The sequence below is a fragment of the Molossus molossus genome, unplaced genomic scaffold (genome assembly GCF_014108415.1).
Source record: "Molossus molossus isolate mMolMol1 unplaced genomic scaffold, mMolMol1.p scaffold_m16_p_12, whole genome shotgun sequence".
Taxonomy (NCBI): domain Eukaryota; kingdom Metazoa; phylum Chordata; class Mammalia; order Chiroptera; family Molossidae; genus Molossus; species Molossus molossus.
Genome location: NW_023425347.1, coordinates 67,450,698 through 67,594,876, shown reverse-complemented (window position 1 = coordinate 67,594,876; position 144,179 = coordinate 67,450,698). Strand labels below are relative to the sequence as shown.

General features: G+C 40.7%; 1 protein-coding gene across 6 annotated transcripts; it reads left to right on the top strand.

Annotated features, from left to right (window-relative positions):
* Positions 1–40,484: 40,484 nt before the first annotated feature.
* ELAVL4 (ELAV like RNA binding protein 4) lies at positions 40,485–134,403 on the top strand. 6 transcript variants are annotated; one of them, XM_036255959.1, is made up of 7 exons: positions 40,485–40,575; positions 84,245–84,485; positions 109,653–109,756; positions 124,787–124,940; positions 126,563–126,788; positions 128,417–128,455; positions 131,446–134,403. In XM_036255959.1, exons 1-7 carry the CDS (start codon positions 40,567–40,569, stop codon positions 131,771–131,773), a joined length of 1,101 nt encoding a protein of 366 aa, XP_036111852.1. In that variant the 5' UTR covers positions 40,485–40,566; the 3' UTR covers positions 131,774–134,403. The 6 variants fall into 6 exon arrangements, with proteins under 6 accessions (XP_036111852.1, XP_036111848.1, XP_036111850.1 ...); XM_036255955.1 differs by lacking the exon at positions 40,485–40,575 and adding an exon at positions 42,887–43,046; XM_036255957.1 differs by lacking the exon at positions 40,485–40,575 and adding an exon at positions 45,715–45,815 and having other exon boundaries at positions 131,404–131,983.
* Positions 134,404–144,179: the final 9,776 nt, after the last annotated feature.

Sequence of the window (144,179 nt, the reverse complement as noted above, 5' to 3'; positions counted from 1 at the left end):
GCTGGTAATCTAATTTCTATGTATTTCCCTTATTCACAAACATTTGTTTATTTCAGAGAGAGTCATTTACCCAGAGTTTCACAGACAGTAATGACTGAGGCCTTGTGTCTCTAAGTCCATGCTCTTTCTACTACATCCTGCTGTCTTATATGAAACAGATTTCATTTCATGCAAGCTCTGTTTATGGATGTCTGTGTCCTATTTCAGTTTCTTTAGCAGCAGCAGTATTTTACCAGCTAAGAGCACTGACTGCCTGCTGTTGATGAAGACCTAGTCACTATGCTGATGAGGACACCTTACTCTCTGTCCCCAGGTTAATGAAGCCTTCCCGGACCTCCCTGGCCCCATTATTCTCTCTTGATTCTGGTTGTTTATAGAATTTATACCCTGCCCCCACACCTTCTCACACTTAGCTTGTTTTCTTATTGCTTTTCTGTTTTAGTCTTGTCTCCTTAGGTGGGTTGTATGTTCATCTAACCCAAGAGCTATGTTTTAAACCAGGGACTCTATTAATGTTCTGTGCATCACTAGACATGGATGGGTATGAACTGCTTGCTTGATTCAGAATCACTCATGAGTGAAAGGAAAGTTACAGTGAATTCCTTCAAGACAGGGATCATATCATCAAATTTATGTGTATTCTTAGCCACCAGTATCTGGCCCAGAATAAGGACTAAATAAATGTGTTTTGGATATGTGGCCTTGGTTCCTCTACACCATTGCAATTTCTTCTCAGCATCTCTGTTTAGCAGTATTCCTCTTGGTGATATTATTTACTTCATCCCTGAGGGAGGATTTGGGACTTATTTTTCTCTTTTATAATAATAATAATACCTTGGTTTTTAGAGTTATTACTATGTACTGGGCATTATACTAATCACCTTACATGAATTATTTTATTAAACCCACACAACCACCCTCTAAACCCAGACAGTCTGACTCCAAGTCCCAGACTGCTAATCTCAGTGCAGTATTGCCTTTGTAGCCCCTCCTTGTGCTCAGTAACTCACAGAGAGTCAGCCTGCGTGAAGTTCTGGTGAGGGTTGATTAAATATATTACCTAAGTATTTTAAATATTTCTAAGTCCTTTCTATTTTAGTGTCAGGGCTGTTATTAATATCTTCTATGAAGTTCTGTGGTTTCTTTTTCCTCTTAGGTGAATTTGCTAAGTACATAATTATCATAGGGAATAACTAGACTAGGCTAGAATTGGTTTACTGTCTGTCCCTACTTTGCCAGGCAATAGGATTCCTTGTTTTCCCAAGCTTTCTTGGCACCATAAATGTGGTTGGCCATGGAAGGATATGTGTTATGTCACTGGAATAGAAGGTATAGCAATTCTTGGGACAGTATTTTCAGTTTCTTGGGAGGTACAGTAGAATCACGATGACCAGAGAGACCTGAACGCTGCATTGATTTTCTTGAGTCCTCATTCAGATGTCTAGTCATTTAACACTGAGAGTGGGCCCTGGTTGGGGTGGGAAGCAAGGGCTCTACTATGGGTTTCCCTTTTCCATCATTTTCATTTTCCTTTCCACTGACCTGTGTTTTTATTTGATAGCAAGAATATGAAATATGAAACTTCCACCACTAAATGGTGAGGTTTTTGTAGGACAAAGGAAGTTATATAATCATTGTAGACTTCAATTTTTTGCTCTGTAAATACCACATACTCCCTAGAAGTGTCAGTGGAGTAAATAAGATCCAAGCTCCTAAGTGTAGCCTGCAGCATCCAGTGTTATCTCTGCCTGTCTCTTGGTCCTACTCTCAGGTCACCTCACCACAGCCTCACTGGCCCTCTTGTCTTGTTCCAAGATAACCAGATGGCTTCTGCCTTGATGCCTTGCTTCTCTACCTGCACTTCCAGACCCTCAGGTGTCTTCCTCCTTCCCTTGGCTTAGTCCTCTGCTCAAATGATCTCTCCTCAGAGAGCCTTCTTATCGCTCTCCAAAAGAATTTGTCTTCCCTGTTCTATATATCCCCCTTACACTGCTTTATTTTCCTTATACTACTACTTAAAACTATTTATTTTTATTTTGATTATTTGTTTGCTCTCCTCTCACTTGAATATAAGCTCCATGAAGGCAGGGATGTTGTCTATCTTATTTCCTTGTCTCCTGAGCTCCTCCAGTGGCAGCTGGAACATAGTAAATACTCAAAAAGTATTTCTTATCATGACTATAAACAGACGTGCCTGGCACTGTCTGTTCTACAAGGAATGGATAGACTTCTTAATTTCAGCTTTGTAACATTTTTTCCTGGGTTATGCATTTTTTATTTTTACTAGTTTAATCAATAAAATTTTACTGGACAATTTGATTAGAGACTCAAAGTCATATTGAGATCCACAGCTTCCCAGGGACTAGGTGACTGCCTTTGGGGGTAGGAATTGTTAGGTGCAGCCTTATCACTGGCAGTTGATTTTTAAAGGGGCAGCTAAGGTAGGATGGGAAGAACTGGATTCACATAGATGAAGAGAACACCAAGAACTTTGCTCATGATGGAGCTGTAACCAAACTGGACAGGCAAGGAGTGCTGAAGGCCTTATACTTACTGATGGTATGACCCTGTTCAAATTGTTTGACCTCCTCTATGCTTCAGATTTCTTATTTGTAAAACGAGGCTCATAACTGGGGAAGAGAAGTCGGGGAAGAACTGCCTACCACATAAGGGTTGTTGTAGAACTGTTGAGACAATGTATGTGATAACAGTTCATATCAACTGACACTCACATAAATAGACACAAATGCATATAAAGTGCTTGGCACCCAGTAAGTGCTCAACAGATGCCACCCATTGTTTTTGTAGAATTATTAAATTATTCAGAAATGATCTGAAACACTTGTAAAGATTTGAATGTCTTAGTGTTAATGATTAGGTTTCCTTGAATTTAAACAACATGTTGGATTGTCTTCTGCTTCCTGTTTGCATTTAGTTAGCATGGGAGGGCCCTTTAGCATAGTAAGAATCTGGGCTCTGGAATCAGACAGCACTGAGTTCAAGTCCTGAAGTGAATCAATAAATAGACTAATGCCCAAACCTAATCTCAGCCCATGCAAGTTTCAGTTTCCTTTACTTATCAAATTCCTGTCCGTCATCTGAAGGAGACACTGTAGCCAAAATGCCAGGAAAAAGAGAAATAATCTGTGGCCTAGATAATTCACAGATGTCTTTTGTAGCCCTGCACGAATGTGAGCCACTATGCATTTCCTCCCCAACAGACCCACGGGCATGCTTGGTCTACACAGCCCTATTTGGTCTTCCCACTATTTTATGAGACAGATGCCAAGACCCATTAGGGTGGCAACTGCTTAATGTCAGCATCACAGGTGAATGACAAGAATCTTGGAAAACAAGGGCTACAAATAAGCCAACTCTCCCTTTAGCTCACCAAGGGGATACACAGATCCTCCTTGTTTTGGTAGTTAGGTGCCCCCCTACCTATAAGATCCCTCAAATCTGTGGTCTTTTCAATTGCTGGGAATGACATAAATAATAATCCTGATGTAAAAATTGAGTACTTGCTAATGCTCAACATCGTGTTCAGTCCTTTATCTGAATTCTTCCACAACACTGAGGAGTATAGATACTATACCTATCCCCAGTTTTCAGTTGAGGAAACTGACATTTCAAGAGATGAAATAATTTTCCCGAGGTACCCCAGCTATAAACTAGAGATGAACCTAAGGTCATCAGAGGTCAACTGAAGTCATCTAATTCCAGAGACTATGCTGGGTTGTCACTCTTTAAGGTGGTCTGTTGTCTCTGCCAGACTATGAACTCTTTGGGAGGAGAGATAAATCCTATTTACCTTCAGTTACCATTCATTCCTGATGCCCAGCTCAATCAATGCTTATTAAGATGAAATTTTAAAATTCCTTTTGTGTGGATGATGCCCTCAACTATATCTCAAGCTGCACCATAGAAGGTGCCTACGCCTTGCATTCTACTCTGCCCTTTGCTCAGACATCCAGTTTCCCTCGAACCTCACAGAACCTGGAGGTGGAGGGTATTACTCCATCTTCACAGAGGAAAAACTCATTCTTCAGTCCTTCTTTCTAGGCAGTGAGGTTGGGATGTCCACTCAGGGACCTTAAGTTCATATTTAGTCATTTCTCATTCTCTGTATCATTAAACTTTTTATACAAATTCTTGATCTATTCTTTTTTTGTATTAATTAATTAATTTTTGTCCAAATATTTCCCCTTTTTTCCCCCTAGACATCTTCCTCCCAATCCTGCCCCCTACCCCGACCCCCAGCATTGTTGTGTATGTCCATTGGTTAAGCATACATGCATATAAGTTCTTTGGTGTATCTCATCCCTACCCTCCTTCCCCCTTCCTCTTAGGTTTGTCAGTCTGAACCATACTCCTTTCTATGTCTCTGGGTCTGTTTTGTTCATTATATTCCACAAATGAGTGAGATCATGTTTATTTGTCTCTCTCTGATTGGCTTATTTAGCTTAGCATAATACTATCCAGGTCCCTCCATGCCATCTCAAAGGATAAAAGATCTTTCTTTCTTTTTTTTTTTTTATCCTCACCTGAGGATATTTTTCCATTTTTTATTCAGATAGAGTGGGAGGGAGAGAGACAGAGAAACATCGACATGAAAGGGACACATCAAGTGGTTGCCACCCACACAACCCAACCAGGGCCAGGGACAAACTGCAAACGAGGAACTGAACCAGGGTCTCTCTGGACCACAGGCCGATGCTTTAACAGCTGAGCCAAACCAGCCAGGGCAAGAGGTCTTTCTTTCTTACAACTGCATAGTGTCCCATTGTGTATATGTACCACAGCTTTTATATCCACTCATCTATTGATAGACACTTGGGCTGTTTACAGATCTCAGCAATTGTAAATAGTGCTGCTATGAACATGGAGGTACATATATTCTTTCTGATTGGTGTTTCAGGCTTCTTAGGATATATTCCTAGAAGTAGGATCACTGGGTCAAATGGCAGTTCAATTTTTTATTTTTTGAGGAAACACTATATTGTCTTCCATAGTGGTTGTACCAGTCTGCATTCCCACCAGCAATGTACTAGAGTCCCCTTTTCTCCACACCCTCGCCAGCACTTGTTATTTGATGATTTGTTGATGGCAACCATTTGGCAGGTATGAGGTGATACCTCATAGTAGTTTTAATTTGCATCTTTCTGATGATTAGTGATGAGGATTTTTTCATATGTCTCTTGGCCATTTGTATGTCCTGTTTGGAGAGGTGTCTATTTAAGTCCTCTGCTCATTTTCATTTTGTTTAGGGTTTTTTGTTTTTGTTTTTGTTTTTGTTTTGGTACATGCCCCTAGTGGGAACCGAACGTGGGACTCTCTGCAAGCTGACGCTCCAACTGCTGAGCCAAACCAGCCAGGGCTGTTTTGTTTTGTTTGTTTTTTTGCCTATTTTTAAATTGGGTTCTTTGTCTTTCTTCTGTTGAGTTTGTATGAGTACTCTACATATTTTGAAAAGTAACCCCTTATCTGATGTATCATTGACAGTTATGCTCTCCCATGTAGTGGGTTCCCTTTCCATTTTGATGCTTGTTTCTTTTGCTGTGCAGAAGCTTTTTAGTTTGATGTAGTCCTACGTATTAATTTTTTCCTTTGTTTCTCTTGCCTTAGGCATTGTATCAGTGAAAACTCTGCTGTGTGTGATGTCTGAAATTTTGTTGCCTACATTTCCTTCTAGGATTTTGTGGATTCACGAGTCATGTTTAAGTTTTTTATCCATTTTGAGCTTATCTTTGTGTATGGTGTAAGTTGGTGGTCTAGTTTCATTTTTTTTGCATGTAGCTGTCCAATTTTCTAAACACCATTTATTAAAGAGGCTGTCTTTACTACACTGGATGCTCTTTCCTCCTTTGTCAAATATTAATTGAGTATAATGTCTTGGGTCAATTTCCAGGTTCTCTGTTCTGTTCCATTGATCTATAAGCCTGTCCTTGTGTCAGTACCAGGCTGTTTTGATTACAATGGCTTTATAGTATAACTTGTTATCCAGTATTGTGATTCCTTCTACTTTGTTCTTTCAAGACTGCTGTGGCTATTCAGAGTCTTTTTTGGTTCTATATGAACTTTTGAAGTATTTGTTCTAGTTCTGTGAAATATGTTGTTGGTATTTTAATGGGGATTGCATTGAATTTATAGATTGCTTGGGTAGTATGGACATTTTAATAATGTTAATTCTTCCAATCCATGAACAAGATACATGCTTCCACTTTTTATATCTTTCTCTATTTATTTTTTCAATTATGTGAAGTTTGTTATGAAGAGATCCTTTATTTCTTTGGTTAAGTTTATTCCTAGGTATCTTAATTTTTTTTGCCACAATGATAAATGGGATTGTTATTTTAGTTTCTCTTTCTGTGAGTTCACTATTGGTGTATAAGAATGCCATTCATTTCTTGATGTTAATTTTGTATCCTGCTACTTTGCTAAATTATTTCATTAAATCTAGTAGATTTTTAATGGAGTCTTTAGGGGGTTTTCTATGTACAATATCATGTCATCTGCAAATAATGGCAGTTCTACTTCTCCTTTCCAATTTGGGTCTCTTTTCTTTTTTGTTTCATGTCTAATTGCTGTGGCTAAGACTTCCAGTACTATGTTAAATAAGAGTGGCAAAAGTGGGCGTCCCTGTGTTGTTCCTGTTTTTAAGGGAAATGCTTGTAGTTTTTGCCCATTGAGTATGTTGTTGGCTGTAGGTTTTTCATATATGGTTTTTATCATGTCAAGATATGATCCCTCTATTCCCACATTGTTGAGCATTTTTATCAGATATGGGTGCTGGATTTTGTTGAATGCTCTTTCAGCATCTATTGATATAATCATATGATTTTTATCTTTCATTTTGTTTATGTGGTGTATCACGTTTATTGATTTGCAAATATTATACCAGCCTTGCATCCCTGGGATGAATCCCAATTGGTTATGGTGAATAATTTTTTTAATGTATTGGTGGCTCCAATTTGCTAATATTTTGTTAAGGGTTTCGGCATCTAAGTTCATCAGGGATATTGGCTTGTAGTTTTCTTTCTTTGTAGTGTCTTTATCTGGTATTGGAATTAGAATTATGCTGGCCTCATAAAACAAGTTTGGAAGTTCTCCTTCTTCTTTAATTTTTTGGAATAGTTTGAAGACAATGGGTATTAGGTCTTTTTTGGATATTCAGTAAAATTCCTCCGTGAAGCCATCTGGGCTCGGGCTTTTGTTCACTGGGCGATTCTTGATTACATCTTCAATTTCCTTAGTTCTTTTTGGTCTGTTCAGGTTTCTATCTCTTTCTGGTTCAGTTTTGTGAGACTATGTGTTTCTAGAAATTTGTCCATTTTGTCTAGATTGTCCAATTTATTAGCATATAATTGTTCATAGTATTTGTTAATGGTATTTCTTTATTTTGTGTCAGTTTTTACTTCTCTTTCTTTTCTAATTTTGTTTATTCGGGTCCTCTCTTTTTGTTTCTTGGTGAGTCTAACTAAGGGTTTTTCAATCTTGTTTATCTCCTCAAAGAATCAGCTCTTTGTTTCATTGATCTTTTGAATTTTTTTTTAATCTCTATGTCATTTATTTTTGCTCTGATCTTTACTATTTCTTTCCTTCTACTTGCTCTGAGTTTTTCTTTTTGTTTGTTTTCTAGTTCTTTAAGTTGTGAGGTGAGATAGTCAATTATATATTTTTCTTGTTTCCTGAGATAGGCCTGTAGTCCTGTGAACTTCCCTCTCCGGACTGCTTTCACTGCATTCCATAGATTTTGTGTTGCTGTGTGTTCATTTTTATTGGTTTCCAGAAAGATTTTAATTTCTTCCTTGATCTTTTTGGTAACCCATTCATTGTTTTAAAACATGCCATTTAGCCTCCATGTGTTTAAATGTTTTGTGTGTTTTTGTTGTAATTGATTTTTTGTTTCATGCCATTGTGATCTGAGAAGATGCTTAATATGATATCAATCTTCTTGAACTTGTAGAGACTTAGTTTATGTCCTAACATGTTGCTATCTTTGAGAATGTCCCATGTGTACTTGAGAAGAATGTGAAGTCTGCAGTTTTGGGGTGTAATTCTCTATAGATATCTATTAAATCCATATGATATAGTGCATCATTTAGAGTTTGTTTCCTTGCATATTTTTTGTCTAGAGGATCTATCAAATGGTGTCAGTGGGGTTTTGAAGTCTCCTGCTATGATTGTATGTGGATTTCTCCTTTGAAGTCCTCCAGAAGTTTTTAAATATTTTGGTGCTCCTATGTTGGGGGCATATATGATTACCAAGGTTACATCTTCCTGTTTAATAGACCCTTTCAATAGTATGTAGTGGTCCTCTTTGTCTCTAGTTATGGCCTTCATTTTGAAGTCTATTTTATCAGATATGAGTAGTGCTACCCCAGCTTTATTTCCTTTCTGTTTGCTTGGAAGATTTTCTCCCATCCTTTCACTTTCAACCTGTGTGAGTCTTTTGTTGTGAGGTGGATCTCTTGTAAACAACATATATATGAGTCATGCTTTCTTATCCAGTCATTTACTCTATCTTTTTATCAGAGCATTCAATCCATTTACATTTAAGGTTATTATTGATATGTACTCATTTATTGCCATTTTTGTTTTGTGGTTATATTTTTCTTCCTCTTTCTTCTCCTAATTACAGCAGTCCTTTTAACATTTCTTGCAGTGCTGGTTTGGTGCTAATATATTCCCTTAACCTTTTTTTTGTCTGGGAAGCTCTTTATTTCACCTTCTATTTTGAATGATAGCCTTACTATATAGAATAGTCTTGGATTCAGATTCTTGTTTTTCATTTCCTTGATTACTTCATGCCATTCCCTTCTGGCCTGTAGTGTTTCTGTTGAGAAGTCAGCTGATAGCCTTATGGGGGTTCCATTGTAGGTAACCTGTTGCTTATCTTGTGCTGCCTTTACGATTCTCTCTTTGTCTTTAATTTTTGGCATTTTAATTATTATGTGTCTTGGTGTGGGTCTTTTTGGGTTTTTCTTACTTGGGGCTTTCTGTGCTTCTTGTACGTGTATGCCTTTTTTCTTCACCAAGTTAGTGAAGTTTCCTGTCACCATTTCTTCAAATGTATTCTCTAACCCTTGTTCATTTTATTCTTCTTCTGGAAGTCCTATGATGTGGATGTTGTTATGTTTCATATTGTCCCACAGTTCTCTTAGGCTGTCTTCATTTTTTTTTTTTTTTGCTTCTCTGACTGGGTGATTTTTTTTCTACCCTGTCTTCTAATTCACTGATTCAGTTCTCGGCTTCCTCTGCTCTGCTGGTTATTCCTTCCAATGTGTGTGTGTGTTTTTTTAAATATATTTTTATTGATTTTCAGAGGGAGAGGAAGGAAGAGGGAAGAGAGATATAGAAACATTGATGAGAGAGACACATCAATTGGCTGTCTCCTGTATGCCCCCCACTGGGGATTGAGCTCGCAACCTGAGCATGTGCCCTGACTGGAAATCAAACTGGTGACTTTTGGTCCATGGGTTGATGCTCAACCACTGAGCCACACCAGCTGGGCCCAATGTGTTCTTTATTTCTGCTATGTCATTCTTCATTTCTGCTTAGTGGTTTTTCATTTCCAATTGGTTGATTTTCAATGTTTCTATAACTTTACTCATGCTGTTGAGTTATTTACTCATGATGTTGAGCATCCTCATTATCATCACTCTGAACTCTACCTCTGATAACTTGCTTAACTGCATTTTATGTATCGCTTCTTCAATGGAGTTCTCTTGTTCTTTCATTTAGGATTTGCTGGGTTTTTTGGTTTGTTTCACCATTTTGGCTATCTCATTGGTTTTTGGAGCCTGCCAAATTTTTTCTTCAGTAGTAAAAATACCTCATACTCTATTTCAAGTGGGGACAGAGTTTCCATTCACTTCTTTTTCTCCACAAATAGTGGCCCACGTGAGATGGGCTATGGTTTCTGTTCCTCTTTCAGCAGGTCCCTCTAGTTAGGATGCTACCCTGGCCAGTATGGATTTGTAGTTAGAGTGTCTGTCCAAGTACCGAAGGGTCATTGTTTCAGTTCTTGGTCAAGGGCCAATCGCCAGCCTGGGTTGGGATACCTTATTATCTCATGTTTCCAGGAAACTCGGAGCTCATTGGGCACCAGGCAACAATCAGCCATTCCACAAGTATTGATTGAGCACTCACTGTATACAAGGCACTATAACACTGGGACCCTTCAGTGGCTCCTGTTGCAGGATTCAGCTCTGGACCTTCCAAGGCCTGGACTGGGGGTGCTCTTGGCAGCATCTACTGGGGGCTCAGCACCTTGGAGGGTGCCTCTTGGTGGGATAAGGCCCGGGGTTCTGCTCTTCTCCAGTGCCAAGTGGGCCTGGAAGATACCACACTTTCTGTATCTTTAAACTTTTAATAAACTTGAATATTTTGTGGATGGAGACAAGGAAAGATATTTGACAAATTTTCTTTTATTGTTAAATAAAAGCTCACCTTGATTGTAAGACCAAAAAATAATAATAATAAAGCTATTTTAATCTCTAATACAGACACGGATGCTCTATTGATTTTTTTTTTAAAGCAAAGTAACAAAAACCCATGTCCCTCTTTTTGTGAAAAATCATTATTACTAGGTGTTGTGGTCTGCAAGATGCTAAATAAGGACTCTCGCTAAAATGCTTTGCAAAACTATTTCAATGCAAAATCAATAATGTACATGAAAAATTTATGAAAAGATGAATTAAGGATAAAACAACTCCTTACCTTCTAGTGAATATACACACGTAGGAAATATTAACATGCAATATTAACTTTCTGTCATCCACTGAGGTTTGAGATGTAATGGCTTTGTAAATGAGGAAAATATCAAGAGCCTCATCTGAATATAATGGTGGACATAATCAAAGTGAACAGGCCGGCAGGTACCAAAGGCTTGAAGTCCTTAGAAAAGTAGAACTCTAACTTGGGGCCAGACTCTGAACTTTCCAGGTAAGATTTTCATGCCTTCAGTTGCCTTCTGGATGTCCTTAGTGGACACATGAACAAGACTGTGAGATGGTATTTGTCTAGTCATGGCTGCAAGGCTTGCTGGGTCACCAGCATGGCAGGAAGGGAGAGATGAGTGAATTTGATGGGCTGCAGTACAGATAATGTACTTTGAGAAGTTGTACTGGTCACATTCAAGATCAAAGGTTCTGGGGCCATGGCTGTGCATGTAGTGTGGCCTACCTGGGCTGTGCTTCTTTAGTTTATGGCTGTAGCTTAGGCAGAATTTTTTATAACACTCAGGATTTGTTTTATAGTTATTTATAATTTTGTCTTATCTTCTTGAGTTCCTTGAGGAACCAGTCTCTGAAAAGTTCATTTTAACTGCCCTTGTTGTATACACTCCAAAATAGGCACTCTATAAATATCTGTTGATTGAATAAAAAGATGGTTCAAAAGCCATTCAGAGGAAAATCAGGTACAAATATGGCACTACAATGATAGTGACAATAATTGCTGCCGTTTATTGAGCATTTTCTATATGCCTGGTACATTAGATACATTTCTGATTCTGGTCTCTTAAATTAGCAGTGTTCTGGTAAATGTTCACTGGGGTTGCTTGTATGTCAGGTCTTGTTCTAGTCAGGGATACTCTGAGATAAAAGGGACCCAGTCCATGCCTTTGAGGAGCTTACAGGAAAGATAGAGGGCAGTTCCTCTGTGAGCTAAGTGCTGCAAGAGCTGTGGAAGTTCATGCAGAATAACTTAATAACCTCGAGGGAAAATAGGTCTGGGGGAGCTGAGTCTTATAGAGGAAATAAGAATTTGCTAAATGAAGACATTGGAGGCAGAGAGGAAGAACAGGTCAATCTAGATCAAAGGAACAGTAAAAGCCGAGGTGGGAAGATGCTCAGCTGTGTAATGGGTTTATAGAACATTAATTAAGCAATTACATTGAGTACCTTCTGTGTTCTAGGCACTGGGAATACAATTATGAGCAAAACCTCATGGAGCTTATAACCTAGTTCAAGAGATAGACATAAATAATAGTAAAAACTACAAACATTTATCTACATATTATATTAAGTGCTGTGAAGAAAAATAATAAGATGCTAAGGGAGTAGAATATAATTTGTATTTGGCCTTCATGGGAAAGGGATATTTAATCAGAGACCTAATGGAGTAGCCATGAAGAAAATGGGATACAATGTGTGCAAGATGGGACATGCTATGTGTATGTAAAGGCCCTGGAACAGGGAAGACTTAACATGCTTGAGGAGCTGTAAAGCTACCATGGAGACAAGTGGAGACAGATCACATAAGTCCCCATAGGTGACATTTTAGGGGTTTTCGATTCTATTCTTGGTGCAAGGAAAAATGATTGAAAGGTTTAAGCATGGAGAGGCATTTTCCCCCTTAATTTTATTATGAAAAATTTGAAACATACAACAAAGTTAAAAGACTTTTAAAAAGGCAGTAGTATATGGGAAAAGGACCAACATGGTCTATAACTGGGACTGGGAGCTGGGTCTGGAACCTTTAGTGCCCTGTAAGAGAGAGAAGATAAGTTGTGCAGTGTAGAGCCAGGGGGAGTAGGGCTAGAGAAAGAAGGGGTGGGTTGAAAATTATTTAGGGGTACAATGCCTAGCTCATAATAGTTGCTTGATAAGTGTTTGCTGAATGAATAAAAGTATAAATAGCAAGACTCGGAGCGTCCTGCTGATGAAGGATGAGGAAATGAGTTGTAAACTGTGTGAGTCATTCAACTTCTCTGAGCCTCAGTTCCTCATCTGTAAGATGGGAAAGGTGAGGCTATTTCTTGTATTAGTTAGGGTTCTCCAGAGAAACAAAACCAATAGGATGTATGTATGTATATGTGTGTTTATGTATATATGTAAAAAGAGATTTATGATAGGGAATTGGCTCATGTGATTAAGGACACTGACAAGCCCCAGAATCTGTATTCAGCAAGCTGGAGACTCAGGAGAACTGATGGTGTGTAGTGCTAGTCCTGAAGCCTGTAGTCTTGAGATCAAGAAAGATGTTTCAGTTGAGTCTGAAGTCAGGAAAGAGCTAATGTTCCAGCTCAAAGCAGTCAGGCAGGAGGAGGTCCCTCTTACTCACAGGTGAGTCAGTCTTTTTATTCTAGTCTAGCCTTCAACTGATTAGACGAGGCCCACCCATGATAGGGAGAGCAATCTGCTTTACTCAGTCTACTGATTTAAGTGTTGTCTCATCCAAAACACCTACACAGACATATTTAGAATATTTTGACCAAATATCTGGGCACCCTGTGGCCCAGTTAAGTTGATATATATTAACCATCACATTTCCCATGCTTGTTTGAAAATGCTGTGTAAGTTTTTTTTAAAATACTATATAAAGGTAAGGGGTAGCATCATTTATTCAAAGGGAATATGTTATTCCTTAATGAGAATAGTTTACTTTTTTGTGGCTTGAAAACATTTTATTCATTAACAAAACTGTTGATCATTCTTTTATTTTTGTGAAGTTGTTTCAGAACTTTCCCTTTATTAAAGTTAACAACTGAATGATCTTGTGTGAAGGAAAGAAATCTAGTTTCCCCAAATTCCTTTTTGTCAAAGGAATGGGTTGGGAATGAATTCTCCACCAAGGAGTTAGGTCTATTAGGTAGCTGTGGAAACTAAAATTTTTCATTTGATTCAGATATTGAACTTTTGGTAAAATTTCATTTTTTTCATTTCACCCTCATAACAAGTTTTGTAAACTATGTTGAGGTTCTGAGCTGGGAAGATACAAATTATCATCATTCATGGCCACTTATACTCTGATACACTTTAGTGATATGGTTCTAGATTTTTTTTATCCCAACCTCTTATTTTTTATCCTCTCACCCAAGGACATTTTTTTTTTTTTTTTTGCATTTGTCTTCAGGTAGAGTGGGAGGGAGAAAGAAAGGAAGAGAGAGAAAGAAACATCGATGTGAGAGAGACACATCGACCCACACAGCCCCAACCAGGGCCGGGGACAAACTGCAACTGAGGTACGTGCCCTTAGCAGGAATCAAACCCAGGACTCTCTGGTCCACCGCTGACACTCTAATCACTGAGCTAAACTGGCCAGGGCCCAACCTCTCTTTTTTAAATTTTATTTATCAGTTACAGTTGACATTCAGTATTATGTTGTACTAGTTTTCGTATTAGTTGTATTTAGCATAGTGGTTAGTTCAGTTTTACAGCCTGGTTTACATATAGTTTACAACGTGATTCCTCCCCCCCCCCCCAATGTTTCCAGTACCCATCTGCCACCATACATAGGTATTACAGTATTATTGACTATGTTCCCTATGCTGTACTTTCATACCCCTGTGACTGTTTTGTAACAACGAATTTGTACTTTTAATCACTTCACCTTTTCCACCCAGCTCCCCAAACCCTCCTCCCCTGTGGCAACCATCAGTCTGTTCCCTGCCTCTAAGAGTCTGTTTCTGAGAATAGCTTACATTTATCTAGTGCTTCCCATGTGCCAGTTACTGTTCTGTTTTACTTCACTTATCTCATTCAGTTCTCACAATGACCTTATCTCTCCTTTTGCCCCTTGGAGGGATCTATGTCTATACTTGTTGCTGCACACAGACTGCCTGCACTGTAACATGGTGAAGAGGAGCACAAGCCCTGTGGCCAGCCTGCCGTGGTTGGGATCCCAACTCTATCACTGGCTGCATGACCTTAGAGGCACCTTATTAACTTCTCTGAGCCTCAGTGTCCTCCTCTGTAAAAAGGGATGATAACTGTAAAGTGCTTAGAGAGCCTGGCATTTAGCATACAAATACATACGATGTATGTGTATATGTATAGATAGGATGTTTGGATGGATGGATGTTGTAGTGGTGGTGGTGACCATGATTTCACAGAGGGCAAATTCTCGTGCCTTCCAGGGCTAGGGAGGTAACATCAGTGTGTGAAGCAGCCAAGAATATGTCAATAAGGAGAGATGGGGCGCTGGAGAACTGGGGAGTGTCTTCTTAACTTAAAACCATTAAAATCTAGAAATTTACAAAATACTGCTTGAGCCACTATCAATTTTTGACCCCTGGTGTGCCATATGCCAAGCTGCATAATGAGTGTTTTCCAAGTAGTTTCCTTAACAATCCTGCTAGCAGAGTGGTCCGTTTTACAGACGTCAAGATGGAAACTTACTTAGCAGGTGGTAAGTACCAGAAGGAGCTGGGACTGCAACAAGGAACAGTGGCCTGACTCCAAAGTCAGTCTAGAAGTTTCTGGGTGAGTGGAACTGGGGCAGTGTGTCTGTCCTACAGTCCATTCCTCAGCACTAACCCTCTTGCTTTGCTTCTCACTGATTGCTTTGCTCTGCTCGGTGATGAGGTGGGGCTAGTGAAAGGGGCAAGGTGCCAGTGTTCCTTGCAGTCTCCCTGGAATGTCTTCAGGGTCCTCCCTATTCAGATCCCACAACCTGCTGGCATTACTCTCTCTTCTCCATTCCTGTGCCTAACACAGGAGCCTCTGGTGGTGGCAGCGCAAGTTGTGGCTGTTTGTGTTTGCATTGCTCCCTGCATAATGAGCTCAGAGGATAGGGACCTAATTCATCTTTCCGTCCCCTGCCGCCCTAGCACACTGGCACCATTGAGTGACATCTCCTGGGTCTAAGTTCTGGTCTTTGTCCATCTCTTGTCAGGTAATTACCATCTAAGATGTTTAGTTTCTCCATCTTCAGAATTGGGCTAATAACTGTCACAAGTTGGATTCCCTGGGAAGCAGACTCATGTGGACCAGCATGCAGGAGGAAGTGTTTTTGGGGTCAGGGCCAGGGAAGGGGGAAAGAGGGAAGGGAAGTGGATGGAGGGCAGAGAAGGGGAGGGGAGGAAGCAGGATCAGGCAGGGGGAGAAGTACAGTCTTAGTGAAGGCTTCAGCCAACCCCAAGAGTAGTGCTGAAGCTGAGATAGGCCTTAAGAAGTGTTCTGACTTGGAGTGAGGGTATCAGGTCTTTCTACCTTATGTTGACCAGTCCCTGGATGTGGTGTGACCCTAGAAGGAGACATGACCTCGGGAGAGATAGCTCTTTTCAGTAAGCTGAGGGCTGTCTAGGGGACTAAAGCCTTCAGTCCTGAAGGAAGATCTGGGTGGCTCATCACAGCCTCTACTGCAGTGGCAACTTCATGGGGTTATTGGAAAGTGGACACATGCAAAATCACTGTAAAGCAGCAGTTCTCAACCTGTGGGTCATGACCCCTTTGGCAGTCGAACGACCCTTTCACAGGGGTTGCCTAACATATAACAGTAGCAAAATTACAGTTATGAAGTAGCAACAAAAATAATTTTATGGTTGGGGATCACCACAACATGAGGAACTGTATTAAAGGGTCACAGCATTAGGAAGATTGAGAACCACTTTGTTTTGAAAACAAAGGTAAGGTTGTAGTTGCTGTTAATATTAATAGCAATATTATTGGAGTTCAGTAAATATTTATTTAATGAAGTTGAGTCTATTTTCTTAGAATAGGTCCAGAGTAAGGATCATGAAGTTGGTATATACCCTCGTTTTTATTCCTCTCACTTCCCCAAAGACACCCTTTCCCCTCGCTCTTTTGTTATTAATCTTGTCTTAAAAGTGCTTAGGCCATCCTATTTTAAAACCTCTAGGGTTGGTTTGATTTGATTCCCTCTCCACTGAAATGACTGTTCTGAACTCTGACCTTAATCCGGGATGGTTAGAGTAACTGGAAGCACTTTCTTGACTATCATCTATCTTCACACTTTATTTCCACATAGGCTCAGAGAAACCCTAAGTCCTAGTGCAGTTTTTAAACATTGCTACATTAAATATTTCTATCAGTAAAGTTAATTAAACAGCATTGAGCACTGGCGCTAACATGCCCAACTTTGTGCTGACCCTGAAGTTAGTTCTGTCAGCCTGCAGAGCTCAGACATGAGAACACCTTGGCAAATCCGTCAGCGTGAAAGATGAACATTCCAGAGATCAAGAATATCGAGCAACTCTGGGTCAATTCCAGGGAACAGCTACTTATAGAGAGAACTGTGCATGGGAGTTCAAAGGTGTAATATGTTGTTGATTTCACACACACACACACACACACACACACACACTGATGTATTCAGGCAGTTATTCTGTGAATTCCATCATAATATGATTTCTCTCAAGCATATATGTATGTGCATATATTTCTAACTCACAAATATTGTGTCATTTCCCTGCCTAAATGTCTTCTGTAGCTCCCCGTAACATCTCCATCATAAAATTTAAAGTCTTAGCAAAGCTCTTTTAGATCCCTGAATATGCTAAAATATTTTATGCTGCTTGTCTTTGTGCCTCCTCTGTCCTTTCTTCAGAAAGCCTTCTCATTCCCAAGCATCCTTCAGGTCTCAGTCCAAATGTGACCTCCACCAGGCAGCCTTCCTTGGGTTTCCCACAATGCCACTCTTAACTACCTTTCCTCCAAGACAGTGAGCTGTCAGGTGGGAGGAAAATGAATTCATGCACCTGTTGGAGAGTTGAGAGGGACGGGGTGAAGAGAAAATCGAAGTAGTTATATGCAAAGCCCCTTTTCTTAAACGTATACAATACTCAGTTATATATATATGATTTAATGTATCTGATATTTGATTTTGTTCTTCATTTTAAGAAGAACCAAGAATCAATCATCTTTTGATCCAAGGATTAAAAGAGTTTATATGGAGAGGTTTTCTTACAGGAGTAAAACTTTCCCCTGACTGCCCTCTTGTGGAGGTGCTGAAAGAGCCCAGAAATGATAGACAAAAACATCATAAACCTTGTTCCCCAGGTTGAGAGAGCAGTGTCCTGGATTGTCGTCCCTTGTTCTCTTTACTCAACCTACCTTATGTAAATAATTTCAGATTTTTAAAGAATTAGAGTATGACAAGACACGCCCGAAACTGAATTCAGTTTGTCTCTGGTGAATCAGACTTCTTCAGGAACGTTAGAATACCCAGCGTGAACGTCATGAACAGCACGTGGAGAAAGGCCGTGTGTGGTTAAGAGAGATCTCTAGCCCTGGCCAGTATGGCTCAGCAGTTAGAGCGTTAGCCCATAGACCAGAGAGTCCCGGGTTCGGTTTCCTGCTAAAGGCACGTACCTCGGTTGCAGTTTGTCCCCAGCCCCAGTTGGGGTTGTGTGGGTGGCAACCACTCGATGTGTCTCTCTCACATCAATGTTTCTCTCTTTCTTCCTCCCTCTCTCCCTCCTGCTCTATCTGAAGATGAATGCAAAAATGTCCTCGGGTGAGGATTAAAAAAAGAGAGAGGTTTCCAGAGGATGAAGTGGTAGATGCACACCAGCTTTAACTAACACGTCTTCACAAGTTGAAGAAAACCTTATTAAGGAAGAAGACTTTAAGTTCTGTTTGCTCAAGACCAGTGGTGTTTCTGCCATGCCCAAGAATCACCTGCTGAGCTGTGTTAAAATGCTGATTTCTGAGCCCCTCATCCTGATTCTGATTCAAAGGATCTGGGCTGGAGCCCAGGAATCTGAATTTTAATAAGCACCATAGGGGGATCCTAATGGATGTGGCCCTCACACATATTGCAGTGGGGATGGGTTTTATAGGACCATTTATACACTATTTTGTGTGACTAGGGCAATATTGATTTCAGATTGATGCCCTGTCCTATGAGAACACTCTTTTTAAACCTTATGTCCTGATTCTTGGCTTTAAAAAGACATGGTCTTTATTTTTGCACATAGGATTGCAATTTAGAATCAGCATTCAATCTTATAACTATGGAACAAACTTTCCTTTCTCTTTCCCTTCCTCCCTCCTGTGCTACCTACCTGTTAACCTGGCTGTCTACCTATGTATATTTGTACTACACACTTGTATTTATGAATCAACCTAAGCACTGTGCCCTTTTTGCGTAGTGAACCACAGGAAGAGCCAGCCTATTGGAACAGGGATTACCCTGGAATTTTGGCATTTTTTAATGGGGAAAGGCACTGGCCAGGAAGTAACCTGCCCTGGAGAATAATACGAACTATAATTTCTACCAGGTGGCAGGCACTCTACAAGGCATCTTAGGTACATTGTTACTAACCTAGCAAAGTAGTTCACAGGTGAGGAATCTGGAAAATTAAAGAGATTATACAGCCACTTAAGTCATCCAGAGTCATTGAGGTTGAACTATAACTTGAATCCAGGCGTGTCTGACTCCAAAGCTCCTTGTTCCCTTTCTCTGGATGGACATGCCTCTAGCTACTTGCAGGTGGGCACCAAAGCTTATCAGCCTTTTCTAGGTCCACCAGTCAGTTTCATTCTCATTAAAAACAGAATTTTAGGAGAAAACTCCATTTTCAAGAAAGTAAGTTAGCAAATCAGAAATTTCTCCAGGGCACTGCTACTAACATCTTTCCAGTTTCTGGGAAATCTAAAAATCAATTGTATTGAAGTTAAAAGAATGCTCACTGTGATTTTTTTATAGGTTTCTGAAGCTTGTTTTAAGACCAAACTGGGCAGCCATGTATTTTAATTTTGTGTTTTATAGAGAACCCGCTGCATTGTTGACACTCCCAAAAGGTCAATAACAACTTGTTTGATATTTCAAGTTAATTGTGAGTCTCTGCATGTTTGCATAGCTGAACCTTTATTGCTAAAGGTCCCTTATAAATGTTGCATTGCCCTCAATGTTTGGAGCTGCCTTGAATGCCTTGTATGCCAATGGAAATGCATTTGTTGCAGTAGAAAGACGTTTGATTTAACACAGTATAGCTCATTTTCCTGTAGCCATCAGAACATTTAAAAAATAAAGTTTGTAATTTTCTGATTATAAAAGAAACACATTAAAGTGTTAAATGTTAGAAAAATATAAAACAGTATAAAGAAGATAAATCACCCAAATCCTCTTATCCAAGAGTAATGGTAGTAATAATTTTAAAATGCTTACTGGGTGTCAGCCACTGTTGGTAAAATTGGTGATGCAATTCTAACTTTATAGATTTGGTAAACAAAACTTAGGAATGTTAAATAACTGTCCCCTTCAGTGCTAAGTGAAGTCTGGTTATAAGGTTCTGTTTTTTCCTAGTTCCAAAGCCAATACTCTTTTTGTGTCTCTCCCTCATAACCACTGTTAACTCTCTAGTATGTTTCTTCCCAGTCTTTTTTTTTTTTTTAATGCATATTTTTTCAAGACTGAGATTATACTGTGAACACAATTTCCAACCCTTTCATTTTCACTTAACATAACGGCATAAACATTTTCTTATATGATCTGACTCTGCCTCCCTCTGAATTCATCTCATACCTCCTTCCACCTTGTGTGTTACACACTAGAACAAGCCAATAATGTTCTTGCCTTGGGACCTTTGCACTGGCCATTCCCTCTGCTTCAACCACTCTTGTCTCGACTCTTAAATGATTAGTTTTTTCTCATCCTTTAGGACCCAGCTTTCCCTAAATGTCAGGCTTTCCCTAAATGTCTGTCTCAAGTAGGTCCTGCTCTCTTTCTTAGGTTCTCATGAGTTTACTTCATGACACTCATTACACCCTACAATTAGTTTATTTTATGTGCTTTTTTACTGTATCCTTGTGTCACCTTCATTTTTTTTAAGTCTAGTCTATGCCTATACATAATTCTGTACTTTCTGAAAAGTTTTTATATAAAACATTTTATTATTATTTTTAGCTGACTTTTTAAAATTTTATTTTTCAATTATAATTGACATTTAATATCATTTTATATTAATTTCAGGGTGTATGGCATAGTGGGTAGACAATTATATAATTTATTAAGTGATCTCCCCAATAATTAGGGTACCCACCTGGCATCATATTTGGTTATTACAATATTATTGACTATATTCCATATGCTGTACTTTACTTCCCCGTGACTGTTTTGTAACTACTAATTTGAACTTCTTTATCCCTTCATCTTTTTTTTTTTTTTTTTTGCATTTATCTTCAGATGGAGTGGGAGAGAGAGAAGGAGGAAGAAAGAGAGAGAAACAACATCGATGTGAGAGAAACACATCGAGTGGCTGCTACCCACACCACCCCAACTGGGACCGGGGACAAACCGGGGCCAGGGACAAACTGCAACCGAGGTACATGCCCTTAGCGGGAACTGAACCCAGGCCTCTCTGGTCCACGGACCGACACTCTAACCGCTGAGCCAAACCAACCAGGGCTATCCCTTCACCTTTTTCGCCCAGCCACCCAACTTCTCTCCCATCTGGCAACCATCAGTTTGTTCTTTGCATCTATGAATCTGTTTTGGTTTGGTTTTGTTTTTTCTTTAGATTCCACATATAAATGAAATTATGTGGTATTTGTCTCTTTCTGTCTGACTTATTTCACTTAGCATAATACCCTCTAGGTCCATCCATGTTGTCACAAATGGTGATATTTTATTTTTTATGGCTGAGTAATATTCCATTGTATATATGTACTTATTTATCCACTCATCTATTGATGGGCACTTGGGTTGCTTCCATATCTTGCCTATTGTAAGTAATACTGCAGTGAACATAGGAGTGCATGTATCTTTTAGTATTAGGATTTTGGGTTCCTTTGAATATATACCCAGAAGTGGAATTTGGGGGTCATAAGGCTGTTTCATTTTTATTTATTTTTAGGCACCTCCATACTGTTTTTTATGTCTGCAGCAATCTGCATTCTTACCAACAATGCACAAGGGTTCCTTTCTCTCTACATCCTTGCCAACACATGTTATTTGTTGATTTTTGATGATAGCCATTCTGACAGGTGTGAGGTGATATTGTGATTTTGATTTTCATTTCTCTGATGATTAGTGACATCGAGCATTTCTTCATATGTCTATTTGCCATCTGTATGCCCTCTTTGAAGAAGTGTTTACTCAGGTCCTCTGCCCATGTTTAAATTGGATTATTTGGGTTTTTTTTATGTTGAGTTGTATGAGTTCTTTATAAGTTTCAGACATTAACCCCTTATTGGATGTATCATTGACAAATATGTTCTTCCATTCAATAAGTTGTCTTTTCATTTTGTTGATGGTTTTCTTTGCTGTGCAAAAACTTTTTAGTTTGATGTAGTCCCATTTGTTTATTTGTTTCTTTTGTTTCTCTTGCCTGAGGAGAACGCTTTTTAAAATTATTTTTATAGCTTCAGAGAAGCTCAAATACTGGCTTAAACTGTAAGAAGAATTGTAAGGCTATTGCATCCTCATAATGTAAAAATTACATGTCAGCAACTCAAACTGTATATAACTGCAGGCTCTGTATGAGGGCGCTGGTCTCTCTGCACCCTTGCCAGCATGATCCATTTTAAGGTCTTAGCTAAGTTTACACTCATTAATCCATCACCTCAATAAAGCACTTTAAAGATGAATGAACTAATTAAATGGACAAAAGTAGTAAAGTGTTAGCTATTTTTATAGGTTACTCAAAGAATGCCTGCTTATTGTAGGTGCCCAGGACATTTTTGTTGAATGGAAAAGGAATCTCATTTGATAAGGGATGATGTAAAGTTGACATTTGGCTGGAGTTCCAAGAACACCCAAGTCCTTTTCTGAACCCCTTTTTCTGTGAGGTCACACAGAGAAATGTAAGTGCAGAGAACAATGGCAAGCAGAGACGCACAGATGAGTTCCATCTTCAACCCTTGTCATCTGGACTGAACCTTGCAAACAATTTATTTTCCTGGAGAAAGGGGTGGCCAGAACATAAAAATAGGGTTGCCCCTGATCCCTTTTCCCCTACATCTGCATCGGAATGGTGAAGAAAGACCTGTTCAGAGCAAAAGACTATTTGCCCTATCATTGCTGGTATAGACTTGTCCAAATGCCATTTCAATATCAACTCCTGGAGAGATGAGGTACCATTTTTCTTCACATATATTAAATTAACAAAGACTTTAAAAATTGATAGTATTGAATGTCATGCATAGTAAGAATTTCACCCTCTGATGCCATGATCCAATAAAAAGCTTTTGAACCTGACTGGATTTATATCTGTAAGCCTTTTCCTCGGATGGGCAGTAAAGGGGAGACAGATACCAAGACCTTCTCTTTCTCGGTATTGTTTCAATGTACATGTTTTTCAAACTATTTGTGAGGTTAAATATTTTCCACATGTATGTTAACCAGTTGTAAGTCCTCTTTGGGTAACTGTTCATGTGTTTTGTCTTCTCTCAGTCTATATGGATGTCTTTTGTAATACATTTATGTGAGTGCTTTAAATACAATAGCAGTAATTCTTTCGTTTTCTATCTATGGTAAATGTGATTCCAGATTTCTGCTTTACAATTTTTACTGTTTTAGATTTACTGAAGTTTTTAATTTACATGTAGTAAATTCTATCAGTATTTTCCCTTGTTAATTGCTTTTATGCATAGAAAAGTCCAAGACTAGATAAATGGTTACTCAAATATTTCTTATTTTATGTTTGATTAATGTCTTGTTTAGGAGTTGCCTTTTAGTCGTCTAAAGGAATATTAAAATTGTTCGAGTTGTAAAAACCTGGTTCTATAGTACCTTCCCCTAAATTGGTGTAAACTTTTTGCCAATTTGGCTTTGAAAAAAATAAATAAATTTCAAAGTGAGGTATAATTAGATAAGCTTTAATTAAAGGTATTTCTTTGTTTAGTTCCTTGGAATCTCTCAGCTTTTTTTTTTTATTCATGCTCTCCCTGCTATCTCCTGGAATAGTTTGCAGAGGAACCCTTTAGCATACTAATGTAATAAGGATGCTTTTTATGGCTTAAGAGATCTTGGGAATCCTTGGGAAATTGTTCAGTGACTCCCTGTAACCGAATTAATGTTTTAAAGCCAGAAGCCTGCATTCTCTGTAAGAGATACATTTTCAGAGCTCTTCTTGCTGTGAGCTCTCAAAACCCCTTTCTCCTGGGAGTGCTGCAACCCCAACCCTCCCCCATCCCAGATCATTGGATTGGGGCCAGAGTTTCTGTGCTATTTGCTTTTCAGAGAGGGGAGGTATATTATATTCTGGAAGGGATAGGAGCTGCTGTAACTCGAGTGCATTGTCTCTCAGGGTGTCTATAGATCCAAGGCCAGTCCTTCATTGTGGGCCCCCCAAGTTGCTCCTTGGCCTTGGTTATTCTTCAACTAAAGGGAGAGAGTCCCAAATGCTAATTGTCCTCATCTATATTTGCAAAGGAGAATGCTAGTACCAAGGAAGAGTGTGGGCATAGAGGAGCAACCAATTATTTGTGGGCTTAAAACAAAAGAAAATGTGCCCACAGTTTCACAGTGTTCATTTTGTCATTCACCCTGGCCAGATGGCTCAGATGGTTTGAATGTCATAAGTTGCAGGTTCAATTCCCGGGCAGGGCACATACCTAGGTTGTGAGTTCGATCCCTGGTCTGGACATGTACTAGAGGCAACTGACCAACATTGATCTTTCACATCGATGCCCGCCCCTTCTCTCCCTAAAATCAATAAAAACATATACTTGGGTGAGGATTAAATAAGAATAAAAAATTTTTAAAAGAATATTTATTTCATTCATTATTTTCCTTATGTAGACCCCTTTGGGTAGGAGATTCTTTTCTTAATCACTATACTGATTTGAATCCTCCAAACAGCCAACCAGAAATGGAATTCTGAAACATGGTTTATTTTAAATTAATGTGTTTTCTTACTTAAACCAGCTAGGTATAATGAGGAAGCAGAGGCACAGAGAGGGCTGGGGTTTAGCCAAGATGACACAGCCGGTTAGTCACAGAGTAAAGATGCTGGTGTCCATTTCTTCCACTCCAGTGCCTCTTCTCTCACACTCTCCAGAGAGGTATATTTTACAACTTTGGCTGTGAGCAACACAGTACATCTAGATTGTGTTTTTCAAAAAAAATTCTTTGTTAAAATACTCCATTGGGGATAAACATATTTTTATTTTTATATAATTCACCTTAGTGATGTCACTTAAATTGTAACCACATGAAGACCCTGAAAATTCTACCTGTAAGTTGCTGTGGACGGAATTGTGTCCCTCCGGCATTTATATGTTGAAGCTCTAATATGATTCTCTTTGGATATAGGGCTCTTAGGAGATAATTAAGATTAAATGAGGTCATAAGAGTGAAGGCCTAATCCAGTAGGATTGGTGGCCTTATAAGAAGAAAGAGGTTTTTCTTTCTGTGCCATGTGAGCACACAGCTGACATGCAAGCAGTGGTATTGGAAGCTTGGAAGAGGGCCCTGAACAGAACCCACGGCATCCTGATCTGCGGCTACCAGCCTCCACAACTGGGAGAAAATATATGTCTCTCTGTTTTTTAAGCTACTCGGTTATGGTATGTTGTTATGGCAGTCCGTGTTGACTAATATAAACATTTTTTTGTGTGTTATTAAATTATGGTTCCTAGACCCAGTAGATACTCAAATTACAAGATCATGGAGGGGGGTGATCTGTGTTTTAGAAAAATCATTCTGGTGATTGTTCCCTTGACGCTCTGGGTACCTTTAGTGCATTTGAGTTGTGAGCACTTCAGAGCCCTTGCTTCCCTTGTAAGATATAGCTTATTGTTGACTGTGAATATCCTGGCTCACAAATGGAACGGGTGAATGGACACTGGCCTTCCCTCTGCTGAACCAGGAGTAAAAACTACATTAGCATTGTGATGTTACTGGAGCCAGAGGTCTTTGCTGGGCTGGGAGCTCACTTCTGGGGTCCTGAAATCACTTAATTAAAGGCAAATGCACATAATACCTGAGTAGCATTACTGTGTTGGTTTTGTCTTCCCTGCCATGCTGAGTTATTCATTAACATTTATGTGAAACATTTGAATCATAGGCTCCTTTTAGAAGGTCATCCAGCTCATCCCTCCTCTCTGTAGACCAACTCTTCCAAAAGCATCTCTAACAAAATTCTGAGCCTCTTATCTTCCCCCACCACAGAGTTGGTGCCCTTGCACTGAAGGATCCAGCTGACGTCAAAATTGGAAACAAATATTTAACAATGATACCTTAGGCAAAGTATGAGATCTGAAAATGTATGGCCTTATGCTTCATAAAGTTCTTGAAATAAAAGACAGCCAACTGCTGGTCTGCAGGTCTTAGCAGAATGGTAATGCTACTTCCATAATGTTAACCACCAAATGTCCTCACCTCCAAGGACAGACAGGCTCCATGGATCACTCAGGGCACTAGAAGTTAGGAAACAAGAAAGGGCATCCACCCACATAGCCAGCCAGCACCTCACACATCTTCCCACAGACCCTCTTGTCCAAATGCTAGACAGTAGAATAATCAGTTAAACCTTGGCAAGCAGCAGTGATGCTTCAGTACCATTCAAACAACTGTATTTGATTCATGCTCAGGGTTGGCAGTTACTCTGTGAAGCAGGCTGGGTACAGCCATAGCCCCATTTCATAGCTTATGATGCTGACCCAAAGCAAGGCTTGAGGGTTCCACAGTGAAGGAACTGAGCAGCTCTGTGACTACGAGCCACCCTGAAAATGAGCCAGTTCCTCAAGGATTATCTGACACCCTACTGGGCACTAGGATAAAGAGGAGAATCAGACATGGTCTCTGACCTCGCAGAGCTCTCAATATAGTGGAAAAGAAAGATCCATAAACTGATCGTCGCAATGTGAAAAGTTCTGTAGTAGTGGCAAGGAAACAGAGGAGGCTGTAGGAGCAGAGAGGAGGCACCTAGTGCAGATTTGTAAAAACTGGCCAAATTAAGTTAAAGAGAGAAACCAGTGTTACTTGGAATGTTTTCCCTTTAGAGTCCAAGATGAGAGCCATAGTTTCTAATTGTGATTTTTAAAAAACTTTAAATATTTTTTTAAACTTTAATTTAATTTCAACATTCTCTCAAGTGTTGGAGTCTTGAAAACATCTTTTTTTTATACCCTTTCTGTAGTGAGAATGGGCTGGAGGGGTAGGTGGGTTTATTTTTTAGTGGATGTCACCAGGAATAGGAAGGATGAGGCCAGGTGCAGGAGAACACAACTGCTGGCTAAGGCCACTTGCAGAGGAACAGCCAGATGGGAAAACCCAGTGTCCAAGGGACTCAGTTGTTTAAGAGTCAGGGAAAAACATGGCATTTGGGACTCCAGCATGGAAATCATAGCAATATGGATTCTTTTTATTTTTCTTTTATCCTCACCTGAGGACATTTTTTGCATTCATCTTCAGATAGAACAGGACGGAGAGAGGGAGGAAGAGAGAGAGAGAAACATCAATGTGAGAGAGACACATCAACTGGTTGCCACCCACACGACCCCAAGCTGGGCCAGGGACAAACTGCAACCGAAGTACATGCACTTAGCGGGAACTGAACCCAGACTCTCTGGTCCGCAGGCCGATGCCCCAACCACCAGGGCAGCAACAGGGATTCTGAGGTTGGTGCTTTGGTGGGTGGAGAGCCAGGTGGAGGTTGTGAGTAAGTCTGTCCACAGGGGGCTGTTGAAAGGTTCTGGTACCGAGATCAGTGGGAAATGGCAGAGGCCAAGCAGCTCAATCAGAGGTATGGACATCAACCTTCCTGAGTGTCTGTTTCCTCCTGTTTAAAATGATGGTGTTTCTATCTATCTCATGGGGTTGTTATATGGAATAAATGAAACTCACATGAGGACACAAATACTTGAGAAAACATGGCTTTCCCACCTCTCCTTCCTTCCCATGCCACCTTCCCCTTCCTTCTTGCACTACTCCATTTCACTTTTTTAGAAGCTAGTAGTTCATAGAAGTATACTAAAATGTTCTATATTAAGTGTTCCACTAAGGCCTCTAAGGGAGGTGGTGATACAATAATTTCTAAGATACTTAGTCTGGTATTGTCACTTTAAAAAAATAGAAGGAATAGTCTGTATTAGTCAGATTAGGTGAATTACTGTAGCAAGCAACCCTCAAATCTCAGAGGCTTAACACAGTCATGGTTATTTCTCACTCATATCACAGTTCAACATGGGTCTGCAGTAGGCTGTGCTCCACACAGTCATTCAGGGACCCAGCCTGTCTCAGTGACGCTGCTCTCCTTTAGGGCCTTGCAATTCTCTCTTGTACCCTCTGCATATACTTGGTAGGCAAGGGAAGACAGAAGATGGAGCATCATCCAGAAGTCATTTAGGGACCAGACTTGGAAGTGATCACTTCCACTCGCATTCCAATCACCAAAACTCAGTTACTAAGCCCCACTGTGGTCTCGCTGGGTGGCCAGGCAGAAAAGGCCATGGCCAAAGCTAACCCCAAACTGGGCAAATTATTGGAAAAGTAGTGAATAAGCTCCTCTCCCTGAAGCTATGTAAACCGAATCCAGTGAGCCCTGATTTGGAATGGCCTGTTGGGAGGGGGCAAGGGACATTCATGCCAGAAGAATGCAGAGGACCTTTCTCTCTGAGATTCTCTGATTCAGTAAAAACAGCAGAGACTGGGAGCCAAACTACCCAGCTGAATTTCTGGTGCCTTAAACTGAGTTCTTGGAGTAGAAATAGAACGTTGAATTTCATTTCATAAATTGTTCTTCCAGCTTGACGTATTGGAGATTTTTAGCACGCACACTCACACCTGGCTGCCCGCCACCTTCTGCCATTGCAGATACGCTTACAGGAAACCGTAAGTGGATCTGCTTTTGATGCTGGCAGCATCTTACTAAAATGCTTTTGCTGGCATCATGGAACAGGAGCAGAATTCAGCTGGGACCAATAATGAGGCTATTTAGAAAGTTCTTTCCTCCACCCCCTGACAAGGCAGATGTGGTGGGGATTTTTCCACTCCCTTTCTGTCGATGGTGGCCGAAATTAGTTCAAGGCCATCAAAAATGTTTAGACCTCGAGAGTTGAAACCCCAGACCCATAAAAAGGACAAATCCTCTTTCTCCTATCTAACAAGAGAAAAAAAACCTCACCCCAGAGTCCCTCAGCACAAAGATTTGTCATCTGTTTGTTGTTAACAGACCTAGGAAAAGCATAGCGCTATGTCAGTTTGGAAGGGAAAAAGTACTGGCCTCCATTAAAAATATCTCCAGATAACATTACTGTGGCTGATGCTTTTTTCTCCTGAAATCAGATTATATTAAAACAATGTTTGCTAACATCTTATTTAAAACTCCCAATCATTATTGCACAAGGTAGAGATTTCATGCTTTCTCCCCATTTAATAAATAAGACCACTTGAGGTCCAGAGAGATTAAGTGATTTTCTAAAGGTTTTTAAAACATGAATTCAGGATTAGTACCTGGATCTCTACACTTCCAAAATCTTTCACTAGACACACAATGTTATTATCCATTGATGCATTTTTGGTGGTGGGTGGCAGGCAATCCAGCTCATTATAACCGACTCTGTCCGTATATTGATCCATTCTTCCATCTCCCTCCGCCCAAAACTCTGTACCAGGCATTGTGCTTAAGATATGAAGATGAATGAGGGTCTTTGCCTTCAAGAAGTTCACAGCGCCCTGACAAGTTTGGCTCAGCAGTTAGAGCATCAACCCATGTTCCAGAGAGTCCCAGGTTCGGTTCCCGCTAAGGGCACATAACTTGGTTGCAGTTTGTCCCCAGCCCCGGTTGGGGTCATGTAGGTGGCAACCACTCAATGTGTCTCTCACACGTCGTTTCTCTCTCTCTTCCTTCCTCTCTCCCTCCTGCTCTATCTGAAGACAAATGCAAAAATGTCCTCAGGTGAGGATAAAAAAAATGAAAAAAAAAAAAAAAAGGAATTCCACACTTAATAGGTGAGATGCACATGTAGATAAATAAATGATGGATACAACTATATGTAAAGACAGAGTACCATGGGTATGCACGTGGGGAAAGAGCAAGATTGGCTACATAGTGAGAGCATGGTCAGTTCTTCCTGGGAAGGTCAGGAGTGGTGTCACAAAGGAGGTGACATTTGAGCTCAATCTTAATGACTGTCAGACATTCACAGGGTATAAGGGTGGCCCTGGCAGAGCACCAGCTTTGCAAAAACACAGCAACTTGAGAGAATATGGCCCAAGTAAGGATATCCTGGCATATTTGGGAATGGTTTTGGAGACTGGTGAATCCCACAGAGCACCCCGGCAGCGTTGCTGGGCTAAAAGTGAAGAATGATAGTCTGTGATGTTTGTGTTCATCCTTGTTCCTGAGTGCATAGTGACATTTCATTTCTCTTAGAGAATGTTTTGGGTCTGATCCACTCAATCTAGTCCTTGATTATATTCTGTTCTTGTTCTCAGTCAGGAAACCTGGGCGCCCTAGCCTGATTGGAATTGCTCAAAGGTCCTGAACCATGTCACATTCTTGATGCATCCTCTTTCCCTGCACTAAGAACAGTACACTGTGGGTCAAGGAACTGCATGGTGATTTTAAAATACTCAGAAGTCAAGCAGTGAGGTCAGGGGAATGTTCGCAGGGTATGGCACTCAGTTCAGTCAGGTAACAGCACTGTGCCAGTCACGGCCGACACAGATGAAGATGGGTTTTGCCCTCAAAGAGCTCACAGTCTTGAGTGGAAGGTGGACATGGAAAGCAGTCATTGAAATTCTATGTGCAATGGAGTAATCTAAGGAAGAAGTTCTGTGAAAGGTCAGGTAAGAAACTGCTAATCCTGTCTGGGGAAAATGGGGAAGCTTAACTTCTGCTCCCAGTCCAATGTACACTCCTGAGTCAGGGGATTTGTGTGCCTTGTTTAGTGTTGAATCCCTGGTGTCTGGCACTCAGGATGTGTTCAATAAATATTTTCTGAATGAATTCATGGGAATTAATACGTCAACTTGATTTTGAAGCATGACTGTGTGTTCACTAAGCAGAAGAAGCAGGGAAATTGTGTTCCAGGAAGAGAAAATAGTGTTTACAAAGACATATTCAAGAGTATACATTTTTATTTACCTAATTGTTGTTTCCCCAAATGTAATTCCAAAAGGTGTTCTTGTAGTGTGAATATCAATAATATCAATGGGCTTTCTGGATAATGGCCTTTTTTTGGCTGAATGCCCCTCACACATTGCTGTGCTACGTATCTTGGTAAGGTTGGTCACACCAGCACATGTTAGCCAAGGACTTTGTCAATGCCCAGAAGCAGGTATCAGGTTAAGTTGGTCATAGGTAATGTGACCATGTAAACTGACTTGGCTTAGACAGTGCTAGTTTGTGCCTGTTGTCTCCGTTATTATTTATAATGCCTCCTTGTACTCTCAGAAGTGTCTGGGTTTGACCCAGAGAGGGAAGGAGTGGTCTCTTTTCTCGAGCATTAGTCAAGAAAAGTGGTGGATGTAGAAAGCCCCACTACCAGATTTCAGGAGCACCAATTCAATACTTATTTGAATGTGATTCAATTCTGGATACCCAGGGATCCCTAAGAATGATTAAGACACAACTGTACATATCCTGTCTTTCTTATAGGTGACTGTGAGAATAGCACAGTAAATATTCTGTGTGTGTTGAATGATTATAATGAGTCATTGTATGATTCTTAACCCCTCTGCCATAGATGTTCTCATCTGTCAGTGCAGGGATAACAAAAATAATACCTACCTTTTAGGATTATTGTGATATTAAGTGAGTTAGTGCAAGTAAAGAGCTAAGACTAGTGCCTGACAGTAAATGCTCAATAGATAGCATTTACTTTTAAGAGTACTTTGCAAATGAAACAGAGCTACCTATAGCTTTCTGCTGCTTAAAAATGAGAAAAGCAGATATGTGGAAACTTTGTTAGGGAAGGTTGCAGCTTTTAATTTATTCAACCATCATTTATTATTAATCAAATATGAGCCCCACCCTCAAGGAGCTAAAGCCTGGTAGAAGAAACAGACATGCTAAAGACTATACACTTTTGCCATGAAACAATGTCCTGTAAGCTTATGGAGTCTGATAGAGGTCTGCTGGTTATCCTTCACAGACCACCCATTGAAAATTTCAGCAGAAGAGGGGATGGACATTGATCAATGTTAATCAAGGAAGCAATGTGATTAGACTGGAATTTTAGAAAGGTCACTGTGGCTGGTAAATGGTGTTCAGTCAAAACTGGAGGTAAGGATATGTTGATGATAACAGTCCAGGAGAGAGATGCAGAGACTTGAACCAAGGCAGTGATAGTGGATATAAGAAGATAGAATCTACACAAGTAGGTGGTTGGCAGGACTCTTGAGAAGCTTGTAGACAACTTTTCTTGACTGTAGAGAGGTATGTCTTGAAGGACAAGATCAAGACACTAAGTCTCTCTGGGTTCTTGTGAAACCTGTGTTATTGACATTGAGTGTCTCCACTATTAATGTTTGTACTTTGGTTTCTATAAGTGAAGAATGTGTGGGAAGTTGACTAATTGTAAAGCTTTAAGATAGGTAGAAAACATAAAAGGAATAAGTACTGTTATCCTAGGTGTTTGGGAAGGCTCAAAAAATGAGACATTTCTTTTGGGATCTTGGAGAGCAATCACCAAATGCTTTGAATTAGATGTACTAGACAAGGAGGCTTGGGTCCAGGGGTCGTAGCAATGATACTGGAACCCAAGTCTTTTGATTCCCAATTCACTCTTTTCCCCACTGTAGTCTCATTTAGACCAGACTAGACTGATTTCCTCACTGGATGCTGAGTTCCTTAGAGTTCCCCTAGAAGTGTGTAGGTGTGAGATAAATGTTTAGTGGAGCCCACTCTTTTCCCAACCAGGAGAACAGCATTGTTTTATTTGTTTATATATTAGGATTTTCATTAAAAATTATTTATATGAAAATCACTTACTGGAAAAAAATTGAAAGTAAATCCTCTGGCTTAACAAACTGGCTAAATAGCCTAATACTCCTACAGTGCAAAACTACTTACTCTCCTCTAAACAAACTTCATATATATAATATAATCATATAATGATACTATTTTATACACATATACATATGCATACACACATTAAATATTAACTGACGTTACTGTCTATTTAGGCAGTAACATTAGTTAAATAATATTTAGAATATACTATTGATTTTCTTAAGTACTTGTACTTCCTAGAGTTTTTCCAGAGTCCTGATTGCATAGAGTGTGGGAATGTGGGCAGACGATGAATTTGTACTACAGGCCGCATCATCAGCAGTACCCTTCTGTTCTCCACACCTTTCACATCACCCAAGCCTTATTGGAGTTCTCTGTGAGTGAAGACCTCTCCGGCTATAGAAGCACAAATTCTATGTGCAAATGCTCACGTCATAGTCACTAAACAAGGTTGCAGCCAGAGAGAGCATCACCATCTCCAGCCATAAAACAATGTCTCTGTTGAGAAAGCTCAAGGCGTCAGCTCAGTGGATTTGTCCTGGAGAGTGACTTCCACTTTAGTTTCTGATTTTAGTCACGTGAACATTTCTCGAGAGAAAGAAACCTATATTTGGCAGAGATTTCTCTTATCAGAAAAATGATTCTGTATAGGGATAGATTCCAAAAGTTTATTTGGGGGGGGGGCTCATCTTTGGGATGCATCTATTTATCATTTACTTCTAAGAGAAGCCATATTGTAGCCCATCAAGTGAATATATTCATTTTACTTTAACACATATTTATTGGGCACTGACTATGAGGCAACCATGTACTCAGCTGGAGGGAAGTGAAGACAATTATGAACAGTCCGTGCTCTGGAGTACCTTGAAAACAGTTCAGGGAAACAGACCTGTGAACAACTATGGTAATACCCTGGCATGAGGTCTGTGGAAGCAGGAAGAATAAACTGCTATGAAAGCTCAGACAGTGAAGCAGCTAATTTTGCTTAGTGAGGTTGAAGCCTTGAACGATGAGTATACTTTTCCAGGGAGAGAAGGCATTCTAAATGGAAGAAACAGCAGGAACAAAGGCATGGAGTAGAAGAGCCAGCCGGTATGGGAGAAGAGGCTGGCATGTCCGGAGTGTGTATATGGAAGGGAATGTTCCAGAGGAGTCAGGAAGCTTAAATGAAGGTTATGCCCTAATGCATAATTGGAATTGATATAAGGAGTGAGGATCATGGGAGGTTAGAAGAGTAGTAGAACGTAGATTGAACCATATGAAACCATATAAAACCAACTTCATGTGTTTCATAAAAAGTAGTTAACATTTTGAGTACCTAACAGAATATCTGTAATATGTGCCCTACATGCATTATCTCATTTAAGGCTCACAATTTTAGCATTATTGTTGTCCCCATTTTAAATATGGGGACACTGAAGTTCAGTGAGTATCTGGATTGAATCAAGGTCCTGGTCAAAGCCCTTGGTTCTAATAATTTTAACCAACCATCTCCAGTTCTGTATTTTATTACAATAACTCTAGTGACCAGATTAGATACTGGGACATGATATTAACCTGTCTCTTCATTTGAGGCAGATTTTAAAACCTTCAGGAGCCTGATTTCCCTTTAGCCAACATTTTTGCACTGTGAAATCAGTGTCAAATTAATTTTATCAAAATTTTTGTTTACTAATTAAAAACTATTTATTTATGGACTTTGACATGTTAGAGCTGGCAGAGACCAGAAATCATCTGGTTTCATTTCTTATTTACTTAGGAAGATTATGGTTCAAAGAGGAGAAGTGATTTGCACAAGGTCATAGAATTATTAGTGGTAGAGAAAGAATTGGCCTTGAGGTCTCCTGGCTTCTAGTGATTTAAAATGGATCTTACTTTCAGGAAAATACATCGAGCCCTTACTGTGTATAAGGGCCACTGTTCTCGATATGTTTTTTATCACAACCCCTTATACATGGAAATGTGTAAAACTTCATATCAGGTGGATGGAGCAGTTTGGCTATCTGCTGATACCAACTAAAAGATATAGGCGGAAAAAAACTGTCTTTTAGTTCCATATCTTGGAATTGGCCCACATAGATTGGGTGGGCTTACATTATAATATATTTTTAGCAGTGAAGAAATACTTTGAAATTACTGTTCTAAACCCTTGTGCATTTTGTTTCCTTGTGCCCTGAGGTGCCCAGGTGCTAAAAGATAATAAAGAACAAATTTCAAGCTGAAGTTTATATATTATTTGAACTGTGGAAACTTTAAGATGAAAAAGAGTTTCAGAATTTTTGAACAAGATAGAAGTTTTAGGGCATGCATAACATATATGACACACACACATTTTATATTCCTAGGGTTGTAGAAGGCTAGCAAAACATTTTGCAAGCATTCTAATTTCACCAACAATGTAAAGACAGTTCAATGTGATGATGATTTGATTATACCATGATCCATTTTATGGATTACAATGTTGACAAGGTTGGTATCAAATAATAAAATTTGGGGTAATGTTGGAATTTTAAGAATGTTTTTCTTTAAACTGTCCAAAGAACTTTGAGTTACATGTAATATAGTTCGTAAAACCATAATTTAGGTTTTAAAAACTGTTCTTCACTCTTCTCAATAAGGGAGCAAAGTGAATAGTGAGGTCAATATCAATAACCCTTTAAAAAGAACTTAAGTGTAATTTCTATAATAACCTAGGATTAATGGTGACTCGATAAAATAAAAGTTATATATTTGTGAATAATTTCAGAGTAGGACCAGGGCTTTTCCAGGGACTGAAATTTTACAGGAGCTCAGTATCATTATGATTACCACATACTATTATTTTAAAGGAAGGTTAGCATTAAATAGGTATTTGTGGTCTACAAGGCTTTGGGGGTTGTAATGTTAAAACTTCTGTTCAAAAACCTTACATTAAAAAAATACTCATCTTTGTTAAAGATGTTATCCTTTTCAAGGAGGTATTTTGAACTTGAAGCTGCCGTTGCTAAGCTGTTGCTAAGGAAAATGAGCTACTCAGCACTAATGTGTAACTTTACTCTTCTGCTTAAAAGTAGTTAAATCCCCCCACCCCCACCCCCAGCTTCACAGTCAGAGAGGGAAAGAACTAAAGAGGGTCAAGTGGAGAGTTGCCCCTTTCTGACGGTTATATAGCGTGCCTTTCCTGCTTTTCATGTTTTTTCGGAAGGAAACTTTCTGTGCATAAGAAGGTTAAAAAGGTAAACTAGGCTACTGAACAAGGCAGAGCTTATCATAAATACAGACTGTCCGTGGCTAAGGCAAGAAGTGTCTGACCACTGAGAGAACTGTTTCTGCTGATGACCAACCTTAAGAAAGGGTTTCTTATAATAACTCAGACTTAAGGGTGACTCGATAAAGCAAGTTATGTATTAATGAATAAAGAACCAAATAATTGTGCCCTAAATGTTTGGTTCAAAAGTTTTTCTAAAATATTTAGAATCAATGATTTATGTTTTTTGATTGAGTGCCTGCTATATTCCAGGCAATGATACTCTACGTGCTGGAGTTACAGGAAAATAACACACAATGTCTACACTGCAAGCGCACAGTACAGTGTGAAAGTAACAAAGAACTATAATTCATTGTATACAGTTGGTAATAGAATTGGTTAAAAATTAAAGTTTAGAGTTTTGATAAATAAAATTTGGAAAATATTTGGAAAGATTAATATCTTGGGGCTTTAGTAGGTCAGGCCCTGTTTCTTCCACTTATGGAGATGGAGGAGGGAATAGCACACAAAATAACAGGCGAATATGCCCCTTGTACGTCTCACAGGACCGAGATTCTATCTTCACCTGGTGGCAGAGGACTGAAGTTGCAAGCATAGGTTAGTTTTGTTTTGGTTTATTCTTTTTTTAATTATTATTGTTTTCATTGTCAGCAGATGTCAACAACATTACTTTGAATGTTGGTTCCTGAGTATAGAATAAAATGCAGAATAAGACTGAAATTTCTTTAGATCTACACTTTTCTACATTAGGTAGTATTTATAGTGAAAAAGTATGGGCTAAGTTTGGACATATATAAGTTTGACAATTAAATTTGCCTCTTACGAGTTGTGTGATCTTCAGAAAAATCACTTAAATTCTCTAGTTTTTAGTTTCCTTTTAGGAAGTCTCAGGTTTGTGATATTAAATGAGATTTATAGACAAATTACATAGTGCAATGTATGACACATAGTGGATGCACGATAAATACTAATTCCTGTTCCTTTTATAAAAAGTACTTAAAGAGGTTTGCTTTTCCACAGTCATCATATCATAATATTCCTCTATTTATAACTTCTAAAAATGGAAGAGGTTGGAATAGATTCAAAGGAGACCTCGGATGGGTCTAGCTCTAATGTACTGGTTGCCATCATCCCCTTCCTTCCCTCCTCCTCCACCTTCATTCCTATATGAAATATCCTGCATTTTCCTAGACAAATCTTATCATCCTTTAAGTCGAGCCTCAGTTCCAACTTCTTCCATGAAGCCTTCCCCCATCACTCGAGATGTCATCCACACCATTAACTATCCTTCAGTATTTTGTTTTATTATTTTTATTTTTCAATTACAATTGGCATACAATATTATAGTAGTTTCAGGTGTGCAACATAGTGATTACACATTTATATACTTTACGAATACAGTGGAATATTACTCAGCCATAAAAAGAAATGGATTCTTACCATTTTCAACAACATAGTATGCTACGTAAAATAAATCAGAGAAAGACAGATACCATATTATTTAACTTATATGTGGACTGTAAACAGGATAAACTTAAGCATTTTGTTTTGATACTGTTCTTTTAATATTCTTCCTTATACTGTGAGGATTGATGCATAAAAAAGAAAACTCTTTTCCCAACCAAAATATAACTCCATGAAGGTGAATACTTGTATTTCTTTTGATTCTTAACACTAAGAATTTAGTGCTGAACTTTGCCCACAGGATTAAGGAAATGTTTACTGTATCAGGTATTTTTCATTAGAACTGGAATAAACCATTCAGACTTTCTTCATTATTATTGCCTTCTTCTCTAATTGTTTTTGAAAGTCTTCGAATTGTATCTTCTTCAACATGATTGAATTATCTTGTAGCTAGGTACTAATTTATACAGTTTTTTTCCAACTATTCTTCATATTAATAATAATAGCTATCATTTAGAGTGCTGCCTCCACCAAGCCTACAACTGTTTTAATCCTAGAACAAATTCTAAGGGAAGTATTATTGTAACCATTTTACAGATGAGGAAACTGAGGCTTAGGAAGCCTAGCATATCATTTTCCCCTAAGAAGATGTTCAGTGAACCCTAGCTGAATAGAATGAAATAGGGCTTGGAAAGTATTTGAAGTGATGATGAGTGAAACTATCAGACTTCATTCATTCCCCATAACTGAATGCTGCCTGGAGTCAGGCTTTGTGCTATAAGGGGCTAAACATAGAAGTTCATTCAACCAATATTTGCTGAGCAACTCTGCTGCTCTATGTGGGGAGTTCGCCAGGTTTGGAAGAAGAAGTAGGGAGTGAGAGTGGGGACTCAATCAGGTACTCATCCTGCCTTCTCAGATTTTCTCCTTTCCACCTTTAATCCTTTGTATCTCTCTCACTCCATAATGATAGATTAAATGAAATAGATACCTTTTGAGGACAAATAGTTAGAAGCATATCATAAAGAAATCTCCTCGTTATTTTTATTTTTTTATCCTCACCCGAGGACATTTTTCCATTTTTTGTTCAGATAGAGTGGGAGAGAGAGAGAGGAAGAGACAGAGAGAGAGAAATATCGACATGAAAGGGACACATCGATTGTCTGCCTCCCGACTCAACCAGGGCCGGGGACAAACTGCAACCAAGGTACATGCCCTTAGCGGGAACCGAACCCAGGTCTCTCTGGACCACAGGCCGATGCTCTAACCGCTGAACCAAACCAGCCAGAGCCTCCTCGTTCTTTTTAATTGAGCATGCCTTCCATTCTCTCTTCCCTTTCTCTTCTCATCTGTGCCTATCTCCCTCATTCATTCAACAAATATTTACTAAGCATAGTCTTATATGAAATGATGGAGCAAAGATCTTACTTTTAAATAAGGAAGAAATCTTTCTAGAGGAATGCTTCAATACAACAATTATCACTATCATGTTGTGTAAAACTGTACCTGTCAAGTGTCTGGTGCAATGTTTGGTATACAATAGACTTCTGGTAAAAGATAGTGGGTTTTATTTCTACTTTATGAATACTATTTCTTTATTTCTTCTTCTTCTACTCCCCTCCCCTTTACCTTTTCCTCCTTAACCTCTTCCTCCTTCTACAAATTACCTTTCTTGCCTTTCATAATACATCCGTTCTTTATTTGTGGCTACAGAATTATAACTGAATCCAGAATTTTAAACAATTCTATATTGAATTATTTTCAAAACTGTATTAATTTGGTTAAACATTGTATCCTTCAATGGTATGGTAGTTATTCCATACTCCATCTCAGTGGCCTTTCATTGGTAAAGATTTATATTTATAGTAAGATCTTTTGTCTGTTTCTTCTTCCTTTTATTTTTTTAGTAAAGCTCATCTGAATTGAAATGAAAAGGCCCTCCAAATCCCTTCATGCAGGTATCTTCAGAAATTTGTGTGTTCACATGTTGACCCTGCTAAGTTTTCTTAGGCAATGATGAAGGATATAGCAGTGCAAAGTTCAAACAGGGACTCCACCTAAATTAGAGTTCTTGGATACATGTGTATTTACTTTTTTCAGAATTTTGTAAATAAGGCGGTTTCCCTGTCCTTTAAATTTTCTTTCCCAGAAAGACACCCTAGTGCTTAAAGGGTGCAGTCAAAGGCGTAGTGATTCTGGAAAGAATCTTTCTGCTTTCTCAGCTTATTTAATAGGAAGCAGTTATCAACCTGTGGGTCGAGACCCCTTTGGGAGTCGAACGACCCTTTCATAGGGGTCGCCTAAGACATAACAGTAGCAAAATTACAGTTATGAAGTAGCAACAAAAATAATTTTATGATTGGGGGGTCACCACAACATGAGGAACTGTATTAAAGGATTGCAGTATTAGGAAGGTTGAGAACCACTGGCTTAGAAGCATGGAAAGAAGAGGGGAGGATCAAGTGTGGATTGACCCCTAGGTTAGCTTACCTGCCCAGGTGAATTTTTGGTAATTTAAGTGGACCAGACAGCCATTTGTCTACATTTCCCCCACACAATAGCATTCTTCTAGCTCTGTCCCACAATCTGCAGTAGACAAAACTATTTAGGAAATAGGTATCACACCGGCAGGTCATATGTCCCTGATAGAACATCGACGGTGGATTCTTGGTCCTACTAGTAGACTCCATGTGCATCTTTCTTATCTCTGTGGTATGTTTGCATTTTCCTATAAAATGCAAACAAAAAAGACAAACCCAGCACCACAATTCATGAAAGGAAAATTATGCTTTAAATTTTATTAAAAGCTTCTAAATGTAGTATAGCACTGTCTGGGCATACTGATTGTATTTTTCCTAAAGGAAAAAATGCCAGCAGTTTAGGTTTATTTTTCAAAGGAAGAGGAAGAGGATGAAAAGAAATTGAGCCACAGGAAAATGTCAGGTCACAGTCACTGATGACGCTATTTAAACGGTGTGCCATAATCATATTAGGGTCGAGCACATGGAATTTCTGATTTCTGCATGACACTGAAGAAAGACCAGCAATTATCTGTGTGTGTGTGTGTGTGTGTGTGTGTGTGTGTGTGTGTGTGGATTTGTGAGTGTCTGTTTGCTCTACCTTCCCACCCATTCTGTTAATTCAATTGAGGGACAAGAAGGGGTAATCCACACACCCGGAACAGAAGGAAAAGGTCTGCAGCTGTGCTCGGAGGGACTGGTGTGAAGAGAGAGGCTCAGTCTGACTTGGAGTTCTGTGCTCTGCACGTAAATGCTCTGGAACTGCCCTAATCGACTGAAAATGAGCCGGCTACGGTCATATGGAACAGGTCTGTTTAGCCACATCACTGGGTAGCATGGCAGATGGTAGACCGTCAATGGGTGGTATTGATTGGCTAGATTTGCCTCAGGGTAACAAGACTATGGGTCCTTAAAAACCCGCTTCATCTTTTTTTTCTTTGTGCAGCTACGTACAGTTGTGGTTTTCTTTTCTCACTTCCCCAACCCCCGATATCTCCTCTTTTCCTCTTTGTAAATCAAAAGCCTTCCTTGGTAATCAAAATAGAGAGGTTACCTTGAGATAAACACTCTTTAAATTATCACCAAGGCAAGAAAACTCGAGAATATTTTATTTACTAGGCTGATTACATTTTAATGTTTGAAGAAAGTGACATTTTTTAATTAGTGTTTAAGACATATGGTGAGTGTACAAATTAGCTTACTTCATACAACCAGAATTTGATGAGAGCAACTCCTCCTTCTCACTCCCCAGTTAAAAATCGTCACTTGAAACTTAATGTATGCGAGGAGGTTAAATGGTATTAAGTGATGCAGCCTTGACTTAAAGATGAAGGAGACAGTCACTGTTGTGTGAGGCTAAATGTTGCTTGGATGGGCTGGAAAAATACTATTATCAACATTTATATTTGCAAGAGGATGTGAAAGTTCCAAGGCTTTAATTTTGTCCAGCCAAGGAAACAAAATCCCAGGTATCTGTGTGCATTGGTTTCTCTTTTGGGTACGCATGAACGTAGGATGGTGCGTGCATGCTGTAAGTTATAAAAAATCCTCCTTAAAATCAGGCCATATAACAATGTAAGTGGTGAAATTTATTTTTGCTCAGGTGTTTCTTTATCCTTTTAGCAGCCTCCCCCATTACCTGGGGCTTTCAACCTGGGACATTCTATTTGTTCCTGGCAGAGGAGCAGATTAGTGATTGGAATAGAAATGTACAAAGGAAACACCAAGTTAGCTATACATCCAAAATAGCATACCACAGAAATGTTCCACTTCAAGGCTGATCTTAGGGGAAAAGAGCAGCATTGGGAAGAGATATATGATTAGTTTGCTCTTGTGGTTGTTTATAACTATTTGAATAACTGTGTTTTTAAAAGAGATGCTTAGGGTTATTTGTTTTTGTTTTGTTTTTTCCGGTGTCTTTACTTTTAAGCTTTTGGTTCTTTCCTATCATGAAAGACCATATCAAACAAACCTAATGGTTTATTCAGAAGAAAATTGCACCCTTAAACTCTGGTCTCCATCTTGTATGTGCTTTGTCCATATGCATATTTGTGAATTGGGTTTTCATCATGTGAGTGAATATTTTTCTCTTTTTGCTAAAGGAAAATATTTCCATGGAGTTTTATATTTTCCCCCTTGCTCTGTGTTGATTGGATTTTCCTTATTCATCCTTTGCTGAATGAAACAAAGCTTGTTTGTGTCTCATTCTTCACAGTTCTTATTAGAATCGGTGATGGTGTTTTATTTTGTTTTCTCACTATAAGTCTGGAGAAGGAATTTTATTTATTTATTTTGACAAGATAGAAAGAGAGAGACAAGGCAAGATGCCTATTAGGATACTGGTGTTTCTCAAGTCATATCCTACACCCAAAAGCTATTCTAAGGGGAAAAAAATCACAGTCTTTTAGGATGGTTCATTTGAATCTGTGCACTCTACCCACCTGGTGGTTATATAGTGAACTGTTACTTTAAAGAGTAGTTTAAACACCAGCCATGTTTGGGGCAGGCTGCTCTTGCAAAGAGAGCAGTACATATAACAGGAGTCTACTGTGTGTGAGATAAGGGGAAAATTCAGCTCACTGACTAGAGGTTTTAATGTGCGAACTCTAGGGAAATAATATATTGACTGTTCCGTGGTGCGCAAGAAAATTGAAGAACCCTTTGCAGACGGAGTGCTTTGCAAAGGATTCTATCTGTTTCTCTTAAAACAAAATCTGTGACAAGATGTTTGAAATCAGCAGGACGCTTAATGCTGCTTTGTTAAATAATGAGGTAATATTTTGTCACTTTTTTCTGGGCAGCATCTGTCTGGGGTTTTTTTGTTTTGTTTTTCCCCTTGCTTCATTTTTCCCCCTATGTTTCTGGAGGATTCTCTTTTATTTTCTTTCCTTTTTCCTTCCTTCCTTCCTTCCTTTCTTTCTTTTTTTCTCATGGAAGTCAAGGAAATACAATTCACGCTTCCATTTCTCTTCTTCCCTTTCGGGTGCTTTTGGAGAATTTGGTTGTCTTTTTATTTGCAGTTTCAGCCGGCTGCTGTTTCCTAGCCCATTGTGCCACGTAAGGCTTCTCCACTGCGCGGAGTAGGTAGTTATTAACGCTGAATTGGCTTCTGGTACAGTCCATCTGGACTCTGTGTGGGAAAGCTGGCTGCCGCCGGCGACTGATGCTGAGATATCTGCAACCTTTGGGATGTGTGCATGGTGGCGAGGGGCTGACTGATATGAGATTACTTCTTTTAAGGGAAATTGTTATTAATGAGTCAAGAAACTGCTCATTTATGGTAAGAGGGATACAGCGGCGCTGGCAGCTCCACAACCCTGGGATATCATTTTTAGGTTGCCTTAGCTGCTTGAGTGAGACAAGTTTCTTTCTGTGGTGGTGAAGGATTGTGGCGGAAAAAAAAAAATCATGCATGACTGGGAGACTCGCCTGCCTGATTCTTGAGATAATATATTGAGAATCTGTTGCTTTACAAATGTCACACCACTGATGTAGCGGTCAGCCCCTCACTCTGAAAGATGAATGGTACTATTGGAAATGCAATAATAAGGTTGACTTTTCCCAACAATAGGATTCTGCCTTTGTCTTTAGAGAAAAGGCCTCTGAGGACATTTGTGCATTTGTTTGAGGATTCTGTTGAAAAACTTTAGAGTGGAGGTTTGGGGAAAAGACATCAATATACAAAGTGCATGGATTTTTTTTAGCCTAGCAAAACCAGCTAATTATTTATACTGTAATATACAGTTCCTATATCCGAAAAGTGGCCAGAGTATCTTTTAGTATACCTAATGTTGATTTATGGGTCACTGAGATTAGTGTGGATGGGAGAAAAGGTTTTTAAGAAATTGCGACTTTTATAACCTGCAGAGAAATACAAAGTAAATATTTGGTTCCAAGTGAGCCGTTTTTATTTGTGTGTTTGTCAGCGTGGTGTTTATGTTTACTTTTCACAATATTTTTAATGTTAGTGAAATCACACTCAGAGTTTCTGTTGTTGATGTGGGCACCTGTATCTGCCCTGTGTACGTATGTTGAGCTCTTTAAAAGACTTAACCTATGAATTCATCCTTACCACACAGTTCAGTAGACACCATAGTACTACAGTGACTCATTGGACTCTATACATTTGCTAAAGAAATTATTTTACGTTTACTAAATTAGGAGTGTTCCACTTAAATGGATTATGGTTTTGACATTTCCACTTTTCTCTTTAAAATCTAATAGTTCGTATAGTGTACCCTATACACACTGTTTTATAGTATATCTGTATTTTTAAAAGTGTGTGTGTGTGTGATGACACAGTAGCTTGTAGAAAATAGTTTTAATTTTTAAAAATGTAAAGGCTATTTCTTTTCATATAATTTTTCACAGGCCCATTTATTCTTGGACTTTGAAGCCCACAGTATAGCATGATTTTCGGCCTGAATTTCTACTCTGCCCAGTCCCATCACACTGTCAACTCCAGCCAAAGATTAAAGGTTATGTTAGTGTCTTCAGTAATATTTGTTACCTCTGTGTATTTATTGAGGAACAAAATGATTCAGTTTTGAATTAAATAAATGGAGATATGTCAGTCTTTTGGATAGAAGTAAATCACAAACTTCTCAGGTAAGCCACTTAAAAAACCCAAACCAGAACAAAATACTATACTACCGGAGGCTTGGTAGAGTAGAGGCTATGAATTGTGTAAGATAGACAGAAACTTTCACAAGGCCCCTCACACTTGCTAAATGTCTCTTTGCAAGTCTTTTAAGAGACCAAAGAAAAAAACATCATTTGAAGGAGAGAAGCAAAATCACGTGTTCAGTTAAGCAAGATGAGTACTTTGCACCGTTAGGAAATGAGGTGGTTTTCACAAGCATGCTTTACCTTTCTCTATAGCAGTCGGGAAAGCAAAGAGAAGATGTAATTTGGTGGGTTTTTAAAAATTCAGATCATGCCTCTACCCAAGTTGAAAAATAAATTCATTTAAATAAATCATTCATCATTCTCTGTTTTGAAAAGCTCAGACAGAAGGCAGAAAGGTAGAGACTGACAGCTGCCCCCCACCTCCCCTCAGCTTTTCTCTGTTTTGTTTATTAGGAAAGAGTTTTCTGAAGCAAACTTGTATGAATCTAGTTCATGGAGCAAGCACACTCTCAAACTTGCTTTCCTTTGAAATGCTGGCCATGTTAGCTGCAGAAGGAGCATTAATTACTAAAAATCAGCAGTACTAGGAAATAAAGTTAAAATGTAGATGTATTAGCACATTAAAGTGCTTTTGTTGTATCCTTAAGCCTAGAGGCAGATCATTAAATATGCATTTTGCTAGAAAGCAACTGTCGAGAAAGATAAGATGGTTGAAAATATGCTATATGGGAAAAGCCCTCTGTCAGAGGGGTGGGGTGGTACAGCCCTCAGGACAGGGGAAAGGGAGGACACTCCCACTGTTAAGGTTTACAAGCTGCCAGTGACCTGCAGTTGTTACAGTACTTTTGAGCTGGGAGGAGGGAAAAGGTAAAAATACAAGTATGTCTGTTGTTGCTTCTGCCTGGCCTTAATTACCAGACACAAGAAGCAGTTCAGAAATCTGGTCGCTGTTGTTGTAGAGGTCACCAAATCATTAACATCGTCAATCTGGCAGTAGCTAATTTAAATAGCACCTGATGTTGCAACGCCTCCCTGCGTTTCCTCAGCCAATCAGATCCTGGCTTCAGCTGACAGATGGTCCCATAAATGGATGTAAAAAGGGGAAGCTTAGAGCCAATTTCAGCAAGGCTCTGTTCAGTTGTTCTTATCTACATCCTAGAATCGGGGGTTTCAGCTCACTGCTCCTTTTCTTTCTTTCTTTCCTTTTTTTTTTTTTTTTTTTTTTTTTGGTTTCTCTCCCCCATCCCTCCAAAATAATTATAATTAATATACTCTACAATCATCCACACTGTGTTTTGTGGATCTTTAAAAATATATAACAATAGTAGTCATCTAAAAAAATATTCTGAAACCTTTGCAAATTTTAAGAGAAGAGTCGAAGCTCTGCGAGACCCAATATTTGCCAATAAGAATGGTTATGGTAGGTATGACTAGATTTATAATCTGTTGTTTGTGTTGCTGGAGGGAAGAAAAGCATCTACACCTTGACCAAGAGTTTAGCTCTCTGCTATCTGATTCCTACATTTATTATCTCTTTTGTGTAGGGAGTGTGGGTAGGTCCTTTTATTGAAAAGCAGTGGGGAAATAGATTGTCATTTTTAACAGGTCATTGTCAGTTTTCCCTTTAACATAAAGGCAGGGGTGGGGAGGGAGGTAGGCTGAAATAATTGCTGGTTTTTTTAAAGAGGTTATATTACATGAGACCATAATGGCAAAAGAAGGGATTTCTTTTTGTAAAGGGAGAGGGGGTTTGTCTACGTGCCTGGGATTTGTGGGGCAGGAGGTGGATGCAGCCGGGTTAGGAATCTCTCCATTTCCGTGCTGGGAATTTAAACCTTGAGAGGCAGCTCCTGGATACTGAACATTGAGATGGGCAGTTGTGTTTCAGAAGGGGGACTGCGCAGTCAAAACGGCAAAGAGAGTGATTTATTTGGGCTTCAGTAAATGCTGCATCTTGTATTTCAAAGAGTTTCCTGTCATGACCTCATAAAAAAGAGGAGGCGGCTTGTATGTGTAGCGGTGCCTGGCGTGTTGAGTTGTTGCTTCCTTCTCTGGGCAAGCAGCTCTGTAAGAAGGAATGTCAGCTTTTACATAACGTTCCTTTCCGCTTTTGACACACTGTGTGAGGGTCCATCTTCTTCTGATCACAGATGGAGTGGAATGGCTTGAAGATGGTAAGTGAAAAGAGGAAGGCAGCTTGGAGATTCCAGCCGATTGTGTGTGTGTGTGTGTGTGTGTGTGTGTGTGTAAGGATGGTGGACTGTGCATCGTAAATCACTGTGCAGATCGTTTGTGTGTGTTTGTTAGTATTTCTCTTTTCCGAAAACCGGCATCCATCTCCAGTGTGATGGCACTGCACGCACACAAGGCACACACGCTGCCTCTTCCATAGAACATTCACTTTAGCCAAGCAAGGTTGGTGTCTTTTTTGACAATCACAATGTCACCGTCACTGTTGGTTGGCGGGTCCACCGCCTCTGTGAGCTTTCTACGGAATTGCACGACTGTTAAAGTTAAAGGCACATTTCCTTTTCAGTCTCCTGCTAGGAGTGATGAGGAAGGCTGGGAATGAGGGTAGAGGAGGTGAGGTTCAGTACCAGGAGATGCAATTGTGAAACGGGACTTTTGGATGTGGAAGGGGAAGTGGAAAACCTTTCTGCCAAAGTAGTAAATCTATTTTTAGCATCTTTTTCTAAAAAAAGAAGCAGGGGAACTCCTTGAGTGTCACTCCTGTCGCCTGATGTTGACCCTGAAGATATGGCACAAAATGGCAAGATCAGATGCCACGAGTGCTCACTTTGACTTTGAATTTTCAGCAATATCTTTCATGAGGTTTCAAAGCTGGATATGGGAAGAGGCTGTAAATTCATATCCATCTCACTTATTTCTCACTAGAAAAGCCTGGGGAGGACTTTTCGCTCTGCATAGATGTTATAACAAAGCTGTGGTCTTTTCCCCATTCTTAGAGGATTGCCTTTGTCTGGCTGCTTGTTTTGATGGGTGTAAAACAAATAAGATTAGACCGAGCAGCCCAACTGAAAGCGATAGCTGGGAGGAAAACCCAATGAAAGGTTGCCGGGGAAACGAACAGAGGAAAAGCCGAGTAGGGAGCAGGTGGCTATCATGAGAACACACTGCAAACAGTGTGTGGGGGGGGGGGGAGTGGCCAGGACCTCGATTATCTTTGCTGTTCTTTGTGGCCAGCCCAACTTTAATTATTCTTTATAAATAGGTGTTAATTACATTTCTAACTCTGGTTTACAGTGATTTTTAGAAATCTATTTTTAAGCATCTGTTCTGTCTTCCCTGTTTCCTCCTTCTCCTCCTCCTCTTCCTCCTCCTCCTTCTCCTTCATCTTTTTCTTCTTCTTCTTCTTCTTCTTCTTCTTCTTCTTCTTCTTCTTCTTCTTCTTCTTGTTTTGTTTAAAAGAGAGAGAGAGATAGAGGGGGAAGGGAGGGTAGGAAATCTTGCTCTCTCTCTCTCTCTCCTCCTTTTCTCCTTTTCCCTACTGTAAAATTGTACGTGCGAAAAATCGCAAGGAATCCTATGAGGCCATTTGAAAAAAAATGTAAATTATATTGAATGAAGTTGATGGAAGCATAATAAACTTCCACAGCTGATAGGTTCTGCAAATGATTTCTTAAAAATTTCCAGCAAATATCCATCCATAGGCGGGATATAGGTAGAATAGATTTACCATAAACAATGATTTTGTGCTAGGTGACAGTGGTATTTTGACTAGATCAGATATTGATACTATAGTTTCCGAGAGTTCATTGCATGTCTCCTTTTATGTCCTGAATAGAAATTACTTTTTAAAATAATAAATGAAAGACCGTATAATAGCTCTTTGCTATGCCTCACCCTCCGTATCTCCAGCCACAGGACCTATCAGGCTACACCCTTGCAACCACTGCCTTCCATTTGACATTTGGTCTCGGTTCTGGTCTGGGCATAAACTGAGTGAAAAGCCAATTTTTTTTCAGTGTCTCTGAATGTCTGGGACCCATGTGTGTGCTGGTGACGGGCATCTCTCGCTATTTCTCTAGGTGCTTTATTAGTAATTTCTTTTTCTCATGATGGTGGGACCAGAAGGACTGAAAGGTATAGTGCTTAGGCGAATAGGAGGTAACGTAAAAACTACTGAAACAATGATCTCTTACAGTTTCTTCCTGAGAAACAGATTTGATACAAGATCAGGTAGCTAATGTTAAGCCCAAAAATGAGAGATTGAAAAATACTGAAATGTGGTAAAAGGTTAAGAAATATAATTGGCTTTACTGAAAGTACTCTTAATTTTTTTACTCTCGCCATTGCAAATCTCCGCACACTCCCCCTACCCCAATTCTTTATTTCTTGCCGATGCTTCTCTTTTTGTCTTCTTATTGGGAGATTTTTTAAAAAAATTTTTTTGACTATTGGGGTGAAAATAAATAAAGATATTTTTGTCACACACTTGAACCTTGCTTTCATATCTTGAGTGTGTAAACATGTCGCTATTAAAAATAGAATTGTTTTTTATTATCTCTAATACAGATTTTTTTTTCTGAGAATTTTCAGCATCTTTTAGTTAGCATTAAACAATGTCTATGGGAACTATCACCTTAGCTGGGGTTTTAAAAAAAGACACGTGGTTCTACTGCTGACCTTTTTTACTTCTTTGTCTTAAAAATATTAATGCTCAGTGCCTGCATGTGGAGGTGTGCCTTATGGAGGCACAAGGCTGAGTGTGCATTTATTAAGAAATGAAAATCTGTTTGGAAACATTTCTGAAAAAAACATCTGATTCATCATAGTTTTAACGATCAGAATGTCCATGCATCTCATTGTAATATAATGGCTAAATCATTTAATATTTAAATTTTGAAAGGGTGAAATAAACACAGGTGGAGAAATAGCTGAAAATTTCTTTTGAGAAGTATTGATTCAGAAGACAAATTTAATTTTATAAAAACCTAACAAGCAAAAAAACTAACAAACCTTAACTATTCATTTGTGACCTCAGTCCCATTCATTCCTAACTGCCATTCATCCAAGTCATCCTCCTGACCAAATATAGATGAGCTTATTTCTGTTTGATAGTTTTCCAAAACCATAAAACTTTTTTTCTCTCCCTATAACCCTTTCTTGGTCCTTTGAATATACAAGGATTTTGTTATAACAGGAAAACCAGATTGTTATGAGGTAATAACAATAGAATTTTTTTAAAGAAAAATAGAGAAAATGAGCTACGCATTTACATTTTAGTTCTAAACTCAGTCTTGAAATAGGGTTTGGGACATGTTAGACTTCAGATATTTCAAAGTTAGAATTTCTATTGGGGATGATCTATTTGAAATTTTAAATCTAGAAATCATTGCATGAACGTTGCTTTGTGTGTGAGTGTTCAATATCTCTGAAAGAATTTGCCAGATGAATTAAGGTGTTTTTCTCAAGTAAGAGTTACCATGAACAATGAAAGGGTTTGCTCCAGGCAAGTCCTTTTCTTTGTTTTTATTTATCCCCTTTGCACTATTTCCTTGTTGTGGGTGGATTCTCTTTCTTTCTGAAGATCAAATGCTATTCCTTCCATGAGGAGATACGCTGCTTCAGTTAGCCCTTTGCATCTTAATGCTTTAGTTTAATTTTTTTTAATGAAATAAATTATCTTTGTGTACCGCCAGTAAAGAATGGTGGTCTTGATAGAGGTCATTGTACATGGACAGAAGTACTTTGGCCTTGACAAATTTCTTCATCAGGTCCAATGATCTGTGGCCACCAGGCACTTAATTTATGTGCCTGGATACTTAATATGTACATTTGTTGGTGAGCTGGCCAGCGGATGCTAGACACATGAGTGTGCGCTGGCAAATGCTGCAATGCAGTATTTTTCCCCAATGTCATTGGGAATTTTGGGGGTATGAAGAGACATAAACATTCTCAAGCTTTTGTCTTACTATTTCCCAGTCGATGGGCCATGTTATATAGAATTGGCCGATTCCCCTTTTGAAATTGGTCAACCTTTTATAGCCCACTATCCATTCTCCCATCCATTTGAGGGACATGTGGAAAGTGTGTGTGAGAGAGAGGGAGACTGTATGTGTATCAGTGTACGCATGTGTGTTTCTGGAATCCTGCACCTGTCTTAGGCTTTCCTTATTTGGTATTACCAAATGTGTATATACATACTTGCAAGTATATGTACATCCAAAAATGGAAAGAATCCTAACTGGACCGGCTTCCCATAAGAAGTGACTTCTCCTCACAAACTCCAAGAGTTCTAGTATTAGAAAAATACAAAACTTCCTCAAAAAAGATATATCCAGACCCTTTAGACTTCCATTAATAACCAAACACCTTTCTATAGTTGCCACTTGAAAACTATAAATATGCAAATTTATAACCATATTTGAGAGCTAAAAGCTGCCCTTTCAATCGAGGGGTTGGATTCTAGTTAAAAATGTATGTGCATATATGGAAGGAGAGTTGTTTTTGCTTTGGGGGCATTTGAACCTAATCTTTAACCATTGGTAAAAACAGGGAGATAGGGTGGCTGTGTTGGCATCTCCTGCTTTGTTTTGTATTTGTATGTGTGTGTGTGTGTGTGCGTGTGTTTTGGGAACATCTTTGTATTTTTAAAATCTCAGTGTATTTCAAGGGTATAGGGCTTTTATAGGTCAGCAGCTTTCTAAGGGCAAAAGGAAAGGTGATCGGTGGGCGGGTGGATGGGAGTTGTCACCAGCAGTAATTGTCATAAATTAGCCATATAGAAATGGAAAGAAAAAAAGGCTAAAGGACAAGAGTGGAGAGGGGTACCAACATGTGGGTCTGCACCTTGCTGTTATGAGAGATAATGAGTGATAAATTTGAACTGGTGTTGTTCCGGATGCCCGATAATTTCTCAGAACCTTGACTTTGCAGGTTCATTACTTCCTTGCTTGCTTGTTCACACCTTTAATTATATCCAGTTTGGGATGTTACCTGGGGGCACCGAAGATGAGCCATTTTGTTTGTTGTTTATCTCATTAAGTATTCAGGCAGTATGCTCACAATAGCTTCGGAGCATCCGTGTCAGGAATCAAACACTTCAGAAATGGAATTGTTACAAAAGAACAAAAAATGAAAAAGCAGTCAGCCAGCCAGCTAGCTTGCTTTGGATGTTCATATCCACTCTGCTTGATGGTAATATTTATGCTGTTTCTTGTATGTTCATTAAGAAGTAACTTAATGTAGTGCCAGTGCTCCGAACTGGCCAGCGGCTTTCTCTCTACCTCTCTGTCTTTATCTCTTTCTCTCTTCCCCATGCTCTCCCTCCACCCCTGAGATTTTGCTTTTTTGCCGGACTTTAGAACTTACCATTTTTGCTTTGGGGAGGATTGTTATTCAGATCCTCGTTGTAGCTAACACCAGAGATATTTCCCCCCTCACTACGGATACCCCTCTACAAGAATCAAGAAATGCTGAATGCCATAATGGAATTTTAAAATAAATTTTGGTTGAGAAAGCAGTGAAATTGTTGGAGAAATAAGGTCAGTGCAATGGTTGTGCTTGCATTTTGTTGTGGTTGTTGTTTGGGGGAAGCCTTATTTTTAACCATAAAATAAAATGCAAACTAGCTTATGTAATTTTTTATCCTCACTCAGGGATATGTTTATTGATTTGAGAGAGAGGTAGAGAAACACTAATGTGAAAGAGAAACATCCATCCATTGGTTTCCTCCGTATGTGTCCCGACCTGAGGGTATCGTCCTACAACCTTGGTATGTGCCCTGACCAGGGATCGAACCTGCAGCCTTTTGGTGTACGGGACAATGCTCCAACAAACTGAGCTACGTGGCCAGAGCTATACTTTTTTTAATGGAAAAAAATTACAAGCTGTAGGTCTCTCCTGAAAATAATTTCTGTTGGACTCTTGGTTTGAAAGTAACATTTAAACTTGAGTTTAATTTTTAAATTACTCATTTTAAAGCTATAAAAATGAAATTCATAATTTTTTCTACACGAAGTTTGGTTCTTTTTTCAGGATATGAGGGAGCAGTGAAACAATTCCAGCCAAGATGGTGAATTCTGAGAAACACACCCCAGCATGGAGATTTTCTTTCTCTTTGCACTTGTGGCATTGAATTCACTCTTGCTTATTCTATGAATCAGTTACTTTCGACTTTCTGCTCTTCTCTAAAAACTAGCCCTTGAAGTTGTTTTGCCAACAGTGTTCATAGTAGAAGCTGGCTATCATTTTTGTTGGATGAAGATGTATTTGTTGAAGGCTAACTTATGTGCCTTTCTTTGGAATATAGAGTTCAAGGGTCACTATTTCTTTTTCTTCTCACACTGATCAAAGGACATCATTAAGACTAAGTCCCTGTGATTGGGAATAAAGTTGGGGTGGGGGATCTTAAGAATGAACATTACACAATGAGATTTGTGTCAAATTATGAGAAAAGATCTCTTGGAACATTCAAGTACATAAATGTTTTTCCTTTCGTATTTATGAGTCTAGGTATGACTCCAAAGATAAAAGTAAAAGATCTTCTGGACATTTTTGTCTATAAGGCTCTATGTATCCAGATGTTCATGCTCAGGATAAAGTACAGTTTGGACAGTTGGAAGGAACTTGATTCTCTGTCAGCTGGCCGTGAAGTTTGGGTAAAACCTGTTAATTCTACAGAAACAGGAATTCCTTGCTTCTGAGAGAGGTGATTCTTTGAATAGTTTTTCTGGTGTTAGCCTCCAAGAAGCACCAGAGATGACAGTGACTCTCTTGGCATGCCCCTGTGCAAACTGTAAGTTTATTAGTCGAGCAGAAATCTCCAAGTCACTTTGTCATGCACACTTAGATACTGCATTCAGTGTGTGTGTGTGTGTGTGTGTGTGTGTGTGTGTGGTTGGGGAAAGTAATTGAATGACAACAGTGACCTTCAGTGTGCCCTGGGATGTACCAACAATGCCTTCTCAAGTAGTCTGTGTTTTCCTAAGCTGCCAGTTTAAACCCTACAGAGTTTTGCTTTCTGATTTCTACATGAAAAATCACAGGCTCAGTTGAACATTTTTTTTTTTCGAGTGCCCTCTTTGAAGATGCAACAGTAGTAAATACAGCTTTAATGATAAACTTTAGCTCTAAATGCTATTTAAAAGTCTGTAGTGGAAAGCCTAAGAACTTGCAATCTTCACTAATGAAACTTTCATTAGCAAAGTGCTCACTTAAAATGGAGTAAATGACTAAGTCCCTGCAATTTGTGATTTTGACCAGGTTTGACTCATCCTTCCTATGTTACTTTTTGTAATGCAGCCAACTACACATCGAAAATTCTGTATATTATACATGTCTTCAATATTAATTATTTCTGTTGATGCATTCGGTACAGACAGTACAATTCCCACAAGTCCAGATTCTTACTGTAACACCAAAACAAAAGTGATATTTATGAATAATATTGAGAAAGTTGTCCTCATAGTAACCGTTCCCCAAAGGAAGCTTTACATAAATGTGCATTTATTATTCAGGATATTAAAAGGGATTCCTTAGCTTTTACTTTTTAATTTGGGCTAAAATATGTAAATTGGTTTTATTTTGAAGTTTCTCTGTTTTAGGTGGCTTTGGGGGAGGATAACTTTCTAGCTTGATTATATTTTAATCGCCTCTGTAATGGAAAAGGGTCTAATCCTAAAAACAACCTGGTTATTGTGATTAGGACCCAGAGGGCCATTCTGCAGATGGGGCTAAAACATATCAACTTGTATACATGTAGAAAAAATAGATTTGTTTCTACTAGATACTGTTATTCCCATGTCTTTGTTGGCAGGGCCAGCTCAGAGGCCACGGAACCACGAGTCTGTGTCTGGACTCAGAGGACATTCATGGTGTGTGTGCACTGGCAACCCAATGGAAAGACTGCTCTTTGTTTTAAGAGACCAGGAGTCAAAGGACTTCAACGTCAGGTGGATTTGGGTTGGAATCCTGACTTTTCTAATTAGTAATTGGGTGATCTTGGATAGGTACTTCAGCTTTCTGAGCCTCAGTTTCCTCATCTTTAAGGTGGGGATGGTAAGGCCCAACTCACAGGGTTTCTGTGAGGATCAGATGAGCAACAGTATTGGAAGGCACCAGTCATACACAGAGCCTGAAAGATGAAAGGTGCTTGGAGGATGGTAATCTGTCAGTCTTTCTGCTCGTGCCAGATGTTCTGGGGAGAAGTAACATCACATGCTTCCCTCATAGTCTCCATCCTCTCCCCAGAACTCATGGGGCGATGTGGGTGTGACTCATAGTGGCTTTTAAACATAGATAAGCCCTCAGTTTTTTTCTGGGATTGTGGGGCTTTTGGTTTTCTGCATTCTCCTAGGGTTTAGGTATAACTATGATCTCCTACAAAATTAGAATTAACATGGCTGGCTGGTGTGGCTCAGTGGATTAAACCTCATACCATGGGCTAGTCCAGGTTCAATTACCAGTCAGGGCACATGCCCGGTTTGCAGGCTTGATCCCCAGTAGGGGGCGTGCAGGAGCGGCTGATGGATGTTTCTCTCTAAGATCAATGTTTCTATCTCTCCCTTCCTCTCTCTCTAAAGAATCAATCAATAGAACATATTTTAAAAATTAGAATTAACATGAAATTCAGTCATTAAAAGAGAAAAAAAGTAAACATAAAATTAATCTTAATCAGTGCTGTTTTTTTAGTTTCATGAAAGAGTCTAATAGGAAATTCAGAAGTCAACCAGAAAGAAAAATGCGTTAAGGCTAATTGATATGGTCTCATCTTTCTGTCTAAAATATATAAGATAATCTGTGAATTATTTGACTTTGGCCCAGAAACCAACTTACTTTAGAGCTATTTTTTCCCCTTCACTACATCAGCTTTTTTTCCCCCTCTCCCTCTTGTTTTCCCAATAGGCTGAATTTTGAAGTTCTCTTTCTCAAGGAGTAGTGAAGAGGTTGAAGCAAAAAGTGGTTTAATGAGATTTTTCTAACTCGCCATCAGTTTTCCTTCTCCTGCTTGGTGAGGCAGGGTGATGGATGACTCTGGCAGTGCAAACAGCTCCAGAAGTGATCGGATTGACTGAAGAGGTGTTGGAGATGTGAGCAGAATGCTGGCCCTCGATTTATTACCCTCCCATTGGAAGGAAAAAAAGAGAAAGGAGGAAAATTGCCACCAAAGCCTTGACGTAGCTGTTGATCACACACTCTTGGGAAGGGGTAGTGGGTGGTGTCAGGACTGGTGTCAGGCCAAGACTAATTTTGTACCTTTTTCCCAAGGCTCTGAAGGGGTGACGAAATGGGCACATTAAATAAATTCACAAATTGTTTTAAATTGGAACCTATTGCTGTCACCAGTGAGGATGAGGAAATAATACAAGTAGTCCCTAAAGGGGTTCAAAATGTAAACTGAAAACATAGTCTTAGAACACCGTTTGAAGGCCCTGGATGTTGAATTCCACTTCATACATCACAGGAAGGATGTGAAGGGAAATCATTTTTTTCCCTTAGTTTCACCTTTAAAACTAGGGGGGTGGGGTTCTATTTGATCTGATACCCCAAGTACCATTTTGCAGACCTTATACTTTTATAAAAGACCTTTTCTGTGAAACAGATGGACCATAGAACTCTTCTCTTTCTACGTGTATCTATTTCAAAGCTTCACCGGGGTTCTCCTAAGTATTTTGCAGAAGCCTTGTATATGGTGCACAAGCTCTCTGGCAGGATTGTGGTTAATTTTTTAGAATGTGTTTGTATGGGCAGAAATATATCCGTGGAAGAAAAAGGCTTGAATTAGGAGAAAGGGTTGGATAAGAGATGTTTCTACATAGTTTAACCTAGAAAAATCCCACACATTAATAAAAGACCAAAATGAAATGATTGGGTGAGAGATTTGAGCAGGTGAATGGGCAGGGGAGTGACAGGTGGGTATTCTTAGTATCTTCTTGCTAGATAAGTGTTTGTATTATTACAAAATTGAAAATTCATCCACATTTAAGCCAATACTTGAATCTCAATTCCATTCTGCTTTATACCTCTGGCTTAAGGTTATCTGAAGAAAAGAAAAGCCTTTTAGCTTAGAAGAGCTTTAATAAAAACTCTTAAACAGGTCTCTAATTAGTGAATTTTGAAGACACCGGATTGCATTTGATATAGTCTTAACAATGCTATTGGGTTGTGTGAATTTTCCAAGAACAGAGGAGCAAGTTTGCATTTTTAGAACTTAAGCTGTTCCCAGCACAGTTCTGCTATAAGGGACCTATGACCATGGAGATCACTTCTCACATTCACTTAACATTGTATAATTTTTATCCTATAGTGTCCTTTTGATCTCTTTAATGTAATTAAGGCAGGTACTGTTAACCCCTTTTTATAGAAAATAAAGCTCAACCACCTGCCTTAGGTGACATGTTTAACCACATCAGAAGTCCTAGTTCCAGAGTGTCTGGGAATACATCCAGCTTGGCCAAAGTTTACTTCCCTAAGGGGGAAAAAAGGGATTCATTTTCTAGATCAACTTTCTAAGTGTGAAATCAGCAAACACAATTGCATATCTGTTGCATATGAACCACATTCTAGGAGCCTCCTGGAATGTGGCAGTACGTAATACATAATCAAAGGTAGTAGAGAAGGGCAATGACAGGCAGAGTGCAAAGTGTGTCCTGGCAGAGGAGGTGCAATGGACAACTGAGGGAGCCTTCTGTCTTGTTGGGGGAAGGAAACAAGGCTTTTTGGAGGAAAGGCCATTTGAGTGGAGACAGGAAAGCTAGATAGGCAGAGAAATTAGGATAAAGGGGAATTCCATGTGGAGGGAAGAGGAAGAGTAAAGACGCCAAGACAGGAACGTGCTTAAGGAATGACAAATAGTCTGGTGTGAATGCAGTTTAGGAAGTGTAAAGATACAGCCAAAGAGACAAGTAGAAGTTATGGTCTAGGACTCAGGGTGTTTTAACTTGGTTTTTATTTTATTTGAATTGATAGCTATGGAATGTCTTAGATCAAAGAACTGTAGTTTCCTGATTGTTTTTGCAGGGTCAAGAGCTGTCTTTATTGAGTCATGATTTCTCAGAAATTGAGGTCACCCTAAAGATGTTTCTAAATTAGGTATTGGTTATTTAGAGGGAATCATCATTGTAGAGCTCTTCTGATCATAGTGTGATGCTATGACGATGATGCTCATTGGTGAAGTCACATTGCGGATTGCTTTTAAGGTTACAGTGCTAAAAGCAGTAGGAGGAAAAATATCAACTTTATTTCAGATCGTAAAGAAATATGCCATTGGAAGAATACGCTGCATTCTCTCACCAACAGGTACCAGTGCTTATTTTGTGGGATAATGTGTAGCCAGGAGGGTGGTGGTTTGGGAATAAGCTTATTTCCTCCACAATAGGAAGTACCTGTTCAGACTTTCAAGTGCATGTATCAAGTTATGCTGGTCTCCCCTGGTAGTCTATGAACGCTGGAGGGCAGAAATCATGTCAAATGCTCTCTTATTTCAGTGCTGGGCACACAGTAGGTACTCAATAATTGTCTGTTGAATTGAGTTATAATTGTTTTCAAGATCCTAAAGCACAGTTAGAAGATTTGTGAGTCTTGGGTCTGTCATCAACTTGTGGAAGTGTAGTTTGTCTAAGCCACACTTTCTGAGTTTTAGTTTCTTAAGATATAAAATAGAATTAATACAACTTCATAGCTTGATGGGAGGGTCCGGTAAACTGTATCCTCAATACACTTTTACAGATGGGATAATAATATTAGTAAATTATTAGGTTCTAAGTTTTTCTTTGTTTCGTTTTGGTTTTGTGAGCTTTTGGTTTTTTATTTTGTTGTTGTTAATGCTCACCCGAGGATATGTTTTCCATTGATTTTTAGGAAGAGTGGAATGGAAGAGAGTGAGAGAGAGAGAGAGAGAGAGAGAGAGAGAGAGAAAGATTGATGTGCGAGAGACACATCAATTGGTGTCCTCCCATACACACCCTGACCAAAGATGGGGATCAAACCTGCAACCCAAGTATATACCCTTGACCAGGAATTGAACCTGCAATCCTTCTGTGTGTGGGCCAATACTCTAACCACTTAGCCATACAAGCCAGCGCTGTTATGTTCTAATTGTTTTGTGGATTTTTTTGTTGAAGGTATTATAGATGTCCCTCTTTTTTCCCCATTGGCCCCCTCCTTGCCCCTCCCACCTCCCTCCTGCTTTCCCCAACCTAATGTCTGTGTCCATTGGTTGTACTTATATGCATATCAGTTCTCTGGTTTATTTCTTCCCACTTAAGTTCTAGTTTTGCCAATTATTTTACTGGGTCTTGACCAGAATTTTTAACAATTAAAACAATAGCATATTAGAATGGAATAAAATAGGAAAAAAAGGTATCAGTGGCTGATACTTAGTAAGCGTATTATATCATGAAACTTTTGTTTCAGTTATCTGTGTTCTGATTTGTGATATGAAATTCAATGTATTTTTTACTTTTTTCTTTGCTTTGTTGGATTATAGTCAGTAAAATTTGAGAAACCCTGGTCTAGATGATAGTGAGTTCTGTGTTTGTCCAAAGGGAGAAAAAGTCAAATTTTTTCAGAGCTATATGATGCAAAGTCTCTAGTAACTTTCAAATTGTTAAGGAAAGGATGACTTCTGATTATTTTAGAATTAAAATAGAACACTGTATCCTAAATCTTTGAAAAAATTGATGTCTATATGGTATATGTTGGGACTTTCTCATAATCAATTTTTTTTTAACTAACAGACCTCATTCTTTGGTCCTGCTACCCAGTTGAAGCTACAAAGTAATGACAACAATAAGTAGTGGAAGTGACCTAGAGTGGAGACTAGAAATAATGAAATTAGCTTTTATTTCATGAACTTGAACTATGAGTCAGGCACTGTGCCTTACACACACCATTGCCTTTAATCCGTAGAACAATCTTAAACACTAAATGTTAATTTTCCTATTTTATGGATAATCTAACTAAAGTTTTGAAAGGTAAATTAAAGTTATAGAATCAGTAATTGATTAGGCCAGGATTTTACTTGAACCCAGGTGTGTCTAATTACAGAGCAAAATTTAAAATATTTTTTTTTATTCCATGAAAAGGTGTTAAAGTGCCTACTATGTATTAGCATTGTACTGCTTTACAAAGATAAGTGGTTCAGTTGGTCTCTGCCCTAGAGGATTTCCTAGCTGCCCTTGAGGTTTTACTACACATGAAAAGAAGTAAGATATTATTTAAGCATGAGGGACAGGCTCAAAGACTTTCATGCTGTGTACTTTATTTTGGAAGTACTGAGAAAAGTGCCTAGCACATAGTAGGTATTCAATAAAGATTTCTTGAATTAAATTGACGTTGGATTAATTCTCACTTGGGGACTGGGCAGGGAATGGAAGAGTATTGGGGAAACTTTGTGTTAAAGAATATCCAAAAATAAAAGAAGGTCCTTATCTCCAGTATGGCAGATCCATCTGTCTTAAAGCCATTCAGTCTTTTGGAACACTTAAAATTGGCATCAGAAAAAAAAACAACCAGAGCTCAATAACTCAAATTATAAACTTTCAACTTTCATTCAGGGAGAGAGAATATTTTCCATCTTAGTAGGGAAGAGAGTAATGTGGCAGAGACATTTCGAGAATGATAAATGGAGGACAGGCTTCCTTAGATTGAAAAATAATAATTACTGTTATCATTATCATTGTTATTTTTACTGTACCACTTACTAACCTCATAACCTCAAACAAGTGTCATGATCTCTCTGAGCCTCAGTTTCCACATTTGTAAAATGATTTATACCTCCCAGGGTTGTTGCAAGGATTAAATAGATCCATTTGAGCCCTAGCCGGTATTGCTCAGTGGTTAGAGCATCGGCCTGCGGTCCAGAGAGACCCGGATTTGGTCCCCACTGAGGGCACGTACCTCCGTTGCAGTTTGTCCCCAGCCCTGGTTGGGTCGTGCGGGTGGCGACCACTCGATGTGTCCCTTTCAGGTCGATGTTTCTCTCTCTCTCCCTCCCACTCTATCTGAACAAAATATGGAAAAATGTCCTCGGGTGAGGATAAAAAATAAATAAATAGATCCATTTGATAAATATGTACTAAGCCCTTCCTATTTGGTCGTCTCTGATAATTTAATAGGAAAGGAGACATAGCCCCCGGCCCTCAGGGAGTTGAATGTCTGATGACAGTACTGTGAGAGTGGGTTTCAGATTCCCACCATGGGCAAAGGCCACTACTGAACAAATGCAGCACCCTGCAGTCTGCCTGGGGGTGTGCATATGATCGCCATGCATGTCTCATTTGCATCATTAGAAGTTCAAGTATATTGAGGTGAAGATGCTATAATAATCATCTTTTTATCTCCCCTCACCCCTAGGCCCCAGCTTTTGCTGTCGGCACAGTGTTACCTTACATAGACATTGCTCAATGAATCCAGCCCAATTCAGCAAATATTTACCAAGTTGTTCAGGGCACTGTGCTAGGGAAGGGAGAATAACATTTGCTGAACCGAGTTGGGTTGAAAACGACCTCAGAGAACAAGAGGGGAACATATCATGAGGTGGTGATAAACTACACTAGTGCTAAAAATGCCCATGATCTATTCAGGAAGAAAAATAGGGCCCCAAAGAAAATTCAGCAGTGAGCCTAAAAAAATAATGTATTCTTTCTCTCTCTCAGTGCTATTTTGTTTGTATTTTATGGGGAACGAATGCATTTGCTATATAGGCACATAGTTGAGATGTGATCTCAGAGATGGCTACTTAATTGATTTGTGGATCAGGACCAAGCCCAGCCGCCTTCACCAGGCCCAGGAGACCCTCCCTGGCCTGGCTTCAGCCCTCCTTTTCGGCCTTCCATCCTGGCAACCTTCTGCCTTCCATTTCTCTTCCACTGTGGAACTGCACCACGCTGTTCCGCACCTGTGCTCAAAAAGATCCCTTGGTCTCAAATATCCTTCTGCTTTTCTTTACCATGAGACAAGTAGGAGGCCCATCTCATCCAGAAAAGCTTCCCTGACTCATGCTGGTTTAGAGCCGCCTCTGTGGGCAGTGCCAGCCTCTTTCCATCATTGGTCTTCCATACCGCATACTCAGTGGTTGATTTGTCTGTGTTTCACCACCACCTCAACACTCAGGACTGGGTTTATTTCTGTGCCTGGCACCTAACTGTTAACTGAATGATGCAGTTGCTATGGGTTAGGTTGTCCATAAGGGTTTCCTATCAGCTGCTCTATTAACCTCTGTCCTGTAAGAAGGGTATTCAAATCAAAGCCCCTTTGTTGTGTAGACTAGCTTTGACACTTGTTCACCAACCATTGTTCTGTAACTTTGAGTTGAAAATTTGAAGTATGTCTATTTACGTGAAACTTTTCCTGATCACCATGACTAACCTGTAATTCCTTAGCAATTCTTCTGTCTTCTGGACCAGTGATTTTCAACCTTTTTCATCTCACGGCACATAGAAATTAATTATTAAAATTCTGAGACACACCAAAAAATATACTTTTTGCCAATCTGACAAAATTCACACCAGATGGCTACTGTTGTATTGACTATTATCATCTTTTTATTTGACAGTCTAAAGGAAAAGAGATTAGTGCCCCTGACTAAATAGTCAGGTATGGCATGTTTTACAAATTCTTGTGGCACACCAGTGCACCATGGCACACTGGTTGAAAACCACTGTTCTAGACTGTTTTTTATCACTTGCTATCTGTATGATACATCACAGTAGTGACCCTTATAGTGTATTGAAGGCATTGCAAAAAAAGAAAATTTATTTAGGTTATCTCATTAAACCTCACAACAACTCTAGGAAGCAGGTGTTTTTACTCCCATTTTGAAGAAAGAGCGCCATGTGGCTTCCATAACTTGCACAAGGTCACATGGGTAGGAAATGTCAGACTTGGGATTCCAAGCCTAGACTATTTGATTCTAAAGCCCGTGTTCTGTCTCCCATTTTGTATTACTCACCTCTTAAAAGTTAGGGACTAAAAGACTAAATATGGCATTTAGTCCAGTGGTTATTAATAAGGACTTTCGATCAAGACCACTAGGATTCCAGTCAAATCCTGGTTTTACCAGTTGTGACCTTGGACAGATCTCTCACTCTCCGTATGTCTCAATTTCTTCATCTGTAAACTAGAGTTGTTTTGAGGATTTGATGGGCCAATGAATAATAAGAACTTAGAATGGTACTTGGCATATAAAGTACTAATGATCATCATTGTCATCATGCAATATTAACTGTGTCTCATTCTTCAAATATTTGTTGAGTATCTGATAGATGTGACACACTGTTGTAGGTGCTGGAGATACAGCAGTGACTAAGACAAACCCCTGCCCTCATAAAGCTTTTGTTTTAGCGGGGAAAGACAGACAATAGCATAATAAGTAAATTATAGTAGATATTATCTATTTTGTGATATTCTATAATTTCACATAATGAAATGCTATTTTAAAAATACATTGAGATAATGGGTTGGAGAGTAGAACTATTGAGTACTTATTTGTGGACACCCAGTGACACCACCAATGGTTCAGCCAGTTTCTTGCTTCTACTTGTCAGCTGTAGCGACTGTCCATGCCCTCTTCTGCAAGGCTGGGCTTCATGCATCCAGCTGCTGACTCATGGGGTGACAGGCTTGCCTGATCTGCATTCAGGGTGTGGGGTGGTCAGCCCTGGAGTAGCAAGAAATTAAACAATAAGGTTAAGGTGACTGGGCCCCAGGAAAACTCAACATGGAGAAATCATAAATAGGTCAGAGGTCCACAGTCTCTGAGGGAGAGGTTTCATTCTTTTTCCTTATAGTTGAGGCTATGAAATGAAATAAAGGTCCCAAGAAAGTTAGAAGGAATGTTTAGTTAATCAATCAGCTAAGGACTGGGTCAGCCAGGATGTTTCATCAAGTAATGTTGAAAGATCACCCAATTGCTCTTTGCAGACCTAAAAAGTACAGTAGTTACTGGCATTATCATAGGATTCTTCATTTCCATAAGAGTATTCTAGTGGTTAAGAGCATGAGTTTTGGAGTCAAAGAAATCGAGGGATTTTTTTTCCTTCCCCACTTACCTGTGTTGGGGTCTTGGTGAAATCACTAATTTGTCTGAGCCTTGATTTCATTGCAAAATGAAGCTAATAAATATCCACTTCATAGACTTGCTTATTTATTTTTTATTTTTATTTTTATATGCATATTTAAAGGATTAATTGTTAGCATATGTCAAGAGCCAGGTTCAAGGCTGGGTACATAGTAGGCATTTAATAAAAGTGAATTTTAAAAAATAGTTCAGTCCCCTAGACTGTACATTTTTATTCCAGTTTTACTGAGAAATAATTGCCATACATCACTGTATAAGTTTAAGGACTACAGCATGATGGTTTGATTTACATATATTATGAAATGCTGACCACAATATATTCGGCTCACAACCACCTTCTCACATAGATGAAATAAAAATAAGAGAAAGAAGAAAAGAATAAAGGGAAATTTTTTTCTCCTTGTCATGAGAAAGTTTAGAATTTACTTTCTAAACTTTCCTACACATCATACAGCAGTGTTTGCTGTAGTCATCAGGTTGTATATTATATGCCTAGTACTTACTTGTCTTGTAACTGGAAGTTTGTAGCTTTTGACCACCTTCTTCCAATTTCCCCTACCGCTACCCCTACCTCTGGTAACCACAAGTCTGATCTCTTTTTCTGTGAGTCTGGATTTTGAAATTTTAGATTTTATATGTAAGTGAGATCATTCATTATTTGTCTTTCTCTGTCTGACTTATTTTGTTTAGTATGATACCATCAAGGTTCATCCATGTGGTTGCAAATGGTAGGGTTTCTTCATTTTTTTATGGCTGACTAGTCCATTATATGCACCACATCTTATTTATCCATTAATCTAATTATGGATTCTTCGATTGTTTCCATGGCTGTTGTAAATAATACTGCTATGAACATGGGATGCAGATATCTTTTTGAATCAGAGTTTTCATTTCCTTTGGATATATTCCCAGAAGTGAAATTGTTGGATTGCATGATAGTTCTATTTGTAATTTTTTGAGGCTCTTCCATACTGTTCCACCTGCAATGCACAAGTGTTTCCTCTTCTCCACATCCACACCAGCATTTGTTATCGTTTGTCTTTTTTGTGATGGCCATTCTGACAGGCATGAGATGTTGAGACTAGCGACATCTCTAGTGACTAGTGATGTTGAGCATCTTTTCATGTACCTGATGGCCTTTCGTATATCTTCTCTGGAGAAATGTCTCTCTAGGTCCTTTGCCTATTTTAAATTGGGTTAATTGTGGGGTTTTTAATTTAATTGTATGAGTTCTTTATATGTGTTGTATATTAACCTCTTATTAGATATATGGTTTGCAATTGTTTTTTCCATTTCATAGGTTATCTTTTCACTTTGTTGATGGTTTATTTTGCTGTGCAAAAGTTTTTTAGCATGATGAAATCCCACTTGTTAATTTTTTAATTTTGTTGCTGTGCTTTAGATGTAATATCTAAAAAATCATTACCAAGACCCATGTCAAAGTGCTTTGTTTGTATAGTTTCTTTAAAAGTTTCATGGCTTCAGGTCTTATATTTAAATCTTTAATCCATTTCAAGTTAATTTTTGTGAGTTGTATAAGATATGTCTAGTTTCATTATTTTACATGTGAATATCCAACTATCCTAGCACCATTGATTGAATAAACTATCTTTCTCCATTGAGCATTCTCGGCTCCTTGTCAAATATTAGTTGACCGTATATGCTTGGGTTTATTTCTGGGCTCTGGATTTTGTTCCATTGGCCTATATGTTTTTAAGCCAGTACCATAAAGTTTTGATTAGTATAGTTTGAAATCAGGAAATGTGATATCCCTGCTTTGTTCTTATGTCTCGGGATTTCTTTGGCAATTCTGTGTCTTTTTTGATTACAAATAAATTTTAGGAGTGTTTTTGTACTTCTGTAAAAAACTGCCATTGGAATCTTGATAGTGATTGTATTGAATCTATAGATGGCTTTTGGTAGTATTGACATTTTAACAATCTTAATTCTTTCAATCCACAAACAAATAATACTTTTTTATTTGTGTCTTCTTCTATTTTTTTAATCAATGTCTTATAGTTGTCAGTGTAGATAACTGTTACCTCCTTGACTAAATTTATTCCAAAGTATTTTGTTGTTTGATGTTATCATCAATGAGATTAATTTCTTTCTCAGAAAGTTTGTTCTTAGTATATAGAGACAGTAGTAATTTTTGTATTAATTTTATATACTGTACCTTGACTGAATTCATTAATTAGATCTAATGATTTTTTGCCTAGTTTTTAGGATTTTTTATGTATAAAAGTAGGTTGTCTGCAAATAAATAATTTTACTTCTTCCTTTTAAATTCTGATACTTTTTATTTCTTTTTCTTGCCTGATTGCTCTAACTAGGACTTCAAGTATGATGTGAAGTAAGAGTGGTAAGAGTGGGCATCCTTGTCTTCCTCCTGATCTTAGAGGAAAGCTTTCAACCCTTCACCATTGAGTATTATGTTATCTGTGGGCTTATCATATGTGTCCTTTATTATGTTGAAATATGTTCCTGTTATACCTAACTCATTAAGAGTTCTTATCATGAATGGATGTTGAATTTTGTTGAATGCTTTTTCTGCATCTATTGAAATGGTTATATGATTCTTTTTCTTTATTCTGTTAATGTGATACAATGTGATGTATCACATTGATTTGCATATTTTGAACCATCCTTGCATTAGGGTATGCATTTAAAATATTGGTCATTTATTGCAGGGTTCACAGGGAGAGAAGATTTAGGCTAAAATATGTGAGTTACTTCCCATTACATAGCCTCCAAATAAGAGAACAGATCATCTTAAAAATGAGGACATATCATCCCAGGAAGAATTGTGTTGCCAGAGAAAGTTAAGATTTGATTTGCTTCAAATCAATATGGTAGAGACTAGAACAGCCAGCCTTTGTCACAAAGCTGTGTTGGCTCCATCCTCCTGGAGTCACAGGCCCTTAGAGGCCTGAGGCTCTGTAAAGAAAGGCACTTGATAAAAGGGCATTGGAGTTATTAATCCTGAGTTCAATTCTTGATTCTGCTAATTTTTAGTTTTGTACTTTCTTATACTTAATGTTGAATGTGTATTTTCATAGGTCAAATATTCAGGCAAGAACTCCTATACTAATTGGAATTGTATAGAAACCTACTTGATGTTCAAGTGTCAGCAACTGGGAAGCATTCGTTCTAAAATGTAGATAAAAACCTTTATGCATTTTTTTCCTCTTTTGTTGTATATACTATTGCATAAAATTAGGTTAAAATCTGAAGATTAAAAAAGAAAGTAAGAGATAGTTTATTTTCATATCAAAGCTCCTTTGTTTTCATTAGCAATGTGCACACTTAAAATTACTTAAAACAAACAAACTCTCCATCAAACACTTTTAAGAGTAGAAGAATAATTTTCCAAGCATTTGACAGCACACCTTTTGTACAGAGCACTGAATGAGCCCTAAATATTTTCTTCCTTTTGTGGTTAGTGGCATGATGGTGCTAGATTTTCCAAGAATTTATTTGACCTCCTTGGCCACTAGTTCACATTTATTTTGATCTTAGTGCCTGCGCTCATCTAAAATAAACAGTGCAGGAAGAAGGAAAGGCTTAAGAAAAAGATTTAAACATATAAAACCACATTTTCCTCTTATGATTTTTCTCAATACACTGCAGAGCCAGGTGGGTTGGGAAAAGGATGTCTCTTCCAATATCCCCATGTTTTCTCCCTCTGAGCTCTCCTAGTACCCTGCATCTGATTCATTCAATGGGCTTTGGTTGAATTCTATCTGTGTACTGCATGCTGGGAGCAAGAACCAACCAAAATGCAAGCCTTACTCTCAAAGAGCTCCCAGTCAGTGAGGAGAGAGGAACGTAAACCACAACTGAATTCTGAGTTGTGAGTGCCACAACAGAGGAGAGAGAGGAGGTACCTGAGGCTGTGTAGGTCGGCTTCCACTGAGTTTTGCGAAATAGCAGGGTTATTGAAATGGTGATGAGAGAAACTTTAGTGGGGGGAGGAAGCACACATGTAAAGACGTGAAGGCCTATGACATGGAAGGGATATACTGTAAGATGTATGCAGAGTCTGACACTTGCCTTAATGCATTTGGAACTTTTGTCTGTTTACAGATCTGTCTACTAACACCCTCCCCCAAGACTGAATTCCTGGAGATGCAATGCCATGGTACTCAGTCATTTAACAATAATAATATATTTAAACATTGCTACATTCCTGTGAACCCTATCAACATTGAGAGAACTGAGGCACAGAACCATTAAGTAACATGTCCAAGGTCACACAACTAAACAGGGATTTAAACTTAGGTATTCAGATTCCAATGCCTGTCCGTTAAACATTATGTTATGCAATAGATTTTAAACAAGTGTTTGAATTGATTTGGATTGAATGGATGTAAAAGTAATTACATGATTATTTATTCACTCATTTGTGTGTTTTGTTTTTTTAATCATGCCAGGCATGCCCACCTCTGACAATTGTTATAGCAAAATATTCAGAGTCCCCATTGGCTCTGGCTTTGACTTGTGTGACTTGTAGAAACTCTCACAGGTGGAAATAATCTGTGAGGCTCTTAGCCAGATTCACACCCAAAGTGAAAATGAAATATGAGTTGAGGCCTGAAACAGAGGTGATCAGAGGTGGAAGGAATGTGGGACTGAAGAAATAGATACTGTAAAGATGGCCTTACCCAGAAAACGGAAAACACCTGGTCTGAAAAATACAATCTTTGGGGACAGTTTGAAAGAAGTTGAGGGAGACAATATAAGAACAATATAGCTTTAGAAGATGAAAGTGCTCCTATTTTTAAATTGATTTTGAAGAGGAGAAACATGAGAGGTCTGTGATGTGAGCAGAGTAGTGGGGAACAGAGCAAGGAAAGTAGATTTAGCTATAGAGAGCAGGTGAGCACCTCGAGAGCCATCCATTCATTCATTTATTCTACCAACAAAACCTGGAGCTCTGTGCTGGTCCCTGGGGTTAGAAATGAATCACACACAGCCCTTGTCCTCAAAGAGCTCACAGTCCAAAGATAGAGTCAGGAAGATTCAGAGTCTCTGTGCTGTGTGGTAAATGTCCATGATGGAAGCGTGTACAAGGAACAGAGGTGGAATGTTGGGAAGGACATTAGGCCTGATGGCAAGAGAAGAGTGCTTTCCAGACCAGCAGGAGTGCTTATGCAGAGTGTGGCATGAGAGGGAACCCGGTGTGTTCTGTCTGTCATTGCTGGCTGCAGGAGGATGTTGTCCAGACTGTGCTTCCCAGGGTTTGTGGAGGCTGTGCTGGATAAGGAGGAAGATGGAAGTCAGTGACAGGAAGACCTCAGTTCAGATCCCAACCGCATGCACCTTGTGAACAGGGGCTAGTCCCTCTACCCTCTGTTTACTCCTTAACTCTTAGTTCGCTCAGCTATAAAATGCAAGTGATGAGGGAAAAGGGGCAGGCCAGAATCCCACCCATCTCTCAGTGTCTTTATAAAGAAGTGTGAAGTCTTCATAAAGGGGTGCTGGATGTAAACGTGCTTACAAAAACTTTCTTCAGTCTAGTATGTAGTTTAATGAATTCTTTCTAGTGGATTTGTAAAGTTCATCTCATTTCTCCAGGGAGAAAACACTTGCTTCGTTAGCTGTGCACTGCCTGCATTATCTTTCTGAAGGGACCCTGGAAAATCCTCTTGAAGTGCATTTGGTCAATGTACCTGCTCCTGGGGTCCACAGAAAGAAAGGAGCAATCCAGGTAGAGGTGGACCAAGAACAACCACTGCTCTTCACCTTTGTAGAAGGCCAGAAATGTTTCTGCTACCAGTATACAGAGTGTTCTGTCAATTTACTGGAATTTCCCATGGAAATCAGAAACCCTAATGCTTGCACTCATTACATCCATTCAAAGTATCTAACATTAACCCATTCAAAGTAGAGTGTATTTGTTTTCTACAGGGCAGAGTATGCCAGAAATTTTGTTTGTGTTTAAAATTATTTTGTTATTCGTTTTTTAAGTTCCCTTAATCCCTCCCCCTTTGTTATGTATTTTCCTGATTGGTGTTATCCTGAGACCTTATTAGTTAATGTTTGTGAAGCATTTTGAAGATGAAGGAAATAGCCATCGACATAGATGATGAGTAGTAACTTTTTTAAGTGTTCTTTTCTACTTAAGAAATTAAATTCCAAGGATTAATCTTACCAATTCTTAGTCAATTTTGCCAACTGCCACAGTTTGTTTAATGGACATCTATTTTCAGAATGTTACATTTTGGACAAGGGGAATGAACATGCAAAACCTGTGCTGAGCTCTGAGCCAGATGCCTTAAATTTGTTATTTTAAATCTTCACAGCAACCCTGCAAGGCAGGTAGAATTGTTCGAATTTTTCAGATAAGAAAATTTAAATTGCACCTTGGAGAATCTTTAAGTGGCTAAACCAAGGGCAAGAACGGTGGAGCTGGTTTCTGAACCCAGATCAGATCAACTTCAAGCCTCAAGCTCTTTCCATTCCACCACATAGAATTTTCAATTAAGATCTTTCCTGTAAGATCCATTTATTTGTCAGTATTTACTGACTAATAGCAGATACACAGCCTAGAATGGATTTAACCAGATTAGATCATTTACTTTCTCTAAAATGACCAGGTCGCATTTTATGGTGATAGGAACATTTTCTTCAGACTCCAAGGTTTAGGAAAGGGCACAGAATTTGGTTTCAGACTTGAGTTCAAGTTGCGGTTCTGGCTGAATGACGGTGGGCACTGCCTGAAGCCTTATTTTTCCGTCATGCTGAGGCACTTCACTTCTTCAAGCCTAGGCTTTCTCAGTGGTAAATGGGGGAATGACAATGACCTACTTTGCAAAGTTGTGGGAGAATTAAGTGAAGTAATGTACTTTAAGACACCTGTCACCATTTATAATGTGCTGTTTATAGTATTGGAAGGAGTTAATGGTAATTGCATGCCTAAACATTTTCCTGTGTAACCCAAAGCATTTTTGATCAGCTTTGTCACAAGATCTCCATTTCCTGAGCCGTTGCCATGTTCTGAACAGGGACTTTGCTAGGCACTTTGTATATACCTCTTCATTACCACATTTATAACATTATATAGTAATTGCTTATTTACTTATTTATTTACTGCCTTGCAGGCGGCAGCCTCTTTTCTCTCCTTGTATCCTTGGCATTTAACATAATGGCTTCTGGCTCATCAAAGGAACTCATTAATGTGAAGGAACTTAGCGTGGCTTTTGTTCCTTTGTACTGCTTTTCTTCTTTTAAGAGCTAACTTCAGTTGTGGGAAGGGGCTGTTCAAATGATGCACTATATTATCATTATTAAATTGTGACTTAAGACTTGAGTTAGGATATACCTGTACTAAAGAAATTTTAGGTTGCAATAATTTGACAACAGCTGATTCTGAATATTTGTTAGCCTTTCAGTCTTTTAAAAGGTAAATTTCTAAGATAAAAAGAATATATCAAGATTTGGAAGAGTTTGCCAAGCAAATTTACTTTGTATCTGTGATTTCAAAGTTTGCTCAAAGAAGTAAACTCTTTTCCATACCTTAGTATATATACAGATATCATATCCAAATTATCCTTAGAGACATATTTAGGCTTGGAAGGGCCTGAGAATTATGTATTATGCAGTTTGAAATTTAGTGTAAAGATAATAATTTTGAAACTTGTGTTTTAAAAATTCTTACTATTTCTGAATTTTTAAAATGCCAATTTGACTCTTGCCCAATTAGTATGAATTAGTGAGACTTCAAAAGTCTATTTTGAAAGACAAGATTGTGAGACAGAAATATTAACTATTTTCTGTTCTGATTTAATATTTTCTGTTGTTATACGGCAAATATAAAACTACATCTAGTAGGAGATTTTTAAAAATAGAACAATGAGGAAATTGAGGAGAAGAAATATTAAGATAATTTTAAAATAAGGTAAATTTAGAGGTAAAGTTTGTGTTTTTAACTAAATCAAAAGTTGTCTGGCCAGTGTGGCTCAGTGGTTGAGCGTCAACCCATGTGCCAAGAGGTCACCAGTTCTATTCCCGGTCAGGGCACATGCCCAGGTTGTGGACCCCATTCCCAGTGGGAGACATGCAGGAGGCGGCCAGTGTTCTCTCTCATCGATGTTTCTATCTCCCTCTACCTCTCACTTACTCTCAATAAAGGAAAAAAAAAGTCTGTGAGACATGTTAAAAAAAATAAAAATTAAAAATAAATAAAAATTTTCCCTGGCTGGTTTGGCTCAGCAGTTAGAGCGTCGGCCCGTAGATTAAAGAGTCATGGGTTCGATTCTGGTCAAGGGCACGTACCTCAGTTTTGGTTCGATCCCCGACCCTGGTTGGGGTCATGCAGGAGGCAACCAATCAATGTGTTTCTCTCTCTCCCTCCCTCCCTCCTACTTTATTATGGAAAAATATCCTCGGGTGAAGATTTAAAAAAAAAAAAATCAAAAGTGTGCAGTGAGGTCCTTTGCTCTTTCTTTACACACAGAGAACTACAAATTTGACATCATTTTGCTAGCGCTATTACAAAGAGGGGACCCAATGAATCACAAGATGCAGAGTCCATAAAACAGAAGCAAACCCATCACACAGAGGACAGAGAATATTAGTGGCTCATTGTCATAATGAGGTATTTGCCTCAAAGCAGACCAAAATATAATGATACTTGGTATTTGCTTCTTATTCATGAGATTTTTAATAAATATGTATTAGGAGAATCTCCGAATGCAGGAAAGAGAAAGAAGCTTAAAACGCATGGCATGGAATGTTGCTTGACAGCGTCATACATTCACAAGATGTCCTTGAAGATGGAGCACAGAACAGAGATCAGGGAAATTTTGGCAGCTGCAGTTGGGAAAATAAATGGCTGTTGTGTGATTGGGCAGATCCTGAAAGCAGGCTCCTGCTCAAACCATGTAATTAAGAAAAGTGGGAGCTTTTGTCCAAGTGCAGAATGTTCATAATATCAGAGTTAGTCAGCAGGAGCTTTTAGAATGGATCAGTACTTTTCACTCCCTGATCCAGGGAATGGTTTTCTTATAAATCATCTTCTCTCCTTGCTGTCCTCATGAAGGTTGCTGCCAGGCGGGAAGGAAGACTTAGATTGTAACCTTGCACAGTGAGTTAGGTGAAGGGGAGACCGAACCAGAGACTGTTTCAAGAAATGTGATTTTTACTCGTTTGGTCTCCTGTGTGTCCTCTACTGTAGAAATGAACAGTGTGCCCAAGGAGAGATCCTACAGGAAGACTCTAGGAAGAGGATGGAATCATTTTTAATACCGTGGCTCCAAACTGGTTTGAAGGATTCATTTTCTTTCTTTAAAAAAAAATAACTTCCTTTCAGATTATAAAAGTGCTGTATTTTCATTGTAAAATAAATAAACAAAAGAATTGGAAAATAAACATGGAGACAAGTATAACAATCACCTATAATTCTACCATTTATTGTTAGCATTTTTATTTTTCCTTTGCACTCTGTGCATGTTTATATAATTGAGATGATCAATTTTTCACCTTTCTTCTACATGCATCATATAAATATTCTTATGTTATAAAAACCCATTATAAACATAATTTTCACAGTTGCATAAAACCATAAAATAACTTACTTAGTCATCTCCCATTTGGGGCCCTTAGGTTGTTTCTATTTTTTCACTCTTCTAGATACAGTTTTCTTAATATATTTTATTGTGCATACTTTTGGTTTACAGAATTTTGGATTCTTTTCTCAACTTAAGAATGGATTTCTGGGTCCAAATATTTGAACATAATGTTCAGAAAGGTTGTGTCAATACATATTTCCACTAATAATGATGAGAGAGACTCTTTCATTGCAACTTAAAGCTTGACAATTGCAAACCTTGAATTTCTACATTCTCTGTAGATATGTTGTCCATAGATAATTCAAAGACACTTCTGCCATCTCAGGTCTGCATTCTCACCAACATGTTAGGTTTTACTGGTACCCATCTGCCTTCCCAGAGACTGTCCAGAAGGAATGGAAGTCCAACTACCTCTCAGAGATAGTTTGAGGGATAAAGTTCTCCCATCGGGTAAAAAAGTCCTTTTTTCTTCTGTTTCTTTTTTTCATAGATATAGATATATATAAAGGAAGTCAGTGAAGGAGGAAATTAAAAATAAAATTTCAAGCACAATAAAGTAGTTTTCAAATTTGAAACTGCCCTGTCAGAACAATGTCCGGGATCTTTTCACTGATGAACATGTAGACATGAGGCTGTGTGAACTGTCCATGGATTGGATTTACCATAGCCGCTTATAGATACACTGAGGTGCTGAGAACTGTTTTATTTCACTTGGCATCTTTAGCATCAGAATGCCCTCAAAGAGGCTCTCCTTTGAATCGCACAATTGGAAGAGCCATGGGCATACAATTCTTCTCAACAAAGACAAGGTTGCTATGTGCAGACTTTCCTAGATACTAACTCCCTTTATTCCCCTCCGCTCTCATCCCCAGCTGCATTAAGAAAACAAGTATTAATTTTCAAAATAAAAAATAGATTTATGTAGATTTCTGGAGAATTTAATCCGAGTGTGCATAAAACTTAAATTCAGAGACATGACTCAAATCTTTAGATCATGATATAGATATACAGGATAACACATGGCTTTATACAACTGAATAGCTGTGAGTTTGCTTATAACTGAGCCACTTTAGCCAGGCATTTTATAAATACACGATAGTTCTGTTTACATGAATTGTGCCATTGGCTATTTATGCATTTAATCAGAAGAAAAGTCCTACTTAATCAGTCTGTGGGCAGTTTTACAAATGATTCATTAATGTTCTTTGTATAGAAGATGAAGATAATTTATTTACCATCACAACCAGTTCCCACCCCAACAGGTACTCGTAGCTTATTATTAGGCATTTTGATTATTTTGCCCACATTAAACATTCAGCGTTTGGGGGCTTTAAAAGTAAGATGGGAAATGAATTATTTTTCAATTGATTTTTTTGTTGTTGTTAAAGTTAATATTTTTGCAAGAAGCCTGAGAGCTTGCCCACAAAATTGTATTTATATTAAAATGAAAACATTTGTTTTTTTCAAATATGCCTTTAATAAAGAAAGCTTAATGAAAGTTTGAAATTGTATATATTTAGTGGCCATTTTGGAAAAGAGGACTAAGTTGGGAGTGGGGTGGTGAGGGAAAGGTTGCCTCATATTTGTAATGAACTGGATGATGAAGTGATTCCTAAGCTCTGGAGAGTTGGTGATTGCTGGGGGGACGCGGGAGGTATAGGAGGGTCTAGTGGGGATAAATGGTGATGGAAAGAGACTTGAGTTGTGTACAGATGATGCATTGTGGAATTTTGCACCTGAAACCTATATAATTTTGTTACCAGCATCACCCCAATAAATTCAATAAAAAGGAGAAAAAATACTCAGGGATTTTACTAGTACTGCCCCAGAATAGGCACACCAGAAAATCATTTTAGGCCCAAACTGAAGCCCTAAAGAAATACTGTAAGATATAAAAAAAAAGTCAGTATTTATTCAGGAAGAGAAATATGTGTGATGTGTCTGGGGAAGAAGATTAAAAACTTGGTTTTCTGCGAATTTGAGAATAATGCCTAAGAGAAATTAAATTTTGATTATGTGTTTCATATCTATGCTGGCCCTGCTATTTTAAGTATTAATGCCTCTTGTTCTCTCCAGCGGCTGCTGATTTTTTAAAAGCTCTGACTACCACCGCTGAGAATACTTTCAGCACGCCTGGTGTCAACCTCCAGCAAAGAAGATGCTTTTCAAAGGGGGAATGCCTCCAGCTTACCTCATTGTTACAAATAGCCATTTGTTTAGGATGTGAGCATTTAGACAGGAAACAGGACTGTCGTTTCAGTGTCAGAGCCCTAGGACGGACTAGTCTGTGTGTACTTCATTTATGGGCTTTTGGTGAAGAGGGAGTGTCATTAGAGAAACTCTGGAGTGGATTGGCTGAAAGGAAGGGTGTGTACAATTTATTTGAATTGATTATTTGTGTACCTGCCCTTCTCTTTTATCCTCCCAACTTGAACCCTCAAGGGCAGGAACCAAATTATTTTTGTTTCCCCAACTCCTAGAATAATGCCTTGGCCTGTAATAGCATTCAATAAACTTGTGGTGAATTGAATACACTGGTTTTAAGGATATGCTGAGAATTTATTACCCACATAACTTCCTAGAGTGAATAGGTCTTTCAGGTTATCTGTGCATCTGCCCAAAGGTATTATTAAACTGCCAGCATGTTTTCCCCAGTTGGAATTAAATTTTTTTTTTAAGTTTTTTAGTTACCTTCCAGCAGAATCTACAGAAACTTTGTACAAATGGTTTTGGGAGACATGAATGCAGTCTTCAGCCACATTCCCCTGGTCCAGAGGTCTCTGAGTCACCATCTATAATTGGGGGGGGGGGAGTAGTATTTCCAAGTTCCCTTTTCCTGGAGTGATCAAGATCATCAATCTCAGTCCCCCCTTTTGGAACCCATTAATAACAGTGTCTCCTTCCCAGCTGAATCATAACCAGGAAAACACTGCATTTAGAAAAAAATATTAACCTGAAGGGGCTTGAGCAAATTAAATCCTCTTGAAAAGAGGGAAGGAGAGTATGGATTTATGAGCTGATGGACACAACTTTAAAGAAATGTGAAATTGGGGGATTGTAAGGTCATTTTTAGTATCTTTCAAGGAGCAAGCAGAGAAGTGAGGAATTGTTACTAAAAATAAGATCAATTTTCAGGAACACAGAGCCTGCTGTGTAATTTCTAACTTTGGGGATTTGTTTTTCAGACGTTGGAAAGGTGCAGGAGATACGGTAGTCTGGGCTGCTCCTCGGAGTCCAACACACTGCATGTCAGAACTGTGTAAGGGTTAAGTGGGAAAAGTCTACAAAGAGAATTAGGACTTTTATTTTTGTTCTCATGAATAATTTAAATCTATTTCTTTAATGGTTTGACTCAGTGACTGCCCTTGGTAAACATTATTCTTCATGCTCTTGGGAGCATTTGTTCTATTACATAAGAGTTAGCCTTCATACATAAATTTTGAAAAGTCCTTCCAACATGGTAAAAGAAAACACCTTTAAATAGGCATTAAAATACTTAATAAAATATTTGTGTGGGTCTCAGGTGTGAACACCTGGGACATGTGTGCACCCAATACATTCCTTTAGCATCTTTCTCATTTCCAGGGATGCTGACATTCAGAGGGCCCTCAAAGTAGAGGGGACAGTATTTAGAAAAGAAATATCATATTCCTGTGACCTTACAGGTTCTTTAAAATATATATATATATATATGTATACATACACACACACACACACACACACACACACACACACACACACACATATCCTTTTGCCTGAATTGAGCATTGAGGCCACCTCTCCACCAAAAAACAAACCAGAAGTTGAGGACTGCCAAGAGTACTGTGTTGGGAGTACAAGGGACCGGCACTGGGCTCTTGGATGATGAATGTCAGTAGTGAGTTCTACAGCAGGGCAGGTTCCTATCATGTAAACCTGTAACCTTTTATTTGCCTCATGAAGTAAATCCTGAAAGTGTAAACTACATACAGCAAGACCATACAGTTTGTTATCTGACTGTCATTTTTATGGAGAAGATTGGAGTAAAGACGGGATATAGTGTGACTGACAGGCTTGGCGATGTGATGTAGCACTTGTGATGTGGCTTTCTGCTGCCCAGGACAATGACTCTGTCCTCAGTTGTGAGGATCAGCCCTGGAATTCTATCTAGCCTGGCTTCCCCAAACTTGAGCAAATGAAAGCCTTGTGAAGAGCGGGGACAAAGAGAGATGTAAGGAATTCATGAGCTGATGGAAGAAATGTGAAAGGGGGCTTTAAGTACATTTTAGCACTTGAGTACCGAACACAGTTTTAGAATTTTGGAATGGAACAATTCTTCCAGCATGGTCAGCTGACCATTCTCTCCCACCTTGTACGAGGAGCTGGGTGGAGTGCAGGTTAGTGGGAAGGTGGGGGGAGTGGGGTTCTAAACTTTCTTACCAAAAAAAAAGAAGAATGTTAGTCTACATAGAAGTGCTCCAAAAACGTTGCAGGCTTGAGTGGAAAAACTCAACTTGGGGATTTCAGTCTGGAGATAAAATATTGGCTTTACTGTATATAAAATGTTGCATGCACGTACATTTTTCTGGCAAGAATGGGAAAATACATTCAACAAGTTCTCTAAGGGAGTTGAAGTCAGCCAAAGGTTCAGCCCTCCTGCTCAAATGAATGCCTCTTAAAATCTGCATTTAAAATAATAGTCAAGCCCTGGCTGGTTTTGCACAGTGGTTAGAGCGTCGGCCTGCCGTCCAGAGGGACCGGGGTTCGGTTCAGTCTAAGGGCACGTACCGTGGCTGCAGTTTGTCCCTGGCCCTGGTTGGGTAGTGCAGGCGGCAGCCACTCGATGTGTCCCTTTCACATCGATGTCTCTCTCTCTCTCTCTCTCTCTCTCTCTCTCTCTCTCTCTCTCCCTCCCTCCCTCCCTTCCTCCCTCTCCCTTCCTCCCTCTCTCTTCCTCTCTCTCTCTCTCCCCCTCCCACTCTATCCGAACAAAAAATGGGAAAAATGTCCTCAGGTGAGGATAAAGAACTATTATAATAATAGTCAAATGTATGCCCAGCATATAGTAGGTACTGAACAACCGTTCTACTGTTCTTCTTTTGTTATATGTAAAATGGAATAACATTAATACCTTATTAGCTTGTAGTATTTCACAGGGTTGTTTAAGGGATCTAGTGAACTCTTGGGCATGCAAGGACTTTCGTTTATTCAATAATCCTTTATCCAGAACCTACTGATTGGTAGGCTTTGTTTTACATGTAGGAGGTACTTTAATAACAAAACAGATGTGGCCTCTGGACATGGAGCTCAGAGTTCAGGTCACCGTTCTTCCTGAACTGTAAAGTGCTAAACTCAGGAAAGTATGGAGGTAAACATGTCTCCCCACTCTGTTCAAACCCATTTCTGTGATATGGTCACCCCTTCACCTTCCCCCTAAAACCCTCATCCATGTTTGCATGGTCACAAGAGTACTCAAATGAGGTATTCTGCAGACCTGGGTTCAAGTCCCATCTCTGCCTCCAACTAGTAGAGTGACGTTGGCAAGTCATTTCCCTTTTCTTGCCCTCAATTTCCTCACCATTAAAATTATGGGGTCAGACTCTGTGGTCCCTAATGTTCTCTGATATCTGTCATGCATCCACACTGTGAACTCAGTGAGGGCCAGCTTCTTGTCTTTGTTATATCTGTATCCCCAGGGCCCAGCACAGTGTTTGGTCAACGGGGGCTCTAGTCTGTTCATCTAACATACCCAGATCTAGCCGTAGTGAAAATAAACCTTTTTTTATGTGCGCATGATCTGGTATGTCCAGAAAGTTGTGTAACAGATACCTTGAGTGGATAATAGTGAGAATTGGGAAGGACCCAAGATTGTGGCAAGGGAGATGTCATGAAAGGCAAAGATGGGTGGCTCTTTTATTTTTTTCAGGAGCACCCTGAGAAAGAGACAGATCCAGCCTCTGCTTCTTACCTCCCCTCCACAGAGATAAATGACCCTGAGTGATGATCCAGCAGCTGCAAGTCTGAGGCCTTCTCTCTTGCTTTTGTTGTATGTTTTGCAGAAAAGAGTGGTGGGAGGGGTGAGGTTAATGCGTTGAGTGTGAGTAATTAGTCATTCAAACCATTGACATTTACAATGACAGGATTTGAGTGCCTACGTTATTGTGCATTGCTCTAATAGTTTATCCCTGAAATTTTCTGCCTGTATAATGTTTCTTAAAATATATCACGAGAACATAAAAGATTTAATGCAGTGCTTTGTACAACCATTAGAGTTTGAAGTCAACTAAACCTCCTCAATGCTCTATCCTGGATGCTGACTCTAATTCTGCTTCTTAATTGCCATTCAGAAGAGGGAAGGAGGGCAAGTCGGGAGTTTGGAACCTGGTCAGCTGCAAAGTTGGCTGTGAGACCCACATAGAATTTTTTATTAAAATACATTTGCACACTTGAATAACTGATATATTTATTTGCAATGAAAATTGTGCTGTTATAATATCAAAGGTCATAGGCTGGGGAGCAAATGCTCTGATTTTGCAGAGCCAGCCTCTGCTGATTGGAGGATATGCTTCCCACTAAAATATACATTTACCTCTGTTCTGTTTCCCAAGTAGAGATTGCAGGTGTCCCCACTTTAAGATCTATCATGCAAACCTACAATGTTGTAGTTTCATATTGCTGGATTTGTGATCTTTATATCTTGGGAAATTCTCCTTTTTTCCAAGTAATGGTTTAAAAATCCTCTTGGTTGACTTCTATGTCAGATTTGATTGTGCCATTTTACATTTCTGATTCTTTTTGTAAACCTGTTTTGCATCCTGGAATATATCATTAAGACCAGTGAGGGGTCTTATTATATAAGATATATTAATACATTTGCACATGTTTCTCCGCTTTAGAACTGTATATTTTTATTGAGAAAAGTCTGTGTGCATGTGTGTATTTTCATCCGCTCTTTCTGAATACACAAACAGATAACTATGTAGCATGTACAAAGCAAAGTGAGCTCCATCTCCAGCAGATGAGAATAACTTCGCCCAATGTATGGTAGCTCAGTACCGAACATTGCATCTCATGGCTCCTTTTCGAAGGTTTGAGCCCAGTGAGGATTGTATGATATACAGATGGGGGTCAGCTCCATGAGTCAACATACATTAGGAAATCCACATAGGATGTAAGAAGATCCAGAAAGCTGATTGAGGAACTGAAATCACTTTGCTGCAGACTTGATACTTCCTAGACCTTTCTGGAGCAGAGGGACCTGAGAGATGTTCACATGGGCAAGTGGCTGGCTTTCAGCACGTGTGTCTATGAGGCCAGCATCCAGTGAACAAAAGATGAACCTGGCTGTCAGGTAGCCTTTAACAGTCTTAGTCCCACAGAATCTCAGTGTGCTTAGGTATTATTCTTTTTTTTTTTTTTATCCTCACCCGAGGACATTTTTCCATTTTTTGTTCAGATAGAGTGGGAGGGAGGGAGGGGGAAAGAGAGAGAGAGAGAAACATCGACGTGAAAGGGACACAATCAAGTGGTTGCCACCCGCACGACCCAACCAGGGCCCAGGACAAACCGCAACCAAGGTACGTGCCCCTAGCGGGAATTGAACCCCGGTCTCTCCAGACCGCAGGCCAACGCTCTAACCACTGAGCCAAACCGGCCAGGGCAGGTATTATTCTTCATACTTCATTTTAATACCCCTAAAGATGCCACAAAAGTACAGGACACTTTCTAGGTGTTTGTGGGAGAACTGTAAGAAGGGTAACCTGAGAAAGGTGAAGAGCAGGGAAAGTGCTCTATAGATTATGTGACTGGCCTTTTTTGCCTTGAAATCAAAATGTAGAAGTTGGGCAGCTTTGTGGTTCTGCTAGCCAAGCCTCCTGAATTGGATAAACTCTGTTTTTCAAGTTCTTTATTGAGTTGGCAGTGCTCTGTGTGTTTGTTGCCTGGACACCTGACTCACTGAAGCAGTGAGACAACACAGCAAAGGGAGGTGCTGCACAGACCCAGGAGGCCAGACGGCTTGGAAGAGCGGACACCTGCCTCCCAGCCAGGAGTTATGATGATGCTCTACAACATCATCTCCATTAGCATGGTCCCTCCCCTGGGCACAGCTCCCTTATTTTTCCTGGACCCTTGCCTCAAGGGCAAAGCAGCTGACTAGGCTTTGCTGGGTGCAGTTTTATCAGTGTGGAGGAGTGCTTGATTTAAGATTCTTTTCAGGGGCTCTTTGCTTTGCACTTGCTGTCTGGACCAGCCTTCCAGAATCTCATAGTTGACATGAAGCCAAGAAGAAAGTTCTTGTGATGTGACTCAAGTTACTTACATGATGGTAAAGAATCTTAGAAGCTCTTCATTGTCCTCTATCTGCCTAATTTCCCTGACTTCTCTTGTCTTCGTTTTTGTTTTTGTTTTATTTCCCATTTGTGATCATCAGAAGAGGAAACAATTATAGGGACACTCCCCTGTGTAGGGCATAATGAGAAATAACAGTTATGGTGCCTCTAGGAACTTTATGTAGGTACTTTATAAATACATGTGTGACCTGTAGTTCTGAAGATAACCCTGCACAATAGGCTTTATTCCAGTTTACAAAGAGGAAACTGAGGTTTGGGGTATTGAGGCTACCTGCCTGAGATCACACGGTAATAAGTGATAGAACTAGAATTTTAAGTCAGCTGTGCAAATAAAAACTAATTCCATTTTTACCCTACCACTGTGATTCAAATGGGAAAGTAATTGAAAAACAAAAGAAAAACAAAAAAACAGTCTCTGAATGCTGATGAGGACATGCAGCCGCTGGAGTTTTCATACTCTGTTGGTGGAAGTGATTTGGTACAACCACTTCAAAAAAACTGTTGACAGTATCTACTTAACCTGAGCATGTGTACACCCTAAGACACAAAAATAGACTCCCAGGAATATATTCCAAACAAAGATAAAAATAATTTAAAAAATGTGATATTTTCACACAATGGAATTCTCTATGGCAGTGGAGAAGAACAACCTACCTCTACATTTTACACGTGGGTGACACCCAAACGTAATGTGTGAAAAGACATCAAAGAATATATACTATGTGACTCCATGTATATAAAGTTCCAAAACAGATAAAAAACAAACCAATGGGTTAGAAATGGCCACCTTGGGCGGGGGGGTATGACATGAGGGTGGTGAACTGAGAAAGGCTCCTGGGATGCTCGTCATGTTCTACACAGTGATCCGAAAGGTGGGTGCTCTGGTGCGAGCTGTGTTTGCTTTGTAAACATTCTTTGAGTTGTACACTCAAGATTTATCTGCTTTATCAAATGTATATTATATTAGAATGTTTATTCCCCCAAATTCTCTGAGCAGCCAAATGGTAATAATAATGGAAGCTGCCAGTTATCAGACCTCTGCTAAGCCATGGTTTTCGCGTCTATAAAATGTAGAGAATATTAGAATATGTCTCATTGCCTTCTTGTGAGGAATCAGTGAGAGAAGTCACACCAGCTGATTGGTAGAGTGACTTTAATTAATAGTAACGATTGTGGTTATGTTCCCACAACTATTCAGGTGCTTTCCATACATTGTGTCACCAGACCCTTCTTACCACCTAGCCAGGCAGGTGGCATTGTTCCCATTTTTGCAAATGAGAAAAACTAAGTTTCTTCCCCAAGGTCACACCACTAGTGAATGGCAGAGCGTGACTGCATTTCCAAGGAGCTGATGGTTGATTTCAGAGGAGACAGGAGCCCTATCGTGACGGATGAGTACGAGATGGTGACAGGACAGAATGGAAAAGCGGGGCTGATGGGCTGCGTTTGAGGCCAGGAAAATTGGGTGCAGGCCCAGACTCTGCCCCACTTTCCCATGATGACAAAGAAGTCTCTGGGATTAATCTCAAACTTGAGTGTTCTGAACTAGATTTATTCCCTTAAATGACTTCTAGCTCTGTAATTTTGTGATTGTCTATGTTTGTCATACCATATGTGGCATCTTCATGACCTAGCTCCATGAGCTTAAACCCATTTTCCAAGAAAACCTCATTCTAACATCAGCTTCTTAATACTTTTCCCTGAATCCCCATATCCTATTAACGGGGTTAATTATTCCTCCGCTGCATGTCTTTTGTCCTTCTGCAAGCCGTTGCCTGTGTCCTCGATAGACAGTAAATTCCATGAGGGTAGAGTCTAAGATTTATTCATCTCTTTATTACCATGCAGGCTGCCTGGAAAAATTTAGACGTTTGTGGAAATCTTTGTTTACTTAACTATTTAAATCCAGAGAAAGTCCTTTTTGAGTAATGTGTGGAAGGACAACCTCAGGATGTGCTGGACATAGGTAGAAACCTAGAGAGAGGTTTTCCTTTGTGTTTTTTATTTATTAGAGTTCCAGGAGGAATAGTAACAGAGTGGCTGGGTCAAAATATCAGTAGGTGGCCCTGACTGGTTTGCCTCAGCGGTTGGAGCGTCGGCCTGCAGTCCAGAGAGACCCAGGTTCAGTTCCTGCTAAGGGCATGTACCTCAGTTGTGGGTTGTCCCTGGCCCTGGTTGGGTTGTGCAGGTGGCAGCCACTCAACGTGTCCCTTTCACGTCCATGTTTCTCTCTTTCTCTTCCTCTCTCTCCCTCCCACTCTATCTGAACAAAAAATGGAAAAAAATGTCCTCGGGTGAGGATTAAAAAAAAAAATCACTAGATGACTTTGTAGCTCCCAGCACTTATGAAATCTAAAGTTTGATCAGTGATTCAGCATCAGTGGAAATCTAAACCCTTCCTATATGGAACAGCCCTTCTTAATTTAATGCCATTTTACTTTAAGAGATAGTTAATAAACAGGTACTGTATTTGATCATGTGAGCACAGCCCTCTATATTTAGCTTTTTCAGCTTTAATGGAACTATAATTTTAATCATGATTATTACTTTACATTTTAATTATAATTTGGTGTGGCTTAAGTATACATTTCTGAGAGTGATTGTGTAATGAAAACAGGAATTAGCTTTTCATTAACAAAATAATGGGAGAGTTTCCACTGCATTCTAGTCTGTGTTCAAAATCTATGGGCTGGCTTAAAAATAGCAAGGGGAGTTTAACATTTTGGTTTAAAACATGCCTCTAAATGGGCTTATGTTCACAACCCATTCTCTTTTGCTCCATCTTGCTTTATCTTGTTCTCTTTCTTTTCAAAACACTAAATTAAATTAAACTTTGAAAAATACTTTAATTATGTCTTTGGGATTTTACAAGGCTTTTAAAATTATTTTTATTTTCGTTTAGATAATTAGCACCATGGAACCTCAGGTGTCAAATGGCCCGACATCCAATACAAGCAATGGACCCTCCAGCAACAACAGAAACTGTCCTTCTCCCATGCAGACAGGGGCGGCCACCGATGACAGCAAAACCAACCTCATAGTCAACTATTTACCCCAGAATATGACCCAAGAGGAATTCAGGAGTCTCTTTGGGAGCATTGGTGAAATAGAATCCTGCAAACTCGTGAGAGACAAAATTACAGGTATGCTCTTCCTCAATGTTCTGGGCTTGGAATTGGCAGCTGTGTTGTTCCATTAGATGTGCAGACCTTAGCAGAGATGGACATGCATGGGGATGCATCTGAGTGTCCACAGTCAGGGATGGCGTGGGCACACAGTCATAAATTCATACATGTGTGCGCTACAGAAAACCACACTGAAGACGGGTAGACTGGCAAGGAGATAAAGAATTTGGAGCTTCCGCAGCTTTACTTTCTGTGAAATAATCCTTTGGTTTTTACCCCCTTTTATTCTTTTTTTAAATCTTATTTATCTTTATTGTTGAAAGTATTACAGACATTCCCCCCTTTTCCCTCCATTGATCCCCTTTTATTCTTAATCAGCCACCCCTTCCCTTTGTTCTTTAGTTCTCAGGTCTGCCCTCTGCCCTCCCTATACTTCATGCTACTTGTTATTTACTCATTCCTCTCCTCTCAGACATTTGGTTTGTGTGTCTGATGTTTCTCCATGTGTGTGAGACAGTTTCTAAAGGGGTGGACTTGTGGGAGGAGCTCCCAACTGCCCATTGTCCCTGGGGAGAGGTAGGCCCTAAGGATGCAGATTACTCCAGAATGAAACTACTGTGCAGTAGGAGGGAGATGCTCAGTGAAGATCTGTATGCGGGATATTTTATTTTATTTGTTCGTTTCAAAGATACTCTGAGAAGTCAGAGACTTTTTACTTGAGAGTGAAACAATATTTGTTCAACTTCAATACTGGAGACTTTTAGATTCCGACTTTTTCCTATCCTGAAGCATTCATGAGGACCTAATAATGCTGTAATTCTTGGGTGGGGGGGCAGGGGGCAGTTTCCCTGCAATCTTTTTGGAAGTGAGAACATTTTCTTAGAAAAATATTTGGCTACAGCGAGACAGCAGTGAAGCGCTGTCCTTGGTGCTGTGCTCCTAAAAATCATTCACGCACCTTTAAGCACTTGTCATTTTTGCGTGTTGACTTGTATTTCCATTTCTCTGGACAGTATGAGTAATGAGCAACTAGCCTACATAAGAAAAAGGAAACTCTATAATTACAATAGGAAGACACATCATTTTGATTTTAAATCAGAAAATCCAATAGATATGTGTGCATGTAGATACATATATATGTAGATATACATATATATTCTTAAATTCTTCTAATTCACTTGTAAATCTGTCCCCCATATAAATTAAGTACTTTGCAAAACCATAAAACTAAACTGTCAAAGATATGTCACATAACCCTCCAAACATAATTTTCTCATCTGTAAAATTGGAAAATAATAGTTATCTCAAAGGGCTTATTGTGAGGATTAAATGAGAGAATGGATATATACTGCCTAACACAATGCCTGGTGCATAGCAGCCTCTCAGTACGGGGAGATGTTCTTATTATAGATACAGTTAGAATGTTTCAAGGAGAGTGGCTAGAACAGAGAAATGTTATCAAGGTCTCCAAATAGGGCCAGGGCTTTGTTGATCTTATCCCAGAGCACTGGACCATCCATTCTTTAACAGAATTGCTTGTGCTCAGAAAGCCAGTGTTTAGATTCCAGAATAATCTTTATATAATAGGATGATAATTCAAACCAAATTAAAACCAGTTAACCATATGATTCTTCCTCCCACTCCTGTATAGAAAATATATTTTTGGTGTAGCCTTGCCTTCTAAATAGGGACTCTGCCAGCTATATTAGTGAATATTATTAATCACCTTTTCAAAAGAGTTCCCTTAGAACCGTAGTGAGATTTTTTAGAAGTACTGATTCATGGTGTTTTTCCTTGTTTTCTAAAGACACATGTTTAAACAAGCAGATTCCTTTACTGAAAGAATGCTAATTTGGTAGTTCACCGAGTGGATTTGAATAGGAGTGACAGCTTCCAAGACAGCCTTTAATTTGGTATACAAAACCCAAATTGTCAACTTTGGTTTGTTTAGCACCCTCTCCAGCACAAGCAGAGACATACAATAGCATCTGAGCTTAAAGAAGAAGCTTATGGGTTGAAAGCAGAAATACAATTCAGGCATAAATTTATAATTATGCATTTTTTTTAATTCAGGTCCAAAAAAAAGAATTTTATTTGCAGAGAACTTATGGGAATGAGGCAAGGAAATATAGAGAGACTGGAGATATTTGCCCTCATTTGGTAGCAGTGTTTAATAAAAGTAGAACTTGTGGTTGTAAAGAGTGCTTATTAAATTCTTCATTTACACTACCTAATTAATTCTAGCATTTTAAATTAACAGTGAAATTGGTCCCTGCTGTACCATTCCATAGATGCAGCATATTTCCTCCATCCACCCGTTGTTCAGGTTTAATTGGCTATGCTAAGAGTCAGACAAGGAGGGAGGGATAAGACTGTGGGGAAGGGGGAAGGAGTGGGAATCACGCTGATGGAAGACCCTCTGAAGCCTACATTTGGGGGTGAGTGACAACACAGGCTGGGAAAGGTGAGGGATCATGCCAGGCAAGTAGAAAGGCTGCTGCTGGTGGTTCAGAAGTCAGGGGAAATGACATCATAGGTATTTTCATTGCCCTGATTTTTAACATCCCTGTCCCCCCTTTTCCTTCAACACCTCCTACAGATCTCAATGCATCTCGATCCTGTGAAGTTTATAAGGAGTTCTAAATATCCTGTGGGAGGGTCGGGGGATGGGAAGTGGCAAAGAGGTAAGAATTCAAGATTAAGATTTTCTAGCCTAAAGCACTCTCTAAGAGAATATAATAGATTTCCTTAGAATGTTCTAAGACCAGATAGATAGATAGATAGATAGATAGATAGATACATACATACATACATACATACATACACACACACACACCAGGGTGCAAGAGGGAGACTCTGTTGATGGCATTGCCAGTAGGCTGGATTTACTCCTGGCTGTGGGTTGTCAATGTGTTCTCCATTTGAGAGCACAGAGGGGAAATCTGGGCATGGACTTGAGGGTTGTGGTACTGAGGACATAATTGCTATCATACATCAAGCACTTACTCTATGCCAGGTGCTTGCTAAGCACTGGACATACCTTATTTCATTTAACACTGAGAACAGCGTCCATTTTCTTACGGAGGACGCTGAAGCTTAGTGAGGTTAATTTAAGTAACTTAATCAGGCATCACAGTTATCAGCAGATGGTGGAGTTGGGAGTCACCCCATTTCCAAAAGCATGGCCTTATCTGGAAGCATGTGCAGGGTGTCCCTGCCTGAGTTAAGTGAAGATCCCTGCCTAACCCTTATCCCATAACTGAATGAAATACTGTGTTCCTCTGAGTCGTGGTTGCTGGCCACCCTCTGGAAAGTCTACCTAGTATACACTATGGCTGTAAACAAAGCTCTTGTGTATAACAGGAGGCAAAGATAACAATATTTATCTTCCTCTGGGGATACAAGTCAGCCTTCAGAATAAAGCCAGATTTACTGAAAGTGCCATGTTTAAGATTCCCTTACAGTGCTTTTGGACATCTCTGTTACTTATCTTCTCCGAGATATTAGATTTTCTTTTTCCAGTTGGGAAAGGACACTTATCAAGATAATCTAGATACGAGGGAGAGAAAACGTGTGTCCCAAGCTGCTTTTGTGTGCAGCCATGGGCACATGATGGCCCTGGAAGCCGTGTCCTTTATCTTTCTCCTTCATCCACCTGCAGCGTCTGCTGCCAGAGAGAAGGGGAAGTGGACTGTGGCCAGCAAGGATTCGTGCAACCTCGAAACTCAGGCAAAGAACACCAGATCTTCAGCAGAAATTAAACTATTCCCATGGACTGCGGAGAAGTGAATTTATTTCTTATTTTTTATTTGGTTGTCTGGGTGTATTTTCAGGCTTTGAGGTTGCATCACTGAATCCAGGTTCCCCGACGATCTATGCGTTAGGGGAGGAAACGTAAGGTTGAGACAGGACAGAGTTAGGTGTCTCAGGGTATTATCTCCAAAGGCAGCGGGGCTAGCATTTTGACAATTGTCTATCTTATCACCCCCATTCAAAAAGAACAGAGAAAGGAAAAAAAAGTAACAGAAAAATCCCCATAAATAAATTAGTATACAACAGTTTTGATCTGCCCGTCTAGAGTGTGTGATTATTTGAATCACAGTGATAAAAAAAGAATTCTCTTTTAACTTAACACCACTCTTTGTGTACCCATGAAGTATAGTTTTTAAGAGTAGTTTTCTATCCATTTCCAGGAAGTGAGAGCTCTGAAGGGCATTTTGAGGACAGGGTGGGTGAAACTGAACATTACTGAGTATAAAAATGAGTATGTGGAGTGACTGGCATATGAAACAGACAAGCAGGGCTGTGGATGGTTGAGAAAGGGTGAGGTCAGTGTTAGCGGGAGCTACTGGGTAAGGTTTGAAAGATAAGGTTCAGCTTCGGTTGCAGTTTGTCCCCGGCCCTGGTTAGGTCGTGCGGGTGGCAACCACTCTATGTGTCCCTTTCACGTCAATGTTTCTCTCTCTCTCTCCCTCCCAGTCTATCTGAACAAAATATGGAAAAATGTCCTCAGGTGAGGATTTTTTTAAAAAAAGACAATAAATAACAAGTGTTGGTGAGAATGTGGAGAACAGGAACCCTGTGCACTGTTGGTGGGAATACAGATTGGTGTAGCCACTGTGGAAAATAGTACGGAGTTTCCTCAAAATGGAAACTGCCTTATGACCCTTCCACTTCTGGGAATATATCCGAAGAAAATAAAAATAATTCAGAAAGATATACACCACCCCTGTGCTCATTGCAGTGTTAGTTACAATAACCAAGATATGGAAACAGACCAGTCTCCATTGATAGATTAATGGATAAAGAAGATGTGAGATATATAGATATAGATATAGATATAGATATAGATATATAGATATATAGATATATAATGGAATATTACTCAGCCATAAAAAGAATAAAATCTTACCATTTGCAACACCAAGGACAGACCTAGAGGGTATAGTGCTAAGTGAAATAAGTCCGGCAGAGAAAGACAAATACTGCATTATTTCACTTACATGTGGAATCTAAAAAACAAAACAAATGAACAAACAAAGCAAAATAGAAAAAGACTCATAGATACAGAGAACAAACTTGTGGTTGCCAGAGGAGAAGAAGCAGAGGGGTACAGGTGAAATAGGTGAAAGGGATTAAGAAGTACAAACTTCCAGTTATAAAATAAATGAGTCATGAGGATGTAACGTGCAGTATAGGGAATATAGTCAATAATGTTATAATAACTTTGTACTATGTTGGTGGTAACTAGACGTATTGTGGTGATCATTTCATAATGTATGGAATGTCAAATCCCTATGTTGATATACCTGAAACTAACATAATTTTGTATGTCAACTATAATTCAATTAAAATAATTACTTTAAAAAAATTAATAAGTAAATAGTAATTTGGGATTTCTTCAAGATTCATAATAATAGCCAGTGTTGCTCGACCAGTATGGCTCCATAGTTGTGTTGACCCATGCACCAAGAGGTCACCGGTTTGATTCCTGGTCAGGACACATGCCCAGGTTGTGGGCCAAATCCCCAGTGGAGGGCATGCAGGAGGCGGTCAATCGATGTTCTCCCTCACTGATGTTTCTATCTTTCTCTCCCTCCCTCTCCCTTTTTCTCTCTCTAAAATCAATAAAGAAAAAAATTTTTTTGTAATAATAGCCAGTGTTTATTGAACAGTTACTATGTGCTGCTAAGCTTCATGCTGAAATCCGTAGATGGAGTTTCATATAATCCTCAAGATAGTTATTTTACAGATGAAGAAACTTGGACTTAGGACCAACTGAGTAATCTGCACAAGGTGACTTCGCTTCCAAATAGGGAAGCTGGTACTTGAACCCAGGGCTTGCTGACTAATTGTGAGTTGTCTGATTTATAGTTAGTTTATCGTTGGAAGTTTTTCTAAAAAAACTAAACTTACATCTCCCCTGTACAGACCAACTCAGCTTATATTATCTAGGGAATGAAAACTTTCAGTCCAGTGAAAATATAATTAAGTTTCAAAATCTTTTGTTTTGTAACAGAGCACACTATGCCTTTAAAAAATAATAAATACCAGGGGTTTTTGGTTTTTGTGTTTTGTTTTTTAAGTAAGCAGGTCACTGCTTACCTGAACAAAAAAGAATAGATTTGGAGTGGTTTTTAGCTTCAGATTATCTCTCTTCACAAAATGCTCTTCACTATGTTCACCTTTGTTTGTATTTTCAAGCACCTTGAAATGGATGCTGCCTTACATTGAGCAGAGTTAAAATCCAGCCTCATTATGCATATCCAAGAAAATTCCAAGATATTGATTAGTTAAATTAACTTTTCTACACACACATCAGAGGGATATTCATTAGTGATAGGAAGGGTAGAGGAGATAGTAGCATTTATCAATACATCTTGCTGCTGATTTTACAAATGTACAGTGTGACGTGCCTCCTGAATTCAGAGGAAAAGCAGTAGATTTGCATCTGTCGTTTATCACTTCCCTGCAGTCATCTCATGTATTTCACGAAGAAGAATAAATTAAATTTGATTTGTTGACTTCGAGATATATTGTTGAGGATGAATGGAAAATTTTTAGGTATGGAGAGGATTTGGCAGCCGAATGGGTTACAAAATGGGAAAATGGTTCCCCTTGCCTTGGTAAGGGGAACTTGGAGAATGTCAGAACGTTAAGTGTAAGTAGTAAACCATGATCACTGTGCCTCTCACACACCCATCAAGGGCAGTCATAGATCTGCCATCCCTTCTAATTAGGACAGGTTGACAATTGAGTGAAGCTGTGAGGTTTTTTGTTTGTACAAATACATTCCTCTTCTACTGACACAGCCCCCCCCCCCCGCCCCCTCCCCGCCCCCCATGGCAATAGTCAGGATTACAGACCAGGTACGGTTTCCTTTTGCCCCCTGGCTGTATTCCCCTTCATCTTCCCTTCCAAATCAGACAATTCTGCCCTGCTTCCAAACTCAGATAACCAGAGGAAAGTATTCTCACATCCCAGGAGAGATGTCTCAAAGGATTTTTACCTAGGATGTGAATCAGGCCTGTGTATTTTAAGGATTTTCTATTTCTGTACTTTAGCTGACTGTTTGGTTCCTAAGACCAATTCCCTGTTCTCGGAGCCTCCCTTCCTTCCCCCAACACATACACACACCCTCACACACGCTACTTGCTGCCCCCCTTCTCTGCAAATGACCTGGTTGATTGAGACTAGGAACTAAGCAGGAAGGTAATGTCAAACTGAAATTTCCACACATTATCTAAAATGTAATTCATCAGCTTCAGGGTAGGAGGAAAGTGCTTTCTGAAATGTGTTAATGGGAAATTCATTTTTTTTCTTGTCTTCTATGAGGTGGGGTAGGGGTGATTTTCTTCTTCCATCTTACTACTCTTCACAGATGAACTGTATATGTCTTTGCTCCTTATAAGAACTACAGATCTTTAAGTTGCCTTTTCATTTTTTTTCTTACAGTCCCCAGAATGAGCTTTGATAGAAGAAGATTTTTCTAGTTTGGAGAGGAGATAAAATTTAGATAGAGACCATATATTTGTATAAGGCTTTTACATTTTCAGAACATTTTCAGTCAGCCGACAGTATTTACTTTGTGTCTGCCCTTCTCAGACCAGACAAAAGTTATTTCTTTCCTTCTCTTCTCTGAAATTCTGTATCAGGGTCTGTGAGGAAGCCAAGAGGATGACATTGTCTGTGCCCACATGTTGCTGCTAGAAGAGTCAGTGCGTCTGGGAAGCCAGGACAAATTTCGGGCCCTACAGCAGCCTGTGGGCCTGGAGGGGGCAGAGAACCTGCTTATAAGGCATATCACTTACACATCCACTTTGCTGTTTTATAGGCACTTTGTTTTGTTTTGGTTTTCACCACAGCACAAACTCCCCTGGAATTTCAGTGGAAAGATGTCACAGAAGTGCTCTAACAATACAGCGAAGTTAGAGGTTTGATGGGATGCCTACTATATGTCAGCTATAGCGCTAGGCATGTTATGTATGTCATCTCATTGAAGCTTTATATCAGCTCAGCACGATCAGTGGTATTATCCCTACTTTATAGATACGGAAGCCAAGGCTTAGAATCAGTTAGCTGGAGAGTGGGACTAGATCTGTCTGACTACAAAGTCTTTCTGCTACCTTACCACTCTGCCTCTGCTGAATGAAGATGAAGACATCAGCTATAGGTGTTCAAAGGAGAAAAAGATGACGGTGGGCTGGGGTTCTCAGAACAAGTGTCAACTAGGAATGAGCCTTGAACTTGGTAGAGAGTAGGTTGCAGGAGACAGGTCCATGTAGAGGATGTAGGTGAGCCAAGCTTCACAGACATCTTCAAGGGAGAGTGAATAGAACAATCAGGACTACTCTGCAGGTAGGTGTTAGTACCTCTTTGTGTTGGAATAACTGAAACTCAGAGAGGGTAAGTATTTATCTAAGGTCACAGCTAATAAGCAGTGGGGCTGAGATTTGAACCCAAGTCTTCTATACTCCAGATAACCTGATGAACACAGAATAAATAACTTTGCTAATAAATAACCTGACCTAACACAGAAGGAGATGGACAATTTTTAAACTGCCCACGGCATTTGAGAATCATTGTTTATCTCACTGAGATCAGGTAGATGTTCTCTCAGTGACTTTCTTTCCACCCACTTCAATTTCTCACTGGCTTTAAGTTTGGTTTTCTGCGTGGCCCTGTTTTGTGGTTGGATGTCTGGTGAGATGTGAGGTGCCGTCAGCATTGAGTAGATACAGCTAGTCCAGGTAGTTACTCTAATTCCTATGGCTGCTAATGAAATTTCACATCACAAACATCTTGAATCAAATTAAATCATTTTATTGGGGGTATGAACATTATATATATACGTAATAATCCCCAATACTTTTATTTCATGTTTGTTTTCAAAGGCTTTTGTATTTAGTGCTTCCTCTGAGCCTGTTGAAATAGCCAATAGAGGCAATGTCTGCACTCGCTGTAAGATGAGGCCAGTGCAGCCAAAGAAGATGAGGCGGGAGCACCTGGCTTCTCATTTATTTGCCTTGCTCCTTCTTTCTCTCTTTTTTCTTTCCTTTGCTTTTTTTTTTCTTTTGTCCTGCTCTCTCTTTCTGCTTTCATGTTTATTTATATGCCATTTGATTTTAAAAGGATTTGAGTTGGCTTATAAAATAATATGGGAAAGAACTAAAACTAAAATACTCATAGATTTAAAAAAAAAAGCAGAGTCGAGCTAGGAAATGGGTGTAGAATGGTAAAAGGAGACAAGAAGGAAAATTTGTAAATTAAATGTGGCGAGGTGACTTCTCTGAGAAGTAATAGACCACCTAGCCTGAGTTTTCTTTATATCGAGCAAGGAAAAGTAGATGGTGTCCACCTTGATCCCATTCTCAAGTAGTAACCAGGACCCCAGCCCACCACTGTTCCCACCACACTCATGACTGTGGAGATAGTTGCCAGCTATGATACAGGACGGAATATGAAGCCTGAAGTCACATACCTAGTGTTTTCCTGTTCTCATGTCTCTTGCTTGAACTCATGTTGGATTGATTGACTTGTTTTTCATGGCCAGAGCAGGCAGTGACACAGAGAAGCTGCCTGAGCGGAGTTCGTTTCACTGACACATGGTGTGGACAGTGTGCCAAAGGAGGCGTTTTGAAGGGGCCTCCTTGCCTGCTGCCCTGAACTGAGGTGTCCCTGGCTCTGAGGCTCTTCACCCTCCCCTCAGACTCCAAGGTTGGGCACACAGGAACTTCATCCTCTCCCTCCCTCTTCCTGGTGAAGGTTCCTATAGGGAGTTCGGGCAGGTTCCCACTGCCCAGGACCCTGAGCTGGACGACAAACAGGAAAATCGAATGTCCCCCTCACTTCCTGGTCCTGACTCTGGAAACTGGAACTAGTCCTCAGCCACCTTTTCTCTTCCCAGTGTGCTCCTCACCAGTCAGTGGAGGCTTCCCAATGAGACAGACCCTCTAGTGCAAAAGAAATAGGGCACTGCCTGAGCGCCCCACAGCCCTGAAACACACACACCCTGAACGCTTCCTTGTCAGAAATACCAAGCACGGGGCAATGCACCACCCAGAAGGGAGACAGGCTTTAATGAAGTCCTGCGCCATCCCCCAGCCCTCACTCAGATACACACTTAATAGGTGTGTGTGTGGCCTTGCGTATGTCACTTGATCCCCTTGGACCTCCATTCTCTCAATATACAGTAAGAAGATAAATCCTCACCCTACTTCTGTGGACGGTACTTGTGAATTCAAACCAGGTGACACATGTGAAGACACTTTTCATTAAAGTGATCTATAAATGAGAGGGGCCCCTTCTGTCTCATAACTCTCCCCTCTTCTCACCAGGGGTCCTAGGAACCCCTGGGCCAATAAATGGATAAAGAAAGGAAAGGGAGGGAATGTCTGTTCCTGGTCTAGTCCTTGGTTATGTGATTCCCAGGAGGAAGTAGGAGACAGCATATGAGAAAGCAGGGGAGTGGAATGGGAACTCACATTTATTAAGCACTGCTAGGTGCCACTTGTTTATATTTGTTATCTCATTTAATCTTGACCACAACCCCATTCTTTAGATAAGGAAACTGAGGCTCCTGGCATTTAAAGTGACTGGCCTGAGGTCACACACCTGGCAAGTGGCTACATTTCCGTGTACCCATGTCTGTCTGACCACATGCTGCTGCCAACTGGGACAAGAGACGTTCCTAGAGGGTCCCCCGCATTCTTGCTGTTTCATCCTGAGTCGTGAATGTGGCTGTGTAGGATGCATTCCAGTAAGCCTCAGAAATAGCTGCAGTAATAATGAGCAGCAGTTTCAGTGCTTCTGGGAGATCGTAAATGAAAGCCTTTGGTTCAATATTTGAAAATGTCAGGATGATTTCTGAGATTGTTTTTAAAATCAGGCCACTTTTAGGAGTGGCAACATGATACAGTGGAAGGATCCACCAATTTCTCATTCTAGCTGTAGCTATAGGACTTTAAGTGGACCAAACAGTTCTGTGCCTCAGATTGCTGTGCATAATATGAGGATAATAACACAGCCTTTTCCACTTTACTATGTGTCCTGACATCAGGTGATCTGCTAATGTGTTGGTAAGTCGTTAAGTGCTGCACTAATTCAGGATAGTACAATGGTCAACCAGAAGATAGGACGTTGTAAGCAGGGGATTTGTGAGGGTGAAGCAAATACTAACCCCCTGTGATAAGATAGCTTTGCTTTCTAGTCTGCCTTCCAGATGTTTTGTTCAGTTATCTACGTGCATCTCAGCAAAAGCTGATTAGCTCTCTCAGACATCACTGTCTAACTGTTATTAATGCGCAAGCTGATCAAATTACAATGCCACAGATCCTACTTGCGCTGTTAATATTAGATTTTGGATTCCGGTCTATAATGAATGATTTTTCCTCCATGCATTGGAAAAATTAGTTAGCAGAGTTCATAAGAAAGTTTAATTAGCAGGCTGTTTGTGAAAATAGCGGTTGTGAGTCATCATTAAGAATGAACTACATTTCTCAGGGTTGCATTTGTTCTTTCGTTTCTTGAGCAACCACATAGGACCCTTGTGTTTGAGAAGCTGGTATCTGGGTGCTGCCCACTTGAACTGCATCATGTAATAAACTAATGATTTTAAAAATGGCACATTTTAAAAGCCAGAGAGGAAGAGGAGGTGTTTGTGTATTTGTTTATATGTGTCTGTTGTCCAGGGAATATCATGGACCTACTATAATCTAGGACTATGGTATGCTGGATAGCCTAGTGATTAAGAGCTAGACTAACTGCATTTGCATCCCAGCTTTACCACTTACTGACTGTATAACAGGCAAATTTTCACTCTCTCTGTGCCTCAGTTTTCTCATTTGTAAAATAGGGATATTGATAGGATTGTTTTTCGCATCAGTATATTTAAAACATTCAGAACAGCACCTGACATATAGTAATATAATTCTTACAGCAGTTCTGTAAGGTTCAGTTATTATTAGCCTCATTTACAGGCAAGGATACAGGCTCAGAAAGGCTAAGCAACTTATCCAAGGTCACACAGCTTCTAAATGGCAGAGCAAAGTTGAATTTTGCTTGTTTGACCCAAAGCTTCTATTTTAATCTACGATACTATAGTGTCTCCCATTGTCATATGCCTAATTAGTTACCTATAGCTAATGTGCATGTCTGTGCTCTTGCTAGAGTGTCCATACAGCCACACAATTGTGTTTTGTTTTTTCCTTGGGTCTTTGATTCTTGTAGAGAAACTTCTTGAGCTCACTGCATGCTGATTACTGACACAAATGAGCTAGAACCACACTTGTACAACTTATACTGACATCCAAATATATCTTTAGATGTCTGACACCCTCCCCACTATATATTTCTGACCTGTGACTACATCATCTAAGAAGCAAGTCTACATAACATCATCTGAGAAACAGAATCATGGAGTATCACAGTGAAAAGAGACCTTAGAAGTATTCTCTGGCTTGGTCTTCTTGATTTCTGCCAACCCCTCTGGTATCTCAGGAACTGTAGCTCAGAGTTGGAACCCAGACCCCCCCCACACACACACCTCAGGGTGATTGATCTTGAGATGGTATTCAGTCTTGTGTCAAAGAGTAATGTTTATTGGGAATCCCATCCAAAAGTCTTTCCCGAAGACTTTTGTAGTAGGTAATATGTTTTTAAAAAGGGATTCTGTGACCAAATGAGTTTGGGAGACTGAAGTGAACCAACTTAAAAAGGGGTTTCTTTTTCTCACCACATCTCTGAGTCTGTATTAATGTCCATTATAAATCTTAAAAGGAATGGTATAATACATAGCACTCAGTACCCAAGGAAGCTTTCCTTTCTTCAGCATTTTGTGGACTGTACGTTCTAAACCAGGAGGGAAGAGGGGAGCTACATTAGGGGTAAGTTCGTGGGTAGAAGGGAAAGAGACAGTTTGGGATAGTTCCCACCTGATGATCTCGTCTCTTTTGTTAAGAAAGAGGTGATGTCCTCTTCTGCACATGGGTGAGCAAGTGGATGCCATAGAAACTCTTACTGACTCTCAAGAGGAACAGGAAAGGGAGCCACATGGATCCCCTCTCTATCAGAGCACAGCCCTGTCACATGCTCGGCATTTTTGTTGAAAATTATGAAGTACGGCCCTGGCCGGTTTGGCTCAGCGGTTAAAGTGTCGGCTTGCGGTCCTGAGAGACCCGGGTTCAGTTCCCGCTAAGGGCATGTACCTCGGTTGCAGTTTGTCCCCGGCTCTGGTTAGTCGTGCGGGTGGCAGCCACTCGATGTGTCCCTTTCACATCGATGTTTCTCTCTCTCTCTCTGTTCCTCTCTCTCCCTCCCACTCTACCTGAACAAAAAAAAAAGGAAAAATATCCTCGGGTGAGGATAAAAAAAAAGAAAGAAAGAAAGAAAGAAAATTATGAAGTACTGAGCATGTCCTGGGGATGATTTAAATTATGGGCTCATTTGGTTTCCTGATTGTTAGGGTGGCAATTCATTTTCCATTGCCCAAAAGAGCTGAGCCATTCATTAGAAGGTATTTACGTCTTGTGGTTCTTACACACTTTCCCAGGCACTCCTTCATTGTCCCCTCTCTCCCAGGTGCTGCACTCGGTGTGGTGAGGCTGGTCACACTTGCTTGGTGTAGCCATTTCCAGAGAAGCCTACTTAGCTTTAAAAAAAAGGGGGGGGGGCTTTCCTCCTCAATTCCTATTCTACAGACTCATTTCTGCATGAGTTCTATTGTGCTTGGGTTTTCATTCCTTTATTTTGTCTTATTTCTTACCTGCAAGCTGAATTGTGGTGAAAAGGGAAGACATACTTTTGTTCCTTGTTTCTTTTCCTTTTTTTCTGGATCTGGGGAATCGCTATGCTTTTAAACATTTGTTGCAACTGAACTGAGCTGTCAGAGCATGGATTTGAGCTTCACGTCTGGTACTTTGCTATCAGTGAACTTCTTGACGACAGGGACGGGGGTATTCATCTCTGCATTTCACACAGCTGCTAGTGGTAAATCCAAGGCCAGAGAACCCCAAACCCTTTGTTCAGAAATGACATATTGACAACGATTTTCAAACACAGTCCTTCTCCAGCTCATATTTGACATCCTGACTTATCACTGCACAGACAAGTTACTTTACCTCCTTCGTCGAGAGCCATGAATTTCCTTTTACTTCAAATAAAGGCAGCCTTAATACATTTATATTCAGTTAATATTTGTGAAGCATCTACCTTGTGCCAGTCCCTCTCGCCTAACTTATCTCATGCAGTCTAAATCCCAACGTGATATCAGGCGCCTCCCCATGTCCTTCGTATTAATAATGTCCGATGGGAGATTTGGAAGCCGTTGTCTTTGTGCCTGAACACAACATTTCTTTCACCCACAGACCTTTGACCCAATTTGCCCAAAGGCTCATTGCAATGTCGGTAATTAGCATTAACCTGATAACTTTTTCTACCTCTTCGTCCTTTGTTGCTAAACCCTAATGTAACATCCGCTACGTTTCTGGACTCACCTGCTGGTTCACATCCATTCTGGGTGGAAAGTCTTGGCTGTTTGATATCCAGAACTGTGTTTCATGTGAGAGTAAGCCAACCAAGAATTGAGAGTTCTGGTCCATTTCCCTGGCTAGCTGGGAGTTTGCCAAATTCTCCCTCTTTTTGTTTCAACCCTTGTCAAAAATATTTTTAGATGTGTGACTATTCTTTCCTGTCAGTGTAATATTCTGAACATAATTTAATTTTATATTGTTTTGATTAAGAATCTTTTATTGCCCCAGGGTCATCCGTCTGAACATTTCTTTTGCGTGATAAATGCTGAAGGTGAGATAGTTGTCAGGCGGCTTCTATTGTCCCCAGGATGTTATCTGGAATATATTTTCCTTTCAGTTTCTTTTTAAGCAATACTGATACTTACTTTTTACCTTATGAATCACCTTTCTTTCTTGAAAAGACAGAAGAAAAATAGGGTTCAAATTAGTTCCTTTTTTATTTATTGAGGTTTGTTATTGAAATGTATAAGAACTATCATTTGTAGCAACTTATTTTATAGGACAAACGAAAAGAAGTTAAAAAAAAAAACTCCTTTGAGAATTGGTTGGTTGGTTTTCTTTATGAAATAGTGTAGCTTTGTAGCTGGTCCTTCCTGCTTTAGGACTGCTGAAGTCACTGTGTACACTGTGTGATTTTCCATGTGTTTTGCCCTAGTAACAGAGGCATTGTTTCACTTGAGCATTCGGCTGATATTGCCTCTGAAATCAGAAAACACTTTTAAAGCCTATATGGGCTTTGGAGCCAGGTAGTCTTGGGATCTGAGACCTCTGGACATTGGTCTGCTTGGTTGTAAATGGCAGTGATGATGCTTACCTTGTAAAATTGCTTTAGGGGGTAAATGAAATGATAGAAGTAAAGCACTCAGGTATAACCAAAAAAGAAGATAAATATGTACTGATTAACTAGATGGGAGGAACCCTTTCACAATCTGTATGTATAGCAAGCCATCAAGATGTATACTTTAAGTATCTCACAATCCTATTTGTCAGTTATACCTCAATAAAGCTGGGGTGGGGGAGAAATAAAGCACTCAGTATGTTGACTGGCACACAGTAAATACTAAAAAAATAACTCTTTTTGATACTGTTCATTTGATTATTGCATTCATTCATTCATCCATTCAACATAAATGTATTGAAAGCCTACTATGTGCCAGACATTGGTCATACCAAGGTTAATATGACCCCTGTCCCTGCCCTGAGGAACTTGGGGTCCACAGAGTAATGCATTTAGTTCAGTGAGCTTACACTAAATGCCCACTGTGCGCCAAGTGCTCTGCTTGTTGCCATATTGACGCCACATGATGAGTTCTCAGCCTCTGGGAAATTACATCTACGTAGGAAGCCAGGATATAGCCTCTGGAAATAACCAAGTACTGGTTCAATGTCATTTTAAATATTTTGGGAATTCAGAATAAGGAAGGCTGGGTCTTTTCTTTTTTAATAGTGTTTGTTGTTGGCAGAGAACAGACACACTCAACATTTCAGATGTCTAAATGACTTCTGAGTCTCTGCCAGAGGTACGGGGAGATCTCATCCATGCATCTGAGTACCGATTCTGCTTAGAAACAGCATCACCAGTCCAGGTTGACATCAACAACCCTTGGCCTCCTGGAAATGATGGCTGTAAACTCAGGGGCAGTCTGTTTTCCTGAAGGGATGGTGCTCACGCTGCCCCTCCTCTGGAGGGCTCTGCTCTGTCTTTGGCCTGCTGTCTCCGACCAATCTCTTCAAATTAGGCTCAGCTCAGGTACATCCTCTAGAAACCCTCTCACCTCCTCACTGTCATACTCTAAGTCTGTCATTGTTGATTCATGTGTCTTACTTTCCTGCTGGATCATGAACTTCTTGCTTCTTCCCTGGTCCTCAGTTTCCAAATCTGTGGAAGAAGAGACTTGAAGATGATTGATACTTAAGTGCTTTCTGAAGTGCTTAAGTGTCATTCTGTGAGGTCCCAGATCCAGTCTGACAGACAAACCACATGGAAAGGTGGGAATGGGGTACTTTTAAATGGAAAGAATGAGAACTTGGAGATAGTACTAGAAAACCCAGCCTCTCCCAAAGTCTCAGGCACATTGTGCGGTGTCAGGGCAGGTGTTTGGCACACAGGTGAGCACATATTCAGAAAACCAGGGCACAACTGAAAGGCTGTCATGGGAAGGCTGGGGTATGGGTCTGGCTATTATTATCCAGCCAAATAACCTTGGGTTTGTTACTTCTCCTCTCTGGGCCTCAGTTACCTCTTCTGTAAAACAGGGCTAGAAGGGGACCTGCTTCAGAGGTTATAAATATTTAAATAATGATGTATATAAAGTGGCCCATAGTGGGTACTTAATAAATAGTTTCTATTATTTTTATTTTCTCAATTAGAAATCAGAATAAACTGAAACTGGTTGTGAGCATAGGTCTAAAATAAATATAATTTAGAACCTTTGAATCTTAGCATTAGACAAGATCTTATAGGTTCATCTTGCTACCTGCTGTAGCATCCCCTGATAACATGTGGGTCTAGCTTCATGTTTGTCATAGTTCTAGTCATGGGGCCCTCACCACCTCACAAGGAAGCCCATACCCTTATAAAATTATTATTTAAAAGTTCTTCCTTTATCAAAGCAAAAATCGATTCCCTCTTCTATTGCCTGATTCTCACTTTCTACCTGGGGGCCCCACAGAGGAAATCTACCTCTGCCTTTCCATGACTCACCACCATCAGACATCAGAAATATTGGAAGGGGCTTTGAGCACCTTTAGAGTCTTCTCTCCTTCGCTAAAGCCCACGAGTCTTTCAGATGTGTCTCATGGGATCTGGTTCCATACCTCTTAACAGCATAGACACAGGTAAAAGATGGTAAAAGATGTTGCCACTCTTCCTGGTTTCTTTCTGTTTAGTATATGGGGAATTGAGGGTGATTAAGAGGATGTAAATATGTATATAAATAGATAATATTCATTCATTCAACCAACAGAAAATTACTGTATGTCCAAAAAATGTCGTGGACACTTTGGTAGGTCTTGGGGGTACAGAGATGAATAAAATATCATCTTGGCCTCCAGTTGCCCCCTACCTAGTGAGGAACAGAGACATATTAAGAGATAATTTGGAAAGGTGTTTCATTGAGAGTGTTCACCTGATCTTTAAGGCCAAGGAGGGGGCTAGAGTGATTTTCACATGTCTTACTCAGCAGCACTGTAGAACCAGCTTGAAGAAGTCAGGGGTGCCCCTTTCCTCTTTTCAGTCATTTGCTAAGTGCAATGGTAAGTTGTCCTCACATTTACGGTGCCATTGCGCCAACACACCAAGCATGCTCCTGCCTCAGGGCCTTTGCACATGATATTCCTTCTGTCTGGAATGTCCTTCCCTCAGATTGGGGGACTGGCCACCTCCTTTCCCTCAGGTCTCTGCTCTCATGTCACCTTAGCAGTGAGGCCTTACCTGACCACTGTATTAAAAAATTGCAACCCCACCCCCCACACTGCCTTTCCTTTTTCTCTGCTTTATTTTCTCCCTAGAACTCACCATCATCAGACATACTTTATATTTTATTTATATGTTTCTTTTCCAACCCCCTCACCCCAAATCTGATGGCAAAAACCAATTGTTTTTTGTTCTCTACTATATTCCCAGTAAATGGAACTATTCCTGGCACATAATAAAAGCTCAGTAAATGTCTATGGGATAAATTAATATGTTGTTTGAATTCGGGTTGGAACCCCGTCCCTTGATAAGGAAACTCAATTCTACTCTTTCTTCAAAGCAACTCAGATGCCCTCACCTCTAGGAAGCCTTTCCTACTCTGCCCATTTAAACCCAGTCTCCACCTCCTCTCTGTTCCTGTATATAACTTTAAAAGGAAAATCTCAGGTATATTTATTATTTTTGCTGAACTATAATTATTTCTTAAATTTGTCTTTCTCTTCTACATAATAAGTCCCCTTGGTTATTTGGGGCCCATTCATAGTATCTAGCATGTAGCAGATGCCATTTCTATGTGGAATGTGTGTGCTTACTGCGTTATGTGCTCCAATGTAAAAGAAACGTATCAGAAACATTCTTCACCTTCAAGGAGGTTGGGCCTCACTGAGGATATGGCACCCTTGTAGGCAATAGTGTACAGGGCTGGAAGAAGAAAGAAAAGGAATCATCTAAGCATCTGTTATATGCCAGACACTTTACATGCATTATCACTTCTAATCCTTCCAATAACTCTATGAAAATAAAAGTAATATTAAGTCCATTTTACAGATGAGATTACTGCAACAGAAAGAGGCAAAGCAGGAATGCAAAATTTGAGGATGAAAAGAAATAGAAAATATTAAGACATTCGGAGAGCCTTCCCATCAGCACGTCCCTTCCCTGTGACTGGGTAAGATGTATAGGTGTGGGGAGGTTAATTTAACTTCGCCAGGGTCACAGCTATAGGCTGAAGCTGCAGGTCTTACAAGTCCCCAGGTGATGCCAATGATGCTGGTATAGGAACCATACTTAGAGTAGTAAGGCTTTGAACCACTGTGAACTACTGGAAGAAAATCAGTCCTCTGACTAGTTGGCTTTACAAACATTGAGTTTGCAGGAGAAAAGCCAAGATCAGACAGCCGAACACATGTAATCTCTCACAGAGGTGGGATAGGATGGGGAGGACCCATGGGTGCTCCAGAATCTCCAAGCAGCCCCAGTCAGTGTTCTGAAGGGAAAGAGACCCCAACACAGGGTGTGTGCCTCCCCTTGAGTTCTTACCTGATGCCTTTGCACAGAGGCCAGACCCCATAGAGAGAAGGCGTGAGCTGGGAAGTCACACAGACCTGGGTTCATGCAAATTCTAGCCCTGGCCCCACTTCCTGGTTGACTTTGGGTAGGTTGTTTAACACTTCTTAGCCTCACTTTTCTGATTTGCACAATGGGCCTGGTGTACCCATTTCATGCAGGATTAAATTAGCTCCTCTAACTAGGCCATTTAACAGTGCCTGGCATAAAGTAGGCACTGAATAAATTGTAGCTGTTCTTCGTCCACATGCTAATATAGTTAATCGTCACAGTGAACCTTTGTGAGGATAGAGATTATCCCTGTTTTTCCAGATAAGGGAACGGGCTGATGAGTTTAAATGACTTAACTAACGTTATACAAAAAAAATATAGTTTTCACACACACACACACACACCTATGCAGTAACAGCCACAGAGCTCTCTGACCCTCTTTTGGGTGAATTCAGATAGATTTCAAGGCAGCTGGCAGCGGGAAAGCCACCTCAGGCCTGGCAGGCAGGAGTCCTGCGGTGTGGAGTTGGCTCCGGTTAACTCAGCATGTGGATTACCGCCGCGCAGGTGATCTTGAGGTGACTGGGGATTTTATCATGTGCTTGGAGAACAGAATTTCAGCTTGAGCTAGGGGTTCTAACATCCACAAAAATGCCTTACTCAACTCAGAAGTTTTCATCAACAGCAGCTACCCATCTGGCTGCCCTCTTGAGGGCTTTGCAGATGAGGAAAGTAACTGTTAGGTTTCTGGAGAAGGACGACTTTTGAAGACAGAAAGAGCAAGCTGTGCAGGAAGCAGTGCAGAAATGCTGAGGTGCCTTCCGGCCAGCCAGCCCTGCATGGGGACAGGCAGCTTCTCCGCGCGGCCATCAGCCATGAGGATGTCACATTTGGAGTCCTGTTGTCATAGCCCCCAGAACCTCAAAGGCAGGGGAAAACAACTTCTATCCAGAATGACTGGGAAAATGAGGGGTTCTAATCAACTATGATGGCGACGCTTCCTCGAGTTTGAGTACAAATTTAAAATGCCGAACACAAGCTATCAAAGATAATCTACTTTTTCTCAGGTGTTTCAAAAACGCCTCAAAGGTATTTCAGGGCCTCGAAATAGTTGTCAATAACATTTTAGTTTAAATGGAGTTACTGTGGTTATGGCAAAGGGTACTAGATTTTGAGTCAAACATTCTTGACTGGGTGTCAGCAAACTATGGCCCAAAGGCAAACTGAGCCCACTGCCCATTTTTCTAAATAAGTTTTTATTGGAACACACTCATTTGTTTACATATTCTCTGTGGCTGCTTTCGTGCTGCAATGGCAGAGTCGCCTTGACAGGGGCCGGAGGACCCACCGATGCTGAACTATGTACTATCTCATCCTATGCATAAATATTTTACCCACCCCTGATCTAGACCAAGATCCAGCTCTGTAATGTAGGGGAAATCATTGTTTTCCCTGAGCTTCACTTTCCACATCTGTAAAACGATGATTATCTCTCCTGCAGTCCAGTGTTCCGGAGGGGTGGGAAAGCACTTTGGAAACAGAATCTCTGCTGAGGTGGGCAAGGATGGCTTTTATTTTTCACCTGAACTGTGCTTCAGGGGAAGCCGCCCAGGACGTTTTCTGTTTGTGTTTTGTTTCCAATCATCCCTGATGTCAGCGTATTGTTGTGTTCTCTCCTTTCCCGAGGTACACACCCTCTACCACTGCTCCCTCACACAAACAAACAAACAAGGTCATATGCCTCCAGAAACGAAAAATTAGTACAAATGTGTTTATCCATTCTTTTACTTAGCAAATATTTGTCGCGTACCCTCTATGTTCAAAGATGCAAACTTTCATAAGCTAGTTCTTGTGAGGAGATGTGTTATATGTCTAAGGGGAGGAGTTAAGTATACAAATTATTATAACAAAATAGAGATGTTACCATGTCATAGTAGGAAGACACATCACATGTTTGTGTGTGCATGCACGATTTATAAAAGCAGAAACAATCAGGTTCAGGTGTAAGAAAAGCTTGATGCTTTAAAATGTAGGCATTATGTGTAACAGTTTTCTCTTGGAAACCACATTGTAATTTCTATCCCAAACTGCCAAGAATGCATGTCCTCCTCATGCGTGGTCAATGGAGACCCCTCCCCCAGGCCTGCTGGACAGGACTCTCAAAGACTGGTCACATGTAAGGGCTGTAGATCACCTGGGTATCAATAAGCCTGGCAGTCACCATCGTTTCTAAATTTTGGAGGCAGTCTTTATTTCATAATATTTTATCTCTTTTTTTATTGATTTATTTTTCTTTACTGGTGACTCAATAAACATAACTTCAGTGATTTTATTTTTTATGTGTTCAACTTGCTATCAAAATAATTTCATAGCCCTGGCCAGTTTGGCTTAGCGGTTAGAGCGTCGGCCTGCGGTCCGGAGAGACCCGGGTTCGGTTCCCGCTAAGGGCATGTACTTCGGTTGCAGTTTGTCCCCGGCCCTGGTTGGTCGTGCGGGTGGCAGCCACTCGATGTGTCCCTTCACGTCGATGTTTCTCTCTCTCTCTCTCCCTCCCACTCTATCTGTACAAAAAATGGAAAAATATCCTCGGGTGAGGATAAAAAAAAAATAATAATAATAATTTCATAAACTAAGAACAAAAATGAAGTTTAATTTTCTGTTCTGAAAATACTGTCGCCATACCTGTATAGTCAAATCTTGCTACAGCTAATAAAGGAATAAGATGTAGTTATTTGGGGGGGCGGGAATAACATAGGGACCCTGTCTATGTGTGGGATGCAGGTACACACACACACTTAGCTCCAGGTTCCTAACTGGGTCCCTTGGGCCTTCCCAGCATGGTGGCTCTCTTGGTCCCCATGGGAATAGTGTTGGTATTTTTTGTGAATGTGTTTCATCTATGTTTTTCTATGTACATTTAAATACAGAACTGCACATCCATAACCCATCCAAAATATAAAGTTCTCCCTTATTTTATTCTCCCCTGCAGCTAAAACAGTTTCTGAAAGAAATGAATCTTGGATTTTTATATTTTCTACCTAGGATTTAATCCTCTATAGACTGTTTTAAAGAAAATGTTTAGTTCCACAGAGTACATTTTATTAGACTTGGCTGGACTCCTCCTGTGATGGCAAGAGGCATGTGAAGGAGCCTATTTGTGAACTAGGTTAACCGCAGGTAGTTTCACCGGGCTGCCAGTTTATCTCATACCTTTCAATTCACAGGCAAGTCTTTCCACTTCTGTCGTCCTCCGGTTCAATGCAGTGTTCTGTTTTAGAGTTGGCAATCATTATTTTATATCAAGGAGAATCTTCAGTCTTTTTTCCCTTTACTTTCTGAAACGATGTTCATCTGGTTTTTACTTTTCCTAAAGCACCCTCGTTCTTGATATTAAGTGCAGTCTCTCTCTAAAGCGAGAGCATGTCATGATGATTGTGCTCATTGCAGTCAGGTGCTAGGTGATGGTGGGTTTGGGACTGATGGGGGCAGGTGGGTAGGTAGGACACGGAAGTCCTTTCCTTCACTTTATCTTCAGGACCTTCCTAGGACCTGAGAGTGTTTTCCTTCCTCCTGAAACAAAGGTCTAAAATAAAGATAAATGTAGAATATATAAAATAGCCACTCTATTATTTATTTCAAATTTCTGTAAATATATGAATAATTAGAAAGAAAGATAGTGTATCAGGGAACATGCATCACTGGTAGGCGTGACCAATTTCTCCACATATTTTCCATCATTATGATGAATTATGAATTATTTGGATGTAGGTCCAATGTTTGCAGTTAGGTGGTGTTTTGTCTATATTTTTTTTTTTTATTTTAATTTTACACAATGTAAGTTTAGCTGGATAGGTTGACTCTCTGACCCATTTCCTAGATCTCATACCTAAGGTTTATCATCATTGAGATTATTGCTTTTAAAAATGTGCTTTAAAGCAGCTTAACTTGGTGTATGACTGTTTAAAGTAAATAATTATAAAATATTTTAGTAGAGTAGTTTTTAAGGCTTCTCTTATATACAAGGCAAATAGGACTAATAGATTTGCTTGATGAAAATTGATTTAATTAGGTAAATTTAGTTAGGCTTGTAAAGGTGCAGCCAAATTTAGGATAAATGATATTTTTAAACCAATGAAATTAGTCTCATTTACTTTTTGGTTTGCAAATATTTTCTCAGAACATGTGGCAGGGGCTTATAATTCACACATACCTCTCTCTCTCATGCTTACTCTTCTGTGTACACACACACACACACACACACACGCACGCGCACAGTGAAATGGGAAGAGAAGGGTCTCCGCAGCTGGAGGGTGCTCAGCATTCTCTTCTCCTTTTTCAGTTACTAATTCTGGCTGGTGAAGGGCATATCTGGCGAAGTTTGCCCCTGCCCCTGTCTTTTCCTATTCTTACTCTGTTATTCCAAAACACAAAGGGATATCCTAATGGAAAGAATTTTCATTTGGGGCACAAAAAATGCATTTGCATTTCCTTATGATTCTCTTTGTGTCCTTCCTATAAAGAATAACAGAGTCACCCATTTTCTGATCCAGAACTCAACTTGTTTTCCAGGTTCCCTCCTACAACCAACACAAACACAGACATTTACCAACAAAACAGAAGCTGTTGGAAAGAGTTTTTGGCTGCTGAAATGGGCTCCTATCACCAGGACATGGCAGACTTTTTGCTGTATTGTCTCCCAGCCCTGGCCCCTTTACTCCAAAGGGAGCTTTATGTAATCAGTCCTCCTTGACATGTGATGTTCTGTCATCTTCTTCCCGTCGGCTCTGCTGCCGCCCACAAATCAATAACATCGCCTGGGAAGTTTAAGCTGGTTTTGCAGCCACTCTGAATTTGTGTTTCTTAAAGGGTGTGTCAGAAAAATGTAAAGTTTCCTAATGATATTTCTGGCTGATGACACATGGCAGAGCTGATGGACTATTTATAATCAGTGGCACGATCACAAACATAATTTTTATTTCACTTAGTGGGGAACCCTGTCACTTTCCACCTCTCTGTGCAGACAAGTTGATGCCATCCCCACAGAAAGGAGCTAAATCCTCTTTGAAGAATGCACCTGCACACACCTCCTTTGAGTTAGGAGCCCCCAGTTCCTTCCAATAGAATTCACCCCTTTTTATTGTTATGGAACTGGGGGAATGATGGAGGCAATGAGTAATTTGTAGCAACTGCTTTAAATTCTGGCCTTGCCTTCACTAGAACATCTCTAGTCTTTGCTGCTCGGATCCTGCTACATTCCTCTGAGTGTGGGTGTGGCTGGCATGACGGAGGCAGCAGACACAGCTCCTGCATCCAGCACTTGCCCCAATTTTACAGGATGGATCATAGCACGGCTGTCTTTTGTTGAGCAGCTACTATGTTCTAGGCAAGGTGCTTGGTAGATATTTTATATACAATATCTCATCAACTCTCTCAAACCTGTTTGTGGCAACTGCTGTTATTTCCAGAGAAGAGATGTGGGGGTAAAAACAGGAGATTAAATGACTTGTCCCCAAAGTCACACAGCTGATAGGGAAAGCCCTGGGACTCCAGTTCAATTCTCTTCTGACAAATAACACTTGTTCTCTTTCCACTACCCTGTCCTGCCTCTTCCCCATTAAGTGACATTTGTGTATATGGTGTGGATGTGCAGGGGCACTTACCCATTCCCAGCTGGGGCAGCTCCTGTGAGCTTGAAAGCGACAAGAATGAGACATGAAAGAATTTGAAATTTCTCAACCTGGGGGTAAATCCGTTTATAAAAGGAACCATATGCTAGAGGAGGGTTTGGATTCACTGCAATGGGAAGTGTTGCCTCTATAAAGATATTGAGTTCTCTCTCTCTCTCTTTCTCTCTCTTTCTCTCTCTTTCTCTCTCTCTCTCTTTTTTAAAAAATGTTTCCACAGGACAGAGTTTAGGGTATGGATTCGTTAATTATATTGATCCAAAGGATGCAGAGAAAGCCATCAACACTTTAAATGGACTCAGACTCCAGACCAAAACCATAAAGGTAAGAGGTGATATGCTGGCTCCTGATTGGGGAGGCGCTGGTTAATTTCATCCCTGTGATCTAATAAATAAAGGCTATGAGGGAGCTAGAAGTGGTGTTCTTTATTTATTCAAAGGACATTTTCTGGGGGGACACAGATCATTACAGAAGAGTGAGGTGAGGGCTGAGTATAGGGACGGGACCATGAGCTGTGTGACCTCCAGTCCGGAGGGCAGATGGAGTTTCAGGGATGACCACCCCAGCCAGAAGGCCTGGGAGCCTGAGCCTGCAGAGATGGCCAGAACTGAGCTACAGGAAGAAGCTGAGATGAGGAAGCTGTTCCAGGCAGAGGGAACAGCACATGTAAAGCTGTGAAAATGTACATAAATATTGTGAGTGGGGAACAGCATATAGAATAGTGTGGCCTAAATGTGGGTGGGAAGGTGATGGAAAGATAGTGTATGAAATCTATGGGAACATAGTAAAGGAATGACAGAAAAATAACATTCCTGATATCTGAAAATAATCAAACCGGAACATAACATCTCAGTAAGGGTTACGGTAAAAAAGAAAAACCATTACCCAGAGCTTGCTCTTTCAGACCGAGGTTTCTGCGGCTGAGTGTCCCTCTCAGCTCAGACTTCACCTGATGGGGATCCTTCAGGAGGGGGTGCTATTTGCTTTGACAGCCAGCGGTGAGCTCCTGAACGGAGCCTGCCTCCTCAGCCTCCCTTTCCCGTCTCCCCCACCTAGCATCCTGTTTGGGGGCAGCTGCCAGCCCACTAATGAGTCCCATTCTTCATAGCCTATTAAACCATGGGGAGGTGTCTCCTGGGCACGCTTATCCTCACGACAGCAAGTCTGACGCAAAGTAGGACAAAAGAGAAACCTCTCCCAGAATGGAAATCTATAGATGGCACCAGCTCTCGGTGTCTGAAAACACAAAACCAGAACTTTTTAGTTCAACAGAGCTCCTTCTCCAGCATCCAGACTGACAGGGGAGACTAGTGGCATAAGATCGTCTTAGGTGGGAGGCAATAAAAATAAAAACATAACCAAAACAAAGCAAAACCTTCTCTTTTTGAAATACATTATGTGATTGTCTTTTCTTTCTCTTTCTTTCTTTCTCCCTCCCTCCCTTTCTCCCTTCCTCCTTTCCTTTCTTCCTTCCTTTCCTGTCATCCTTCCTTAAGCAGCTTTGCTTTTCTAGTTGAGTTTAGCTTATTTCTAAAGATAATTGCTTTCCTGACCTCATACAGTCTGTGATACACGAATATCCCAAAATGGGCCGGGTTCAGGTTGCCTCAGTCTCGGCTTAGAATCAATCCGATGAATTCTCTAAGGGGGAAATAATTGAGAGTTGTTTAATTATGGGGTAGTCCTCTGAGAGGTGGGAGAATTAATTTCTTTCAAAGGAAAACCTACCTTATGCTTTAAGTAAAGATAGGATGCTCGTGTCTTTGATGAGGCCACACCAGGTTGAGAGCTGTATTTGTGGGTTTGATTGATTTTTCTGTGCTATCCAATTCAGCATTAGAATGTCAGACATTTACTCTTCCCTTGATGGACACTCTGACCTTGAAGTGGGAAAGATACTTTTCTTTCCTCTGCAGTTTTCTTGAAATCCAAACTTCCCCAAGAGCTTAGGGTCAAACAATCAGCCATCCATTCTGTATGGGGTTTTTTTTTGTTTTGTTTTTTTGGGTTTTTTTTCCCCAAGTGTTCCCTGAAGCTGTAAGCATTTCCCAAAAGACTGAGCGAACCCAGCTTTTCTGATCTCAGAATGCACCCCTGGCCCATCATGCCATCAGAAGTAGTGTTTTGTCTAAATGGATCTTCATGACAAGGAGCATTGATTATTTCCTTTCTGTGAAGAGCCAGTCTGCCTCCTTTCCTTCTCAATATTCCTTTCCCTCCCCCTCCCCCACCCTGTTCTCACTCTGCCTCAAAACGCTGCCAACACATTTGCACCCAGCAGTAACGTGGGCTTCCGAGGCACCGTAGGATTCAGAATGCATGATGCCATGGCTGAATCAATAATTTCCATTCTCTACAACAAATGAAAATTTAATGTGCAAACCTGGGGATTTCAGCCCTTTCATTAAAGCAGTTTATTTGCCATACTAAAAATTAAGTTTGAGTGATAGGTTCCTTTATTAACTTTTCTTCCCTTTCCTAAGGGGACACAGTGTTTAAGGTAAAAATCATATTAAATGGGAGAAAAAAAGCAAATCTTTTTTGTGTGCTGTTAATAGTCTCATCATTTATTAATTTTTAAAAATTGCTTTTCTGCCTTTCAGGCCTCTGTTTACTTCTTCTGCTTCAGTTTGCTTTGATTAGTGACATGAGATTTATATCTCTACTCTGACTCCATGGAGGAACACATAACTTGTCTATCTGGGCAAACAAATAAGTGGTGTCGTGTGTGTGTGTGTGTTTTTGAAACATGCACTACAGAGATCTCCTTGGAACAATCTAGTACATGTTTGCAAACTTTAGTCGTTTGTCCCGCCTTCTCACATTTACGAGAAGAGCATTTTTGGAGTGCTGCGTGCAAAACACACTACTTTAAATGTAATTCACGACGTAGATGCTGGCAAACCAGGAGTTCATTTTTAAACTTGGAAGGTTAAAGCTGAGCCGGTCCTGGGAAGCGGTGAGTAGGGAGCAGAGGCCTAGTGAGATGCAGAGCAGTAGAGAGGGCAGCTCTTCTTCAGCTACTGCTGACTGTTTAAGCCTAGATTGTTGCCAGATCTTCCAACTGCTCACTAGAAACTGAAATCTAGATTCGTTGTATGCCAAATCTCTGCATTTCTAAAGATCGGACACCAACTTAAAACAGTTTAAAGCATTCTTTAGATGGGCCAAACATAACTTAATAGTTGACCTGTGGTCAAGCTGTCGGCAGCTCCCGAATTCAAATTTGAATATACAAATACCGTTTTTGCTGATTGGAAGTGAATGACTCATTATTGGGTTGCTAGTAGAAGGTGCCCACAGATGATGGTTCCCTGTTAACAAATATTCATTTCCCCTTTACTAAGGGGGGTGGAATGGGACTGTGCAGATACTGAGGGTATGTGGAAAGCAAGGCCGGTCCTCTGTCCTCAAGGAGAATACAGTCTAGACGTAGACACAGCATCAAAGCAGAGAGAGTGTGGTCCTAAGTCAGGCACCATGACCGCTGTGGATTACTGCAGAGAACTTGCCTATCTGGGAAAAACAAGTATCTTCTTTGGAAGCATGCATTACAGAGATCTCCTCGGAACCATCTAGTGTACATTTGCAAACACGAGACTGCAGAGGAATTGTTCTTTGGATTATAACCTCTTTAGTAGCAGAAAGTGGCCAGGTTCCCCCCCTCATCCTGGAGATCAGGCTCAGAGAGATGAAGTGAATTCTCCAAAGCCACATAAGTGGCCAGCAGTTGGCCTGAGTTAGCATCCAGAGGTTCTGTCAGAAAAGAAGCTGCTTAATATGTGACCATGAGCTTGAAAGGAAATAATAATAGTAGTAATGCTACCATATATTGAGTTTTTACTCTAACACTGTTCTAACTCCTTTGCATGTTTGATCACATTTAATCCCTGAGATATCCCTGGGGCCAGGTGCTTTATACAGATCACCTCTAATTCTTAAAATAGCCCTGTAAGGAGGTGCTGTCTACACAAATGAGAAAATTGAGGCCCATGGAGGTTAAGAGACTTACTCAGGATCACACAGTTGTTAGCGAGGTTTGAAGCAATGTTTTAGAAGGAACTTTGGTGGAAGGTCGTACGTGCCGGAGTATCACGCTGCCTGTTTGTTCAGCAGCACGAGCATCTGTGTGGAGGGTGTGTACTAGGCTGTGCACACACACAGGTCATACTCCCTGGCTTGGAAAGGAGATATAAAAAGCAAACAAATGGATTGTGTATCTCCTCCAGGTTCTTCAGTAAACAGACTTGGGGTTCAGGGCTTCTACCATCAACCTGAACACTGACCTGATTTCAGCCCATTTCTTCTTAGACCCCTGCTTTCCAGGCAGTGCCCGGCAATTCTCCCATCACTGTGTGCCAGACAGACATGGTGCTTACATGGTCTAGCATGCCAGAGAGCCTGGCTCCTCCCTGGAGAAACAGTGTCCTTTCTCAACATTTCAACCCTGAGCCCAGCGGAGGGGATTTGCGTCACTTAGGGCTTTGGGGTGCTGTTTGTTTAGATTTTTCCCCACTGTCTCCAACATAGATCACTTTAGACTGGGAAGCACTGGGTGAAATGGCTATGGAGTCTAGACAATGATTCCCAGTGCCCCTGGGCCCCACACCGATGCCTGTCCCAGTCCTCAACCTCTCCGTCAGCTCCAAAAGAGCCTCTTCTGAATTTGCTCTGTAAATCCAACCTCTGATTCAGATGCACGCAACTGAACCCAGTCGCAGTGGTCCAGCTCTCGCATTAACTAGCAACAAAGAAAGTAGTTGGTTCTGCAGTACTTCAAAAGAGGGATATGTCTATCCAAAGTTTGGATATATGTTCAAGTTACACTGAGACCCTTCAATAAAAATGATTCAAAATGGGATTCGAAGATTTGGAATTACTCCCACTAAAACTTTCACAGTAATAAGACTCCTATTGGATTTTAACCTAAGTTTGAGGAGCAGGATTGGAGATGTGTTCACAGCTCTGCCTACAGAAGCTCTTGTCTCACAGGGGACACAGAATGCAAAGGACCAACTCTAATGCAGTGAGATGGGCGGTCCTGGGGCTACAGCCGTTCCCATTCGATTCGGAGGGTGTGTGGGCAAGTACACAGCTGTATGAGGTTTGAGCAAGAGTGGGAGCTAGTCAAAGTGATGTTCTAAGGTTCACCTGGCAATGGGTTATCGCTCAGGGTGTTAGATGTATGAAACCAGCAGCTTGCTGGCTGCTGGGTAGGTTTTCATCAGCATTAGACATCGGTTTTTATCAGCTCTCTTGGGAGCTTTTTCACGCATCTGAAAAGCAAGACATGCCTATGATACATTGTTTGGAAAATTCATTATCATGTAATGAAGGCAGTATCAGCCATTCCCAACTCAGTGCAGTTACCATCTTATATATTTCCTTCCTCTTTTCACAGTTACATGTTTGCAAATGGTTTTGTGTCTTGTCTTTTTCTAGTAATTGCATTAAGCTATTACTCACATAATAAAATTATGACTTTAAGCAAAACATTCACAGAGCATAGCTCTTGTGCAAACTGGAAGTATGAGTGATTTCAGAGATGAGGGGACACAAGGGCTGTGTGAACCCAGGAGGGTTGGCACTCAGTCGGGAAGTGGGGTGAGAGAGTAAGAAGAAGCTGCCTTGTGAGTCAGGCCCAGTTCCGGGGAGAGCAGGACTAGAGAAGGGGAAGGTGCATGAGTGAAGGCTTTTCAGAGGGAAACATCTCCCTTCTCCGGAAGGGAAAGGGAGAGCGAGCCCTTTATTCCAGCCTCTCTGTGCTGTGATGCTGCTTAGCCATTTCTCCATTCTCACTTTAGTCTTCTAATAGCACTAACAGAGCCTCCAGGGGAATCTTTCCACACTTCTGTTTTGCAGGTTCCAGTTTGCCCCTCCCACTTCTTTCTCTTGCTAGGGGTCATCAGGGATCCGTGCCTCCCTCCATCCCCAGGCATCCACCTGCCTTGCTAAAGGGCTCCATTCCGCTGAGGCATCTTTTCTTTGCACTTGGCATAAGCAATTATTTCTCCTATCACTGCTCTTAATGCTTCCGGAGAGTTAGCAGATCATTTTTTGCTGACGGATATCACCCCACCCAGGAATGATAGACTGCCTCCCTCCATCTTGTTAATAATAAAAAGGCATTGTTTTCTCCTCCCCCATCAGCACTACAGTCAGAGCCAGTGCGAGAGTGCGCCCCTGACAAGGTCAGCAAGGGCGGCTGGATCACTGAATCCCCAAGGAGCCAAGAGAAGGCACATGGCAATGTCAGTGGACACTGGAGCCCCGTTTACCCAGTTGTACAAAGCTGCTCTCTCTTTCCCGTGAGAGATTCTGTTTGGCTGCTGTGCTTCCCAGTGCCCTGTTAACTTCCTCTGAGTGATCATTTCAGATACAGGGATAGGAATTTGGGAGATCATTTCCCTGCTATCCCTGCCAGGGAGATTGACATGATCCCAGTATCTTAGAGGTCATCCACGGTGTCCTGTGTCTGGATTACAAAAAAAAATTGGACAGGTCCTGGTTGGAGGGACACGTAGGCTTTCGGAAGTGTGTGGAGTGGGGCTTGGGACTTTATCAGCCTCAAGTGTAAAGCAGTTGACAGTATGAGGTGAGCTGCTGAAAAAGGAGACTCCGCACACCTTGGCTGTGTTGGGAGAATCGTGGACTGCAGAGCACAGGAAATAGTGGTCCTTTCTGCAGCCAATGCATCCCTGCTGTCTAGTGTCCCATACTCAGCTTCTTGGTTTTAAAAGACCTGACACCCTAAGGGCAGTCTGGAGGCAAATGACAAAGATAGCAGAGGGTGCTCCACTCACATATTCACCCTGCAACGGTTGCTTTTCCACTGCGGGGGAGGGGTCTGAAGTGACTCTAAAGCTCAATCCTATATTTCAAGAATCTGTGAATAGAACTTACAGAGCTATGAGGATAGAACTTTGCTTTGGGTGATAGTGAGTCCCAACTGTCAAAGGCATTCAAATGGAGTCACTAGGGATGGTGTAGAAAGCCCTATACCAGACTGGAGTCTGACTAAATGATCCTAAAGGTTCCTTCCAGGTCTGAGATGCTGTTACTTTATGTTGTTTTTAGGCCTCGAGCTGTTCTGTCCAGTAGAGTCGCCCCTAGCCACATACAGCTGTTATTTGAATTTAAATTAGTTAAGATTAAATAAAAAGAAAAGTTCAAGTCCTCAGTCACACTAAGTACATTTGAATATTCAGTAGCCATATGTAGCTAGTGGCTTCCATATTCAACAGCACAGATCTAGAACATTTTCATGATCCAAGACGTTGGGTAATGATGGCCTAAAGCATCGGGGCCCTGGGAAAGAATCACTTCTCCATGGTTATCACGGAGCCCAAGGCAAATCAGCCAGCCTATCCAAGGTCATAGAGCCTTTCCCCCTTCCCTTTCCCCTTGTTATTCGTCAAAGGAGCTCTAAGTTGAGATGGAGAGTCAAGTCCCAGCTCTGGCGAGCTCTGCCGGGATGGCTTTGGGAATTCACTTTACTTCTCTGTACTTATTTCCCTGCAGAATGGCTCCTTCCAGCTCTGACAGTCTAAGAAAATATCATAGTGTGATCTTTCCCGCTTGGTAACACTCCGGGGCAATAGCAGTGTGTGCCAAGTATACAGCTTTTAGTTCACTGTCCACGTTGGCCTAAAGTCCTATCCAGCTGTGTCTTCATTTGGCTTTGTAACCTTGGATTAGTACTTGACCTCACTGAGCCAGTTTTTCAGTCAAAATAGAACTAACAATAGCTCACTTGCAGGTGATGGTGGCATACAGTGGGTGCTCAGTAATGTTCCCCAGAATGAAGAGGAATAGGGTGACTGCTAAGGTGAAAACGGCATGAGGAGAGGGGAAGCCTGTTTTCCATCCACGTGTCAGAGATGCATAGTAAAGAATGAGTCTGAGCCTTGTTGAGTCTCAAGCAGCATACATAAAAGGCTTTGAATAGTGGAAAGTGGCCACAGTAACCTTCTCAGGGTTTCATCAAGCAACATCAGGGGTTGCAGTTTAGTGAGGAGAGTGACTAAGTGTCAGAAGCCCTGAGGCTGAGACCAGCTTTTCCACTGGCCAGGCCGTTAAGCCATTAGCACAGCTCTCCCTTCTGGGGCCACCTGGCAGACAGCGAGATTCTTGTACTCAGTGAGCTCCCTCGATAACCTCATGGACTTTTAAAAAGTTGTAAAGCACATGAACCTATTACCACATCTTATTTTAAAAAGACTTATTTATTTGACCTACTGTGTGCCAGGACTCTCATTATTTTCTTGGATACTCTTCAACTCCAAGATTCCCACTAGCTTTTTCTCCACACCACAGTCAGCTCCTGAGAGCTAAAATTCATTGCATACAGTATATTACACATTTCCATTTTAATTCAGAAAGCACTTATTCAGCTCCTGCCCCCACATAAAGCTTTGTAACTAGATGCCACAGGAGGTCTGCACAAACCACCAGAATGCTCAGACTAGTGCGGTGGATGCAGTGTTGGCACGGAGGGCTGTGATGGGGGGCAGGTGTGATAGCTGCTGCCGTCTGCAGAGTCCAAGGAGAGAGCAGTCATGTGTGCCTGGGCCTCACAGAGGCAGCAGCATTCAGGCTGGGCCTGGAAGGATGGGCAGGAGTCCCTTTTGCCATGATGATGAAGAAACAGCAAACACAAAGACATAGAAATAGAAACTTTCAGCACATATTCCATTTTTGTTTGAACTGAGGTAGAGGGTGCATGGATGGATTAACAGGAGCAGTTGGGCTGGATCCCGGAGGACCTTGAATGCTCAGATAAAGGATTTAAACTTCCATCACAAGGTAGAACCACTGAAAGTGTTTGAGCAGGGAGACGTGGCACATTCAGAACTCCCTTGGAAATGTCAGCGTCAGGCTTGGCCTCTGATAACAGAATGTCATGTATCAGGTGGTGAGTGGGGGAAGTATGAGGACTGGGGTCACATATGCTGACACCTGTCCTGCCTGTGGGCGGGGTAGGCCTATCCTCACAGTCAGAGCTGTGGTTTCCCTCCCAGCTCTTGGAGGTAGGATTGGAGGTCCTTGGGAGGGTTGCTCCTAGAAGGCCCTGGCAGCACTAGAGTGTTCTCTGCTGCGGTTCTCCCGGTCTCTTTGAAGTGAATGTCCCCTGGGGATCTCTGTGCTCTGGGGAGTTTGTGTTCTCGCAGGGAGTAGGGTGTTACAACAGACGGGGGAAAATCTGCAGCCTGGCATTCTAGAATGATCAGTCTTTGTGTGTGTCTCCTCTGCTAGACTAATAGCCCTACATGTCAAGAGCTATTGAATTCATCTGCGCACCCCCAGTGTCTAGCATAAGGCCTGATTGCATAACAACCATACCAAAGCTGCTATTTATTGAGCACTTACTGTGTGTCAGGCATTGTGCCCAGGAATCTTATATGCTTTAGCTTGTTTAACCCTCAAACATCTCTATTAGAAAGCTTCTAAAATACGTTATTCAAGTAATGCAACTCAGAAAGGTTAAGTGACATACCCAAAGTCACACAGTCAGTAAGTGGTCAGGATTGAAACCCACATCTCTTCAACCCCAAAGTCCTTACTGTTAATGAGGTTACACTGTCTCCTTTCCATTCCAAAATAGATGCTCAGTTTCAGTTAAGGTAAGATAAATGAGAACTTCCTTGAAGTTGCCTGTCTCTACTTTGCCAGTATCAGTGACACCCACAAGATTAGGGGTGATGAGGACAGGAAGGATGCTCCTAGTGTGTGGAGCTAGAATAGAAATAGGAGAAAGATAGAAGCTATGGGGAGACAGTTTTGAACTCAGTAGAAGAAAGAATTGTCCAATAATTAGTGCTGGCCAGTGATGGTGTAGGGTGCTTCATGAGGTAGTAAGCTTCCTGTCCTTGGAAAGGTATAAGGTGGGTGGCCAGTTGTTTGGATCCTGCCTTGAACTTTTGAGGCCACTTATAGCATCAGGTTTCTGTGAAGCAGGTTTCAAGGATAGTGCTTTCTGTTGGGATCATCAATGTCACCTGTCACCTTTATTTCCACTGACCATGAACCATGGTTGTAGAGATTGGCAGTTTTTTAAATGGCATGAAAACAGCCAGCCACTGATAGAAGTCCCAGCAAATGATGCCTCCAAGTCCTAAACCCACTGAGAGATGAAATAGAAGAGAAAAGCATATGGAATCCTAAGGTCATCTTTATTACTGATGAAGGCTCAGATGGATTCCATGGCCTCAATGGGCTTCTTACCACAAAACCCCACACTTGGACAGACTGACATACCCTATCACAGGTGCTCTGGTCCCCACAGGCCTCCCCGTCTGAGAGCATAACCTGCTGCCATAGAACTTGAGATCCTGGAACAGAAAGTGTGCTTCCAGCTGGCATCTGACTCGCAGAAAGGAGGAAGCAGGCAGCATCTGTGCTCCTGTGTTCATTTCTCTCACGGAAGCCCATGTGCAGCAGGCTCTCCACTTCCCCTGGAGAAGAGACAGGACGGGGCACAAAGGGGCCTCCCTCCACGTGGAAGGAAACACCGGGCCATAAAATTAGTTTCCCCTGTCAGTATCCCCCATCAAAAATGGCCCTTGTGTCACACTCTTCATTTGTTTGCTTACTTCCCTCACCGACTGCGAGGTCCTTGAAGCAGAGACACTCCCGGCCCCTGGCACAGAGCCCGACACAAAGGAAGTGTTGAGGAAGGGGTGGAATGAATGACCTTTCATCTTCCAATGCCAGTGTTTTCCTGAAGAAACACCTCTCCGGGGCACAGAAGGATGCCTTTTCCTCTCCTCTTATCTTTCTAATAACACCCAAAATGCTGCCTTCATCATGTTTTCTACATTCTCTCCCTTTTCTGTACCATGGCGGGTCATGCAAGGGGCAGGTGTTGCCGGATGACTCAGGAAGTGTTTCCCCCAGGCCAAGCCCTGGCTGTGCACGGGTGAAGGCACCTGCGCATGTGGAGGCACCTGCGCATGTGGTGTGGGAAGGGGCAGCCCCAGCCCTGGTCCTGCTGCCCCGCCTGTGAGGAATGACAACACCTGCCTCACCACCTTGGTGAGAATGGCTGACAGCGGCCCCGCGAAGTCACTTTGGAAAACGGAAAGTGCTTTGTGGATGGGAAGTGGTGGAATCAGTAGGAATGTGCTGGAGCTAACTCATGGCAGTGAAGGGGGAAGGATGATCCAGACCCCACCAGGATGGCAGAGGACAGGCCGCTATAGGAACTCACTGGTAGTGTTCCAGATGTTTGCTTGCGTGGTAAGATTAAAAAGCGTGTCCCAGTGAGGGCCAGAGTCCTAGGCTGGCTCACAAAAGCATGAATGACTCTAGTAATCACATTTACTAAGTATCTACTAAATTCTAGGTCTGTGCTAGACACATTCAGCCTGTTCTCTCAGTGCTTCACAATACCCATCAGAGGAGAATTGTCCTCCTTTCTACCAGTAAAGAAACTGAAATTTATCAACATATAATCACTTGCCCAAGGTCACGCAGCCAGTGAGCAGCGGAGCTGGCCCACAGTCAGGGCCCATAGCTCCATGCTGTACTGTCACTCTGGGAGGGGTGGGGTTGCTGTGAGCCTGCAGGGGTGGAGAGGGATGGGGAATGTGGAGGGACTGTGGATCTCCCCTCAAGATAATTTGGAAAGTCTGCCATTCATTATCACCTCCCTTTGGGCCAGCCTTACCCAGGGAGAGAGCAGTGGCCTCCCCACTTCCAGCTCTTTCCGCGCTCCAGAGCAAGATCAGTGCTGGCCTGGAAATGCCAGTCTTGTCTTCAGAGATGCTGGATGAAGGGAGCAAGCAGGATCCCTCTGTCTTGGGCACAGCATTCTCCAGGGCATTGCCTCCAGCGTTGGAAGCCCCAGGCTCCGGGCCGCTGGCTCGGTGGAGTTAACAAGCCAGCCGTGCTTGACTCTCTGCAGGAGCTGAAAGTTGGGATTTTTAGAAATGTTTTACTCTGCCAAAGGACCTGCCACCTGTAGTCACTCAGTGAGGATTCAATGTATGAGGGGACCTGAAAAGTTTAGATACTGGGATGAGTATTTTGGATATTGAATGTGGGAAAATCCTTTTTGTGTCTTTTTTGTCCACTATCTGTTTCCTGGACAAGGGATAGAGAACAATAGACGTAAAGTTCTAAGTAGAGGAGAAAACGAAGAAGCAGGAATTGGCAGAGAATAATCAGGTGCTGTTCGCCTTCGGGACACGTTGCTGCTCTGTGCCTGGGGTCTGTCTCTGGGGATCTGTGGCGGGTAATCTCTCTGACTGAGACTCTCCCTGTCAGAATCATTTTTTGAGGAAATAGTCTGATTGTGTCATTGGCTTCCCAGTGCCAGCTTCTTTTCCTCAGCAGGTCTGTCCCAGTCTGCTCCCCTCTGTACCCCAGTTCTGGCTACCCAGAACTAATGGGAATCAAGGTCATTACTATCCATTGAGCATTTACTGAGTGCCAGGCAGGCACTATACAAAGCCCTTGACCTCATCTTCCTGTTGGCCCTCACAGTAGAGGAGGGATGTCATCAGGCCACCATTCCCTGACCCCACCACACACTGTCACACCACCTCTCTCCACCAGTATCAGCTCAGCTCTGTCTCCTTTCTGGCCCTTTAAACCTTACTTAAAAGGAGATCAGTCTCTCCTTTGTCTATGTTCTAGTTACACCTATATATCGCCCTGGAATGGCACACATTTGCGGCATTGTGGTAATTGGTTCATGTAAGTACAGATCCATTCTTCAATTTAACTCATGTATTAAGAACCTTCAGAGTGTTGTCCATTGCACTCGTTGCACTTGGAAGTGCTTTAGGGGGAGTGACTATGTCTTGTTCTTGAGTGTTGTATATCCCCAGCGTGCAGCACTGTGCCTGGCTCATAGTAGACCCTCAGGAAATGTTTGCTGGGAAGGCCTCCAAGTGATGTCTAACCCCACAACTCTTTAAGTCCTTCTAACCCTGACACTAGAGAAAGGGAAACCTATCCCTTAGCTCTTAGCTTAGTGGGGAAACACAGCTGTGATTCTGGATGCTTAACTCTCAGTGATTCCCCCTTAATTCTCAGGAATCTAAGCTACAGTTAACCCCAAAGAGACATTAATGTCAGCATCATTTGTTATGAACTGTGGGTGTTCATTCACTCTTTCAGTGGGTGTTGAGTATCCTGTGAGTATCAGGCTCTGTGCTGGGAGCTAGAGCCACAGAGATGACTAAGACACATGCGTACAACCCATGATCTTAAGGAGATCTGCAGACCAAATGGAGAGATTGTGAGTCAGGGTCAGAACAGGTTAAGTACTTTGGGTACAGCTCATTGAGAGCGCTGCTGGGTGAGGGGGGCTTTAGGTGGAAGTGAGATCAGGGAAAACTGTTTAGAGAAGGTAGCATTTGAGCTGAGTCTGAAAGAGGAGTAGGGTTGGGACCTGAAGAAGTAGGTGGAAAAATCTTTCCCCATGAGCAAATGCAAAGAGGTGAGAAGGTATGTTTTAGAGGGATTCAAAGGTCATTCAAACAATTAATTTGTCAGTGATGAGAAGGAGCGAGACAAAAGTGACCCTCGTTACCATGGACATAGCACAATGTTTTTATTTCTCCCTACTGCTCCCTCTTCATGCTAAAGAAGAGTTTTGCAAGGTTATAACCAGAAAGACTTTGTGCCTTAAAGGACAGAGTGGGAGAGCCTTGTGTGGAGTGGCACCCTGTCCAGGCAATCTCATGGGGTTCTTGGTTCCTCATCCCCCACGCCCCAAAATGCACACACAGGGAGCCTTCATGTACAGGCGCCTCCACCTGTCAGCCATGTCCTGGGAAGGAGGCTGGAGAGACCAGCCACGAGTTTCTAGATGTAGACATTGCAAGCAGCTGCCTTGCACCATCAGCAGGAGGAGGCCAGCAAGACAAATTAGTCACATCATTTATCTGTTGAGTCAACATCTACATGTAGGTGTGGAACCCACAGAGGGACCTGGCATCTCTGTCTTGGAACGGGAGAGAGTGCCGTGGTGAGGGGTCTACTCATCCCTCATTCCTCCTTGCTAGACCCTGTCTCAGATGCAAGGTCTGCTTCACTGCAGGAGGTTTCATTCTTAATGTTGAAGGTCCAGTTTAACATGTGCCATTTCTTTTGCACACATGCTTTTGTGTGTGCATAGTGCACATGCACACACAAACATATGCACGTGCACACACTCACACACACGCACGCACTCATCCCTATAGTCTTGCGAATTGGTTATAGATGAAATAAAATCCCAACTCAAAAATGCTAAGGCAAATAGGTCCCTTCCTGTCCGACATTCAGATGTGCTCTGAAATTACTGTTTTCATCATCTATTCTGAGCCATAACCGCCCCAGAAATAGCTTTAGCAGGAAAGTGCTTTTGTTAGACTAGCTGTAAATTATATTTCAAACGTCTGATGTTGTTTTCTTAAAAAATAAATAAATAAGTAAATGGAAGTCTAAAATTAATGACTGCTGGGGTTTGCTTTGCTTGTGTGTACTGCTACAGATTTGGCTTCTTGCAGATGGAATTTCAGATCTGTTTACACTTCTGTGTTAGCTTTTTTGGGGGGAGGGGAGCAGTTGAGAGATCTGGGAGGACAAATTTACAAAGTCAAACCTTATAACTATTGGTGAGGCTGGCGTCTCTCTCTTGCTGCCCTCTCCCACCCTCCCGTGCATTGTGCCCTCATTTTGTTTATTGTGGTTTTATCTGCTCCACCTCCAAGTTCGAAGGCAACTGGTTCTTGCAGATGTTCTGACAAGGTCACATATCCAGTTTCGCAAACAGATGTTCATTCAGCCCCATTTCACCAGCACTTTGTGATTCAGTGAGAGCAAACCTTGTGGGAACAGATTGGTGCAACACAAAGGATGGAACATAAAAATCTTGCAAAGAATTCGATCGCTTTTATGTGCTCAAGAAGAAGGGGGTGGGGGGTGAAAAGAAGAGAAATCCACAGAGCAGAATTTTATGGTTTTTTTTTTTTTTTTTTTGGTTTATTCAAAGATTATTATGTGTTGGATACAGTAAATCATCTATACACCCACACCCAGGAGGTAACTCTTCAGAACTCCAAGCGTGGGCAGTTCTGAATTTAACAGCTGCCATACAGTAGCTATTTTGTTCTGCACTTAGAGACCCTTATCTGTGCATTTGTTTTAAGTTATCATCAACTTTCCTTTTGTTCCTCTGTTGCTGTTCTCCTGGTCCTCATTACTATCACAAGAGGAACTAAAAATCTGAGCTCCAGAGTTATCTACTTTGACACCATGAGTCAGAATGATAGACCAGGCACTCTCATCTTGGTTGCGGACTGGGTCTCTAACCAGCGGGTGTTGCCTATAACGGACTTAGCTCCTCTTGCCTTCTCCTAGGTCTCATATGCCCGTCCGAGCTCTGCCTCAATCAGGGATGCTAACCTCTACGTGAGCGGCCTTCCCAAAACCATGACCCAGAAGGAACTGGAGCAGCTTTTCTCGCAATATGGCCGTATCATCACCTCGCGAATCCTGGTTGATCAAGTCACAGGTTAAGTGTTTCTTTGTCATTTCTTTCCTTGTGTCTCAGTGTCACCAGCCAGTGCCCTGTGACCCATAGGAGCAGAGGGGTAATGGTTGCTTAGGGTAGAGGATATATGGGTCATGAGTAGAAAGATTTTTGATGTAAGAGAAAGACTTCTTCTCAATTAACTGCCCACATTTAAACCTGGCCATCTCGGGAGGCAGGAGACCTCCATCATAGGAACTGTTCCAGCAGCAGCTGATCTGCTTGGCAGGGTTGTGAGGATGACTCAGGTTGAGAGGGGACCATGTGACCTTCAAAGTCTCTTTCAATCCTCAACCAGGTAACGTTACATGTGTGTGTGAAAAGAACCTGTATGTCTAGCTCTAGCCCCGATGATAGCATTCTAGAGTTACAGGGAACCTCTCCTGCCCCATCTCACCCACGAGGAATCAGAGGTCCAAAGCAGGGATCTGACTTCAGTCCAGCTAGTGAGCGGCAGGCAGAGATATGAACCCAGGATCCAGAACTGAGGTACTTTATCCACACTAAAGACAGGCAACCACTACCTCTCAGTAAGAAATATAAGGCACACCAGGTTGCGTTTTTAATGACAAAATGTTTTCACCCACTCCCGACTTGATCCCAATTTAAAACACCCTGAGGAGCAGTTCAGTACATGCTTATCATTTAATTCCATTTAATTCATGTAACAAACCCTCAATGAAGCTTGCTGTGCCACAGACACTGTGCAGAGGGACACCAGGGTCCGGGGATGAAGGCGACGCCAGGGCCCAGGGATGGAGGAAGCATAGACCTTACAGGACTCCCAGTGTGATGAGCACCTGCTAGAGGCTGTCCAGTGCCCCGTGAGAGCACAGGGAAAGGCTCTAGAGCTGGTGAAAATTGTTGGGAAGGCTCCATTGAGGGTGGGAAGTTTGAACAGGGATTTAGAGGATGACTTGCAGTTATCTGGCAAGCAGAAGCAATGGAGCAATGGAGCATTCCAGGCAAATAGGATGTATCCTATAGCATAGGCAAATAAGGCACAGTGCAAGGCAGAGTCGAGGAAGAGCACAACGTGTCCTAGGAACATCTGGCAGCTCAGCGTGGCCGGCATGAGGCACAACAGGAGACTTGGGGCAAGACCATCAGGAATATTAAATGCCACTCCAAGAAGCCTGAGCTTTATCTGTTTGCAACATGGAGCCATGGAAGGGTGTTTTGGGAGATTACTTGTTTGTTACTTTGTGTTTGGAGTGGGAGGTACCATGTTCAAGATAAAAAATTGAAAAGGTACAGAAAAGGTGATTTTAAAGGGTGTAATGTGGTCAGAATTTGCTCTTCAAATAGATTATTTAGTTGCTAGGTGTGGAAGACCCACTGGAGGACAGGAAACTGGACAATGGGAGGTGAGGACTGAGAGGGCAGTGGTGGAAGGCTGGATGTGACCGATGTGAGATGCCTGTGTGCTGTAGTGGAAGTCACCTGCCCAGAGCCCTGATGGCAGAAATGCAGGCAGATGTGTTTTGATGGGTGAGATATCTTCAGGGAGCCAGGCTCAGCCTTGGGCCTAGCCCATCTCTCTCTGGAGATGTTTACCAGTTTGGTTTGTTCACTCTTTACGAAGGTTCTTTCTCTTTCCCCAGGAGTGTCCAGAGGGGTGGGATTCATCCGCTTTGATAAAAGGATCGAGGCAGAAGAAGCCATCAAAGGGCTGAATGGCCAGAAGCCCAGCGGTGCTACAGAACCGATTACTGTGAAGTTTGCCAACAACCCCAGCCAGAAGTCCAGCCAGGCCCTGCTCTCCCAGCTCTACCAGTCCCCCAACCGGCGCTACCCCGGCCCACTTCACCACCAGGCTCAGAGGTTCAGGTAGGCATGCCCACGTGCCCATTTACCTTGCTACCTGGGTACAGAACTGGGTGAGGGCCAGGGAACCCATGGCCCTGAAGGATGGGGCAAGGGTAAGAAACTCTGGCCCCTGGAATCACTGTGTAAACCTCCCCTCCCCCAGCCTTAGCTTTCACTCCCATAAAATGAGGTCATTGGATCAGACATTCTTCCAAGCCCCTTTCCAACTTACCACCATGACTGTGGTTAAACTTTAGCTTCTGTGGTTAAAAATTTTTTTTCTGCAGTTAACCAAATAAGAAGGTTCAGTTTCAACAAGAGTTAATGACAGGTGTGACCAAATTCAGCAGCTTAAACTTAAGGCTAAGGCAGTAGCTTTAATAAAGTCAAAGAAAAGAGTAGGTCACGAGGCAGATCCTTGCTGGAGGGAGTGGGTTGGCCTGTCCTCTCCTCTGCAGGTAATTCCGACGGGCTAAGTAGGCAGGGCGCTCTCTTTTGTGTTGGCTTGACTCTGTTAAGTCAGCAGTCTCTGGAAAACAAGGAGGGAGCTTTTGTCCAAGCCTTATTAGTATTTCCTTTAGGTACTCAGCCCCCTGGAAGCTCCTGGTGTGATGGGGCATTTCCTTTCTCCTGGGACATTTCTGAAAGGCAGGTTTCTCTCCATGAAGGCAGTCTGCACTGGAACGGCCTCTACTGTGCCAGTGATAAGAGTGTTCTTGACCTGCCCACAAAAATCCTAAATAATTGTTTTATTCCACCCATGCCCCAACTTCCCTTTAATAAAAGGGTTTTTCTGCTCTTCACACATCACATAGGAAGAGAGTCAGCCCTTCCATCTGGCCACAATGGGAAGAAAAATCAGCCTCTGTGGTGTCCTCCCATGCCCTTGAATTTGAAATGGTTAATGATTTCACGAAGAGTCCAAGTCATCTAATTTTTATTTTGTGCGAGAGCACATGCAGTATTTATGTAAAAAGCCTTTCCAGCCGGCTTCTAATGGTGGAAACTATGGTTACTACTGCCCCATGGTGTGAATAGCTTGTCCTCAAAAGGTACCAAGCATGAGGGAGATTACAATATAATGGCAGTGTACTGGGAGGTGCTTTCAGGTTGTAAATAATAAGCTAATTTTTAAAAATCTTAACCCCAAAACTCTCTCTACCCCCCCCCCAAAAAATGTGTGTAATAAGATTTAGTTAATGTAGCTAGACTAAGAGAAAAAATCTGTTCTGATATGCATTGTTTGTGTGCATGCATTGTTAATATGAAACAGAGACCTCTATTCACAAGTTTAATTATAATAAAATGTGAACAACTTAAGAAGCCGCCTCTTTTTAGCAATTTCACACACAATATAAAATAAAATACACACAAATGTTCTGAGAGGTGGGGGGAGTGGGATTAACTCAGACCTTGAAAGGAAGGGAGATTCATTAGACACTTGCTTTAAACTCTAGCAGTGACCTGAACGTGAATTACTTGTAATAGGAGGCAGGGAAGCGGGGGACTACCAGTGGATAGACTCCTAAGCATTGGGGCAAGTTGTTGAGCTTTTCTTCTTTGAAAATGGAGCATTCTTATTAATAGTTCCATTGAGCGATCTTGCCATCTGTGAGGCATTAACCCAGAGACCCTCCTTCTCTTTGCAGGCTGGACAATTTGCTTAATATGGCCTATGGCGTAAAGAGGTAATTAAAACTCCACAGATTGCCAGATGTCCGTGTTGGCACAGACTGGGGCTAGAATTTTTTTTTTAATTCACTAACTTTACTTTTTTTTTTTTAATTCTTCCTTTTTCTTCCACCAGCATGTCAAATTCTTAATTTTAATTTCAGACCTCAGTTGGTTTTGTTTCTTTTAGGGCACACAAAGTGTGTTTGTGTGTTTCACTTTTTCTTTTATTTGCAGGCGGGCTTCTCCTATGGTTCAGGTGCCACAGCTACCCAGCCCTTGATAATCTGGTCCTCCAGGCGGCTTCCCCAAGGGGAAAGGCTTCGACTCTGCCAGCTGATTTTGCAAACTTGCAGAGCAACTGTTTTGCATTTGCCATGCCAAGATTCAGTTAAGAGGGCAAATTCTAGCAAATCAAAATTAGAACATTTTGCTAATCATGGTTGACAATCTTATGATTGTCAGTGGAAAAATTAGATTTTGGACTACCAGCCCCTGGCCAAAGCATGAATAAATGCGTGGATGACCTTCTACCTCCCACTCCCACCCCCTCCCTAGTGTGCATCTCAGGGCACAGCCTGAAACAAAGTGTATCTGTGTGCACCTCAACCAGGGCTTTTTTTTTTTTGGTTACAGGTTTTAACAGTTATTATAAATCCTCCCATGATTACATATGTATGCGTGTTTTAAATTTGCTGTTTCACTCACTTAAAGCCTATTTGTGAGATCAGGGGTCGAGTCAACGCTTCTGGGGCCCTCTGAATGCAGTCACATGGGTGCTCCAGATCTAGTCTGAAAGCTGAATCTCAGGAAGTTGAGTGCGTTGTGTCACCGTGTCCATGGGATTCCCAAAAGTGCTTTTAATCAGCTCCACTGAGCTGCGAGGGGCATAGCGTCTTCATCATCCTGCTCAGTAGAGCTGCACACTTTAATTCCCCTTCCTACAGTCAGGGAAGGAGATGTGGTCTTTAATAGTCCGCATCACACTCCCTGTACGAGGCAGCTCTTTCACCACTTGGCCATGCATGGTAAGTACCCTGGCCATGGAAACAGGCACACGGAGGATGGAGCTTAACAGCAGACTCTCCTATAGAGTGCCGGTCTCTCATCTCAGTCGGATACCTGGGAGTGAATGATCTCCAGTTGTCCAGCACACTACTTGCCTGTTCCCACACATTTTACAACTTTCCCAGCTCTGTCCTCCATCTCTTTGCTCCCCTCTAACTTTAGTGAAGTAGCCGAATATATTAAGAGAGATAGATGCTTATTCATAGATAAGGCCAAGAAAGACACATGCATGGCTGCCACCTCCTCCAGTTCCCATCCACAGTAAATATCACTAGTTCACAAGAGCGTTCATTCTCTTTTCCTGTTAAACCCAGATTTGGACCCTGAATCCTTCCTGCCAAAGTGCTCCAGGAAGCCATAACCAACTAGAGTTGAAACCTCTTTGCTGATCTTGACTTTGGCCTTATCATAAACACTTAACTGTTCTCTACCTGTAAACTTGAACGCGATCAATTCATTTGGTTGGAGGAGAAAAGGTTGAGAAGACTGTCTTTGGAAATAATGCAAATAATAAGTAGACATGGATTTGCCCTTCTAAGAATCTGTACAGTGATGATTTGGTTTTGTCTAGTTATTTGTTTTTAAGCAAGAGGTAAAACTGACATAGAGAGTAATACCAAAAATAATGTCTCTTGACCTGTTACGTTTAGCATACCTTCAGCCTCCATTTGATTGGCTAAATTCTAGATATAGAACTTTTCTTTCATAGGACTTTCAAATCTCCAAGAATATTTGCTTATTTTTCAAACAGTTCTCTCCTTCTACCTCACCTTCAGAGAGAGAGAGAGAGAGAGAGAGAGAGAGAGAGAGAGAGAGAGAGAGAGAAAGAAAGAAAGAAAGAAAGAAAGAAAGAAAGAAAGAAAGAGATACCAGTCAGTGTATAGGGTCAAAATCCCTGTATAAATTTGGTATAAAACAAAATGTTAACAAATATTGTTCTGCTGTAGCTGGCAATCTAATTGTTTCATCATGAATCACACATGGATATATTATATCAGACAGTGAATAGGATATGAAGGGTTGTTTTTTCTTTTCAAGATTAAATGAAAACTGAGAAGATTTTGAAGCCAAACACAAAGGTAGTTGTAATAGGGCAAATAACAGTTTTCTGCTTTTTAGTGATTCAAGATGTATAAATGCACAAATCGCTTGAAATCTTGCTCCTGTGATGCTTAGAAGTGAATTCCAGATAATATAGCAGCAAGGAATGATACATATTTATTATTTTTGCTGGGTTTTTTGGGGGGGACTCTTGAGTAAATGCTAAATGAACCATGAGTCACCCATCTGATTAATAACAAGACATGCCTGTTCATTCTCCGTATCTCCGTCCTCAATAATATAAGAGATCTTTGACAACCATAAATCAAGGGACTGCAAAGACGGTAGACTTGAGCACTTTTAGGACCATCCCCAAATCTACCTTAAAAAATAAATAAAATTTCCCAAGCATTGCCATCCACCAATGTTATTCACTTATTCAGTTAATTAGCATTATTGAGTTTCTACGTGTCACTATGTCTGTGAGATTCCCATGTGTGTTCCACTGAACAAATACGGAGAGCAACCAAATGAATCAAGCCCTTCCCCAAAAGCACACTTTGCATTGTGGGGAGGGAGGATGAGGGTCAAGGTGGGATACCCTATGGACATATCTGGTGATAGAACTATGATGAGCCTTGCTCTGGGAGTTCCTTGTTGTTTTTAGGGACTGACCTAGGCCTTTCTCTTGGCATATATGCGCCTCAGCCAATCAAGCCATTCCTGTCAGAGGAAATGCCACAGACATTAGTTTTTGCGTTTTGGTTTTTTAAATCCTGAAGACTCTCCTGCAAACACTCACTCAGCCCTCTGCCCCGTGTCTGTGTCTGTGCATCTCTGTGTTATCCTTGGTCAGACTGATGTCTGGACCAGTCCCCCCTTCTGCTTGTCCCCCCAGGTTCTCCCCAATCACCATTGATGGAATGACAAGCCTTGTGGGAATGAACATCCCTGGTCACACAGGAACAGGCTGGTGCATCTTTGTCTACAACCTATCCCCCGATTCCGATGAGAGTGTCCTCTGGCAGCTCTTCGGCCCCTTTGGCGCAGTGAACAACGTCAAGGTCATCCGCGACTTCAACACCAACAAGTGCAAGGGATTCGGCTTTGTCACCATGACCAACTATGACGAGGCCGCCATGGCCATCGCCAGCCTCAACGGGTACCGCCTGGGAGACCGAGTGTTGCAAGTTTCCTTTAAAACCAACAAAGCCCACAAGTCCTGAATTTCCCATTCTTAATTATTAAAATATATATAAATATATATGAACAAAACACGCGTGCACACACACACACATACACACACAAACAAAAGAGAGAGAAACAAACCTTTCAAGGCTTATATTCAACCATGGACTTTATAAGCCAGTGTTGCCTAAGTATTAAAACATTGGATTATCCTGAGGTGTACCAGGAAAGGATTTTATAATGCTTAGAAAAAAAAAAACAAAAAATACAAAAAAATACCTTTGATGCATTGAATGTTCTTTCATAGCTGTCGTTGTTGAATATAATATACATAGATAGCGATGTGCAGGGATTTTTACCCAGCCAGCTAACTTTACTGCCTTCCTTGAAGGTGGGTCTTTTTAAGATGACCATTCGCTCATTTGAAGAAGAAAAATAAAAAACAAAAAAAAATAATAATAAAAATAAACAATTTTTACAAAGTAATGGGATTCAAAGAAAGAAAAAAAGATTTTTCTTTTTTGTCAAAATGTTGATCTAATCAGATTGGTAAAAATAATAATAATAATAATAACCCACACAAATTAAAGAGGAATAATAAAAATTGCAAAAATGAAAAAAACTTTTGCAAATTTTTTTATTTTTCCTTTTTTCTTTTATATCATGTGAACTAAAACAGTCTTCTGTTAGGGGATGGGGGCAAGGGGGATACCTGATGACATTAACAATTTAATAACATTAACATTGTTGCCAAAGAGGTGGTCTCTTTGCTGAAAATGGGTTTCAAGAAAAATCTATTTTTATAAAATATAAAGAATTTTTACAAGAGAATCTGGATTTGAGAAAAAAATATTTTGACTGGCTAATTTAGGGGAAATTGACAACTTTGTCGCGTTCATACTGCACTGGTAACTTTTTAGAGATCAAGATGTGTGTTTTAAACTGGATTCGTAGACTGTTTTTTGGAGGATGGGCTATAAACAGATGATCTTCATATCTTTTCATAGCATGTAATAATAATAAAAACAATTATTAATTACTAGGGGAAAGGAGTGTTCGTTCTACCCAGGGTACCACAGTTCCCCACAGTCAAAACCCAAAAGCAAGGAGATGAGTTGAAAGACAGTTTTTCTTTAAGTCATCAGTATGGGATGTCAGCAGAACAAAAATTTAAAAGATTAATTTTCCTTTTGATCTAAAACTTCCTTAGTTTGAGCAGTAGGTGCTACGAAATTATTTACATATCTTAGTATCATAGTTAAATGTAATGTGTTTAGGAAAGGAAAACAAAAGATACCTTTGCTTTCAATTCATTAAAGAATTTTCAAATTCACTTTGTAGCCCATGCTGATAGAATTGGGCTGTGTTGGTACATTTGAAACACTGTTTATGTTGCTTGAAACACTTATTTATTTAATCGCTGATGTGATGATGCCTATGGCCGAGATCAAATATAGCTAGATTGGCTAGACTACTTATTTGTTTACTTAAACTATGGGAAGAAGCATATTATTGTGTCATTCTGTTGTGTGTGTATGTGTATATACAATATAAATATATATATATAAAGTTATTTTTCTTTGGGTTAATTTATTATAAGTTGTAACACTTGGCTAGTTTTGTTTGTAATGTCTCAAAATGTTTTCTTATGATATTTAAGTGACAGTTAAAGAGGTATCAAGGTAACTTGTGTAGAACTATTGTTTGATATATTGTCATGTTTGTTGTGAATATTTTTTCTTACTGCACAGTAGAAAAATAAAAACAACTGGGTCTTTATTTTAATGTAATTCAGATTGGGGAAAACAAAACAGAGCTAAGGGAACAAAATGACTGAGGGAGCATTCTCCCACGTCCAGTGCACTGATCATTTTAGTATGTTTGTGCTTTGTACGGTTATATATTTAAAACAAAAACAAAACAAAAAAAATACAAGGGTTCATGCTCTTCCCTGGGTAATAGAAACAGTTACTCGCTATGCATAATCTAGTTGATAGTTAAATTTGCTATTGCTTTTCTTGTCTTGTTATATAAAATCTTTTCAATACAAGTTTAGTCTTAATGGTAATAAAACGTTATGGTTATTTATAACTTGTGCTTATTTTGTGCGTTTTTTTCCCATGCTGAACCCACTAAGTGCATGTAGACAGACTGTTGTTTTCACACTGAAGAGGCAAACCTTGTAGTAGTCATTGTAGTGTAGACAAGTAACGAAAACCAAGGCTGCATCATAGACTCCTCCTTTCAATTCTTTTTCTGTTTTCTGTTTTGTTTTGGTTTTTTTGGGAAAAAAAAAAAAAAAAACAGATTTCAGTTCAGAAAACACTTGTTCAACATTCAGGGAAACCTTTTTACGTCATCTGCTATGAAGGAACACAGTTTGCTGGCACAGTTTTGATGCATTTGCTAAGTAAGCATTAGTGGGAAAGGCATGCCAAAATCTCTTCTCTATAATGTGTTCACACTCGGGGGGAAAAAAAGGAAAAAAAAAATCTTAGGACCAGGCAGTTGTATACTTTAGTTATAATGAATGACTTCATGTTAATCTTGCTAGTTTAGATGATTTCTGAGGGAAACTATTGTAACTGTTTTCTTTTTCCATAATCTTGTTGTGTTTGAATTATTTGTACTTTATCTGTCCAGACAATAAATGAAAGTGTGTAGAATGGATTTGAGCTTCCCAGATTTTTAAATGTGTTTATTCAAACTTTTTTTCTGTAGCATCTTCAGATTTCCCCAATATTTTTATCATTAAATAAACAAATAAAGAGGTAGAGTAAAATTCTGTTTTGCTAAGTTGCAAAAGTCAACTCAGTATTCCGAAGTCATTGCCCTAGTTCCATGCCACTGAAAGTGTGGTCTCCAGCCGCAGTACAGGCAGCAGCTGGGAGCTGTTAAAATGCAGACTCTCGGGCCGAATGCAAATCTATATTTAACCAGAGCCCCAGGTGAATCATCAGGACTTTAAAGTGTGAGGAACACTGCCCTGGCTGATAACAAGCTGGCACATTTGGCATTATGTTTGGCATTATGATACATTAGTGCCTGTTACTCATTTATAAGCATACTTGTGACTTGTTCAGATGAAAGGGAGTTACCATTTGCGCAGCACTGATTATGTGCCAGATGGGCTGTGTGGTGGCCTCTACATCCTCTCACTTTCTCCTCCAGCAATCTGGGAGACGTAGATAGCACTATCCTCATTTCACAGATGATAACACTGAGGCTCAATGAGATTAAGGAACTTGAAATAGCCAGCAAGTTTCCAGCTGGGGTCTGAATCCGAGGCTGATTCTCCTGCATAGCGCCTCAGCATGAGATGCGGAGCTTGAGCATATTACGGGAACAGATCATTTGTACTGGAAGTGACAGCTAAACAAGAAAGGTCACCTTTTTATTCCAGCACTCATTTTTGCTTAGAAGCAGCATATATTTGACTTTCTTCCCTTTGAATAGAAACCCTAACCAAGGATCTATTCATACAGTGAATAAAGAACATGATTTAAACTCAACCTAGGGGGAAGCGCTGCCTAAGGTATCATGAAGTCATATTGAAATATGCCCTGAACTTTACAGATGAGCTTTTTAGTGATTTCCTGATACAGTCACTCATTGTTGATCGACTCTCTGTCTTTCATTTTCATCTTCTCACTAATTGAAAATTCATAATCCCCCATAAAACATCACGATCCATAAACTGACACCTGAAACAGAAATGCCCCCAATGAGGTAGATGAAGGAATAGTCAGATTTGCTTCCATTTCTCATTAGCCCCTCTTTTATTATTATTATATTAAATTAATCTCAATGGTTGGGATAATTAAATTCAGGGCAAAGAATGGTATTTAATTAACCAAGCTAAATATTAAAAACTCCATCAGCCTGAATTCACATAGTTGAACTTGAAGGTTTTTATTTTAGTTTTATCCGAAAGACAAGCCCCTATGTTTCTTTTCTGAAGAAAACTGGGCCTTCAAACTAACAGTTGCCCACAGGAATAACAGAGCTTCACACACATGTGTATAAGGTCTACAAATATTGCTGACCAACCTATGATAGTTTTAACTCACTTTACTCAATCATCACCACCCCTTCTCCTCAAAGGTGGCATTTAGTGCACTTAAGTGAATGGATACACTGTTTCAGAATATTTTGAAGTTCATGGATTCTTACCAGTTCGATACAGTTCATTCCCCAGCCTCCAAAAGATCTATCCTGAAAGTTTCACCAAAAGCTGTATTTAAATGGGTCTTTAAAATATCTACAGAAGGACATTCTACTTACACTCTTTTGGCAACACTTCCCAATAGCAGCACAACGTGTCTGCCTACCATCTAATAAAACATTCATCTCGCTGCGAGTGTAAGCCGGTTACCTTAAATCTCCAGGCAAATATTATATAGATTCTGCAGGTGTTTGTTTGAAAGGTCTAACAAATCACAAGAATGCAGGGATTATTAAATTTCTTTTAGGTCCTCGGTACATTGTGTTGTGCTTGGATGAAAAATTACATGCCAGAGAAAGCTGAAGGCATTTACTTAGTGTTATTTCTGTCAAAGTGATGGGGAGGGAAGAGCGCCAAAAACATGTGCTTGTGTCTGTAACCATCCCACATCATCACCGCCAGCGTCAGAACCACTCCTGTCTATTACCCAAGATCAAACACTGTCCAAATGATGTGTACAGCCAGAAATGTTCACCAACTCAGGTCCTGTTTACATTTCTTTCGTCAACATCAATCATTTTTTGTTCGTGCATAAATAAACTATTTAAACCCCAAAGAACATTTGTGGTTTAAAAGTACATTTGTGAGTTTAAAAGTACTTTTGAAACTCACCAAGTCTTGTGAGGCCCCTACTCAGTATCTGAGTCTGAGTCTGGCTACCCTGACCTTGTCAAAATTCAGCACTCACTCGTCTTTGCCATAGATAACCCAGGACACTTCCAGTTCGTGTCGTTGTTTGGCCTTTCTCTCCGAAGCCTCTATACACGTGCTCCGTAACAGACATGCACATGCAAACACGCAGAGGCAGCACTTGTACAATTAAATAGAAAGTGGGGTTTTTCACTTTCATCTGCAAATTTGACAATCATACCTAGTAAGACAGTATTAGCAGCGAGAGTGTGTTTTCTAAACAGAAAAGTCATTAAAATCTTAATTTGAGGCCATCCTGCCTGGATCCGTTCCATAGTCTTAACAAGATCTCGCAGAACACAGCTGTATAACATCCTTACACCCTTCACTGCCTTTGTTCTACCTGGAAAAGAGAGTAATAAAAGGAAATTACACTTTATTTCTAGGAGCAAAAATCAAGTTTTAATATTGTCCAAAAATGACACATACTGTTCCTTTATCTTATTAGGTTTTTGGCATATTAGATAATAAGATAATTTCTCATGGTACAGTATTTATATAAGAATTATACTTCTGTGCAGATCACTTACAGAAGTGTCTGTTCACAGGAGAGAATGATGCATAATCAGCACTTAAGATTAAAATAGACCTGAGAACATAAAAGTGTTTCTTCAATTAAAGGAGTAGCATTTCTCCAGTCTCATCTTTTTCATTTCTGCAACAGAATGAAAACTGGCTTAAAATCACCCAACCCCAGGTTAATTACCAGAAGGCTTCCCTATGCAAGTCTAGCTTAATCTACTTGTGGTTCAAATGCAAAGTGGACTCACATATCATCCCAGGGTGCCATGTAATTATTTTAAACAGTTTCCAGCAAAATTCTTGAGGTTTAAGAAATTGTTTCTGGAAAGAGCACTAGTGTTTATTAAGTTTCTCAAATATGCTAGGCACTCTGCCTGCTTCTAGTCCTGCCAACTCAGTGACGGTGCTAGCCTTCTTTCACATGGAGCAAAGAGAGACCGAGAGATTTGGTATCTCTCTGAGTAGGTGGTGACGACAGAATTCACACACAGGCCTATCCAGCCCCAAAGCCCCCAGTCATACCACCCTGGCTATGAGCCAGTTCTGTCGTACTTGGAGCCAAACAGTTACCAAGCAGTCCTCACCTCAGTTAAAGGTGGAGATGAGTCCCATTGTGTCAGGAAGAAGGGAAAGTACATTAATGCAGTGTCTGGGGCTAAACCCTCCCCAAGTCTTTAATGGAAAAATGGATCCATGACATTGGTTTATAGGCAAATTGATAAAGAAAAATTCAAGTGATAGTCATTAAACACTGTTGCTCACCAGTGTTTGAAATGAAATTACTTGTTGGCTGTTCTGTTTAAACCACCAAAAGTCAACAAGGTGGAAAGGAGTTGAGGATAGGACTGGAAGGTGAGAAGATGTAAAATTCAACGTGGCACCCTTGGAGCTGGCCCATGGGTCTCCCTAAGGGGTGAGGCCCCGCGTGAACCAGGGTCGCCTTGGTGAGAGCTCCTCTCACTGCGTTGGCCCTGTCCTTAGAACAATCCAGGGAGACACAGAGTATAATCTCCACTGTGCACCTGACAGAAAGAAGCTCAGAGAAGTTAAGTATCTCACCCAAGGTTGCACAGTATGTGGCAGAAAAGAACTTTACTCCCTTGTCATCTGGCTCCAACCCAATGTCAACACCACACCAATCGCCTTTCAACTCAATACCACCATTTGCTGGACCCGCCTTACCTCACAGGGGGACCAGCCTAAGTCTTGTCTACCCAAGAATCCTTTCTCTGAACATCTGCCATTTGCCAGGCACTGAGCTAGGAACACAATGATGGATAAACATATTCAGTCTTTTTTCTCCTTCCGCCTGTTTTCTGCATGGCACTGTGCAGTGCATTACGACAGGAAACCAAACAAACAAACAAAAATAGGAACGGAAATGTAGAGTTCTATTACAAATACAAGAGACTTATGAAATAATTATTTAGCCACACCAGATCGTCTCTGTGCTGGAGGGAGAATTACAGGAAATGTGAGCGTCTGTGGGGAGTGAAAGGAGCATCCGGGGCCCAGAAAGGAAAGAGAGGTGCCGGTGGGAAGAAGACAGGCTCTGGGCAAATTGTTCAGTGTCTCTGAGACTGCTGATCAGAGAAAGATCAGAGATAAAAATATGTCAAGTTCCCAGCACTGGGCGAGTAGTAGTAGAAATTAACAGTAGCCCGAGAGAGTTGAAACGTAACGAGAAAAGCATCCTAGAGGTGTTTAGGTTTCAGCTGTATCTTGGAAAATGAATCAGACTTGGGCAGGCAGGCACTGGGGCGAGGTCAGGAACATCACACTGGGAATGATGAAAGTGACTCAGAACCAGGAGTCAGACTGCTCAGCCCTTTCCCTGACTTACTGTGTGCTTTGGGCAAGTCAGTGTACCACACTGGGCCTCAGTTTCCCAGAAGTTAAAGGAAGGTATTGGACTAAATGGTCTCTGATGGTCTTACTCCTGCTTACTTCTAGACTCTTATCTTACTCTATTATTTCCACTAAGTCAGCAAATATTTATTCTCCTACCACCATCATGTAGCACAATGAGGATACAGTGAAGGGACAAAAGAGATGTTTGCATACAACGGGGGCTGAGTGCCGAGCGCTGTCAAGATCAAGTGCAGGATGCTCCAACAATAACAAGGACACTGCCCAGCTGAGAGCCAGGATGCCCTGATACTGGAACATTTGAACTGAGAGCTAAAGGATGAGGTAGGTGTGCCCCATCCTAAGCAGAGGGTGAGTAGTATGTGCAAAGGGCCAGAGGTAGAGAGGAATGAGGCTCAGCTGAAAGGAGCCCAGTGACTCTGCAGTAGAGATGGGAATGGGGCTGAGGTGGGAGTGGTACCAGGGACCTAAATACCAATGATCTCACAAGCCACAGAAAGGACATTGATTTTTACCTTAAGAGTAGTGGAAAGGACCGACATTCCAGCCAATGGATCATCTTCTCTCAGTTGACTCATCTATAAAATAGGGATGATAAAGTACCCACTTTATATGGTATTAAGAGGATCAAATAAATGTATTAATATGTGTTAAGTGCTTACAACACTGGCAGATAGCAAGAAATATATAAATGTTTGCTATTATTATTATCATTATTGTTCATCTCGCTAATTCTTACACATTCTTCAAAATTCAGCATAAATACTGTCTCTGGAGCTCCTTCTTGACCTCCAGCACCGCACTGTGCCCACTCCTTCGGCTTCCCAAGTCCCTGCACTTCCTTCTCTCACCCTGCAAAGTAATTTGCGGTTCCTTCTCTGGCTTCACCCCTAAACTGTGAGCTCATCAAGGGCAAGTATTCATCAGCATGAATGAACACAGAAAAAATGTCAGTGAAACAGCTCAGCCATGGAAGGCTGAACAATGACCCCTCCAAAGATGTCCCCATCCTAATTCCTGGACCTTGGGAATATGTTACTTTACATGGTAAAAAGGAACTTGGAAAATGTGATTTAGTGAAGGATCCTGAGGTGGGGAAATTATCCTGGATTATGTAGGTGGGCCCAATGTGATCACAGGGTCCTTATAAGAGAGAGGCAAAACGGTCAGTTAGCAGTAGATGTGATTATGGAAGCAAAAGGTTGGGGTGATATGAGAAAGAGCCCACAAATGGAAGAATGCAAGCAGCTTCTAGAAGTTGAAGTGGGGAAATGGATTCTCCCCTGAAGCCTCCAGAAAGAATACAGCCCTGCCTACTTGCTTTTAGACTTCTGACCTCTAGAAAATAAGAAAATACATCTGTGTTGCTTTAAGTCACTAAATGTGTGGTAATCTGCTACAGCAGCAACAGGAAATTAATGTACCAGCCAAGGATGAAGCAGGGCTTAGAAAGAATAGTTGTGGAGAGAAGCTGATGCTCCTTAGCAATCAGTTAGAGCAAGGGTGGTGTTTATGGTGGCCCCTCTGCCCACCGCCTCAGCACACCCTCATCAAACTGGGCCCTCCAGAAGCAAGATGCCCCCACCATACTGACTTTATCCATGGGCTCTCATGACTTGTGGGTGGAGAAGGGGCAAAAGAATCAGTGGCTCCAAAGACATTATTGGATGGCTTGTCTGGCCTCCAGAGGATAGAGGTTGGAGTATAGAGTAAAAGAGAAAACACTAGCCCAAGAGACCTGGGTTCAAGTTCCAGCTCTGCCACCGATTCCTTGTGTGATTTTTGGACAAATGATATACCTTAGACTTGCTCCTTTTCTTGTGGTCCATGAGCTAGTTAATGACGGGAAACCCAGGAGTATTCCTAAACTCTAAACTCCTTCCCCAACCAGTCAGTCAATTACCAAACCCTGTCAATTGTACCTCCTGAAAATTTTTCGAATTCATCCCCTCCTGCCCCTCCTGACAACTGTTATCCTAGTTTATCTTATCATCTCACTGACTACTAACTGGATGCCTTCTATGTATGTAGATTCTGGCACTAACCTCATAGGAGAACCCCCTCCTCACCTTCAACGCCCGCCCCCCATCACCTCAGAAGAATCTGATGAAAACACTGATTGGACCAAATCACTCCTCTGCCTAAATATCATCAGTGGAGTCCCATCACCCAGACGAGGTGGTCCAGACACCAGAGCACACCTTCCAAGGCCCTGCATCACGTAGGCTCTGACTGCTTAACTAGCCTTGTCCCTCTCTTCTTCCTGTCTCACAACTTGTGGTTGAGCTACGCAAAACTAACTGTTCCCTGAATAAAACACAGGGTTTGTCACAGGCTTATCCATATAATTCTTTTCTTCCTTCCTAACAGAACTCTGATTTTATTACGGTAACAAAATGCCTACCTACAAAACATCTTTCAGTTTTTCTTATAGTTAGAGGTGGCCACATCACACACTCTGGCCAATGAGATGCAGCAATGAAGCTTCCAGGAAAGCTCTTTAAAAGAGATACTGTTTTCTCTTTGTCATTACCCTTCTCCCCCTCTTTTTTATTCCCAATTGGAATGCTTATGTGATGTCTGGGGCTGCAGGTGCCATGTTGCAACCATGAAGGCAGCAGCCAAAAATCATGGATGGCAGATTAGAAACACATGAAGCTCCTAGATTCTCAAATACATCTTTACCCTACTACAGTAGCCCTGGGTTGTGTCCTCTGGACTTCTTATTTCTGGAGAAAATATGCTCCTTACTGCAGAGCTCCCCAATCAGTGAACACATTCTTATTGATGTGCTCATACTATTTCCTCAACCCTCTGTGCAGCCAGATGAGGCCCTGGGCTGTTAGAACCCCCAAGCCATTCATATATGGCCCCAACACAGCCTTTTCCTCTAATCTATTGGGGCAAATGAATATTTTTGAATGTATGCTACTATGTGAAAAAGTTAGACAACTTTGCCTCATTGGTTTAAGTCTGATAACTTTGTCCCACTTGCCCAATGACAGTGCATGGAGCCCAGTTTGGCCATGTTGATGAGTCCCATATTGGTCTTCAGGCACACCCCAGATTCCCAGTACCTGCTGCCCCCACTGCTACCAGTTCTACCCCCACCTGCCTGCAGATTGCATTGCTGTGTCACTGCCAAATCTGCCATACATCCAGAGGCACAGACCTACCTTTGACCTCTGATGCCCCTTGGAGCTCCAATTCCTGCCACCCCACTGACTAGAAGGTCTCAGCATCTTTGTTCACTTCCAGGGCTCATCTCTCTCTTGCTTGTTCTTTCTCTCTTACTTATCTTCAGGGCTGCACCCTCCCTATTTCTTATCCCACTTTTCTGGGGAAGGAAACATTCTACCACAGCATTGCTTGGCCCCCTAATGACTTAGTGAAATAGTTTTTTTGGATTTGCCAAGGGAACCTGGTCAGAGTGGGCTAAGAAGAGCTTTACTCAATGCTCACAGCTAATACTCCTTGTCTCGGCGCCTGTTTGCTAGCCTGGCCCTGTATGTCAGACTCCGCACTGACAGTAGTGTTTTTTCTCAGGACCCCTTGTCTTCATTGTAATCTAGCTTCCAGGGCTCCCTCTCCCCATGCCCTCAATGCCTATTTGACCTGCTTTTATATGTCTGAACCTCAAATACAAACAATCCAAGTTCTTACTCATAGGGTCTATACCCGGGATGTAAGCTATGCCAGGAGGGCATAGAATATATGTACAATCCTGAGCCTCCTCCCACAGAACGAATGATGAAATTCTCTAGGCTTCAGTTTCCCCATTTGTAAATGCAGGAGCAGGACTACCTGATCTCAGCTTCATCCATCTGACACCAGGAGGAACCCCAGGGGCAAGCGTGAGGTCCCAGAATACATTAGAACCAGATTAGGAGGCGGGGGAGGGGGAGATAGGAGGGGCAGAGGAAGTTTTCAATCAGGTGCTCAGCTTTCACTGCCAAAAAATTTCCTACAAACAAACCCACCCCAGCAAAGGAAGCTACTGTCAGCTGGCACACAGAAGAAAAGAAGGCGGGCACGGGGCCTCATTAATCTGGCAACTGTGGGATCAGTTGCAGATACCCCCAACCCACCCACTTCTCACCATCTGCTGCTGCTGCCGCTGAGCCAAAGGCATGAGGCTCTGGTGGGAGTCCAGCCTGAAGCCAGCAGAAGGGCCTGGACCCTAGACTACGGGGCAGCTTCAGCAGTAGGGGAATGGATGTTCCCTTGAGACCAGGCTCAACCCCAACTGTGTTCCCAACCCCCATCCCCACCCTCAATGCAGTGCTACCACCTTCCACAAAGCTCTGCTTTGGAAGCAACTGATAGAGAAGCCCAGGCTCAGAACAAATATTAAGCACATAAATAACTAAACTGCATTGATTGAGAACCCACCATGTGCCAGGCACATACCTTATCTTACTTACTCCCCCAGCCCTAAGACTCTCTCCAAAACTAATCTGTTGTAATTCTTGATTATTTCAATATGCACACAGATGATTCTTCCAATATCCTGGCTTCTCGATTCCTCAATCTCTGCTTCTCCTTCCACCTCATTACTTCCTCCCTGCTCATACTTTAGACTTTAACACCTTAATTTCTATTTCAAACATCCCTTTGTCAAGGCCCACTGCCTATCCCACTGAGTCCTTTAGTACCAGGACTCAAAATAATGCTTCAACCCCCTGGGACCTTCGACTCACTTTTCACTGTTGCTTCCCAGAAACCCCTACGTGTCTTTTCTGCTCCTTTCCATCCACTTGGAGCCCATGCTCACACACTAACACTGCCCTTGTATAAATTCTCATCTTCCTTGTTCTCCCCTTATTTTGTTATACTCTTTAATTCAACCAAAGCTCTCTGTCTACTCTACACATGAACCTTCACAGCTGAACATGGCAAGAGACAAATACATTTTAATGCTAACCAGGTTTCCTTTAAATTAGTGACCACCAGCCTCACATGGGCCCTAAAACTGCCTGAAGGTCACACTGTATTTCTCTATTTCATTCACTCTCCCAGCTGATACTTTCTTGTCTTCTCCTTCTTCAAACCTTCAACACCTCCTCCCCCATCTTTATTCTCAAGTGAAGACTCTGCTTCCTATTTCCACCTTTCTCACCATTTCTCAGTTTCTTCCT

What these genes read in the sequence shown, in the direction of transcription:
- ELAVL4 (XM_036255955.1), top strand. Translation starts at nt 42,930, where the DNA reads ATGCTGAGATATCTGCAACCTTTGGGATGTGTGCATGGTGGCGAGGGG. An exon ending in TCCAGACCAAAACCATAAAG is followed by an intron (nt 109,757 to 124,786) that starts GTAAGAGGTGAT and finishes GCCTTCTCCTAG; the next exon opens with GTCTCATATGCCCGTCCGAG. An exon ending in ATGGCCTATGGCGTAAAGAG is followed by an intron (nt 128,456 to 131,445) that starts GTAATTAAAACT and finishes TTGTCCCCCCAG; the next exon opens with GTTCTCCCCAATCACCATTG.